The sequence below is a fragment of the Vulpes lagopus genome, chromosome 3, assembly GCF_018345385.1.
Source record: "Vulpes lagopus strain Blue_001 chromosome 3, ASM1834538v1, whole genome shotgun sequence".
Lineage (NCBI taxonomy): Eukaryota > Metazoa > Chordata > Mammalia > Carnivora > Canidae > Vulpes > Vulpes lagopus.
In genome coordinates this window covers 131660483-131778362 of record NC_054826.1, presented here as the reverse complement: position 1 = coordinate 131778362, position 117880 = coordinate 131660483, and the positions used below count along the sequence as shown (strand labels likewise).

At 39.3% G+C, this 117880-nt stretch overlaps 3 protein-coding genes, 1 long non-coding RNA gene and 1 pseudogene across 19 annotated transcripts; 1 reads left to right on the top strand and 4 right to left on the bottom strand.

The window, feature by feature from the left end:
• Positions 1-362: 362 nt before the first annotated feature.
• CLCC1 (chloride channel CLIC like 1) lies at positions 363-23301 on the bottom strand. Of its 3 annotated transcripts, XM_041747339.1 has the most exons (13): positions 23149-23301; positions 22523-22608; positions 14306-14446; positions 13815-13916; positions 11937-12044; positions 11219-11440; positions 10836-10976; positions 9102-9195; positions 7163-7260; positions 6753-6899; positions 3996-4334; positions 1933-2220; positions 363-668 (listed from the first exon to the last, which is right to left on the bottom strand). In XM_041747339.1, the coding sequence occupies exons 3-12, from the start codon at positions 14432-14434 to the stop codon at positions 1963-1965; spliced, it is 1638 nt and encodes a 545-aa protein (XP_041603273.1). In that variant the 5' UTR covers positions 14435-14446; positions 22523-22608; positions 23149-23301; the 3' UTR covers positions 363-668; positions 1933-1962. The 3 variants fall into 3 exon arrangements, with proteins under 3 accessions (XP_041603273.1, XP_041603272.1, XP_041603274.1); XM_041747338.1 differs by having other exon boundaries at positions 363-2220; XM_041747340.1 differs by having other exon boundaries at positions 363-2220; positions 11219-11290.
• Positions 23302-23360: 59 nt separating this feature from the next.
• On the top strand, positions 23361-41560 carry LOC121486454. The gene is made up of 3 exons (XR_005986634.1): positions 23361-23523; positions 23642-24008; positions 41440-41560. It is a non-coding gene; the product is annotated as an uncharacterized LOC121486454 (long non-coding RNA).
• LOC121486451 lies at positions 26607-28046 on the bottom strand (annotated as a pseudogene).
• Positions 30459-98375, bottom strand: WDR47 (WD repeat domain 47). 13 transcript variants are annotated; one of them, XM_041747328.1, is made up of 18 exons: positions 98097-98375; positions 86129-86215; positions 85560-85729; positions 82794-82834; positions 78387-78553; positions 75724-75807; positions 70782-70887; positions 68618-69420; positions 63487-63610; positions 58431-58609; positions 54964-55221; positions 48236-48311; positions 46343-46500; positions 43356-43525; positions 42732-42908; positions 41450-41581; positions 34637-34855; positions 30459-31815 (listed from the first exon to the last, which is right to left on the bottom strand). In XM_041747328.1, the coding sequence occupies exons 5-18, from the start codon at positions 78542-78544 to the stop codon at positions 31673-31675; spliced, it is 2787 nt and encodes a 928-aa protein (XP_041603262.1). In that variant the 5' UTR covers positions 78545-78553; positions 82794-82834; positions 85560-85729; positions 86129-86215; positions 98097-98375; the 3' UTR covers positions 30459-31672. The 13 variants fall into 13 exon arrangements, with proteins under 13 accessions (XP_041603262.1, XP_041603257.1, XP_041603265.1 ...); XM_041747323.1 differs by having other exon boundaries at positions 63487-63613; positions 98097-98373; XM_041747331.1 differs by having other exon boundaries at positions 70803-70887; positions 98097-98369.
• Positions 98376-98916: 541 nt separating this feature from the next.
• On the bottom strand, positions 98917-116023 carry TAF13 (TATA-box binding protein associated factor 13). 2 transcript variants are annotated; one of them, XM_041747341.1, is made up of 4 exons: positions 115925-116023; positions 114797-114875; positions 110393-110490; positions 98917-99102 (listed from the first exon to the last, which is right to left on the bottom strand). In XM_041747341.1, the coding sequence occupies exons 1-4, from the start codon at positions 115949-115951 to the stop codon at positions 98932-98934; spliced, it is 375 nt and encodes a 124-aa protein (XP_041603275.1). In that variant the 5' UTR covers positions 115952-116023; the 3' UTR covers positions 98917-98931. The 2 variants fall into 2 exon arrangements, with proteins under 2 accessions (XP_041603275.1, XP_041603277.1); XM_041747343.1 differs by lacking the exon at positions 98917-99102 and adding an exon at positions 102211-102574.
• Between the last annotated feature and the right edge of the window lie 1857 nt (positions 116024-117880).

Genomic DNA, 117880 nt, shown 5'->3' with positions numbered 1-117880 from the left:
GCAACTCATTCACCGTTGGTTGCTTCTGACTGCACAGCTGGGATGGGTTCTGGGGCTCTGTTCTTTCTAAAAATCCTTCAGGGACTTGGTGGGCAGTGAGAACCATTTCTCCAAATGGCCAGGTTCACAAAAATAGTTACTCAGTCTGGAATCACATTAAAGGCTCAGGAAGAAAGAGATTATTCTTGGTTCTAAGATCAGATTTTGTCAAAAGTACTCAGTGAACACCTGGATCATGTGATGCTTTAGGGATTATATATAGGACATAACGTCCTAGATAGCATCCTTTTAAAAACTCTCATTTCATGGGGGCTTTTTCTTAGAAGCATATTCAATGAGCAAAGACAGCACATGAACCATAATAATGTAAAAATAAGTGTTTATTTTGTGTATACAGTTCTTAGACCCTGTAAACATTCCACATTATCTATTCCATTTAAGAACTGCTTTTAAAAAGCTGTCTAACCCATTGTGATTTTCCAAAAGCCTGCTGCTAAAATCCTTGATTTTAATGATAATTATGGGCTGGACAATAAACAATTCTATTCAAGTTATGAACTGGCCTTGATCTGCTCAGTCTGCTTTAGTGTCTTCCCTAAATTGCTGTCAACAGCAGCAGTGTGTTGCCCTGCTAGCTCTCAAAGTGGACTGCATCCCCCAACGGTTATCTGTAATAAAAGAAGACAAAGAGGAGATTTTACTTAATTTTTTACAGATTCATTCTCGGATAAAAAGCAGTCAGGAGTTCAGACAGCATTAACTCCACTCTCACAGCTCCAGGCTGTCACCTGAGACAGTCACTGCTCTTCAGAATCCAGTCAGCTCAGAGGACAGCTACCACCCTGGGCACATATTTACCCATCAGGTTGGTGTGAGCAGGTCTGGCCCTCAGGGAGGACTTAATAAGCACTGCTGTTCACAAATCCACTCCCAACTGCAGGCAGCCTTGCAGTAGTTCATTTGTTACATACCTACTGTGATGTAAACTTTTATATAAAATCCTATTGCATTTTCTGGAAAACACTACCTTTCTGACGAGTTACTAAAGTGTTTGCAGTATTAAACTAGAAAATAATATGAACGTGAAGTTTTACATCCTCTTGCTGGGGTGATTTTTTAAAATCTTCATTGACAGTGGCATCTTTTTAAACTTCACCAGGGATGTACAGAGACTTTGCTATTTAGCAAAAATAAAGTACTCGACCAATGTGTAAAGTATGCATTTGGCGGGGAAGGAGTAAAGCTATTCTTAGTCTGACTACGGAAAACCAAGATTACCTACTTATTAACCAGCTGTGGTAACTAAATTCTGGTAATCTTCAGTTCTGTCTTAGCTGAGGGAAAAGAAAGAAAGGGGGCTTAAGGAAGCAGGCCCAGTCACCACTGGAAGACTTGAGCGATGGAGGCAGATTCAGAAGGCCGAGGCCACGATGATGGGGGCGGACTCCCAAGACTGCATCAAGATGCTGAAGCGTACCAAGACGGTGAAGCCAACTAGTGGCCTTCCCCACCACTTTTGGAAACAGCGAATCCAATGCACAACAAATCATTAACTGAAGTAGGTATTAAAGGACTTTCACTAGGAAACATGTTGGCTAGTTGGTTCCTATATATGCCTGTGAACCATAAAACTCAGTTTTCAATGTCCCCTGATCCAAACTATCCTCTTTAATTATTTGAAACTAGTGAGATGCTTGCCATATGTTCATTTATAAGGTCCTGTTGCAAAATTAACACCTCAAACTTCACAGGAGGTATCAGTATGAAAGTGAAATTAGACAAAAGATAAAGTCAAACTGAGGTATGTATTAGGTAATTCTGATGGTCAGTAAAAATATCGGTGTGTAAGTCGGCACCTGTGGAGTAAAAGTCAGGGCATCTGAAGAAGAGCGGTAGTTGTGAAGAGTATACTTTACAAAACCCAAAGATGACCTCCAAGCTGCGGTCGAAGTCCGTGCTCCTCTAGGCACGTGGGCCGCCATCCGGATCCTTTCCACAGCTGGCTGGGCTGCACGCGCTGCCTGCCTCTGGGCTGCCTCTGGCATCAGTCCTGAGCTGGGCCTCTTTCTCTGCCGGAGAACCTTCCACCTTCTCTGAGGCGTCTGCGCCAGAGCCCAGCCTCACACACTGGCTGCTTTCAGTACTGCTTTCTGAGGGTGTGCTTTCTACCTGGATTCCCTCCATTCCTTTCGGCTTTGTATCCAAAACAGGTAATTTATGCTGCAGAGAATTACATTTTAGTTGTTTAACATAATATGAAGATTCAATAATCAAATCAAATGCATTTAACAAGTTCCTATGCAAATCTGTATCAAACTCTCAAATCCCGGGGATCCCTGGGTGGCGCAGCGGTTTGGCGCCTGCCTTTGGCCCAGGGCGCGATCCTGGAGACCCGGGATCGAATCCCACATCGGGCTCCCGGTGCATGGAGCCTGCTTCTCCCTCTGCCATGTCTCTGCCTCTCTCTCTCTCTCTGTGACTATCATAAATAAATAAAATAAATGTTTAAAAAAAAAAAAAAACTCTCAAATCCCAGCTCAGGTGTGGTGCTGTAATTATGTAAATGTTATTAAGCCTCACAGAGCTGTGTGCGGAGGAGTGGGGCACCTAGGATATGCCAGGTAGTCTGGTCACCCAGCTTGAGGAAGGCCAAGAGGACTGGTGACCAGGACTGCTAACTCCTCTTGCCTGGTGAGAATAATTCATTCGACAAAATTTATTGAGTCTGTATTAAGTCCCAGGTACTGGGGATACAGCAGGAACAAAACCGACAAAAACCCTTGCCCTCACTCGAACTTCCAGTTAGCTTGGGGAGCCAAGCAACAAATTAACAAAATACCAAGCTGGGGTTGGACTGCTGCTTAAATTAGGGTAGAAAGGTGGTACCGCAGTAAAGGCCTGAAGAAACGCACCACACGAATACACAGGGCACAGCAAGTAAAAAGGTTCTAAGTTCACAGAACAGCGAGGAGGCCCTTGCGGCTAAAGGAGAGTGAGCGTAGGAGAAGAGCCATGTGCTAACGGAAGGCCACTGTGGGACATTCCAGGCCCCGGGCCACCGAGATCACGAGCTTTCCCTTCAAGTGCGCCGGGAAATCCCTGGAGGATCTGTGATGAGTGGTGCCTTACCGTTAACCAGTAAAGCTGAAAGGAACACCTGAAAATTTTCTAGATGTATGTGGGTATGTTTATTCTTATAAGAAACTCCATGGGAAGGATTCTGATTTTCTGTAGATTCTACTGTGCTCATAACTATTTCTCAAAGGTTTACAGGTGCAACTTAAACTTTGCAAATGACAATGTAAATTCCTCTCTCAAACAGAAATGTAAATGTCCCTTTAAATGGCCAATCCTGCAGGTAGAAAGTAAGGGTCTAAGGGCGCCTGGGTGACTCAGTTGGTTAAGCGTCTGCCTTGGGCTCCTGTCACGATCCTGGAGTGGTGGGGAATCAAGCCCACGGTGGGCTCCTGCTCAGCAGGGAGTCTGCTTCCCCCTCTCCCTCTGCTTCTCCCCCTGCTCATGCTCTCGCGTGCTCTCTCTCATTCACTCTCTCAAAATCTTAAAAAATAAAAATAAAAAAGCGTCTAGCCAATGATACCAAAGATTTGGGAAAGCGGGGTATTATGACCCCTCCTGACCCCTCTTCCATCCAGCTGAGCCTTTAGGGCTCTTCTGCAGGTTCCTCGGGGGTTCCAGGGCCTTCAGTGAGGACTTTTCTCTGAGCTCTTCAAAGGCAAAAATTTCAGTCACACTTGGTTTCCTATAAAATTTCTATGAATTACCACCTGTTCTGTTAAATAGTATGTAACATAAAAATTAAATCTCATTTTATTTCTTCTGAGAGGGCCGAAATTTGACCAGAAAAGAAAAAGTAAACAATTATGTATTGACATAATTAACCATGGAAAGTAAAAGAAGAAATGCCTAACCAGACGCTCTCAGGAAGCACTTAGCCTAGCATGAAGGGACAGCAAAATAAACAGTTGCTGACTTACACCGGGTACCATCTTGGGATGCTCCCTCGCCTCTGCATATGGTACATCACATGGCCGGAGCACTTCGGGGCTCTTGTTGCCAGTCTTAGGTCTCAAGTCATCATTCTCTCTCAAAACATCTCTTCTACCCTCATATGTTCTGTCATAAGGGCCTTGCTCAATGGGGCCGATCTGGCCTCTATAATAGAAATCTGCATCACCTGCTCCACCATGAGGTCTATAATCAACTTCGTTCAGCCGTCCTCTATCACCTGGCCCAAGTGCCCGGGGTGGTTCTCTCTCAGGACCACCTAAATGTCTCAGCATATTAACTGATCTTCCAGCACCATAGCAGAAACTCTAGAAGGAAAAGAAATACATAGTCCTGAGTATTTAAATGGCTGACTCACAATGAAATTATCCAAGGTGCTAACAAAATTACCTAACTTGACTTATGGCATTTGGACACATAAACCTGTTTCACTATTGATTCATTAGAGACCTCTTTTTAGATTAAGTGTTAAGTAGACATTTCAATCAGCTGAACATTTTGACTGAATTGTAACAAGGGCAGTTTGGCTAAAACCTAGAAACTTGAATTAGAAGGTACTAATTGTGAACTGCTCATCAGCTATTTTCACACCCACCTGAGGTAAATACTAAACATTAGAGTTGCACATCGATTCCATAAACATTCTCATGTGGGTAACTTTTCTACAAATAAATACAAACTTGGCTCTAGTGACAGCTAAGTTCAATGGCCTCTGAGTCCCGTTTCATGAGAAAAACTAGGCAGCAGTTCTCAAAGCGTGGTCTAGGGGTCCTTGGGGGTGATCCCAGAGACCGTTTCAGGAACTCTGTGAGGTCAAACTTTTCATATTTCAAAGATCTTAGTCTTTTTTTACTCTTCCCCTCTGAGCATTTGGGGAGGTCTCCTGGGGCTAGAATGACTTCCACACTCTGACGGCTCATGGATGGTGTCCTTGTGTACTTAATATGGTAAGTATCAATAAATAAAACCCCCATAACAAGAGCTCTTTCTGTCTTCAGCTTTTTTGTTTTTGTGGTCTGCAGTAATTAAGAATGCAAAAGGGAGGGGGATCCCTGGGTGGCTCAGCGGTTTAGTGCCTGCCTTCAGCCCAGGGCGGGATCCTGGAGACCTGGGATCGAGTCCCACGTCGGGCTCCCTGCATGGAGCCTGCTTCTCCCTCTGCCTGTGTTATCTGCCCTTCCCTCTGTCTCATAAATAAATAAAATCTTCAAAAAAAAAATGCAAAAGGGTCCTAAAAACAAGTTTGAAAATCACTGTGCTGAAGAAACCATTTGAAGACAATAGTAGTAAAAGTCCTTTTCTTAGGCACATGAAGCAATAAGAGGGTTAGATGGGTTTTTGTTTATAATTTCAGTTTCAAAGACTAAACCATCGTCCCCCACTGAGGATGGTTTGACCTAGAACTGTTCGGCTTCATAGTGCTCAGGAAAGTGGCAGTGCATTCAGAAGAAACTACTTCAAATTTAGGATTTGGATCTTTTCCTGGACTAACAACCTCGGATATGATCCCCTCTGGTGATGCTGGGCAGCAGCCCCCGGTTGGCCATGCGGACACGAGGGTGGAGCACCCCTACCTTCAAAACCACTCCGTACCCACACAACCATTCTGCCGCTCCCTTTCAGTACAACGTTCAATGAACTGTGAGATGTCTGGCCCTTGTTATAAACAGGCTTTGTGTTAGATGATTCTGCCCAAGTGCAGGCTAACAGAAGTGTTCTGTGCATGTTTAAGGCGGACTGGGCCAGGCTGCGATTCCTGAAGGCTACGTGCAGCAAGTCTATTTTTGACTTATGATATTTTCAACTTACAGTGGGTTTATCAGGATGTAATCCCATCCGAAGTCCAGGAAAATCTGCACTACTATACAATTAATGTCACCTAACAAAACCATACCCCTAAACCAGAGTCCTGTAATCACAAGCCAAAACACAAAACCAAAACAGGAATAATTTCAAAGTGAATAAGATGTAGTAAATTTTGTATCCTCAGGGAACACAATTCTTTTTAATTTAATAATTTTAACTGGAAGGTACTAATTGTCTGATAATTGCTCTTATGTTGGGTCTATTCATATCCATCAGAGAAAGTAAACACTGAAAATATTTAAAGTCATAAACCTTAAATAGGTTCATTTCTTTACAAATACAAACCTGGCCTTTCCCAGGCACATCTGGGTTCTTTACATTTCATTTTATGTGACAACTGCTCTCTTAAGGTAGAGGCCAAAATTCAACAATAAAAAAGCCGAAGAGACCACAGAAGAATGATGAATAATGTTTCTTCTTAATAAATGCCTGTTCCTGGATCCCCTCCACTGCTTCTCAGTAACCTACCTTCTTCCACATCCTGACCGGATTCCATGGGAACGCCAATGCTCTTCCCTTCTCGGTGAGGCAAAAACTCAGTCTGAGATAAGAAGGCCCCCCTTCTCAAAGAGGACTAAACAACTGCCTTCATGTATATTAATTCACCAAGTTAAAGAACAAATTTAAAAAGATGTTATTATTCTAAGTCACTGCCATGACATCTACAGTCAAATGAGAATCATGTCCTCGCTTAAAGGAATATATATATGTAAGTATAAATAAATCTGTATCACTTAAAAATCATCTTTTCATACCAATAAGCATAATTTAGCCTGATTTACAACAGCAGAAAAGTCTAAGTTCTATAATTGCCTTTTTTCTACAAGTCCTGTTGACAGTCAACAGTGCTCTATACTAACCAGGACAGCTAACGCCATGATGATGAGCACTGGAATGTGAAGGAATACTGGGAGCTCCTTCATGAACTCTCTAATAAATTCACCAGCTCCTTTCCCGATGTGTTTCAATGGCTCCGTGACAAAGTTGGTGAATGTAACTGCCAGTGCCTAAAACAAAAGATCACAGCAACTTAATTTTTCCCTCAAAGGATGGAGCACACAGAATGAGCCAAAATTCACCATGCACTGGGATCAAAATTATGTTCATAAATTAAAATGCTTTTAATGTGAAAATCACTGTGCAACAGAAGTATATCTTCTACAAGAGTTTATTATTAGCAAAATGATTATAAAAAACACTAACAACTTTTAATAGAAGAGATTTTTCACAGACTTTGTAGAAGCAACTTCTACAAAATATATTCTATTACCTTTGTTGGTGGGACCAACCAAATAGGGTTGACTAGTAAGAGCTCATAATATTTTTGGCATGGGTCATCCTTATAGGTCCATGAACTTCTAAACAATTCTATTTAAAGAAACAGACAAAACACTGAGTCATTAAAAAAAAGTCACATTTCATTCCCAAATAAGACAACATTTTGGTTTTGTCCCTGTCCCTGCCACCAACCAAATTTAAATGCTGTACAAATAGCTTCCCTGTAACTCTGATTTAAAATTTTTTCACCTTGTGTCCAAAATATTTTAAAAATTTCTTCAAATTAGACAAGTCTTATGTGGCTAAAACATTTTATTTTATGAAAATTTCTAAAAGGTAAATATTTAAAAACCATTCCTTATCACCTACAAATGAAGCCAAGTAAACCACAGAAATCTGAGTGAGATTGCTGAATTACATGAAAGTCAATATTCTGGCTGTGATTGCTACAGTCAGGTAAGACACTTCCACTGGGGAAAATGGGGAAGGGTGCACCCATCTGTTTTACTTCTTACAACTACCTGTGCATCTAGGATCATCTCAATAAAATTTCAATTTAAAAAGTCAGTTCTTATTTTGCAAAATAAAGAACATTATTCCCAATTTTTTTTTTTTTTTTTTTTTTTTTAGTATTTATTTATTCATGTGAGAGAGAGAGAGAGAGAGAGAGAGAGGCAGAGATACAGGCAGAAGGAGAAGCAGGCTCCATGCAGGGAGCCTGACGGAACTCGATCCCAGGTCTCCAAGATCATGTCCTGGACTGAAGGCGGCGCTAAACTGCTGAGCCACCCGTGCTGCCCCCTATTCCCAATTTTTCTAAATCAGGCTTATGTACATTACATACTAGCCTGAGCTAGAGGAGGCAGTCAATTTTCCCCTGTAGCCAGGAAGCAAGACTGGGTTGGGTCAGTTCCCATAATTTTTAAAGAAACATTACTTTGGATACCCTGTTTTGTACAATCTGTGGAGATTCTATCTGTGTCAGTTATGGACTTGGGTTTATAAAGTGCCTCTGAACACTAAACCATTCCTGTTGCTAAATATACAGAACCAAAGGCAGTCAACAGTAGTGAGAACGTTATACAGTCTGTGAGGGAAAAAAAAGTTAAAGAACTTTCCTCTTAAAAAAAAAAAAACGGGGATCCCTGGGTGGCGCAGCGGTTTGGCGCCTGCCTTTGGCCCAGGGCGCGATCCTGGAGACCCGGGATCGAATCCCACATCGGGCTCCCGGTGCATGGAGCCTGCTTCTCCCTCTGCCTGTGTCTCTGCCTCTCTCTCTCTCTCTCTGTGACTATCATAAATAAATAAAAAATTAAAAAAAAAAAAAAACGTACAGGGCAGCCCCGGGGGCGCAGCGGTTTAGCGCTGCCTGCAGCCCAGGGCGTGATCCTGGAGACCCTGGATCAAGTCCCACATCGGGCTCTCTGCATGGTGCCTGCTTCTCCTTCTGCCTGTGTGTCTGCCTCTCTCTCTCTCTCTCTCTCTCTGTGTGACTCTATGAATAAATAAAATCTTTAAAAAAGATGTACAGTAAAGCTACACCATAAGATTTCATAAGTCAATATAAGGATATTAAGCCTAAAATGGTTATTAATTCATATGAACTCTGACTCACTTCTTTAGTAACATTGTGGACACTCTTCCTAACACTAGACAGACAAGATGAGCATCACCTCCATCACAGTCTATGGAGAAGACCGGTAATACAAGAGCTGGCAAAGACACGGTTCCTGCTCCCTCCCTGTGATATTACATGAGCACAAGAGTCATGGACTGAACCCTGACCCTTCTTGCATGTTCTTCTGATACTGAAGACTTAGTCAGGAAAAGCGTCCTTCTGGTATTTTATCATTTCTCTGTATTTACGAATATACGGTCTCTCCTTCTTAGAAATTCTACTCAAAATGAGGCCTGATGAACCAACACCTTACCCCAGAGGCTTCCAATCCAGTCCATCTTCTCGGCACACACATTGTTTAATGGCTCCATCTTGGCAACCTCAGCCTGATGCTGTGCGAACGCGAGCTGACCAACACCAAAAGGGAGCTATGAGTGGCTGTGAACATGAAGGTTTATGTCTACATATCCAAAAACCTGACTTCAAAGTATGTCTTCTTCACCAGATAACAGATTGCTGATGGTTTTTTAATAGAAAAAAAAATACATTTTTTAAATAGCTCTTCTCTGCTCATGGCAAAGCACAGTATTAATGCAACGAGTAAGGATAAGGAACTATATCTTTGTAGGTAATTTTGATGAGAAAGGTAAATCTTTGACTAGAAAAGATTGTTTTAAAAAATTAGTTCAGATATAATTCATACCACATCCAAAAATATATATATTAAATGACTACTCATTTTCTTTTATTTTTTTTTTTTTAATTTTTATTTATTTATGATACTCACAGAGAGAGAGGCAGAGACACAGGCAGAGGGAGAAGCAGGCTCCATGCACCGGGAGCCTGATATGGGATTCGATCCCGGGTCTCCAGGATCGCGCCCTGGGCCAAAGGCAGGCGCCAAACCGCTGCGCCACCCAGGGATCCCCATTTTCTTTTATAATTCACGATAAAATGGTGTTTTACTCTGGTTTCAGCACAAATGGCCTACATAATGTGTTGGTTTTTTTTGGTTTGGGGGAAATCGCCAAAATAGCATATTCAACCAAACTTTTTTCTTTTAATTTGTAAGTAATTAGTTCTAGAAGCTATAGAACTTAGAGCAAAAGGTTAAGGATGTATTACAAAGATTTAATCAGATAAATTCATTGAAAATATTTTGCTACTTGACTCACCCTGCTAGAAAGATCTAAAATTGTCCTTCAATGCTATTTTGACAGGAACAGTAGGTGCTTCATTTGATTTTCTATATTCAGCATGATCCCAATTTTGAAAGAATTAAAATTTAGAAAAAATACTGGAAAGAAATATCTCAATATATTGACAGCAATTATCTCTAGGTGACAAAATTATAGGTAATTTTTTTAAAAAATCAAATTTCACCTTATGACCTACTATCTTTTCTTTTTTTTTTTTTTTTTTTTTTTTTTTTTTTTTTTTTTTTTTTTTTTTTTTTTTTTTTCCTACTATCTTTTCTAAATTGTCTTATTATTAGCATATCATTTTCATATTCAGAAAATAATCTTTTAAAAAATAATATTTTTATATCTTTTCTGGCAAAGAATAAAAGCATATACCCTCAACTACCTACATAAAAATTTTAAAAATGTATCTACCGGGGCGCCAGGGCAGCTCAGTCAGTAAAGCATCTACCTTCGGCTCAGGTCACAATCTCAGGGTCCCGAGACTGAGTCCCATGTCAGACTCCCTGCTCAGCGAGGAATCTGCTTCTCCCTCTGCCCCTCCCCCACTTGTTCTCTCTCATTCTCTCTCTCTCAAATAAAATCTTAAAAAAAAAAAAAAAATGTATCTACTTAGCTCTATTTCGATTTAGCTGGCCCAAATACCACCCATCAGAAATTGGGTTATGAAAATTAGCCCTGCACCAAACTGGTCAGGGACCAAAACACCAGGTACAGGTGAGCGGCTGCCAGTGTCCTCCCCTCTCCCTGGCCTCTCCAGTTACTGCCTTCAGCCCCAGTCAGAGCCAAGTTTTCTGTTATGAAGTAACATTAAAACATCTGAAAACCTTCTACCTACTTAATACCTTATATAAATACATCCAATTCCATCCCAAACTGAAGAGGAAACTGATGAATAAAACACGCCTCAACTGGGTGTACCAATGCACATACGTCCACAGCTCAGTAGCTACTAATCCCACGATGCAGAGCAGACACAGAAGCACCTGGAAAACAGGAAGAAGTGGAGAGCAGAGTTACTGCCAAGCCATCCTCCCCACCACAAAATGATAACTGTCAGCAAAAACAAAAGAACTGGTCTCAGATATGGAACATCACCTCTGCCATTCTGCTGCATGGTCAATTCAGCAGGAGTGTCTTCGTACAAGTTCTTAACGTACTTATGGTGGAGTTTTTAAAGCATTTCTAAAAATGAGCTGTAACTTACGCCCCCCTTGTCCCTTCTTACCATTAGCACATTATATGGATCCACTCCAAAAGAATCTTCAAATCGCCACTTCCAGGTTTCAAAATCATGAAACTTAAAATTAATTAAAATATCACTTAGTGCATCATCCAAGGCTCCTGGTTTCCAATCCTCTCCACTGAGAAACTTCTGTATTTCTAACAAGGTTTGTCTTTTTAGAATAATCTCAGCATCATAATGCATATCATCTTTGTTTTCTTCAGGCTGAATTAAATTTGCCCCCCCAAAAAAAATAGAAAAGAGAAATATTTCAAAAGAAAAGCCAATTTGGAAGTAAATATATATGTGGTTCACATTTCATATGTATAAAATAAGAGTAATACTATCCACCTATTTGTCTCACATAAAAACCAGAGATCATACATGTGAAAAACATTAATTATGAACAATATGCACATGATATACAATTCTATAAAGGAGCCCTTGCCACAGTAAAAAGCTTTGGTGGGGGTAGGGGAAGAACTACTTAAAACACATTGTTCTTTTTCTCAGCATAGAATGATCTTACATCAGTGTGAATGAGAACATGTGCAAGTAGTAGAAAACAAAGGCCAGCATGGAATTTCCCTGCCAAGTTATGAATGCATTAAATTTCCAACTGTTTAGTAAAGTTCAAATAGCAAATTTAAAGCACCTCTCCCCATTTGAAATAAATAATGAAAATATCCACTACACTGATTGGTATCACACCAATACTCACGAGTCCGAGCTTTCTGGCTTCAATCAAAATCTTATTTAAGTATCTCCTAAAAACAGGATTGCTTTGACTTTCATAGTCTTCCTTCTTTCTCTTTTCACACTCATCAATCTATAATCACAGAATAAATCCAACATTAGATAGCATCAAAGTTTCATGTAAGGGTCAAGTTTCTAGCCTAGTGGCCCCATCAAGATCAAGGTAAGGAGCCTGCAATTATCAGCTATATGAAAACGTAGAACTCCCTACTTTCTGTGGGTTCTCTTTTGCAAAGGGCAGGTAGGCAACAAATGAGGAATACAAGTCCAGCACTTAGCCCTGACTGGCAGTGTTTTTGCTGACTATCAGCAATTCTTTTAAGATTGACTGACTTGAGACAGAGAGAGGGAGAGTATATGAGCAGGAGGGGCAAAGGGAGAGGGAGGGAGAATCTCAAGCACACTCTGCTCTTAGTGTGGAGCCAGATGGGGGGCTCCATCTCACCACCCTGAGATCACTACCTGAGCTGAAACCAAGAGTTGAATGCTTAGCTGATTGAGCCACCCAGGGGCCCCTTTATGGAAATGTTGTCTGTGGGGTGTTTTGTTTTGCTTTTAAGATTTCTTTCTTTATTTTCAAGGTGGGCAGAGGGAGAGGAAGAGTCCCAAGCAGACTCCATACTGAGCATGGAGCCCACGGCAGAGCTCAATCTCATGACCCTGAGATCACGACCTGAGCCAAAACCAAATGTTGGACTCAAATCAACTGTGCCACCCAGGTGCCCTGAGAATGTTCTGTTTTTTTTTTAAAGAATGTATTTATTCATTCATGAGAGATGCAGAGAGAGAGAGAGAGAGGCAGAGACACAGGCGGAGGGAGAAGCAGGCTCCATGCAGGGAGCCCGATGCGGGACTCAATCCTGGGACTCCAGGATCACACCCTGGGGCATTTCCCAGTATACAGCCAAACAAGCTCATGGTACTACAAAACATAGTTAAACTGAGGCAAATTTTATCCAAGCGTCTCGTGGCAAGCACTTGGGTGAGACCATTTACACCCAGTAAGAACCACAGCAGCGCTTGCAGATCTGGAATTTAGATCTCAGTATCTCTGTTCACAAGCTCCCCAAGCCTCTCAAGCTGGAAACCTCCCTCCTTCACTCCACCCCTTTCCCTCCTCCCTCAGCTCCCTAAACTTGTCTATTCCACTTTGAAGAAACCTAACACTTTCCTCCTCGACACCCATCACTGTGACACCCATCACTGTGTCAGCTGGAGCATTCAGCATTGCTAGACCTCTGCCACCCGTCTCCTTCTGAGGCCCCCTCCACTGGGCCACCAGCTGAGTCTCCACAGCCAAGAGGCTGGTTCCCACCCACAACATCCATTCAAACCCCTTAATAATTTTGATTTATTTCCTTTCTCATAAACTCTATTTCAGCCATACATATAAAAGGATTGAATAAATGAAGGAATAGCTACCACACACTAAATTATAATAATCCCTTCTATTTACAAGAGTATTCTTATGTTCATCAGGTGGTCACAGGCCCATTTCTTCATGGGTACCTTTGTCATGAGTCCATCATAACCCAGCACTGTGACAGCTGATAGAGAATCAAAAATGAATTAAACATATTTCTTGTTCCAAGAAATGTTCAGTCTGGTAAAGAAATAATTACAACATAGCAAGATAAATGTTATAACAGGAAAATAAAAGTACTATTAAAAAAAAAAAAAAGGCCAGAGCAATGAAAGAGAAAACGAGGCTAGAGTAACTAAAGAAAAAATTATATACAAATTGTACAATACACAGAAACATATAAAATGTTAGCAAAGACGGGAAACAGCAATTTAACATACTATAAGTAATATAAAATTCAGGAATTAAAAATATTCTAACCTTATGAGTTAAAGAATCAAGTTTGCTATAACATTCCAACAATTCGTCAGCATGTGATAAGTCAGGACTGAATTCCTTTTTCTCTGATATACCATATTTTACCTAAAGCAAAACAGAGATTTTATTTTATTGTTCAGTTGTGAAAATAACCTAAAGAACACTAAAATGTGACTTCATCATCTTATGACTGTTATATTTTCCATCTGTGTTGAACAACCAAAAAAGAGTCTCACATTTATATACTAGCCAAGAACTAAAATCAAGTAAGTTTGTGGCTCAATGGGCTTTACGTTCATATTCAAGACAGAAATAAACAGGTGGAGTTGAAATCTTCTCAGACTAAGAATCAGGGAGATATTCTACATGGTTGTAGTCATTGATACATGACTCTTGATCCTGGAAACTGTGAGAAACAGTAACAGAAGGAGACTATTTCCATTACAGACCAATAAGGTCTTACCCACTTGCACATGCACTTTTTTTTTTAATACCTGAGATTTTCTCATTGTTCCTGAAGCAGCATCATAGTTAAGCATGTCTGTGGGGTCAATCCAGTCATCATCATGAGCATAACCAGTTATCAGCCACAGACATTCACAAAGCAGCAGAGAATACAGCATCCTGCATGAAGGCTAAAAAATTTGTAATAGACATAATGAAATATGATTATTTATAGAAAAATGGTTTTGTAATAAAAACTATCTACTTCACTCTAACACTAAGATAATGGTTTCTTTCTGAATAATAACTGAAATAAAAATACTCAGTAAAATGGTATTCACATATTCTTGCTGAGACAAAAAGAAAATAGGAACTTTTTGTATGATTCAGGATTCCAGTCCTAGATTTATACCCAAGGAATGAACACACATACCCACACAAAAGCTTGTACACAAATGTTTCCAGCCACATTATTCACAAGAGCAGAAAAAGGAGAAACAATTCAAATGTCTATGGATAACTAAAATGTGGTGTGCCCATACAATGGGAGATTATTAGGCCATAACAAGGAATGAAGTATTGACACATGCTACAACATGGATGAACCTCGAGAGCACTGTTGCTGTATGAAAGATGCCAGGCACCAAAGACCAGATGGTAAATTATCCCATTATATGAAATGTCCAGAACAGGCAAATCTAGAGATGGACGGTAGATTAGTAGGTGCTCAGGGCTAGGGACAGAACAAAGAGTTGGTAGTTAAATGGTACAGGGCTTCTTTTTGAGGTGATGAAAAAGGATCTAAAACTGACTATGGTGATGGCTGCACATGTCTGTAAATATACAAAAAGCACTGAATTGTGCTCTCTGAATGAGCGAATAGTAGATGAGACACTTCTCAGTAAAACTGCTTTAGAAAAGAAGAGGTATTGGGATCCCTGGGTGGCACAACGGTTTGGCGCCTGCCTTTGGCCCAGGGCGCGATCCTGGAGACCCGGGATTGAATCCCACATCGGGCTCCTGGTGCATGGAGCCTGCTTCTCCCTCTGCCTGTGTCTCTGCCTCTCTCTCTCTGTCTGTGACTATCATAAATATAAATAAATAAAGAAAGAAAGAAAGAAAAGAAGAGGTATTTAACCACTCTCTCCCTCAAAATTCTTTTTTTAACACATGGACAATAGAAAGGTATGAAGATTCAAACAAGGTGACTGAACTCCCAAACCATTCAGAGAAAATAATCTGCTTCATCTAAGTCTCTGCACAAACACTGTCAAATCATTTGAATACTCAATACCGCCTCTATTCGATACTCCCCAATACAGTATCCACTAAACACACGTGGCTATTTAAATTTAATGAAAATTAAATAAAATTAAAAATTCAGTTCCTCATTCATGCTAGCTGCATTTCAAGTGCTCCCACATGGGTCTAGTGGCTGCCACACTAGACAGGGCAGACACAGAACATTTCCATCATTGCAGAAAGTTCTTTTGGACAGCCTGTTCCAAATTTACGATGAATAAAAATCAAATAAGGGATTTCCCAGATGAGAAAGTCCTGAGTTTACAGTCTAGTTTGTAAAAATAAAAGCAACTCCAGGCTATATTAAACATTCCTCCTTTGTGTTCCCAGCATGGTCTTTATTCTTCTAGCACAACACACAATCAAATTAGCCACGCACTGGTCAGTCTCTTCTGTTGGCACAGTGGCTGGTGATCTTGGCTGTGCATTAGAATCACCTGGCAAGCTTCTAACCCCCCCCCCCCCAATCTCCTGGCCACATCCCAGATCAGTCAAATCAGAATCTCTAAGGGTGGGACCCAGGCGGTTGGCTTTTTAAAGCATCTCAGATGATTCCAACTGGCAGTGAGGTTAGAAAACCACTGTGCTATGATGTGAACTTTTCCAGGGGAAAGTACTATCTTACTCCAATCGGAATTCACCTTGCTGAGGGCTCTCCATCTTGCCCCCTCCACTTTTCCAAGCCCAACACCTGGCCCAGTGGGTGGCGCATGAGGGACATTCAATACATGTCAAGCAGCAAATGCAAATGGTCAAAGCTATACAGGGATTCAAAGGATGAAGCAACGACATCTGACTGGGAGAAACTGGCACAAGAATGGGCATCGGCAAGAGACAGGGAAGTGTGCCTAAGAGGGCAAGGTGAGGGTGGCTGAGGAGTCCATGAACCTTCGAAACTGTAAATTCGAGGATGGACATGGTGGGGCTGGGAGAAAGCTGTATGACAAGGTCGGCTGTGGGACAATGCCGATTGCCAACCTCAACTGCTAACAGTAGCTGTGAATGGCGAGGGAGTCACATTTGGGGAAATCACAGTACTAAGTGTACAGAATGTACTGGATTCAGAGAGTCCTACAAGGAGGCTGAAGTAGCAAAAGGATGCTGAATCACATTCTAAAGTTCAGTTCTATAAGCCTCAGCTGCTGAATGTACGTAAGGAAAGAAAACAGCAAGCATGGCCAAGATTTCAAGGCTGACCAACAACAAAAAGGTGGTATTATTAACGTCAAAAGAAATTCAGAATGAGAACATGGTTTTGGAGAAAAGTTCAGCATTCGTTTGTTCAACATTTATTAAATACCTACTGAATATTGGGCACTGTCTTATGTGACGGAGACACCAGGAAATTAGCCTGGCCAGGTTTTGTTAAGAAGCTAGAAGTTAAGAAGCTAGAAGTTAAGAAGGAGGGGAGGGGTACACAGAAACAGGGACAAGAGGGGACAATAAGTTGACAAAACAATTTGAGACAGTGAAACGTCCTGTGGAAAAAAAATGAAGGACAATGGCACAGATGGATTAAGCAATGTAGGGAAGAGATTAAAGATAGCCAAGAACTCTGTCAAGTCCCCATAGAGAGACAGAGTTTATTTTCCCTCCTCCTGACTTTGGACTGTGACCACCGTCGGCTACGGAAAGAGGAAAAACTGAAATAAAAGCATTTATTTAGGGTTTAGAATTGCAATTTGGGGAGCAACCCAAATTGTGGCCCACTGCAGGGGAAAAGTTAGGGGTTTTTATAAGAAAAAGTATAAGATAACCTTACATCAGTGGTTTACCAAGAATTATAAATGGGAGATATTACAATTTACAATTCATTGTTTTCTAGTTATGTTAGTTGCTAGTAAAATCCCTTTTGCAGAGGGTCCAACTTTTGTTAAAAATACAGATAACAGCAGTCAGGTACTCAGTCATATGCCTTCGCCCAGTTCAAGAGTAGAATGCAATTCCTGTTTCAAAAGCAGGATGAAGTTTCCATCACAATCTTCTATGAGCAAAGGTTTTTATAAAGCTTCACAATATTTAGCCAAAATATTGTGGAGAAGTGATGCTGCGTTGGTTCTGGGCCTGGTTTGGCCTATAGGTGGTTCAGCTGTTTCTACTTTATCACTTTGGAACGCCTACTACTGTACCTCTGCTGCTATGCTGTGAGGCTTAGCCACATGGACAGGCCATGTGTAGGGTCGCAAAGCTCCCAGCTGGCAAACATCATCAATGGCCAGCCATGTGAATGAGTCATCCTCATGGTCCCAGTCCAATCTCACGGTAACAGACTTGTAACCCAGCCAAAATCATGTGAAATAAAAGAACTGGGCAGCCCTGGTGGCCCAGAGGTTTAGCGCCGCCTTCGCCCAGGGTGTGATCCTGGAGATCTGGGATCGAGTCCCACATCGGGTTCCCTGCGTGGAGCCTGCTTCTCCCTCTGCCTGTGTCTCTGCCTCTCACTCTCTCTGTCTCTCGTGAGTAAATAAATAAAATCTTAAAAATAAATAAATAAAAGAACTATGCAGATGAGTCCAGTTAAGGCCCATAATCCCACAGAATCATGAGAAATAAAATGGCTGTTCAAAGCCTCTAAACTTTGAGGTGGTTTGTCACACAGCAGTACATAACCACAACATCTGGGACGCCCAGATGGCTCTGCGGTTGAGCGTCTGCCTTCGGCTCAGGTCCTAATCCTGGGATCAGGGATCGAGCCCTGCATCGGATTCCTTGCAGGGAGCCTGCTTCTCCCTCTGTCTATGTCTTGGCCTCTCTCTCTGTGTCTGGGTCTCTCACAAATGAATAAAATAAGATCTTTTTTTAATATTTTATTTATTTATTCATGAGAGACACACACACACAGAGAGAGAGAGAGAGAGGCAGAGGGAGAAGCAGGCTCCATGCAAGGAGCCCGACGTGGGACTCGATCCCGGGTGTCCAAATTCACATCCTGGACTGAAGGCGGCGCTAAAACACTGAGACACGGTGGCTGCCCTAAAATAAGATCTTTAAAAAAAAAAAAAAAAAAAAAAAAGATAACCATAATATTTAAGCAGAAAAAAATGATAAGAAGCTAACATTAGGAAGACTTGGGAAAAGAACATCCAGAGAGTAGATCTAGCAACCATAAAGACCAGAGGGTGGAGAAAATTTGAAGCATTCAAAGACTAGCATAGCAGGAAGGCGGAAACGCCACAGTACCCCATGCTCCCCAGAGCGCTACTACCCCCAGTAGCAGGCTACTGGCCAAAATGAAGTAACAGGGACCAGGTGTACTTTCCTGCCTGAACAACCAAAACCATTGAACAAAATCTATGAAACAAGTTTTCAAGACACTGTACACCAAGCAAGTATAACAGTCTTGGGAAAATGGGAACCAAACGCAGACAACCCTTCCACTGCCCCAGGTTACTGCCTTCCTAACAGTTTCTAGGCCATGCGCACTGGAAGGGGGAACTCAGACAGAGCCCAGAAAGCCCCTATGGAAACAGAGCTGAGAATCTTGGGGACCGAGACAAGAGAAAGTTGCAAAGACAGAGCTCCAGAGATCTGCACAGGGCCCCTGCAATATAATAAAGGACATCTGGTCTCTGACCCCGGTTCCTCCAAAGACCCTAGAAATTTCCTGAGTGACAGCAGTGTCTTTTGTGATGAGGTGCTACTGATGCGACTCTGCTGGGCCCCAAGGTAGCTTCAGGGTGGGGGATGGTCAGAAAGACCAGGCACATGATTAGAGGGTTGGAACTTTCAACCATCCAACCTCAGGGAAGGAAGGAAAATGGTGACGTTCAATCACATGGCCAATGATTTAACCAGTCATGCCCACATACTGAAACCACAATAAAAACTCTGCACACTGAGACTCAGAGGAGCTGGTTGGTGACACACAGATGTGCCAGGAAAGTGACATGCCTGGATTTCACAGAGAGGACACACAGGTGGTCCCCAAGGTGTGTGTCTGTCATGGAGACAGCCTTGAACAGGACTGTGACCTTAACTTGTGAGGGTGTGCACTACTCTGGGTATATTGTGTCAGAACTGAACTGCAGGACATCCAGTCTGTGTCAGAGAACTGGTATGGGAACAGACCCCCTTGGCACTTGATGGGATGAGCACTGGGTGTTATACTATATGTTGGCAAATCAAACTCCAATAAAAAAAATATACAAAAAAAAAAAAAAAAGGAACCAGACCCCCTTGAGTCTTCAGCAAGGCTCTGATCAATGCATACATAGCAGGAAACACCTCAGGCCTGAAAAAGAACCACAGAAAGGATTCAATACAAAAATAAACACGTGTGAAAAACAATAAATTAGGACACAAACTTGCAATAAATAAAACCAAAAATTAGTTCTTTGAAAGAACTTAAAAAATGTGATAAACCTATAGTAAGATTAAGAAGAAAAAGAGAAGACCACCAAAATCAGTATCAGGAGTGAAACAGGATAAACTTATTCATGACTAAAACAATTAGTAAACCAAGAATAAAAGAAAACTTTGCCAGGAAGTGTACTATAGGCAAACCCTGAACGTGATGGTAAGTACTGAAATCCTTCCCTCTGAGATCAAGAATGAAATGATTAAAAAAAGCTCTGGAGGGTTTCTGGGATTTTGACAGTAATCACAAAGGTATATGTTTTTTTAATAATTTGCAAAGATGAACATTTATATTTTACACAGTTTTCTGTATTTCATATTTTACAAAAGGCTTTTTTAAAATGGGAAAGACTAGGGGTGCCTGGGTGGCTCAGTCGGTTAAGCGTCTGGCTCCAGCTCAGGCCATGATCTCTAGGTCCTGGGATGGAGCCCACAGCAGGCTCCCTGCCAAGCCTGCTTCTCCCTCTCCCCCTGCTTGTCCTGTGTGTGTGTATGTCAAATAAATAAAATGGGAAAGATTGAGACATTGTATGGTCTGAACCATATTCCTCCAAAATTCTTATGTTGAAGTCCTAAAACCCCAGGTCCCCAGAATATGACTATACTTGGAGATAGTATCTCTAAAGAGGTAACTAAGTTAAAATGAGGTCATCAGCATGGGCCCTAATCCAATATGACTGGTGTCCTTATAAGAAGAAATCTGGACACAGGGGGAAGATGAGGTGCAGACACAGGAAGAAGGTAACCATCTACAAGCTGAAAGAAGGAAATCAATCTGGGTGCCACCGTGATCTTGGATTTCCAGCCTCCAGTATCGCAAGAAAATAAGTTATTTAAGGTACTAGTCTGTGGAATTTGTCATGACAGCCACAGCAAACTAATACAGATTTCTTCCAATGTAAAAAGACTAAGAAAGTCTCCAGCCCATAGACTCTTGACATATTACAGAAGTTTAACCTCAAAGGAAAAAGGCGTGAATAAATGAAACAATGTTGAGCAAAGGAACTGGTCAAGCATACTGATAAATGAAGCCAACTACTAACAGTAAAAACAAACAAAAACCCACAACTTTTTATGTTTAAAAATGAAAAACCAAAATACCAAGTAATAATAACGGTGGAAAAGGTATCCTAGGATCTCCATTGCACTCTAGAAACAGAAATACTGGATGCCTGTACACTTTATGGAGGGCGGGGGGAAGAGTTAAACTAAGGAATAAACCCTTCAGAAGACCCAAACACAAGAGAAGGGAGTTAAGCCTAATGAAGCAGTAGAGCACAAGCTGAAAAATGCAATTTGCAGAAACCAATAGGGCCTTACAGTGAAAGGGGCATTAGTCAACTGTATTAAATACTTCAGGGAAGCTGAGAAAACTAAAATCTGGGGGCAGGGAAGCCATGGATTGCTTAATTAGTTGGTTATCTGTGAAATGACTTCCACAGGTTGCCAAGGAGAAACATACTTTTATGTAGTGAAGGACTGAGGTGACAAAGGGAGTCTCTGAACTGAGCAGAAGCTTCGAGAAGATGGCAGCTTACAGAAAAGGCTTTTCAAGGCAACAAGGTTTCACCGTCCTTCATTAACAGAAACGAACAAAGAGAAAGAAAGGTACTAAAGCAAAAACATAAGCCGACAGAGCTCACATCCGTGTAATGATCAAGAAGACGGTGGAACGGTTCCCTGGGAAGCCAGGAGTGTGTTGCTGTGTCAGGAAGCTGGAATGCGGGAATGAACACCCGGCAAGACAGCTCTACCGGGAACTCTACACCAAGGGAGATTCATCCAAAACCTGTCAAGAAGCTGAGTTTTGACCGTGACCCGCAAAAGTCATGTAACTGGGCCATGCTACTTTCTCCAATGACCTTCTGCAGATGCAGAGCGTTACCCAGGACCAGGAACTGAAGAAACCCAGAAAGTCAAGGAGGTGAGGTGGAAGAGCAGCGCCAGCTGCAAGTCCTCCTGCGAGGCCCGCGGTCACTGACCGAAGGCCGGAGCTCCGGGAGAAATCCCACAGTCGATCTCACACTTCCTCCCAGCAAAACTGTGTCTAAACCTGCTGGGGATCTTGTGAAAGACCGCTTCCGACGGAGCCCGTCTGATGTGGGCCTGAGATTCTGCACTTTTTTTTTTTTTAATTTTTTTTTTTTTTATTTATTTATGATAGTCACAGAGAGAGAGAGAGAGAGGCAGAGACACAGGCGGAGGGAGAAGCAGGCTCCATGCACCGGGAGCCTGATGTGGGATTCGATCCCGGGTCTCCAGGATCGCGCCCTGGGCCAAAGGCAGGCGCCAAACCGCTGCGCCACCCAGGGATCCGAGATTCTGCACTTCTAACAGCTCCTGGTGACGGCAGATCTCAGTCCAAGAAGCAAAGTGTTCAGGATAACGACCATCGTGTGTTGGTTCACGTTAACGGCGGCACCTGATTCTACTGCTCGGCAGTTAATACTAAGCTCTCTCCTCCGGTTCTTCCTTTTCTAAAATCGCTTTTCTTATCTGCTTAAAGCTTTCACATTAATTGCAAAATTATAATATCTACAATAGCAGTGTTTGAGGACTATGTGCCAAACACTGTCACAGACATTCATTGGATTCTCGCAGAAACTCACGTTAGTGTGGCTATCTTCGTCTGACAGATCAGGAAAACAAACTGGGTTGAGGGCCGGCAAAGGACTGAGTTCTCCCAGCAAAGTCCCTGCGAAGAGGAAATGGGCATAGCAAAAAAATATCTGATGCACTACAACTGCCTGAGAAAGACGAACTGCCGAGTCAGATCTGTGTTCCCCGGGAGGCTGCGCGGGCAGGTCGGGCGCCCGCGGGCAGGTGGGCTCGCGCGCGGGGGCCGCTCCCCCGGGGCCAGCTTCCCTAGCCGCCGCCACCGAGGGAGAACGCGAGGCTCTTCACGCCCACTCGCCGTCCAGCTTTTTACATTCAAGTCCGCCTTGGAGTCTTGAAAAATTAACTGCGGCCAAGTCTGAACTACGCCGCTGACGCTGTCTGCTCAAGTTCTGGGAGCAGCTTTCAGGGGTAGCTAACGGCCACAACATCCGGCGTCCGCCCCTGTCGGGGTCTCGCTCCGCGCCGGCCGGTCCCGCACCCCAGGCCGCTCTCGGAACGGGGTGACGCGACAGCAGCGGCGCTGCGACCCCGGGTGAGGCGGCGGGTCGCCCCAGGCCCCGGCCCCCGCGGCCTCCCCGCCCGCCCGCGGCGCCGACACCCGGCCGCGCCGACTCACCGCCGCACCGCCCGCCTTTTCGCGTCGCGGGAAGAAAGACGCTCCCCCGGCCGGTCGGCTGGGAAAGATGGCGAGCTGCTGTGGAGCAGACGAGCGCTTCGGCGGGCGCGGGGCGTCGCGCGCGCGCTCATCGACTCGCTCGGCCGGCGGCTGTGCGTCCTGCCCGGCGCGCGGCGGACGGGGCGCCGAGGGGCGGGGCGGGGCGGGGCGCCGAGGGGCGGCGGGCGGCGGCCGGGTTGTCCTGTTGGGAGCTGCTGAGCCGCCCGCTGGCAAGCCTTACGAGGAGGCCGAATGTTCACGAGCGCGAAGCACGTTTTAGTGTTGATTTGTTTTGTGATCCGAATGTGTGACCTGTGCAGTCATTACTTAAGCAGGGTATAGTGAGGGACTCCGGTGGTCTTACATGGGGCGGGGGGGGGGGGGGGGGGACTACACATTGTGCTGTAGTCTGGAAATAATAAATTTTGTTTTGTTTTTGGCCTTGCAATTTCAGGAAACTCTCCAAGGAGGAACTGCTAAGTCATACACACCAGGAGGAAATGAGAAGCGTGCGCAAGAGTGGCGGCAAATGTAAAAGTCTGTCAGAATTCGGTGTATACTGTCGTGCGCTGGCGTGTACATGTGTCTCGTTAGGGTCTTTAAGTCAAAATACAGAGGACGTGAAGTTCACCGCCGTAACCGTGTGCATGGGTCGTCCAGGGCATGCGTGTGGCCCCAGCCGTCCCCGCAGCTCCTTCCCCCGGCGACACTGAGCCACCAGCCCGTTTAAACGCCTGTTCAGCACCCGCCTCCCCTCTTCCCTGGTTCTGTTTCGTGTCTCACGAATTCGACAAAACTAGGAACCTAAGGAGACTCATAAGGTACTTGTCTTTATGTGGCTGGCTGATTTTACTTAGCATGACGTTGGTACTGCGGCTCGCCCATACTGTGGCATAGAAATTCCCTTTCTATAGGCTAAATAATATTTCAGGGCAGCCCGGGGCAGGGGGGGAGGGGGGGGCTCAGTGGTTTAACCCCGCCTGCAGCCCAGGGCCTGATCCTGGGGCGTCGGGCTCCCTGCGTGGGGCCTGCTTCTTCCTCTATGTCTCTGCCTCTCTCTCTCTCTCTGTCTCTCAAATAAATAAATAAAATCTTTAAAATCAATCAATCTTCATTGTACTGCATACCGCGGTTTATCCATTGATGTGTTGGCAGACTTCTTGGCTGCTCACACCTTGTGGCTCTTGTGAGTGATGCTGCCGTGAACCTGAATGTGCGGATCTCTTCAATCCCTGCACCTGAATGTGCAGATCTCTTCAATCCCTGCGTGCAGGTTTTTGGGGTATATATCCAGAAGTGGGATTGACAGGTCATATGGTACTTCTATTTTTAATTTTTTGAAAACCACTATGCTGTGTCTACAGTGGCTGAAACTTTTGTTATAGAATTGGCAACGTTTATTGAAGCCATAGCATGTACAGGATTCTCAAATGGAAACAATATAAAACCTGCCATAAAAGTTAGTAAAAGATGCAAGGTAGACCACCTGTTAATACTGGTACAATGGCAATAACAGCTTTACAAGTATTTGTAGGATTTCTATAGCATCTTTTTTATCCTGTAGCATTTTTATGAACTATTATTCCATAAGAACCATCAAATCATCACATCATTTAAATTGAGACAGTACAATGTGGTTTATTAATATTTCAAACGCTGTAAGTGCCTCATAAAATGTTGTTACAAATACTTAAATGTTCTATTCTCAGTGATCATTCTCTTTGTTCTTATATAAATGTAGCTCCTGGGTTTTTAAAAACTAGAATCAGACATATTTCTTCATTATCTGTTTAATTTTCATTCATAAATGTGTTGTGAACATAAATATGGGTCTCATAAAGACAAAACATCGTCCCCAGGCCTGTTTTCCGGTCGGGTGACTTCCCACAACCCTATTTGGCCTCTCGAACAGTATTTATCTGTGGAAAAACAGGTATTTCTGGGAAGTTTCTAAAATATCTTTTTTAGCCTATGCTAACCAGGGGATATTTCAAGGATATCATAGAAGTAGCTGCTTCCTGTCAGGCTAGAAGTTCAGTGAGGACCTAAAACTCCTTGGTTCCCATCCATGAGGCTCTGCCATCCTTCCTGGAACTGCAGGGGAGGTCATCAGCATCAAAGCGAATCCTGCACCTTCAGTCACATGCACCCTAATGACAGTCCCCCTTCCACGTCAGTGATGGCGATCCTGGCTGAAGCTATAGGAGGGCCCACTGCTACATACATAGATCTGATTGACTGGGGACGCCCAAAAATACTTTGCAATTTTGCAAAGATCTAAGAGAGTTGCCAAATAAAATACAGAATGCCTAGTTAAATAAATTTTGATTTCAGATAAATACTGAATGTTTTTTTAGCATGACTATGTCCCATGCAATATTTGGGAGATACTTTGGGACAGAATAAAAAAAACCATTCATTGTTTGATGGGACATAGCTATACTTAAAAGTTATTTGTTATTTATCTGAAATACAAATTTGATTGAGGGTCATGCTAAACCTGGCCCCCCTGGACTGGCCGGGAAAAACAAAAATCCAAAGAGGAGTGTATTATTGCTGTTATTGAATCCACAGGCTGTTGAGGACAGGGAATTAGGTCTCACGGTGAATCGGCTATGGACTTCAGAGAATCCTTTGCGGCATTGTGGAAAATACAGGGTTCATGTGAAGTCCTCATGAAATATATTTAGCTGCATGAAAAAAATATTTATTTTGAGAGCGAGCAAATGAGTGTGGAGAGGGGCAGAGAGAGAGAATCTTTTAAGCAGACTCCCCACTGAGCATGGAGTCTGATGCGGAACTGAACCCCACAGTCCATGGGATCATGACCTGAGCTGAAACCAAGAGTCAGACACTTAACCAACTGAGCCACCCCCATGTCCCACCAGTTTATTAATGTCCTAGCTGCACCTATTGAGTACAAATTAGCTACCTAGTTAAATTTGAACAACCTCTCCAACCTAAGTTGGGTAATTCCAGGATAGACACCACTTTGGGGATTGCATTTTCCCATATATTCTCTTTTTGATCATGCAAACTAAAAAAATATCCAAATACTTAATACCACAGTATGAATGGGCTCCAAACATACTTTAATTCTTCAAATGGAATTATATATTAGGGGCAGCCCCGATGGCCCAGCGGTTTGGCGCTGCCTTCAGCCTGGGGTGTGATCCTGGATACCCGGGATCGAGTCCCACATCGGGCTCCCTGCGTGGAGCCTGCTTCTCCCTCTGCCTCTGTGTGTGTGTGTGTGTGTGTGTGTGTGTGTGTGTGTCTGTCATGAAGAAATACATAAAATCTTAAAAAAAAAGAATTATATATTAGGATAATTATAAAGGCCTACTACATTAAAAAAAAAGTTGGGGTGATTTTATCTATCTTACAGACCATCACATGCAGTCAGGATAGGGTAGGTGTCAGTTTTGTTCAACAAATCTGCTTGTAGAAAGTGGCAGGGTTTGAGTTGGGCTTCTGGGGTGAGCATACTGAAATTTCTCCTCCAGGCCCAGGTCATTACTGGAGTCAGCCTAGCTCCTGTTTCCAAATTTTCTTTATCGGAAAGTGAGGTTCCACCTGTGCTCCTCTCTATAGTGACTTTTCTACGTAGTTTCTGCAGATCTATCTGGCTTTTTACCAGGAGTAATTAAGACATTTGTAAGTTGAGTTGGTAACACTTTGGAATTGGGTTTTAGGATAACACACTGCAGGTCAGAGACAGTTAACGAGTGGATGCTATGCTTTTGGTGATGGTACAAATTTCTTCAAAACCGTGTGTTCTGGGACCCCTGGGTGGCTCAGCGGTTGAGCGTCTGCCTTTGGCTCAGGGTGTTATCCTGGAGTCCTGGGATCGAGTCCCACATCAGGCTCCCTGCATGGAGCCTGCTTCTCCCTGTCTGTGTCTCTGCCTCTCTCTGCCTCTCTCTGTCTCTCATGAATAAATAAAATCTTTAAAAAAAAAAAACAAACCGTGTATTCTTTTAGTTAGATCTTTAACTTGTCTGCATGGGTCCGTCTTTTTTTTTTTTTTAATTTTTATTTATTTATGATAGTCACACAGAGAGAGAGAGAGAGGCAGAGACACAGGCAGAGGGAGAAGCAGGCTCCATGCACCGGGAGCCTGATGTGGGATTCGATCCCGGGTCTCCAGGATCGCGCCCTGGGCCAAAGACAAGCGCCAAACCACTGCGCCACCCAGGGATCCCAAGGGTCCGTCTTTTTTTAATGATCCAGCCTGAAATGCTTTAGTACAATCAGGATTTCTGGGCAGCGAAGATGCTATAGGTGATGGAGGTACAGGCAGAGGCGGAGGGGGGGGCGGTAGGTGGAGGCAGTAATGGCTGAGGAGGAAGGTGAGTGGCTGGCTGTGGGAGGATGGGAGATGGTTTAGAACACAGGCAGGCACATTTGGAAGTTTCCCACTTATGTGACACATTTGGCCACAACTTGGACAGCATGAGTTTTCTGAGATGGTTTTCAATGCCTCCTGGAGTTTGCATAATTCACTTTCCAAAATGCAAAACTGTTTTAGACTGTGAAGTTCTTGGCGGCAATAATGGGATGGAAAGGTGATGTCTTTCAATATGCCTAAACTCTGGGCCGTGCAGTTCTGGCATCAGCTGTGTATAGATCATACTTTATTTGTCTTAAGTTTTTTTGTATCTTTGATATTGGGAAATTTGAAGTTCTGGTTTGATCTTAGCCAGCTTCTGGTAAGGAGTGTTATCTGTTGAAGGAATAGCTACTCTTTTTAGTGAGGGTGATGGAGGGGGAGGGGTAACTAGATTGAAGTGAGAGGCTTATTTTTTTTAATAATCTTTTCACTTTGGCTTTCAGCTTTTTTGTTTGAACTTGGGCATTATCGAAGTCTAAGAGCCTGGGGAGGGGATCCCTGGGTGGCACAGCGGTTTGGCGCCTGCCTTTGACCCAGGGCATGATCCTGGAGACCTGGGATCGAGTCCCACATTGGGCTCCCGGTGCATGGAGCCTGCTTCTCCCTCTCCCTGTGTCTCTGCCTCTCTCTCTCTCACTGTGTGCCTATCATAAAAAAAAAAAAAAAAAAAAAAAAAAGAGCCTGGGGATTAGATGGAGTTAGGGTAGCGGCCTCTTTCTTGCCATAGTGGCTACGCCCTTTTATATTGCCACCAATAATACACAAGAGTTTCAATTTCTCCACATCCTTGCCAATACATATTATCTTGTGTCTTTGATAACGGCCACCCTAGTGGGTGTGAGGTGGTATCTCACTGTGGTTTTTATTTTCATTTCCCGATTAGTAGTGTTAAGCATCTTTTCATGTGCTTATTGGTCATTTGTCTATCTTCTTTGAAGAATTTTTTTTAGACTTTATATATTTGAGAGAGACAGAGAGAGAATGAGGAGAGAGAGAGAGAGAATCTGAAGCAGACTGTACTGAACACAGAGCCCAATGCGGGGCTCGATCCCATAACGCAAGATCATGACCTGAGCCAAAACCGAGAGTTGGACGCTTAACTGACTGAGCCACCCAGGCGTCCTGGAGAAATGTTTCAAATACTTTGCCCATCTTTTAATTGGGTTGGTCTTTGGGTTGTTTTTGAGCTGTAATTCTTATATATTCTGGATATTAATCCTTTATCAGATATATGATTTGAAAATACTTTCTCCCATTTTGTGGGTTGCATTTTCTGTGTATTATATCCTTTGGCTTATTACAACTAAAAATATTTAAAAATACAGGCACGTGGGGGGCTCAGTGGTTGAGCATCTGCCTTTTGCTCAGGTCATGATCCCGGGGTTCTGGGATTGAGTCCCACATCAGGCTCCCCGCAGTGAGCTTGCTTCTCCCTCTGCCTATGTCTCTGCCTCTCTGTCTCTGATGAATAAATAAAATCTTAAAATTTGTTAAAAAATAAATTTTCAATCAGACCTCTGACACTTCTGTGGAAAGAAGCTAAGAATTTCTGCAACTCCTTATCCCTACTCTCCTTCTCCATACTCCCACTGAGAAGGGTTCAAAGAACATAGATACTTCAGTTCTCTTACCTTTTCATATGAACCTCCAAGAATCTATTAACCTCCATGGAGAAGACAGTATGGAGGCATGGGAAAAAATAACATATGTAACCAGATATGTATTAAATTATGTAATATAGTGATTATATTTCTAGTGATTATTATCTAATGTACTCCAAAATGAATTCCATACCCCATATACAGGAGGATCTTAAAGTTCTCTCCTTGAAAGTGTAATAATTTTATGAACATTTTTTTTACCATGAAGTTGCGCTGGTCTGTATCAAGAAATGCTTTTTCCTAGTTTTAAACTTAACACTAATGACCTGCTGTAATGTCTAGAATGTATGAAATTGAGCATGAAAGTAAACTGAAGAGACTGTGGCATACATTTAGCAGAATTTCCCTCTGCAAAGGTAGGAAAACTGTGTACCTACTGAATATATACAACTAATGGGATTTCTTTTTTTTTCTTTTTTTTTTTAATTTTTATTTATTTATGATAGTCACAGAGAGAGAGAGAGAGAGGCAGAGGCAGAGGGAGAAGCAGGCTCCATGCACCGGGAGCCCGATGTGGGATTCGATCCCGGGTCTCCAGGATCGCGCCCTGGGCCAAAGGCAGGCGCCAAACCGCTGCGCCACCCAGGGATCCCTCTTTTTTTTTTCTAAAGCACTCAGTTCAACATATTTTTTTTTTTAAAGAATTTTATTTTATTTTATTTATGATAGTCACAGAGAGAGAGAGAGAGAGGCAGAGACACAGGCAGAGGGAGGAGAAGCAGGCTCCATGCACCGGGAGCCCGACATGGGATTCGATCCCGGGTCTCCAGGATCGCGCCCTGGGCCAAAGGCAGGCGCCAAACCGCTGCGCCACCCAGGGATCCCAGTTCAACATATTTTTAATCTAACTTACAATTTATATATTTTGCTGGGCTTTTTATTAATCAACTTTCACAATATATCCAGAATGGAAAGTCCCCCAGGTCCTGAATAAAAGAGACAAGAGACACACAAAAGTTAAGCAGTTGCCCAAGTAAGTTAGTAGAACAACTTTATTTTAGTAATCTCCACACCCAACATGGGGCTCGAGCTTACAACCCTGAGCTCAAGAGTCACACACTCCACCAACTGAGCCAGCAAGGTGCCCCAGTTGAACTTTAGAAAGAAATTTAAGAAATTAATTGTGGGATTCCCCCCCTGGACCACACCACCTGCAAGTAAACTGGAACAAAAAACATTCTAAATTGAAAGTCACAGACACTGAGGAACAGGAATACTTTCAGGTGTCAAGAGGTCTTTATTGAAATAATAGCACAGTTACACTTCTAATACCCTTTCCACTTGTATACAATAGATTAAAAATGCTTGCTACACACAGTGCACAGACAGTTCAATAATTAGAACCAACTCAACTGCATTTAAAATAAATAGCCTATTTAATAATTTAAAGTAAAATTACTGTACAATATGAAAATAAAGATACATAAATGTTAGATCTACAATGCCATAGGAATAAAATCATTATTCTGCATTACACAAAACAGTGCAAGGAACAAATTCAAATAAGCTTTTGGAGTGCAAAGTTTAAATTTTTCCATTTTAAATTATCATGCAGACATAGCATTTCAAACCATGCTATAGTCTATGGCAACGTTTTTAATTTTTAAGAGGATAAATGCCAGCCAGTAAATTTACTGTACCATCAAATGTTGCATCACATAACGCTGCTGCTCTGCTTCTACAGTACAGTTTAGAAGGGAGGTATCTTGTTGCATTCAAAACATTGAAATTAACAAGTTTCTGAAGCAAACATATTTATTTACCTTTTAAGCCTGAAGCAAAATAATGTGACAAAATAGTAATTCTATCCCTGGGTTTAAGAAAAAAAGAAAACGCCAATACCACGTAATGAACTAAGAAGCAGTTTTCCATCCATCTTTAAATTCCATAATAATCCTTAGTGAAAATAACCATGTAATTTTTGAGAGACATAGAAAATTCTGACCTCTAGCTGACAAGTGGTATAATATCATGGGACTGTGAGAAAAGTAATTTCTGAACACCTATGTTTAATCCGTGTAGAACTTGGTTGCATTACATGTAATAATATGCTTAAAGTATAGTTCAATTTCAGTGTGTATATAAAACTGTTATTTAGGCAAAGACCAAGGAATGCATTTAATACTAAACCGTAAACACATCGTCCACCTTGACTTAGAGTGCACACTGACAACGTAAGAGCTCTTCTGCAGACTTTGGCAACAAGACTACATACAGCAGGTCACAGCAGCACGAGCTCACATGGAAGACTGAAACCACTGCAGAATAACACCACCCAACAGTTCCTATCAAAGGGATACACGTTAAGAAGGGGCCTCCTCGTGCTAAGCCACTTTTCCGATCAGCTATGTTCTTCAAAATTGTTAATTTTCACAACTCAGTAGTCTTAAGTCTCTGTGCTTTCACTGCATAGATTGACACAGGGTATACTCTATCCATTGTAAGTCCAGAGGGTTACAGTTCTGTCTGCAGAGGATGACAGGAAGGAAAGATCCTGGGTGTGCCACCTGCACTGAATCACTTTGTCCTTGTGCTCCCCCACCACCATGATAGGAAGTTGTTTCGTGAGATCTCCTAAATTAAAAAGAGAGACATTGATTTACAATACAAAATAAGCATATGCATAGATTTCAGACTTCCTGGTACCTGAAGGCATTACAGTATACCAAGTCCTAAACTACATTAATACATTTAAAGGTTTAAACAGGGAAAAATTATTAAATACCTAATTATGTCAGTAGTATTCAGTAAAATATACACAGCAACACTGACATAACTGCCACTGTCTCCTTGCAACTCTCTTAGCTTGACTTCTCAATGACTTTGGTGCCCCTGCACCCTGGTCTCCTTTGCTGGATTTCCCGTTTCCTTTACACCCACTTCCTATGAAATTGCATCTAGTACCATGGTATCATGGCCATTTGTATACTTATGACTCACACATTTCACCCCTAACCTTGACTTCTCACCTGAGCTCCAGACCACTGTCCAAATAGCTATTCGACATCTCACTTGACTGCCTGATAGTCATCCTAATTTGTTTAAACCAAACTCTTGACTTGCTTGCCCAAACCTGCTCCTCTTCTTCCTCCTATGTATCTTAATTAATGACACCATCTGGTTCCTCATGCCAAAAACCTAGGAGTCAGCACTCCCCTCACTCCCTAAATTTAAACTAAACATATAAAAATATATCCCAAGTTCAGTCACTTCTTATCACCCCACATCTACCACTCTAATCCAAGCTACCATCATTCCTCACCTGAACTGTTCCAATAGCCTCCTCACTGATATTTACACTCATAATCCATTCTCCCTACATAACTCGAAATTATCTTTTAAACAGATACCAATAGGTATCAGATTACTCCCTATTTTGAATATTCCAAAGGATTCCCATTATGCTTTTTATAAATGTCTACAAAACCCTGCCGCTAGTTTCTTCTGTCTTTCCCTTCCTTAGTTCTCTAAGTCCCAGCCACATTAGCTTCTTGCAGTGTCATGACCATGCTGAATTCACTCCTGCCTCAGCACCTTTCCACTCGCTATGGTCTCCTCCTGGGGTCCTAACCTACCTTGTGCCTTCTCATCACTCAAGTCTCTGCACAAATGGCACTTCCCTAGAGAGACCATCTCAAGCCTGCCTAAAATAGCCTTCCCCACCCACACAGTCACTCTCTCACACCTTGCTGATTTTTTAATAGCATTTACCAATACTTGAAGTTACACCATTTATTGGTTTACTTTTTATTTACCTCCACAATGTAAGCTCAATCAAGGAGGAAGTTACCTGTCTTATTCATCTCTCTGTCACTAGTTGATACAAAATAAATATTTGCTTACTAACTTATTAAAAATAAAACTAGATGAAGAAATAATTATACAGATTATACACTAAGTTTTTAAAAGTAGAAGCAAATAGTACATAATGCATATTTTAACATCTATCATCATTAAACTCAAAATGATTCAGTGTATTAAATGTTGATTCTTTCAAATATTTTAGAAATACTTAACAAAATAACCTATTCACTTGATTTAACTATTTGCTATAATTCACATCAATACGGTACTAGTAATTTGTTCAGTAAATACTATAAAACTAAAATTTGAAAATGTTATAAAGTTGATTACACCAGATTAACAACAACAAAAAGATCCAAATAGCCATAAAAATCCTAGAAGAGAGCACAGGCAGTAATTTCTCTGACATTAGCAGTAGCAACATTTTTCTAGATATGTCTTCTAAGGCAAAGCAAACGAAAACAAAAACAAACTATTGGGAACTACAACAAAATAAAAAGCTTCTGCACAGAAAGAGAAACAAACAAAAAAAAACACAACCTATGGAATGGGAGATGATATTTGCAAATGACATATGTGATAAAGGGTCAGAATCCAAAATACCTAAGTTATACAACTGAACACTAAAAAAACAACCCTATTAAAAGTGGGCAGATGACATGAACTGACATGCCTCCAAAGAAGACATTCAGACAGCCAACAAACACATGAAAAGATGCTCAACATCACCTGGCATCAGGGAAATACAAATCAAAACCTTAATGAGATATTACCTCATACCTGTCAGAATGGTAAATTAAAAACACAAGAAACAACAAGTGTTGGTGAGGATTTGGAGAAAAAAGAAAGGAACCATCGTGCACTGTTAGTGGGAACACAAACTGGTACAGCCACTGTGGAAAACAGTATGGAGGTTCCCCAAAAAATTAAAAATAAAACTACCATGTGATCCAGTAATTCCATTATCGGGTATTTACCCAAAGAATACAAAAACAATAATTCAAAAATATATATATGCACCCTTATTTTTATTGTAGCATTATTTACAATAGCCATGATATGGAAGCAACCCAAATACCAATCAACAGATGAATAGATACATAAGATGTGGTATAGACACACTTACACAACGGAATATTACTCAGCCAGGAAAAAGAATGAAATCTTGCCATTTGCAACAACATGGATGGAGGGTATAATGCTAAGTGAAATCAGTCAGGGAAATACAAATACCATATGATTTCACTTATTGTGGAATTTAAGAAATAAAACAAAGAAAAAAAGAGAAATGAAAAACCAGACTCTTAGTTGTAGAGAACAAACTGATGGTTACCAGAGGGAAGATAGGTGGGGGGATGGGTGAAATAGATGAAGGAGATTAAGAGTACAACTATCTTGAAGAGCACCAGTTAATGTACAGAATTTTTGAATCATTATACTGTATACCTCAAACTAATACAACACTGTACGTTAATTATACTGAAATTTCAAAAATAAAGTTTTAAAAAAGTTGTATGTAGGTTTAAAAAAGAGAGAGAGAGATCTGAAATAGGAGAGACTACAAACATGGAAAGAGGTCAATCTCCCTCACCTTGTAGGTCTGTCACCTTTATTTTCATATCATAGGATCCTGTCAGCAGGTAGTGAGCTCCAGGAGAGAATCGAACAGAGCGAACATCACTGGAATGAGGGTGATAACTTTGTACCATTCTTCCTCCTCTTATGTCATATAACATGCAGCTAGAATCTTCTTGTCCTGTGGCTAAGAGACGGCCACTGGGATCGACAGCTACAGAGGCCACTGCACTACCTGTATAGAAGAAAGAATACAAGTTTCATATGGAAAAATCAATATAGCTATGATTATGAACATAATCAACAGCTAATTTTGTTCATTATGTTCACTGAACCATACAGGAAAAAATTAATGTACCCTATCAAAACTGTTAAGGAAAAGTCCAACTTAGCATTCAACCAATAACAATTGCATCCTTTTTTAGAGACAAAGTATGAAGCAAAATCCTGTGAGAAATGAGAAAGTCCGTTTTTTGGTCACTTGAGGAACTCTCTGGAACACCGTTACTTATAGTACAATAGTGCAACAGATGAGCTACTTTTCCTAAGGCAGTGCTATCACTGCTGGGTAAGTATCCAGAATACTCCCATAACCAGCTTAAAGTCTAGTTAGGGGAACAAGAAATTAAAATAATAAAATACGTTTTAGGACACAGTGTAGGAAATGTATTTAGGCAACACACCAATAACAGCCAGTAGAAATCAGATGAAAATAAATGCCGAGTCCACATGCTGCAGCCCTAAATCTAGACCGTACATTTTCAAATGAGCGCAATAATGCCCCCCACCCAGGGAATGCAAAATGGTTCCCAGGAGATTAAAAAAAAAAACTTAAATATTAACAATAGTTTGTAGCCCTCCAAAGATGAACTACTCCACCCAACAAAATCTATTCCTAGTATTTAATTTCTCTGGTTAGGAAAAAATTTAATTTTGCTTTTCTCTTTGCGTGGGGGTAGGATGTTTGCAATAATGAAAATAAAATTGAAGAGCACTGCTCTGGGCATGGTAAAGAGTCTGCACTTTTTTTTAAAAAAAGATTTTATTTATTTATTCATGAGAGACAGAGAGGCAGAGACATAGACAGAGGAAGAAGCAGGTTCCATGTAGGGAGCTTGCAGGACTCGATCCCGAGACTCCAGGATCATGCTCCGGGCAGAAGGCAGGTGCTAATAAACTGCTGAGCCACCCAGGTGTTCCTCTTTAAACCATGCTATACATTAACTTTGGCGACAATGCTAACTAAACTTTATCAATGATAATATACTCAAATATAAAAACAGAATTAAACATGTGTGCGGACTCCAGAATCAAGTTTGCTAGAACGAATCATATCTGGTTTGAATCAAAGTATAGAAAAAGATCCATGTAGAAACTAAAAAAAAAAAACAATAGAACAGATCAAACTGGGAGCTAGTTCTTTGAAAAAAATGAGTAAAAGCGATTAACTTCTAGCCAGCTTTATCAAGGAAAAAAAAAGAAAAAAGGAGTCAAATAAATAAAATCACAAAATAACCAACACTACAGAAATGCAAACAATTTTAAGAGAATATTATGAAAGACTATATGCCAACAATTGGACAACCTAGAAGAAATGGACAAATTTCTAGAAATGTAAACTACCAGAAAAGGAACAGGAAAAAATAGAAAATTTGAACAGACCAATAACCAGCAAAGAAAGTGAATCAGTAATCAAAAAACTCCCAACAAACAAAAGTCCAGGACCAGATAACTCCACAGGAGAACTCTATTTATTTACTTAATGAAAGAATGTTAGGTTTTTTTTTTCTTCTTCAAATTGTTATTTAAATTCCAGTTAGTTAACATACAGTGTACATTAGTTTCAACTACAGAATCTAGTGATTCATCACTTACCCATAACACCCTATGCTCATGACAAGTGCCCTCCTTAGTACCAATCACTCCTTTAGCCCATCCCTGCACCCACCTCCCATCTCGTAACCCTAAGTCTGTTCTCTATAGTTAAGAGTCTGTTTCTGGGTTTGCCGCTCTCTCTTGTTTTTTTTTTTTTTTACACCTATATTCATCTATTTTGTTTCTTAAATTTCTTATATGAGTGGATTTATATGGTATTTATTCTTCTCTGACTACTTATTTCACTTAGCATAATATTCTCTAGTTCCATCCACATTGTTGCAAATGGCAAGATTTCATTTTTTTATGGCTGAATAATATGCCATTGTATATATGTACATCTTGTTTATCCATTCAGTCAATGGACATTTGGGTTCTTTCCATATTTTGACTATTGTTGATAGTTCTGCTATAAGCACTGGGGTGCATGTATCCCTTTGAATCCATATTTTTGTATCCTTTGGGTAAATACCTAGCAGTGCAACATTTAAAAAAGAGTTAGGACCTATTCTCAAACTATTCCAAAAAACAGAAAAAGGAAGGGAAAACTTCCAAAAATTCATTCTATGAGGCCAGCATTATCCTGATACTAAAACCAGACAGACACCACTAAAAAAGAGAACTACAGGCCAATATCCCTGATGAACAGAGATGCAAAAGTCCTCAACAAAATACTAGCAAACTGAATCCAATACACCAAAAAAATCATTCACCACAACCAAGTGGGTTTTATTCCTGGGTTGCAAGTGTGGTTCAATTTTCATAAATCCATTTGATGTGATACATTGTATCAATAAGAGAAAGGAGAAGAACCATAATATGATCATTTCAATGGACACAGAAAAAGCATCTGACAAAGTGCAACACCCATTCATGATAAAAACCCTCAACAAAGTAGGTTTAGAAAGAACATACTTCAACATAATAAGGGCCATTTACGAAAAATCTACAGCTAACATCATCCTTAATGGGAAAACTGAGAGGTTTTCCTCTAAGGTCAGGAACAAGGCAAGGATGTTCACTCTTACCACTTACCACTTTTATTCAACATAGTACTGGAAGTCCTATCCATAGCAGTCAGACAACAGAAAGAAATAAAAGACATCCAAATCATTAAGGAAGACATAAAACTTTCACTATTTGCAGATGATTATATATATATATCTACCTATATATAGGTATCTATCTATATACCTATATAGATACCTATATATCTATATACCTATATAGATACCTATCTATCTATATAAAAGATATAGATTTTTTTTTTAAAAAACTCCAAAAACCTGCTAGAACTAATAAACAGATTTATTTAAGTCACAGGATACAAAGTCAATGTACAGAAATCTGTTGCATTTCTATACACCAATGATGAAGCAGCAGAAAGAGAAATTAAACCTACCAAAGAGGTGAAAGATCTGTGCTCTGAAAACTAAAAACACTGATAAAAGAAACTGAAGAGGACACAAAGAAATGGAAAGACATTCCATGCTTAAGGATTGGAAGGACAAATATTGTTTGTTTGTTTGTTTTTAAAGATTTATTTATTCATTCAGAGAGAGCGAAGAGAGAGGCAGAGACACAGGCAGAGGGAGAAGCAGGCTCCATGCAGGAAGCCCGATGTGGGACTCGATCCTGGGTCTCCAGGATCACACCCCAGGCTGCAGGCGGCGCTAAACGGCTGTGCCACCGGGGATGCCGGAAGGACAAATATTGTTAAAAATGTTAAAGTGTCTGCACCACCCAAAGCAATCTACACTTTAATGTAATCACTATCAAAATACCAACAGCACTTTTCACAGAACTTAAAAAAATTTTCTAATATTTGTATGAAATCACAAAAGACCCCAAACTGCCAGAGCAACCTTGAAAAAGGAAAGCAAAGCTGGAGGTATCACAATTCTGGGCTTCAGGTTATGTAACAAAGCTGTAGTCAGCAAACAGTATGGTACTGGCACAAAAACAAGCACACAGATAACAGAACAGAATAGAACCCACAACTACAAGGTCAATTAATCTTTGACAAAACAGGAAAGAATATCCAATGGGAAAAAGACAGTATATCCTCAACAAATGGTGTTGGGAAAACTGGACAGCAACAGGCAAAAGAATGAAATTGGACCAGTTTCTTATGCCATACAGAAAAATAAATTGAAAATGGATTAAAGATGGGCAGCCCCGGTGGCGCAGCAGTTTAGCGCCGCCTGCAGCCCAGGGTGTGATGTGGAGACCCTGGATTGAGTCCGACTTCGGGTTCTTTGCATGGAGCCTGCTTCTCCCTTTGCCTGTGTCTCTGCCTCTCTCTCTCTCTGCATCGCTATGAATAAATAAATAAAATCTTTAAAAAAAAAAAGAAAATGGATTAAAGACCTAAATGTGAGACCATAAAAATCCTAGAAGAGAACACAGGCAGTAACTTCTTTGACATTGGCCAAAGCAACTTTTTTCTAGACAGGTCTCCTGAAGCAAGGGAAACCGAAGTAAAAATAAACTACTGAGACTTTATCAAAATAAAAAGCATCTGCACAGTGAAGCAAACAATCACAGAACTAAAAGGCAACCCACAGGATAGGAGAAGATATTTGCAAATGACATATCTGATAAAGGATTAGTATCCAAAATATATAAAGTACTTACACAACTCAAAATTAAAAAACCAGATAATCCGATTAAAAATGGACAGAGACATGAATAGACATTTCTCTAAATAAGTCACACAGAGGCTAAAAGATAAATGATAAGATGTTCATCATCACTTACCATCAGAGAAATGTAAATAATGAGATATCACCTCACACCTGTCAGAGTGGCTAAAATCAACAACACAAGAAACAAGTGTTGGCAAGGAGAAGCCTCTTCCACTGTTGGTGAGAATGCAAACTAGTGCAGCCACTCTAGAAAACAGTATGGAGGTTCCTCAAAAAGTTAAAGATAGAACTACCTTACAATGCGGCAATTGCACTACTAGGTGTTTACCCAAAGAATACAAAAACACTAATTCAAAAGGATATATGCATATAAAATATATTTATAGCAGCATTATTTACAATAGCCAAATTACGGAAGTAGCCCATTGGACTTCCAGTTATGGAAGATGTCCACTAATTGATGAATGGATATAAAAAATGTGGGCTGTGTGTACATAAATGTAATGAAATATTATTCAACCATAAGACAGAATGAAATCTTAGCTTTTGCAATGACATGGATGGAGCTAGAGAGTATAATGCTGAGTGAAATAAGTCAGAAAAAGACAAATACCACATGATTTTCACTCATATGTGGAATTTAAGAAACAAAATGAACACAGAGAATAAAAAGAGAGACAAATCAAGAAACACACTCTTAATTAGAGAGAGCAAACTGATGGTTACCAGAGGGGAGGCAGGTAGGGGAGACAGGTTAAATAGGTGACAAGGATTAAGGAATGCACTTGTTATGATGAGCACTGAGTGATGTATGTAAGTGCTGAATCACCCTACTGTACACCTGAAACTAACATAACACTGCATGTTAACTGACTGGAATTAAAATAAAAACTTAAACGAAAATAAAAACCCAGTGCACTGAGTGAGCCTCAAATGAAACACTCAGCAATATTCACTGAGTTAACGCCAGTCCCCAGTAAGCTGTATATTGTGTGGCGCTAATTCAATGGCACCTCTAGTCATAGTTAAAGTTTTATTAAAATAGTAAGTAAAATATTCCTTAAAAAAAAAAAAAAAGGCCATGAAAGTCAAGAGAATAAACAAAGCATCAAAATAAAACAAAACCATCACCAAAAAGCAGGAATAAAAGACAGGTGTTTCACTTGGAAGAGTGCCATAGAATTGCTATTAAAACTACAAAGGAAAAAACAAACAAAAAACTACAAAGGCAGAAAAAGGACCCTAAAATAAAGACAATAGTAGAATACTGCATCACTCTCAGATACCAACATCTGTGCTACAACACAAAAAGCAGTACCCTCAGTTTACACGGAACAATCCAGGTGTATACTGTTAGGTTTAAAATGTGAGGCATGTATTATAACTACCATTTCTGTGTGCATGTGTATGTATATTTCAAGACAACAGATGAGCAGCCCGCATGGCTCAGCGGTTTAGTGCTGCTTTCCGCCCAGGGCACGATCCTGGAGACCCAGGATCGAGTCCCGCATCAGGCTCCCTGCATAGAGCCTGTTTCTCCCTCTGTGTCTCTGCCTCTCTCTCTCTCTCTCTGTCTCTCATGAATAAATAAATAAAATCTTTAAAAAATAATAATAATAAATAAAGACAACAGATTATGATATATACAAACTTCTTGATTATACTAACAAATTTTGTATAGAAGAATAAATAAGAAACTCATCCCTTAGGGAAAGACACCAAAGAATAGGAGTGACTTCAAAGAAATTGACTTTGTTCAATTTCAGTTTCTCTGCTGCATATTTATTTAAAAAAATTTTTTTAAGGTAGGAGGGTTTTTTTTTTAAGATTTTATTTATTTATTCATGAGAGACACAGAGAGGAAGAGAGGCAGAGACAGAAGCAGAGGGAGAAGCAGGGGGAGAAGCAGCCCCCCGCGCCCAAGGAGCCCGATGCGGGACTCAATCCCGAATCCCAGGATCATGCCCTGAGCCAAAGGCAGACACTCAACCACTGAGCCACCCAGGTGTCCCTAAAGGTATAAATTCTAAAACAGCCCTGCCAACGTAATAATTGGGGCATGATACTTAATCTCCCTGGGCCTCAGTTTCCTAAGCTGAATTTTATTTTTACAAAGAAAGTAACAGATGAAAAGTATTTTGAAAGAATTTAAGATAATCAATAAAATACCACACATTTATTTTACTATTTGTTCCTGTTTTGTTTTGTTTTGTTTTTTAACATATGTGTTGCAGGGGAGAGGAAGTAAGTGCATTTTATAAAGTTTCTTTCTCACATAAATTCATTTAAATTCCAGAAAAACCTACCAGTTCCATGGAATGTTGTCCCAACAACACGAACACAGCTTGGTACTCGAAGATCCCAAAATCTAACAGTCTTATCTTGGGAACCAGATGCAATCATCCAGCCACTCCAGGTATAAAGTGCTAAAATATGCCCTATAAAAGATCATATACTCAGTTATTACTGTGGAACAGTGCTCTTCCTAAACACATTCAAAGCTAGGTACTCCTTACATGTGAAGATCTGGTTAATCAAGTATACTAGCTGGTAGAGATTTTCCACATATATCAAATACATCGGCAATTTTCAAAAAACTAAAATTCAGTAAAATGCACAATGTGAAAACCATACTATAACAATCTTTTTTGTGATTCAGTATTTCAGGATATCGTAATTAGTACTGAAAAAAAATATTATCATTTGAAATCATAGCAAATGATGGCAAAGCACTGGATCTGGGGTTAGAACAGTGGCTTTGCAAGAGACAGACTGAGGTTGTATCTCAGTTCTGCCATGTTTAGCTATAAGATACTGGCCAAGCCTTACCTTTTCAAATTTCATTTCATGTGTAAGATACAGATAAAACTTTATGCCTTAAAAGGTTGTAGTGAGGATTAAATTAAGGAATTATGTGTATAAGCAAAGGATTTAGCATACCAGGGAAATGTTATTTATCATTACTATGTTGTACCCAAGTTTGTCCCAATTTAAATTTTTAATTTTTTTTATTTTTTATTTTTTAAAATTTTTTATTTATTTATGATAGTCACAGAGAGAGAGAGAGAGAGAGAGAGAGGCAGAGACACAGGCAGAGGGAGAAGCAGGCTCCATGCACTGGGAGCCTGACATGGGATTTCGATCCCGGGTCTCCAGGATCGCACCCTGGGCCAAAGGCAGGCGCCAAACCGCTGTGCCACCCAGGGATCCCCCAATTTAAATTTTTAAAATAAAAATTTCCTGTCTTGAAGAAGTCCCTTTTTTTTTTTTTTTTACATTTTATTTATTTATTCATGAGAAACACAGAGATAGAGATAGAGAGAGACAGAGAGAGAGAGAGAGAGAGAGTGCACGCACGCAAGAGCAGCAGAGGGAGAAGCAGGCTCCATGCAGGGAGCCAGACGCAGGACTCGATCCCAGGTCTCCAGGATCAGGCCCTGGGCTGAAGGCAGCACTAAACCGCTGAGCCACCTGGGCTGCCTGAAGAAGTCCCTTTTGATAAAATATACCCCATTACTGAAAATGCAGTGGTGGGGGGGAAGCAAAGGCTGAATAAAAAGATGAGTAGCATCTGGGACTATTGCATACCTGTATGTCCACTCAGAGCATGCAGGCCCTGTCCTCTTTGACAATCAGTTGTATAAATGTTACAATCCCCTGCTCCAGCACTTATCAAAATGGCTCCACCACTTTCTGGGCCTTCCATAAATGCCAAGTCTCTAATTGTCCCATCATGCATACTAAATTCCAGATCCGGTCCTGAAACAACAATAAGAATTAAAAAAAAAGATGCTGCTCAACTTACTGTGATAATTTGAGATTGCCAAACTGTCTCAAAACTAAGCAAGAATAATGGAAGAGATGTGGTTTACATTTTCATTTAGGGATTAATACTATAATCAATCTCACTTTACTGAGCAAAGAACTTTAAGAAATCAAAATACTGATTCAGTTATCATCATCCCTAAAACAAAGCTATGGAGTTACCTTCTCTTTTATCCCAAAGAAAATGAAAGAGAAGACAGGTACTCTCTGGAACATATTCATTAATGCATTGCTGGTAGTTGAATGCAACTAAGCAATTATAATATAAAAAACTCTTAAGACTATATTCTTAGATTAAATTGAAAGTAATACAGAGACATATCAAAGATACAACATAGAACATTAAGAATACATTGGTTAGCCACTGCTTACATACTTGGGACCTACCTGTTGCATTACAAGTCTCTGCATTGAAGGGCAACACTTTGACATATTTGTCATTTGATCCTGTTGCTAATAGCTGTCCACAAGGACTCCAGGCCACACAGTAAATGGATCCTTTATGATGTTTATTCCTTTTAAAACGTACCACTGGCTGCTTAGGGATGTCACATGCACTAAAAAGAAAAATTACAGAAAGACATTTCAATTTCTTGCGTGCTTAAAATAATGTTCTGTATTATAGTTGTTCTTGAGGGAGGGAACAAAAAAGTATCAGACAACATGTCAATAATAATAATTCATGGAAAGAATTTTTTTTTAAATTTTTTTTTTAATTTTTATTTATTTATGATAGTCACACAGAGAGAGAGAGAGAGAGAGAAGCAGAGACACAGGTAGAGGGAGAAGCAGGCTCCATGCACGGGGAGCCCGACGTGGGATTCGATCCCGGGTCTCCAGGATCGCGCCCTGGGCCAAAGGCAGGCGCTAAACCGCTGCGCCACCCAGGGATCCCCCATGGAAAGAATTTAAAGCATATTTAAAACCCAAAAGTAGGGCACATAGGTGGCTCAGTTAGTTAAGCATCTGCCTTCAGCTCAGGTCATGATCCCAGGGTCCTAGGATTGAGCCTCACATCAGGCTCTGTGTTGAGACTGCTTCTTCTTCTCCTTTTCCCTCTCCCACTCCCCCTGCTTGTGTCTCTCTCTGTCAAATAAATAAATAAAAATCTTTAAAATCTTTAAATCTGGGATCCCCGGGCGGCTCAGCAGTTTGGTGCCTGCCTTTGGCCCAGGGCGTGATCCTGGGATCAAGTCCTGTATCGGACTCCCTGCGTGGAGCCTGCTTCTCCCTCTGCCTGTGTCTCTGCCTCTCTCTCTCTCTCTGTGTGTCCCTCATGAGTGAATAAATAAATCACAAATAAATAAATATAAATAAATTCTTTTAAAAAATAAACTTTAAAAATCCAGAAGTAAAATTATGAACTATTATTAGACTAACCTCTTATTTCAGATCACATAGCAAACAAGACTTTTTTTTTTTAAGATTTTATTTATCTGTTTGACAGAGAGAGAAAATGAGCACACAAGCAGGAGGAGCATCAGGGAGAGGGAGAGGAAAAAGCAGGGTCCCCATGAAGGAGGGAGCCCAATGCAGGGCTTGATCCCAGGACCCTGGATCATGACCTGAGCCAAAGGCAGATGCTTAACTGGCTAAGCCACCCAGGCACCTCAAAATTATTTTTTTAAGAAGTCTCCATTTCAAAAAAAAAAAAAAAAAGAAGTCTCCATTTCACATATTTTTCCTGGATTTTAACTCAGAAACCTAGAAGAATGAAAAAAGAGCTTCTAATCCTTCCAAATTCAAAAAGTTCAAAAAAACATTTATTAAATACGTAAGATGAGCAACTAATTAGGGCTGAGGGAAGGCAAGAGATGAATAAAAAATAAGAGGCAAGAATTCTTTCTAGAGTTTAAAATCTGGCAAGGGTTGATATTGTGACTATCCGCATACAATAAGGCAGGTAGGTATAAATGTTCTGGGTCCAGTACAATGTACTTAGGCCTTAACAGACAGGGATAATTTTTACAGTATTCTGATGATGGCAGAAGAATAGTTCTAGTGAAGATAAAATATTGTAGGGAAAGTGCCAGCTGAATGTGCAGTACAGGAAACAGACTGTGGGGTAGCAGGAAGAGGCCCAGGGCTTCCAGAATGGAAACTAAGCAGATGGACACCATAGTAGGTGAAGAGCTCCAGGCATGGCTGTAGAAGGTCCTGAATGCCATGTTCCTCAGGAGTTTGGCCTTCAGTGGAGTCAAATATTGGTTTAATAGAGTAATAGTATCTTATCTGCATCTTAAAACACAGACTAATATTAGGGTACTAAAAATTTTATTAGGTATCATGGTAACACCAGATCTATATAAGAAAATGTATACGTTTTTGGAGATTCATCCTAAATGGTGAAATAATATATCTAGGATTTATATCTAGGAAATACTTTAGCAAACAAAAAGATGAAGCAAATATGACAAAAATCTTGACAATTACTGCATTTCAGCATACTAATCTCTATTTTTGTACACGTTCAAAAAGTTTCATACTTAAAAACAGAAAAAGAAGACTGATTAATTGCCAATACCTAGAAGGTGCTTAATATTCATCTAGAAAATAGATCAAAAGATTCCCTTTTCAGTTGCCTATTTAATTCATGGCCTAATCAAAACATTTTATGACAAAAATTTATAAAATTAACCTGTGGGCGACCACAGACTAGCTGGAGTAACTGAACCAAACCAGGCCCGGAGTTGCGTCCCTCATTCACTCAAAAGGGTCGGGAGCCTAAAGGGTGAATAGTTGGTTGATGATTGAGAAAGGGCTTGAGCAATGGTTCTCAGGGCTCGCTTGTACGTGATCACCCACATAACACAACAGATACAACTTATTCTGGCCTGGTCATAAATGTAAATAAGGGTCTGTGCTGTCCTTGCTGGTCTGTTTACCATATCTATATTCCTTTGAAGTATACACATCTGGAGCAACAAGCTTATCTATTTACCAAGGTCTTCTGGCACCCGTGAGTCTGTCTTGCATGCTGAGAAAGGGAAACTTTGTGGAGGGTTTCACAAACATGCTAAAAATAGACACCTTCTTAGCTTTGTTTTACTCATACTATAAAATGTTGTAAAACCTTGAATAAAGCTGATGCTACTTGGACATCATCCACTGTGTCCCTCCTGTCCCCATCTCTTTACTTTTATTTTCCTCATCCCCTTATCCTCAGGACCCTAATCGTGTTGCCACAGCGCGCGCAACATTAACCAATGATTCTTAAGTATATTTCTTAAGCACTGAAAATAAAAGTTTAAAAGCTTCATAAAAAGAAAAGAAATAAAAATGAAACACTACTGAATGGCAATCCTGAAAAAGGAACCAATATAGCTAAATTAAAAACTAAAGCAAGAATGACAGTACAAACCATCTATCCTTACCTTGGATCAATTACTTCTGGATAGGCACATACTCTCAGAGTTTTTGAATTTGAACCTACAGCATATAAGCCACCACCTGGATGAAAAGCTACTGCTCTAACAGCTTGTGTGTCTTCTAGGGTATTAATACAAACAAATTGCTTTTTTGATTTGTCATCCTGTAGAAAGAATAAATATAAAAGTCATCCTATGAAAAAAATGAATTTGAAAAAATTCATCTTTAGCCCATTTTAAACTCATTTTAACTCTATTATTCACTTTACATTCACTATCTACAATCACATATGCTTTTAAATGGCAAATTCAAGTTAACCCAGTTTTTCTACTTTTTTGCTGCCCATTGCTAAACTAAGTTCAGAGAACTCATAAATGTTCACATTTTTCTTTGCTTACTGTGACAAAACATAAGAATATGCATTCTCATATTTATCTTTAACTATCAAGAAAAAAATAGCTCACATATATAATTCTTATAAAATTAACAGAATGTCATTTGTGTTTCTAAAAGTAGGAAGAAAAGACTATAACTCAACCCACTTAGGTGGGGGGGGGGGATAGTTTACCATTACCGTGAATACTTTAATATTTCAAACTGAAATTGTAAAATACCCTTTTAAAATTGTAAAAGTGATTTTAATCAGACCATTTAATTTAAATCTCATTTTTATTTTAAACTGTCAACCTGTCTGTCCTATTCTGAAAAAGGCAAGTCGAAGAAGTTCTATATAAACATTTTTGTGACTCTTGCTATTAGAATCTATTGGAAACTACTATGCTACCATGACAATGGACTGGACCTGGAACAGGGACCTCAAGACTTGGTGTGGTCAATAGATCTAACCAAATCCTGCCTTTGGGAAGTATGAGTGTCAAGTACACACACAAAGGCAAATGACTTCAGCTCTAGGACCCACAGTGACTACATCGATGAAGAGATTATGCCTCTCCCTACACAAACTTTTATGTATTCATACAATAAATACATCCTCATGGGGGAATTGGGGGGAAATCTGATACATCATACTATGTCTAATTTATGTAACTGAATTCTTATTCATTTGAAATTATTTGATTAGAAATGCTACATTTCCCATTAACCCACATACAAGAAATGTGACTGCCAAATGAACAGCATTGGTAGATAAAAGAAAAATAGAGAGGAATGACTAATTAAGTGCCCTATAGCATAATATAATAATTACTAAGGGTTGCTTTGGAACAGATGTGGCAGTCACCAATCAACTTTATTTGTTGTTCTTCGGTGTGTTTAAATTTTTTAAAAAACTTCTTGCTATTTTTAAAATCGATTCAACATAAAAATCTACACTCCTACAATTTCTTGAAAATCAAAAGAACTGGAAGCACTAGATAAGTATATTTCTTTGTGCAAAGGACAAATATTTTTATGTGCTTATCACAATAGTCAATTTCATTCGTTTATGTTACCTATTTGGCTCTATAACCATCTGAAATAATGGCTTTGTTTATGGGGTAAAACTTGAACTAAAGAAAATAAGATAGAATGAAGCTGAAGTTTAGGGAAGGATGTTTGGTTCTAAAGCAAAAAAAAAAAAAAAAAAAAAGAGCTGCACTGATGAGAAGCCCAAGGGAAAAACCAATAATATCTGAACAAATTAACCATAGGGTTCAGAGACTAGTGCTCAACTCATGAGCCAAGATTGCTACTAGGCCATTAAAATGAATACTTTCAAATGTTTTCTGAAACAACTTCTTCGCTTACCCAGTGAAAGCTCAACTACCTTGAGACAAATAATATCATTAAAAATAATGATTATTTCTAAAAAATGGTTCTTTCTATGAATTGAGAATTCTTAGCAAAATCTGCAAGTATAAATAAAAATAATGATGAAACCTCCTTCCTTAAAGTATTACCTCTTCCCCTCTTGATCTTGACAGATTCCCTGAAGAATCTCCAAGAGCTGGCTTACTGACCGAATGTTCTGATGAGCTGTGTGAACAGAAATTCAAATAAAGTTTACTCTGAATATAAAACAGAAACTAAGTTTATCCTTTCAATCTCTAACATTGATTTTTTTTTTTGGCAAATGACCCACACTGACCCCAGTCAAAGTAACTCTCTGATGCCATTTATTAAGAGGCTCTGGGATTCAGTGACGCCAAGCACAGTTGTAAGGAGGGAGAAGCCATTCTGGAAAGGAGATGAAGTTAAGGTCCACAAGTTTTTTTTTTTTTTTAATTTATTTATGATAGTCACACGGAGAGAGAAAGAGAGGCAGAGACATAGGCAGAGGGAGAAGCAGGCTCCATGCACTGGGAGCCCGACGTGGGATTCGATCCCGGGTCTCCAGGATCGCGCCCTGGGCCAAAGGCAGGCGCCAAACTGCTGTGCCACCCAGGGATCCCAGTCCACAAGTTTTATAGTAAGATGTCAAGTAGCTTTCACCTGCTGAGTTCTAGAAGCCTGGATGCTATGGTTAAATGTTACCCCAGGCAGGAACTTGGATTGCTCTTTAGGAAAATTATCTGGCCCAAGAGAAAAGACTAATAGAAACTGACAGTTGAGAGTCTTCAATAAAACAGTGTTTCCCCTTAATCACTTTTTGTCATGTAGACAAATCCATATATATACATAGGCTTCCTTCCAATTCTTTTTTTTCCCTTTATACCTCACTCTTAACAGATAGTAAGGATTTCCAGATATTTGAAGAAAGCTTCCCAGATAAAAGCCAGAGACTAAAACAAACAGAAAAAGCAGGGCAACTGGGTGGCTCAGTTGGTTAAGTGTCTGACTTTGGATCAGGTCATGATCTTAGAGACTTGGGATCAAGCCTGGGATCAAGCCTGAGTCAGACTCTGCACTCAATGGGGAGTCTGCTTCTCCCTCTGCTGCCCTTCCCTCTGCATGTGCTCTCTCTCAAATAAATAAGTAAAATCTTAAAAAGAAAATAAAACAGAAAAAGGAATTTGATTTGTATTTCCCTGATAATGAGTGATGTTGAGCAATTTTTCACGTATTTGTTGGCCATCTGTATGTCTTTGCAAAAATGTATATGCATGTCTTCTGTCCATTTTTTAACTGGATATTTGTTTTTGGGATGTTGAGTTTTGTAAGTCCTTTACATATTTTGGATGCTAACCCTTTATCAGATATGTCTTTTGCAAAGGTCTTCTCCCATTCCAAAGGTTCCTTTTTAGTTTTGTTGATTGTTTCCTTGACTGTGCAGAAGCTTTTTATTTTGATGAAGTCCCAATGGTTTATTTTTGCTCTTGTTTCTCTTACCTCAGGAGACACATATAGTAGGAGGTTGCTACAGGAGATATCAAAGAGGTTGCTGCCTGTGTTCTCCTCTAGGATTTTAATGGTTTCCTGTCTCACATTTAGGTCTTTAATGCATTTTTTATTTATTTTTGCATATAGTATAAGAAACTGGTCCAGTTTCATTCTTTTGCATGTTGCCATCCAACCTTCCCGACACTATGTTAAAGAGACTGTCCTTTTCCCATTGGTTAATCTTTCCTGCTTTGTCAAAAATTAACTGACTATATAGCTGTGGGTTCATTTTTAGGTTTTCTATTCTATTCTATTGATCTATGTGTCTATTTGCTGGTACCATGCTGTTTTGATCACTATGGCTTTGTAATACAACAAATTAAAACTACAATGAGATATCACCTCACACCTGTCAGAATGGCTAAAATCAACAACTCAAGAAACAACAGGTGTTGACTAGGCTGTAGAGAAAGGAGAACCCCCTTGCACTATTGGTGGGAATGCAAACTGTGCAGCCACTCTGGAAAACAGTATAGAGGTTCCTCAAAAAGTTAAAGATAGAACTACCCTACAATACAGCAATTGCACTGATAGGCATTTACCCAAAGAATACAAAAACACTAATTCAAAGGGATACATGTATATAAAATGATACGTTTACAGCAGTATTATTTACAATAGCCAAATTATGGAAGCAGCCCAGGTGTCCATTGATTGATGAATGGATAAAGAAAATGTGGTATATACACACACAATGGAATGTTATTCAACCATAAAAAAGAATGAGATCTTGTCATTTGCAATGGCATGGATGGAGCTAGAGAGTATGATGCTAAGTGAAATAGGTCAGAGAAAGACAAATATCACATGATTTCACTCATACGTGGAATTTAAGAAACAAAACAAGCAAAGGGAAGAAAAAGTGTGAGGCAAAGCAAGGAAAAGACTCTTAACTATAAAGAACAAACTGATGGTTACCAGAGGGGAGGTGGGTGAGGGATGCATGAAATAGGTGATGGGAATCAAGGGGGGCACTTGCTATGATGAGCCCCAGGTGTTGCATGTAAGTGCTGAATCACTAAATTATACAACTGAAACTAAAATTATTCTGTATGTTAACTAACTGTAATTTTTTAAAAGATTTATTTATTTATGATAGACATAGAGAGAGAGAGAGAGAGAGAGAGAGGCAGAGACACAGGAGGAGGGAGAAGCAGGCTCCATGCCGGGAGCCTGATGTGGGACTTGATCCCGGGACTCCAGGATCGGGCCCTGGGCCAAAGGCAGGTGCTAAACCGCTGAGCCACCCAGGGATCCCAACTAACTGTAATTTAAATAAAAAGTTAGGGGATCCCTGGGTGGCACAGCGATTTGGCGCCTGCCTTTAGCCCAGGGCGCGATCCTGGAGACCCGGGATCGAATCCCACATCGGGCTCCCGGTGCATGGAGCCTGCTTCTCCCTCTGCCTATGTCTCTGCCTCTCTCTCTCTCTCTCTCTCTCTCTCTGTGACCATCATAAATAATAAATAAAAAAAAAATTTAAAAAAAAAAAAGTTAGGGATGCCTGGGTGGCTCAGCAGTCAAGCATCTGCCTTTGGCTCAGGGCATGATCCTGAAGACCCGGGATCAAGTCCCATGTCAGGCTTCCTGCATGGAGCCTGCTTCTCCCTCTGCCTATGTCTCTGCCTGCCTCTCTGTCTTTCACGAATAAATAAATAAATAAAATCTTTAAAAATTAATAAATATTTAAAAAGGGGGGATTTGGAAAGAGAGAGATATTTCAGAAAACAAAACCTACAAAAAAAATTTAAATTCTGAGAGATGTAAGAGGAAAAAAGAAATCCAAGAAACAAAAATGAGATCTACAAAAAAAATTCTTTTAAGGAAAACTTTTTTTTTTTTTTTTTTTTTTTTTAGTAAGAGATCAGTTTATGGTTAACGGTATGGGACAGACCGGGAAGGTACCAGGGCCCATAGTAATGAGCTTTCCAGGAATAGACTGACATACTTACAAGTAAACAGAGGGGCAGGGAAACAAAGCCAAATGGCTGAGAGACCCAGGCCCAGCCTCGGTGGCTGTCCCTGGGCCCTAGTTCCAGTTCTGCCCTGGGAACCTGGGGGATGAGCAGGACCTACAGGTGCCTCAGTTCTTGTAAGGCTCCCATATCCTCACTCCCTCCTGTCCCCTACCAGCAGGCTGGGACTTCTCACATGTGGTGTATTTCCAGGGCTAGGGAATGGCTGGTCTGGGGGTGGGAAGGCAGAGGCCTGGGTAGTACGGGGTTAGCAGCAGCACTGGGTGGAACTTAGAAAATAACAATATGGTAGGAAACAACCAATATAAAATGGAGATGAGGAAATTGCTAACTAAAAAATATTTTTTTAAGTTCAAAGAACTTAAGTTTCTAGCCTAAAAGGTCCCATTGTTACCTAGCAGGATAGAAGGAAAAGAAACTTATTTTGATGTATATCATGAAATTTTTAGAACATCATGGAAAAGAAAGTCCTAAAAAATTCCAGATGGAAAAAGCAGCAGTCTTCATAGAGAGGATCTGGTCACAATGGCATCAGATTTCTTAATAAGAACACTGAAACATGTAGCAATTCCTTTGAAACTCTAACTAATGATTTCCATCCTCAGCTATACTAACAAATCAAATGGGAAATATTTAGACATGGAAAGTCTCAGAAATTTTACCTCTAATGTGCCCATTTTCAGGAAGCTACAGGAGATCCTGAAAACAAGAGATCCAATACAGAGAGGAGACAAAGGAAATTCCCAGAAGGAGAATGAAGGCAAGTCTCAGAACTCACGTCTGAATAAAATGGCCTAGAGGTAATGAATATAAAGTGAAGCAAGAGTGATCCTGCAGAATGTCTCCCAAGGGGGATAAAATGGAAAATAGACAACTATCAACAGAGTGTTTAATGAGAGGTACTAAGAAAATTAAGCATGTTCGCACACCAAAACTGAGGCAATTAATGTCTCCATGAAAAACAAAAGTTGTATAAAAAGGAAACATAATCATATTATATTACACAATTCAGATATAAGTAACATTTACATGGCCATTGTAATGTTAACACTGAATACTGATTTAAACAAAATGATACATATTGGAAAGAAAGAATAGACAATGTGAATGTATTGTGGGTGAAGAGTATGGTAGCTAAGTCTAAAATTGGTAGGGAATGGACATAATAAAAATAGTAACAGAAGCGTGTTATTCAGAAATGTGGAGATATATAGCACAAGAAATAGCTAAGTGGGTTAAAAATGACAGAAATAGAAATCATAGACAAAGATGGGTAAGATAGTTTTGAAGTGCTGTTTCATTTATGTGACTTTATTTTTTTTTATTTATTTTTTTTGTTTTTCATTTAGTACTTTATTAAAAAAAATCAATTTTAAAATTTGAGTTCTAGTTTTGGGAGTGCAAAAATACAGTTATAGAAACTATAATAAGGAAAGTAGTATTAGATACATGGGACCCCGGGATGACGCAGCGTTGGCGCCTGCCTTCCGGGCCACTGGAGCCTGGATCAATCACATCGGCTCCCGTGCATGGAGCCTGCTTCTCCCTCTGCCTGTGTCTCTGCCTCTCTCTCTCTCTCTGTTACTATCACAGTTAAAAAAAAAAAAAAAAAAGATAAACTTAAGCTCTTAAATATAAAACTATAATTTTTGATACAAAATTTATAAAGCTAATTTCTGTAAGCATCCAAAGGCCAGAAGCAAGTTATGCACTCTCAAAGGTTTAATGTTAAGTTAGATGAAGAAACTCTTATGTGGAATTTTAGAAACAAAGCAAACAAACAAAGGGGGGGAAAAGACAAAGAAACAGACTCTTACCTATAGAGAACAAACTGATGGTTATGGGTTGAGGGGAGGGTGAAATAGGTGATGGAGATTAAGGAGTACACTTGTGAGAATGAACACTGGGTGATTAAAAACTTAAGAAAAAGAATAGATGAAGAAAGTGCTCTTTAACTATGCCTATTGCATATATTAACACTTGTTTACTAATCATAGCAAAATAAAAAATCTTCCCTGAGGAGTGCCTGGGTGGCTCAGTTGGTTAAGTGTCTGCCTTTAGCTCAGGGCGTGATCCCAGGATCCTGGAATCAAGCCCAATGTGGATGGGGCTCTCTGCTCAGTAGGGAGACTGCTTCTCCCTCCCCTTCAGCCTGCTGCTCCCCCTGCTTGTACTCTTTCTCTAATAAATAAATAAAATCTTTAAAAAAAAAAAACTTCCCTGATTAGTGAAAATATAAATATGCAAGAGGTCTTCAGTTGCTATAACTGCCAGAGTTGCCAAGACTTTCTTGCTGCAATCATCCCAAAATGTTACAAAACATCTTGCGCTCTCAAAGTCTGTGAATTAAAAATATTATTTGCTGGGCAGCCCCGGTGGCACAGCGGTTTAGCGCCGGTTTAGCGCCGCCTGCAGCCCAGGGCATGATCCTGGAAACCCTGGATCGAGTCCTATGTCAGGCTCTCTGCATGGTGCCTGCTTCTCCCTCTGCTTGTGTCTCTGCCTCTCTCTCGGTGTGTCTCTATGAAAAAATAAAGTCTTTAAAAAAATATATTATTTGCTGAAAGGTATCAATGGTCAAAAAAAAAATCAGGGAGAAGATAAAACCGTAAAATCTCTTATGACAACTTATAAAAAAATAGAATTGTCTTGGTGGTAGTAAGAAAGCAAAAATAAGAATAGGAGAACTCGGGGACACCTGGCTGGCTCAGCAGTTGAGCCTCTGCCTTTGGCTCAGGTCGTGATCCCAGGGTTCCAGGATTAAGTCCTTAATTGTGCTTCCTACATGGAGCCTGCTTCTCCTCTGCCTGTGTCTCTGCCTCTCTCTCTCTGTATCTCTCATGAATAAATAAATAAATCTTAAAAAAAAAAAAATAAGGAGAACCCTCTCTCTAAAATAAATAAATCTAGGCAGCCTGGGGGGCTCAGCGGTTTAGCGCCGCCTTCAGCCCAAGGCCTGATTCTGGAGACCTGGGATTGAGTCCCACGTTGGGCTCCCTGCATGGAGCCTGCTTCTCCCTCTGCTTGTGTCTCTGCCTCTCTCTCGGTGTGTCTCTCATGAATAAATAAATAAAATCTTTTAAAAAAAATTAATAAAATGAATCTTTAAAAGAAAAGATAAAAAAATAAAAATAGGAGAACAAAGGCTACTAAGAAATTTAGAAGTAGTAGAAAAGAATATAAAGACAGAAAAGACAGATTAGAAAAAGATTTGGTATGTAATGGGCTCCAATAACTTTTTTGCAAGGTTCCAAAGAGAAGTTCAACTTTCTAGGTTTCCATTCATTAATAGGATGTTAATATTTCCAGGTTTTACAAATTAAAGTACTTACATTTGATTTCCAGAAGGTGATTCCTCAAGAAAAGGTATGTGATTTGTTGATCCAGGATTAGAAGGGGTGCTTGTGTGAATATTTGAAGCATCATGTGTTATTCTCTGACTAGAGTCTTGGGGTGGTGTAACAAAATTCGTTAGAGAATTATTATTAGATCCATTGTTTTTGCTCCCATTACATTGTTGGTTGAGTGCTGATACCTCATTACCAAGGCTATCCATTCCAATATTTAATTCACCAAGCTTTTGAATGGACCTGTAAAATAAAACAATGCAATTACATTAAAATGAAAACTTAATCACATTCTTAACACATAGAAAATGGGTGCCTGGGTGGCTCAGTTGGTTAAGCATCTGCCTCTGGCTCAGGTCATGATCTCAGGGTCCTGGGATTGACCTCACCTCTCTTTGGGCTCCCTGTCAGTGGGGAGCCTGCTTCTTCTGCTTCTTCCTCTGCCCCTCCCCTCCCCTCAGTTCATGCTCTCTCTCTCTCTCTCTCTCTCTCATGCGCTACCTCAAATAAATAAATAAAATCTTTAAAAATATATATAGAAGATTTCAAATTTGAAAAGGTAAATTAATGCACATATAGTATGTAAATGGTAAGTTCAGTACTAAAAATTACCATCACTGGCTTAAGATATAACCATGATACTGAAAAAAAATTTCAAATTTTCCTACAGTATGTCACTGTAGGATATAGGCATAAAAGCACCTTTTACCATAAAAACATTTTTAAAAACATATTTCTTCTCCAGTATAACTTTGTTTTAATTTTCAATTTAAAACTTAATTTCCCAAAATAGTCAACAAAAATATCACCACTACCAAAACTTCTCACCAAGACAAAACATGCCATTTTCGTTTCATTTCTCTAGTAATATCATATCAACTAAGAAATGTATGATTAGAGCAGGCCATGATGGGACAAAGTCAAGTGGCATCCTATTACTCACACATTCATTCATTCTACGAAGACTATGATCTAGGCACTAAGGAGATAAAACAGGAAGCAAAACAAGTTAGCCTCAAGGTCTTTCCCTCATCACAAGTCTTCCTGTATCAGGACAGACTGACTTCTTTTGTTGGACTCAGAGCTCCACACAGCACAAAAGGGAAGCTGACAAGCTCTGTTAAAACTTAGACCCAGAACTGGCCCAGTATCACTTTCTACAGCCTAGATTCAACATGAGAGAGTACACAGTGGTATTATTACCAAGAAGTGTTGTGGTTTATTGTAGTTTCTAGTTTTCCTACATTAAACATTAGAAGGTGTGTGTGTGTATGTGTGCGTGAGCACGTGCATGTATACTCAGGGCTTAGGAAAGACTTTAAAAGAGCAGTTCAATATTACTAAAAAGAAATGGAAGCCATTATTAAATATTTATGTTAAAATTTTAAACTAAGCTGCATTTCCCAAAATTGTGTTCTATGAATCCTGTGAAATGCTCCCAATAAAGAATGAGTCTGAGGTCAAGTCAATTTGGAAAATGCTAAGTATAAAGAGTCTAAAAGCTGACATCATTTTGATTCTCTAAAAGTGGGGAGGATGGAGCAGAATATGCTTCTACTAAGTGCCAAATCAGTGGTGATGATTACTAGAATTGACAGAAACAATATATCAAGATGTATAAATAATACAGTACTGTTAACAAAAATTCTATCATACTTTATTTGATTTTTTTCAATAAGATTATGTAATATGACTTTTCTTCTTTCTATGACTCTTGGAAAAAGATACAAAATTTAAATCTCAAAACATTCTAGCTTAGTTGCTAGAATGATTTGAAAAAATAAAACAGAGGGAGAAAGGATATTTTATTTTGTAGATTCTTTTTCTATCCAATTTGTCCATTGGCATTAGGTACTTTAAAGTCCTGATACTGGCTCAGATATATGAAACCAAGGGCCTAGGAAAAAAGGACTGAATAAAATCATTATATTAAAGGGTTAGAAAACAATAGATGAGAATTAAGATAACAGGGAGAATTTATATGAAACTAATTTACAAAAGCTAAATAACACGAAGTAACTTGATTTCTATTTATAACTGTCTTTAAAGGAAAGATAAACCATCTTTTTTTTTTTTTTTTTTTTAAAGGATAAACCATCTTGAACAGCTTAACTCTTTTTTCTGTGGAGGTACGTCCCTTACCACTATTAGGATCACAGAACCTTGCCACTTTATCTTCTGATTTAATGCTAGCTATCTGAAAAATAAAATGGTGAGGAAAACCAACTGCAATCATGACCTAATGGATATGAAGAAGATATCCAAAAATCAGAAATGACAGTTCATCAAAATAAGATAATTTTGATAAGCTACTGACTTATCAGAGGTGGTAAGCAAATGATCCCCAAATGCAAGGTTTGGAAGCCTACTCAGATTCTTTAGATTACCACTATAAACATTCCTTGTGTGAAGGCTTGAAGATTGAATCAATTTTAGGCTTGATGACTTGCACAACCCTCAGAGTATCAAGTAGATTACTTCCAATGTTATTGAACCAAGTAAAGAACTGACAGTCACTACTGCATTACCTAATCATAATCACAATAATAACCTACATTTATGGTACATTTCCTATATGCTAGGAATTCTTCTAAGTAATTTTTTATATATAACTCATTTAATCTTCCAACAACCTTTGCTCATTTAAATATACATATTCTAGTTTATTGATTTTTTTAAAATATTTTATTTATTTATTCATTGAAACACAGAGAGAGAATAAGGGGCAGAGACACAGGCAGAGGGAGAAGCAGGCTCCATGCAGAGAGCCCGACATGGGACTCGATCCAGGGTCCCCAGGATCACGCCCTGGGCTGCAGGCGGCGCTAAACCGCTGTGCCACCGGGGCTGCCCTCTAGTTTATTGATTTTTAAAAAGACACACTACTATCTATCTATATATTCACACACCTCCTATAATTATGAACAATGTAAATGCATATTGTCCTGGCAGAAATTATTAGAATGAATAATTTTAATATTGACTTCTGAAAGTTCAAGAACCCCATATAACAATAAAAACGATAGTGAACACTTAATATAGTGCTTACTATATGCCCGGTACTATTCTAAGCACTTTGCATACATTAACTCATTTCATCTTCACTGCTATTCTATGAAGTAGATGAGAAAACAAGCAAAAAGAAACTAAGTAACTAGGACTTCTAGGATCTCAGCTACCTTGGGGCAGCTGAATCCACCTGGCTGTCCTTCCAGTTATGAGCCGAACCACTGTATTTCTGCTCTCCTTGCTTAGAAGTGAAAAAAGGTTTAAAGAGAAGAACAAAATTAGATAACCCTGAGGATGCTGTGAAAGGAAGATATTTCTCTGTTACTTGAAACACTTAAAACACTTTAAAATTTCAAATTATATATAGAAAGTAGCAGTCATTGTATGCTTTCAATAGCTCTGAAATGATTCCTTATGTTTTAAAATGTGTTTGAAAGACATACCTATTAAGGAATTGTTCCGTAAGATTCTGCTGCTGATCAGGACCATCTTCCTGATTCACACCTCCCTCAAGCAGCATTTGTTGGTATATCTGTCGCTGTTGCTCTTTCTGTTCTAAATGCTGTTGATAGCGTAATCTTTGCCTATAATATTCTTGAAACTGTTCTGTTGAATCTCGAAGCTGAAAAATATTAGAAAAAGTAATATGTTTGAGCAGACTATGATTAAATATATGTCTCTACCCAACAGTAACTTCTATAAACACTGGATGAAATATGCAAGTAGCTATATTTAACAATTACAAAACACTTAATATGTTGTTCTTTGAATAATAACATAGTATCCATGAGTTTTCAAAGTCAAATAGATCAGTTAATTTGCTTTATTCTATAGCAAGACCAAAATGAATGGTCATCCTGGATTTCTGACTAACCCAAAATATACAAATTATAGTGGTCATAAGGTCACGGAATTAGATGTATAGCTCTTGAAAAAATACTGAAAGGCTACATTAATATTTAATAAACACAATATTAACTCTGTCCAACAATTTAAGCTTGTTTACTAGGTTACTCTAGAGAGAAACTTTAAAAATTTTCTTCAGGGACACCTGGGTGGCTCAACTGTTGAGTGTCAGTCTGCCTTCAGCTCAGGGCGTGATCCTGGAGTCCTGGGATCAAATCCCACATCGGGCTCCCTGCATGGAACCTGCTTCTCCCTCTGCCTATGTCTCTGCCTCTCTCTGTGTCTCTCATGGATAAATAAATAAAATCTTTTTTAAAAATTTTCCTCAAATACAACTTTAATTCAGGTTTCAAATGGCCTTTCACAAGAAAGTGGGATACATGGGTAGTAAACTTAATCTCAACACTCCTATTTTGTTCTTCTAAAAGAACTATATAGCACCCAAACTTACAGGACATACATATTTAGTAAATTCCAATATTGGCACAGAAAGACTTTTCTGACAACCTGGAAGTCATATAACATGGATCATGTGAACTGGGGTGCCCCTGGAACAGGTCATTCATGTCTAAAATTGGCCCACACTGATAATAAGCTTAATGAAGCGTCTAATATAGCTAACTAAAGCTAACGCTGTCTCTCCTTTTCCAGGAAATAACAGCAATCCTCCTCTATTTCATGACTTACAGCAATAACTCGGAGACAAAATTATGTGTCCTTTTAAATTTTTTATTGTTGGTAAAATAGAAAATTTCACTTTAATCATTTTTATGAGTACAACTCAGTGGCATTAATTATACTCACAACATTGTGCAATTATCACCACTCTTTCCAAAATTTTTTGCCAACCTACAGAGTGCCTGTGTAACCGTTAAGCAGTAACTTACTACTTCTCCCTCCCCTGAGCTCCTGGTAACCTCTGTTCTACCTTCTCCAAAACTTCACCAATCTTAGATATTTGATATAAGCGGAATTATATACTTGTCCTTTTCTGTCTGGCTTATTTCACTCAGCATGATGTTTTCAAAGTTCATCTGTGTTCTAGCATAGGTCAGAATTTCATTCCTTTTTGTGGCTGAACAACATTCCATTTAATGAATATGCATGCCACTTCTACTTACCCATTAATCTGTGGGTGCACACTGGGGTTATATCTACCTTTTGACCACTGTGAATAATGCTGCTATGAACATGGATGTATAGATGTCTGTGTGAGTCCTTGTTTTCAATGCTTTAGAGTGGAATTGCTGGGATATATGGTAATTGTATATTTAGCTATTTTTAGCTATTTAAGGTACCACCAATCCATAGTGCACTATTTTACATTCAAATCAACAATGTATGAGGGTTTAGACTTCACTTCCCCACCAACACTTATTATTTTCCACAGTTTTAACTATCCTAGCAGTTGTGAAGCTATATTTCATTGTGGTTTTGATTTGCCTTTCACTAATGACTACTGGTACTAAGCATCTTTTCATGTGCCTATTGGCCATTTGAATATATTCTTTGCAGAAATGTCTATTCAACTCTTTTTTTCTAAGTCAGACTGTTTTTTTGTTCAGTTGTAGTTCTTTATATATTCTAGATATTAAACCCTTATCAGATATATAATTGTCAAATACTTTTCCCATTCTGCTCACCATCTTTTCACTTTCTTGATAAAGTCCTTTGATGCACAAGTTTTTAATTTTGAGAAATTCAATTTACCAATTTTTATGTTTGTTACTCAAGCTTTTGCTATCATATCTAAGAACACATTATAAAATCCAAGATCATGAAGATTTGCCCTTATGTTTTCTTCTAAGAGTTTTATACTGAGTTCCTATAATATAGTAGTTGATCTGTTTTTAGTTAATTTTTGTACATTATGTGAGGTAGAGATCCAACTTCATTCCTTTCCATGTGGAAATTCAGTTGATCCATCATCATCTATTGAAAAAACTATTCTTTCTCCATTGAATAGACCTGGCACCTTATGCCAAAAGTCAATTAGCCACAGATATATGGGACTACCTCTGGTCTTTCAAATGTAGTCCACTGGGCTATACTTGTAGTCTTATGAGAGTACTGAACAGGTCTAATTACTATAGCTTTTATAGCTACTGTAGCTTTGTAGCTTTGAAATCATGAACTATGTATGAGTACTTCAACTTCGTTTTTTTTTTTTTTTTTCAAAATTGTTTTGGCTATTCAGGACATATTACATTTCCATGTGAATTTGAGTACTGGCTTTTCCATTGCTGCAAAAAAGGCTGTGAAATTTTTATAGGAATTACATGGAATCTGTAGATCATACTAGTTAGTACTGACATCTTAACAATATTAAATCTCCCTATCTGTGACCACAGGGTATCTTCCCATTTCTTTTGATCTTAAAACTTCCTTCAGCAATGTTTTACAGATTTCAATGTACAAATTTTTCACCTTGTTGGTTTAATTTATTCCCAAGTATTTTATCTTCTTATAAGCTATTATAAGTGGAATTGTTTTACTTTTTAAAAGATTTTATTTATTTATTTATTTATTTATTTATTTATTTATTTATTGGGGGGGGGGAGAGGGGGAGAGAGAGAGAGAGAGAGGCTGTCCGCTGAGAAGGGATCCTGACTTGGGGCTTGATCCCAGGACCCTGGGATCATGACCCAAGCTGAAAGCAGACACTTAACCGACTGAGCCACCTAGGCACCCCTGGAATTGTTTTATTAATTTCCTGTTCAAATTGTTCATTGCTGGCAGTGGAGAAACACAACCAACTTTTATGTATTATTCTTGCACCCTGCAACTTTTCTGAACTTGTTTGTAAGCTCTAGTAGCTTTCTTATGTATTCTTTGGGATTTTCTATAAATAGGAGCATGTCATCTATAAATAAAGATAGCTTTACTCTTCCTTTTCAATCTGGACTTCAATCTTTTATAATTATTTGAGATTTTTTCTGGGTCCTAACATATGCTCTATCCTGAAGAATGCTGCATATGCACTTGAGAAGAATGTGTATTTTCCTATTGTTGGAGTGTTCTTTTTTTCTTGTTAGTATCACTTTATTTATATATTTGTATTCACATATTGTTAGTATTTCACATATTCCCAACACAAAGTTACCAGCACTTGAAATACTAACACCCATCTAAGGTGTCTAAGAAAACAACTTCTAAAAACACTGATACAGAGGCACCTCGATGGCTCAGTCAGTTAAATGTCTACTCCAGCTCAGGCCATGATCTTGGGTCCTGGGATCCAGCCCTGCATCAGGCTCCCTGCTCAGTGGGGAGTCTGCTTGTCCTTCCGCCCCGCCCCCCATTCATGCACACTCTTTCTCTCAAATAAAATCTTTAAAAAAAATAAAAAAATAAAAAGACTAATACAGGTACTACTGGGTTAAAAAAAAAAAAAAAAAGGTGCATCTTCCAAAACAACAATATTGTTGGAATGTTCTATAGATGTTTGTTAGGTCTAGTTAGTTTAGAGTAGGTTCAAGTACTCTGTATCCTTTTGATCTTCTGTTTAGATGTTCTACCCATTACTGTAAATGGTACTGAGGTCTCCAACTATTATTTCTCCCTTCAAGTTTGCCAACGTTTGCTTCATAGATTTGGGGGTTCTGTTGTTTGGTGCATATTCATATGTATTTTTATTTATTTTTATTTTTTTTAAGATTTTATTTATTTATTCATGAGAGACACCGAGAAATAGGCAGAGACACAGGCAGAGGGAGAGGCAGGCTCCCTGCAGGGAGCCTAATGTGGGACTCGATCCTGGGTCTCCAGGATCATGCCCTGAGCTGAAGGCAGACGCTTAACCACTGAGCCACCCAGGTGTCCCCATATGTATTTTTAATAGTAATTTTTGTACCTCATTCTTAATATTTAGTTGAAAACATAAAAAAATGTTTACATTTATTAAATGGGACGCCTGGGTGGCTTAGTGGTTAAGCATCTGCCTGAGCTCAGGGTGTGATTCCGGTGTCCGGGATCAAGTCCCACATCGGGCTCCCCACAAGGAGCCTGCTTCTCCCTGTGCCTATGCCTCTGCTTCTCTCTGTGTCTCTCATAAATAAATAAATAAAATTTAAAAAATAAAAATAAAAAATAAACTTATTAAGCCTCTTCATCTCTTCTAAGTGGCATACCATATAAGATAAAATTTATACTCTCCTTCATAATACAATTTCTTTTCCAAAACACCAGAGAAAAATAATTTGGAACTCTAAAGATTTGGATAAAAGCATTTTATATTATACATGTCATAATTTCTTGTTCATTAAATCTAAGTAGTAAAATATAGAGGATATATCTTAAAAATACACACTATCCACATTTAATGTGAGTTCAATTACTTGAGTCCTGAAACGTACGATTAATGTAAACTGTGGTATTTCTGATTGTTAATAAGTTCACCTGTGCTATAAAATACACGACAACTAAAAATACCATATCCTTAAGGGAAGAGAGAAAATGACAATTAATAAGAAAGTCTAGATATGCTCTTACTCCCAAATGTCGGAAAATTCCTTTTACGTTCTACCCAAGCAAATGCTATTACTTCTTTCAAAGAGAATAATTCTAAAAGACACTAGGTATATTAAACATTACCTCATTTTTTTCTTGCTTAGCTGGTCCTGGATTCTGTGTTCCATTTGCAGACTCTTTTTCTGAAACTGAACTCTGGCCCAGGATTTCACTGCTTATAGGCCGCTGTGCCTCAACAGGTGTATCACTTCTTCCAGAAAGATACAAAAAACAAATAGGAAGAGGTTGGGGTGAAGGAAAATATATTTTAGAGAAATTTTACTTAACACAATGAATATTTAGTCTAAATGTTTATCAAATATGCACAAAATAGATTTTTAAATTTTCCTTTCTCCTTTCCTTTTTCTTTCTCCTTACTATGTAAGGATTTTTTAAACAAATAGAATACGCTTATCACAGAAGTGCACTGGATTATTAAGTAAGGAGGGTAGGGGCTCCAGTTTAAAACAAGATGTGTGGTCTTGGGAAAATCCCTTACATCCTCTGTTGCTCAGCTTCATCTATAAATTGAATTGAATAAAAAGCTCGATGACCTAAAGCCTGAATTCTCTTTATGTATCTTAATCTGTGATTTTGTTATCTGAACATTAATTTTTTCCCTCCAATAGGTTTCAACAAAATTCTAAGAATTGTTAAAATTTTATTAAAAGACTGTCTTTAGGGGATCCCTGGGTGGCTCAGTGGTTTAGCGCCTGCCTTAGGCCTAGGGTATGATCTTGGGGTCCCAGGATCCAGTCCTACATCGAGCTCCTGGCATGGAACCTGCTTCTCCCTCTACCTGTGTCTCTGTCTTTTCTGTGTCTCTCATGAATAAACAGAATCTTAATAAAAAAAAAAAAAAAAAGACTGTCGTTGGTTTATTTGCACTTAACATAAAAGCCAAACATACACCTTTCCAATATATTTTTTTAAGATTTTATTTATTCATGAAACACAGAGAGAGAGAGAGGCAGAAACACAGGCAGAGGGAGAAGCAGGCTCCATGCAAGGAGCCCGACGTGGGACTCGATCCCGGGTCCCCAGTATCACACCCTGGGCTGCAGGCGGCGCTAAACCCCTGCGCCACCGGGGCTGCCCCCCTTTCCAATATTTTTAATGTATACGAATTAGTAAGCTTAATATATTCTATCAGGTTGTTCCTAATATTTCTTCTTTCCATAGTAACTCGTTCAAAATTTTAAAAACTAACATCATCCAAAATACCACAGACAAATATGGATTACTTATTGGCACAAGGCACCGTGGGAATATGTACAAAAGTAAAACGATCTTTGCCTTGAAGGAACTGGATTATGAGATGGCTTCTTAATGGCCTCTCCAGGCAGAAGTATGTAAGACATAACAAACTACAGGTCTAGGGTTCAGGAAGCAGAGCTAAATAGTCATCTTCACAAAGGCACCACTGATTAGGAGCTTTCTAATTGGTAAGTTAGGAGCTTTCTCAACATACATAATCAGACATATACTCAGAGGAGGAAGTAAAAGATTTAGGAAAAACTTTCAGCTACCATTCAGTGCTGTAACCTAATAATAACAAGAGGTCCCATTTAATGTCCACAAGACAGATTTTTTAAGTTATTAACTGTATATAGAATAAAATGACCTTCATAAGGTAACATTCAATTTTGCAAATTATATACCATTTCCACATGCATTATCTTATTTAACTTGCACAGTAACTTGTGAAATAGATTGTTACTCCCATTTCACAGATGAGGAACAAAGGGATTTTCCTAAATAATATAGCCAGTAAATAAAACTAGAATTTGAATCCAGATCTTCAGGCTCCAAATCCAATGCAGACCCATTTCTGAGAATTTTTTTTTTTTTTTGGCATTCAATTTTGAGATCATTACACTGAATAGCCAAAGTTTATATATTTCAACTCGTTTTTCTTCCTTTTTTGAGTTTATGTTTGAGTGAAAAGCTATCTTTGCAAAACACTACACACTTTCCTATAAACCTTTCTTTTATGTTTTAATTTTTCTTGTTCACCATAGTAACCCAATCACTATACCTGGATGCAGCATGGTGCTAGCACAGAGTAGACACTCAAATATTTTTAAACAAATATGGACTTCAAACATGAATTACCACAAATAAGAGGTTTCTTCATGTGGCATCTTCAACATAATTGATCTAATTAAACTTCCCAATATTTTAACATTACACCTAAAATATTTTTAAAGACAAAGTTACCTTTTTCCAAAGTAAATTTTTATACTTTATCCACAGCACAACAGCTCTCCCATAGCATGCTATTAGCAGCCCTTTTGACATAATGTCATGACCAGGAGTGTGACACTCAGAAGGGGAGAAATTTATATTTACTAAGCACCATTTACATACTTGCCACTCTGCTAAGAGCTTTGTCTCACTTCACAAGACAACACCCTATTTTACAGAGGTGGTCATTTAGGCTCAAAGAAATTAAGGAACTGTCTCAAGGTCACACAACTGATAAATGGCAAAGCTATTATTCAAGCCCAAGTCTGACTCCAAAGATCACATTCTATTCATTATTTCACACTGCTTTGTCTCATAATTTTTCCAATTTCACAAGCATGACAATTGTTTTCTGGGATACTGCTACTGCTCAGCTAATTACACATGTATTACTCACTTTTTGATAGGTCACTTTTTACCTCTCTGCTTATCCTGTAATCTAGTAACTTATCTTCCACTTTTTTCCATCTTTATCCAGTCATTCCTCAATTTCTACTACTTTCTTTTCATTGCCAACAGCAAATGTAGAGTCATATCTGGCTGGATTTTTATGTTCTCCTTCTTTATAAAGACAATCTCACTGGTGTACAAGTCCAAACATGTCACTCATTATACTGACCAAGAAGTTCTGATCATCTTATGTATTCAGAATATCAGCAGTTCCCCAGAACTAAAGCTTAACATCCTAAACACTGAAAATTTTCTTTAGAGATTGGAAAGTCCAAGAAAAGTTTAAGATAGTTTCTACTGGGGATCCCTGGGTGGCGCAGCAGTTTGGCGCCTGCCTTTGGCCCGGGACGCGATCCTGGAGACCCGAGATCGAATCCCACATCGGGCTCCCAGTGCATGGAGCCTGCTTCTCCCTCTGCCTGTGTCTCTGCCTCTCTCTCTCTCTCTCTGTGACTATCATAAATAAATAAATGAATAAATAAATAAATAAATAAATAAATAAATAAATAAAAAGATAGTTTCTACTGATGCTCAAGACTCTCTATTCCTTTGGGATTTAGATAACAGGATGCTCCTATATTGTTATATTCATCCATCTTCATGACTAGATATTATCTCTATCTTTCAAGTAGAGCAATAAGATGCCTTAAGAAGTCACCCTAGGCTTTAGACGAGATCAGGAGCATTCAGGGTGGTATGGCCGTAGACACCCTAGGCTTTAGGAAGTCTCCTCACTTAACATCCTAAAATCCTCCTTTCTCTTTAAGGAATATTAAAGAAGATATCACAATCCCCTCCTCTATAATCCTATAGCAACTTAATAGAAAATGATTCCAAAAAAAAAAAAAAAAGAAAATGATTCCATATGTATTTATCTTGGATTTCTTATGTCTTAACTAAAGATTTCTTCTGACTTTAATTGGAAAAAGAAATTCCAAGTCCAGTGCTCCCTTCTCCTCAATAAAGAATACCTCTAACTATCTTATATGAATAAGGTTTAGTTTTTGTGTTCTTTCAATAAATTTTTGCAGTCAATAGTAATACTTCAGAGTATCAATCTGAGTATAGGAAACCAACTATATGTCCCAGTGCTTTTCCTGGAAAAGTGAGGCAGGAAAGTTTCTAACTCTTGAAATAAAGAACTGCTAATCAGGAAATTATTCTTTCATGCCAGGTTTATTTTTTATTTTTATTTTTTTATTTATTTATGATAGGCACACAGTGAGAGAGAGAGAGAGGCAGAGACATAGGCAGAGGGAGAAGCAGGCTCCATGCACCGGGAGCCCGACGTGGGATTCGATCCCGGGTCTCCAGGATCGCACCCTGGGCCAAAGGCAGGCGCTAAATCGCTGCGCCACCCAGGGATCCCTCATGCCAGGTTTAAAAGAAAAACTGAGTGATGGCTTTAACACTTATTTCTTTCATGTTTATTAAAAGTTACTAGAAAAAATAAGTGGGAAATATCAGAAAGGGAGACAGAACATGAAAGACTCCTAACTCTGGGAAACAAACTAGGGCTGGTGGAAGGGGAGTTGGGTGGGGTGGGGGTGACTAGGTGGTGGGCACTTGACGGGATGAGCACTGGGTGTTATTCTGTATGTTGACAAATTGAACACCAATAAAAAATAAATTTATTAAAAAAAAAAAAAAAAAGAGTTACTAGAAAAAACATGGGGCAGCCTGGATGGCTCAGCAGTTTGGCGCCGCCTTCAGCCCGGGATGTGATCCTGGAGACCCAGGATTGAGACCCACTTCGGGCTCCCTGTGGAGCCTGCTTCTCCCTCTGCCTGTGTTTCTGCCTCTCTGTATCTCTCATGAATAAATAAATGGAATCTTTAAAAAAAAAAAAAAAAAAAGAGTTACTAGAAAAAACAGAGTGAAAATAACCAGATATTTTTATGTACATTCAATACTATTTACTATTCAGTACTTTTCACGTGTTCAGTATTGTTTATAGAAAAAAAAAGGGGACATAATCTGCTGTCCTATGATAAGGAATATATATATATTATAGTCCCAATTTTAAAAAATGTATTCATAGAAAAAAGACTTGTCGTCTATATGTGAGATTATGTGGGATTTTAATTCTCATATTCACACTTCTATATTTTCCAAAATTTCTTCAATGTTCATGTATTGCCTTAATAACCAGCAAAAGAATAATAGGATATAAAGATTCTCCCTGATAATTTTAATTATCAAAATTTTAGAAATGCTTTGTAAAATTTAAGGACTGACTTTCAACTAAAGAGACTTAAACAGGGGCACCTGGGTGGCTTAGTGGGTTAAGCACTGGATTCTTGATTTCAGCTCAGATTATGATTTCAGGATTGTGTGACTGAACCCCACATCAAACTCTGTGCTGGGTGTGCTTGGGATTTTCTCTCCCTCTGCCCCTCCCTATTCCTCCTTCTCTAAAAATAAATAAATAAATAAGAACAATAAATGGACTTGAACATTAAATATACACAATCTCACACTTGCGAATATTTTCTAATTTTTATGAGTAAATACTTACCGTTCAGGGGATTCTTCATAAATACTGTGACATTCTGTATTCTCAAGCATGAGACTTCTACTAAGATTTTGCACACCTGGATAATGGAAGTTAGCAAAGGAGTGTGACATTGGAGAAGTTTTGTTTCCAAGGTCTGAGATTCTCTTATCATGACTGGTTAGTCCACAAGTGAGGCCATCTAAAGCAGGATTCAGAGAGCGGGTCATATAGGCATCAGCTGATTGAGGCCTTCTCATTGGAGATGATGGATAGGGAGAAAGTTTGCTGATAAGGGGAGTCAAGAGATCAGCATATGCAGCTTTTGTAGGTTTCAGAAGTTTGTCAACATGAATATTAAGCATTTTCTGTTCAAAAGCACAAGAGAAGACAGAAGATGGGAGATTCTGAAGCCATGACAATAAACTCAGATCCAAGTCATCACAACCATTACCACACAAAAGGTCAATGCCAAGAAGTACTTCACTTTCTGTAATTTCTTCTCCAGTTGCTTTACTTTGACAAAATTCTACACAGCATTCATAAAGCAGGCCCTTCATTACAAGCTGAAATAAACGATTGTTACTTGCTTTAAAACCAGCCTCACTTAGCTTCCTATCAGCAGGGATGAATTCTGCAACCATAACACAAGCCTCTTCAAAACAGTGAACTCGTGCAGTGCTCGGATTCCAGTCCTTAAATTCGGCATGATTGGTCAGACGAGGCAAAGTCAAAAGCAAACAGAGCTTGCTATAATCATCTTTAGAAGGACAATACTCTTCTAAGGCATGCAAACACTGCACAGCTTCTTGCATGGTAAATTCCAGCTGTAAGAAAAATTTAAGTGATCACTATAAACAGAGATTCTGTGAGATATGAAAACAAGAGTATTTTATTCATTTACAAAGATACTTTACAAACTATTCAACTGCAAAAGGATAAACTCTAGTGTCACAGAATATTTGTATAATATGCAAGATAACTTTCAAATCAGGAATCAAAATGCTTTTCACTACTAAAATAAAAATATTAAATAATTTAATTAGTAAATTAAGTTCTAACTACAAAAATAGTGTTCTAAGGGCACCTGAGTGGCTCAATGGTTGAGCTCTGATTTGACTCAGCTCATAATCCTGTGGTCTTGGGATCAAGTCGCTCATCGGGTTCCCTGCATGGACCCTGCTTCTCCCTCTGCCTATGTCTCTGCCTCTCCCTCTCTCTGTGTCTCTCATGAATAAATAAATAAAATCTTAAAAAAAAAAATTAGGTCTTTTGACTTACACTCTAGAGTTCTTCCCACATTTAAACATCATTATCTAGCAAACATTTCTCTAGTATACATGAAACTCCTCACTGTAATATCTTTTGAGTTTATTTCAATGAACACTTACTAACACTTAATAAGTTTCCTTGGTTTAGATGTAACAGTACTATTATTAAAACTTAAAAAAAAATTTTCTAATCAAAAAAACCCTTCATGCGGTGCCTGGGTGGCTCAGTCAATTACGCGTCTGACTTTGGTTCAGGTCATGATCTCAGAACTGTGGGATTGAGCCCTGTGGCAGGCTCCCCACTCAGAGGGGAGTCTGCCTCTCCTCCTTGCTCTCCCTATGACCCTCCCTGGCTCATGCTTGCTCTTTCTCAAAGAAAGAAAGAAAGAAATGTTTTAAAAGATTCTTTATATCATTAAATTTAATTTGTCATAAAGGCATAAAGATTTTATCAAAAACCACTTCTGTTGTGCTGAGCACTGGATACTGTAAATAAGTGATGAATCATTGGATTCTATATCTGAAATTATGTTATACAGTATAACAACTAATTGGAATTTAAATAAAAACTTGGGAGGAAAAAACACCTCTGGATCAATGAAAACTGAAAAACAGAAAGAGAAAGGAAACATAATCCAATTCTGGGATAAGAAAGCAGCACAATGTAGCATCTTTGACTCAAACATCTATTACAATCTAAATCACCTTAAACAGGAATGTACACTCTCCAGTCAGCCATTCATTTATCATATTTGCCTAAATCTTGGAACAAGTTTAGAAGCATTACAGATTGAAAGTACTACAGCTGCAAAAGAGTAAATCTTATCCAATTCCCACCTCAAAATTTTGAAAACTCATGATACTGATCTTTTTAGTGTATAAAATACTTATGACTGAAACAAGACTATGGCGCAAACCTTCAGGAATAAAAATCTTACATGCTGGGGCTCATCTTCTGCTGACATTGCATTGTTAACACATAGAGCTTCTAAAAACTTCTGCTTCAGGATAATATAACGAAACCTGTAAAAAATAAAATATGAAATGTTAAAATTAAAAAGCTGAGTTATGGGAAGCCCGGGTGGCTCAGCAGTTTGGTGCTGCCTTCAACCCAGGGCCTGATCTGGAGACCCAGGATTGAGTCCCCAGGAGGCTCCCTGCATGGAGCCTGCTTCTCCCTCTGCCTGTGTCTCTGCCTCTCTCTGGGTCTCTCATGAATAAATAAATAAAATCTTAAAAAAAAAATTTTTTTTAAGCTGAGTTATAGCAATGTCAAATATTGGAAATGAAACCCAAGTTCCCAGAGCAAAACTGGACACATTTGTCCTAAAGGACTAATTATTCCCTTAAGAAAAGATTTTTTAAAAATTTTCCAATGTCTCATAAATCAAATGCACTTATAAGTTACTATGACTACATTTGCTTTCAAAAAATTCTTAAAATTCTTAAAAACTGAGGCACCTGGGTGGCTCAGTTAAGCATCTGCCTTCAGTTCAGTTCATGATCCCAGCCAGGGTCTTGGGATCAAATCCCACATCAGGCTCCCCGCTCAGCGGGGAGTCTGCTTCTCTCTCTCCCTTCACACCCTCCCACCCCCATTCATGCTTTCTCCCTAATAAATAAAATCTTTAAAAATATTCTTGAGGGGCAGCCCCGGTGGCGCAGGGGTTTAGTGCCACCTGCAGCCCAGGGCGTGATCCTGGAGACCCTGGATCGAGTCCCACATCAGGCTCTCTGTATGATGCCTGCTTCTCCCTCTGCCTGTGTCTCTGCCTCTCTCTCTCTCTGTCTCTATGAATAAATAAAATCTTTAAAATATATATATATTCTTGAAAACTTACCACATTGAAGCCACAATTAAAATAATCTCTGTAGTGGGGCACCTGGGTGGCTCAGAGCATGATCTCGGGGTCCTGGGATCAAGTCCCACATCAGGCTCCCCACAGGGAGCCTGCTTCTCCCTCTGCCTATGTCTCTGCCTCTCTCTGTGTCTCTCATGAATAAATAAATATAATCTTTAAAAACGAACTAGGGGTGGTGGAAGGGGAGGTGGGCGGGGAGTGGGGGTGACTAGGTGGCGGGCACTGAGGTGGGGACTTGACGAGATGAGCACTGGGTGTTATTCTGTATGTTGACAAATTGAACACCAATAAAAAATAAATTTATTAAAAAAAAAAAAAATAGGGCAGCCCGGGTGGCTCAGCAGTTTAGCGCCACCTTCAGCCCAGGGCATGATCCTCGAAATCTGGGATTGAGTCCCACATCACGCTACCTTGCATGGAGCCTGCTTCTCCCTCTGTCTTGTATCTCTGCTTCTCTCTCTCTCTCTCTCTCTCTGTCTCTCATGAATAAATAAAATCTTTTAAAAAAATAAATAAATAAAAACAAAATAATTTCAGTAGTAAATACAACTTAATACTTAAAGGAAAGGAGATTTCTACTTCCAATATTAATTCTGAACAAGAATCAAGTTTTATGGAAGATATCAAATATCATTTAATATGATATCAAAGTCCTTTACATTCAAAATGTTTTGTTTATTATGTTTTATTACTTTGCATTTTATTCAAAATATGTCTTTATCCTTTTCAAAGATAAGAATGGTCTAATAAAAAGCCAACTGAAAGATCATAAGAAATGAACATTTCTGAAAAGTCATAAAATAATCCATAAACTTTAAAACTTTTTTTGCAAGTAGGTTCCATGCCCAGCACAGAGCCCAACATAAGGCTTGAACTCACAACCCTGAGATCAAGACCTGAGCTGAGATCAAGAGCTGGATGCTTGACCAACTGAACCACCCAGGAACCTTTAAACTTTAAAACTTTTTAACAGAAATTTTTCAGGGAGAAGAGTCTACTTGACTTGTCCAAGAATTGACAAATGTTGGATGCCTTAAGCACCTTAAAGAGAAATTATTTCTAAGGACTGAAAAGAAAATAATAATGAACCTTCAGTCATTCCTTCAACCACTGTTATGGTAGCAAGTATGTGTCCAATAAAACAAAACCCTTGCCTTCAAAAAGAGGGTCATCTAATAAATTGTATGCAATATGTATACTGTTTCTGCAAGGTCTCAAAGGAGTGTGAAACCAATTCTATTAGAAGAGGTGGGAAGTATAAGGAAAATCTTGTAAGAGCTGACTCTTGGAAGATGACCAGGAATGTGCTATGTAAAGGCAGGAGACAATGAAAGGAATACTATTCCAGATGAATGAACAATATACAAAAGCAAACAGGTATCATATAGAACTAGTGGTACGAATGGAGGATCAAAAAACAATATAAGGCTGTACTTCCATTAATGGTGGAATAACTTGTATCTGGCTAACCTTTCTGCAGATAACAATGATAAACTCTAGATAAAGTTTTTAAAAAATAAGTATTTGAAAGCAATGAAAAACAACAAAAAGCTGGCACAATTAGAGGGAAGTCTATCCTTGAAAAAAAAAAAAAGAAACTTTGAGGTGAGATTCAAGGGTATAAGGCCCTCCAGCTGGGGACACTCTCCAGTCAACACAGTGTGAGCTAAAACTCAAGTACAAAGTTGCAGATTCACTTTCTTGAAAAGTCAGCAAACAAGTTGGTGCTGCAAGAGTAACTGAAAAGCAAGGAGACAGCCAAAAAAGAAGGAAGCCATAATGAAAAATGCACAAAAATCCACTATAAAAACTCAGCCCAAATCTTTGGCTGTCCCTCAAACTGAGAAGATGTAAGGGAGACTCCAAGGAGCCCAAAGAAAGCAACAGATGGAAGGCTAATTAACTGAACAAAGATCTCAGCTGGCATACACTAAGTGAGAGTGTAATCAAGTTAACTATCTGTATGAATAAAAATCAACACTTTTCAAAGGAAGATAACAGAATCCAGAGTCACAGCAATGAATCCACGATGTGCAGAATACATTTTAAAAATGACTAGATATATTTTTTAAAAGTGACTCATAGATAAGATAAAGGCAAATCAATAGAAATTGAGCCTAAAATGACTTAGAAGTTGGAATTAGCAGACAAAGATTATTAGCAAACACTACCTACCATAAATATGTTCAAGGCCTTAAAGGTAAATATAGTAACAACAAGTAAACAGATGGAAATAGCAGAAAAATTATAAAGTAAATTCTGAAACTGAAAGGTACAATTATCTGAAATGAAAAATTCACTGTTTATGAGCAGACTGCTAATAGCAGAAAAAGGTGCTGGTGAACACTGAAGGCAAATCAGTAGAAATAATCCAGACTGAAGAATACACAGAAAAAAAACTTTTTAAAAACTTAACAGAGCCTCAGTCCTGTGGGACAATATCATCATCTAATACTGTATAGAGTCCCAGAAAGAAAAAGAGCAGAAAAAATATTTAAAGAAGTAATGGCCAAATTTGATGAAAAATATAAACTTAAAGATTCAAAAAGTTCAGCAAACCCTAAGCAGGAAAAATAACAGAAACTACATGTAAGTACATCATAATCAAACTGCTCAAAGCCAATGATAAAATCTTGTTGCCAGAGTCAGGAGTGGGAAGGGTGGGCAAAACAGGTAAAGTGGAGCCAAAGGTACAAACTTCCAATTATAAAGTAAGTCATAGGGATGTAACGTACAGCCTGGTAACTATAATTAATAATATTGTATTGTATATTTTTAAAAAGATTTTATTTATTTATTCACGAGTGACACAGAGAGGCAGAATCATAGGCAGAGAGAGAAGCAGGCTCCTCGCAGAGAGTTTGATGCAGGACTCGATCCCAGACCCTAGGATCACACCCTAAGCCAAAGGCAGATGCTCAATCGCTAGGCCACCCAGGTGTCCCTGTATTGCACATATTAAAGTTGCTAAGAGAGATCTTAGAAATCTTGCTCACAAGAAAGAAAAATTTTTGTAACTATGTATAGGGATGAATGTTAACTAGACTTACTGTAATGATTTCACAATATATACAAATATGCAATTACTATATTGTACAACCGAAGCCGATATAATGTTATTTGTATGTTAAATATATCTCAATTTAAAAAAAAGGAATAGGGGATCCCTGGGTGGCCCTGCTTCGGCCCAGGGCATGATCCTAGAGTCCAGGGATCGAGTCCCGCCCGCATCAGGTTCCCTGCATGGAGCCTGCTTCTCTCTCTGCCTCTGTCTGCCTCTCTCTCTGTCTGTCATGAATAAATAAATAAATAAAATCTTTAAAAAAAGAAAAAAAGAAAAATCTTGAAGGCAGTCAAGAAAAAATAAAGAAAAAGGAAAAGGAAACATACAAGATAATCAGGTATGTCATACATCAGCTGTCATATAAACACAGCTAAGTATTCATCAGAAATAATGGAGGCCAGGAGACAATGGAATGACATTTTTTTTTTTGGAATGACATCTTTAAAATCTTTATACTAGGGACGCCTGGGTGGCTCAGCAGTTGAGCATCTGCCTTTGGCTCAGGGAGTGATCCCGGAGTTCCCGGATTGAGTCTCACATCGGGCTCCCTACATGGAGCCTGCTTCTCCTTCTGCCTGTGTCTCTGCCTCTCTGTATCTCTCATGAATAAATAAAAATATTTAAAAACAAAAACAAAAAAAAACCTTCATAATATTATGAGGTAACAACTGTTTCAGATATGGCCCTTGTGACTTTTTGTATAGACACTACCAAAACAGGTAGGTTTATGTATCAGATTTTCAACCAACTGAAGTACATGCAACTTGTCCTCTAGAAGTACTCCAACTCAATTGGATTGAGTATACCATTTTCTAGGAAAGCTAAGCAGGAAAGTTTAAAAACACAGCCTTATTTTTACATTTTTGTTTATTGTTTTGTTCTGCTAAGCTTCTACCAATGATAAGACATTAAAAACTCCAGAAGAAATCTTACCTTTTTTTGTCAAATTTTTCCATACATTCTAGAGGCTGAATGAACTGAAGAACTTCATCCCACTGACCATCAAGGATTAGCTGCCTATATAAAGAAAAAAACCCATGCATGTTATCAAATTTGGGTTATACTAATTAAAAGCAGAATAAATATGATAGCGTTAAACTTCAGTCTGAAAAAAACAAAATGAAACAAAAACTTCAGTATGAAATCTGTAATGAGGTTAACATTGTATTTGGTTCCTCAAACATTATAATTAAATAAATTTTTCATAACATTTGTAACTACATGTCCTCTTTGTGCTCTGCAACCACTTCTCATCCTAATACACCTGTGTTTTCACCTATATAAAAATACTGGACTAAGTCTAAAAGTTTATTTTCCTATTTATCTTACAGTTTTAAAGCTCTTTCATATTTTTTAGGGGCCAGTGTGTGGGTATGTTCCAGACTCACCAAATCAGTGGTTCTTAATTGGGTCAATTTGCCCGCAAGATATCTGGTAATGTTTGGAGACATTTTGGGTTGTCACAATTAGGGGTGCTACTGGCATCAACTGGGTATAGGTCAGAGATGCTGCTAAACATGCTACAAATGACAGGACAACCCACACACCTCCACAAGACAAAGAATTATCCAGCCCAAAATGTTACTAAATGCTGAGGCTGAGAAATCCTGCTCTAAATTTTGATTTCTACATCTTTGAGGCATTTTACACTCAAACTTATACTCTGAGAATAAAAACAGCAAGGAAAAAAATTAAAAAATAAAAACAGCAAGGAATAAGATCAGATTTCATCCTACTTTAGTGGTCTATAGGAATTTCCAAAAGCTATAAAACATTCTTATTGCTGCCCTTTTATAATAACAATTTCCCTACTTCAGGATTTTTAGAACAGTAAAATTTTAAAAGGGATGGGCAGGAAGATCTATATCAGATTGTCAACTTTTGAGTCTGCAAATAAGGAATATTAATAAAAAGCAATCATGCTATATATAATAATTTTATAAAGAGTTGTTTTAATATTCAAAAAGTAGGAAGACATAATTTCAAAAGCTAGTCCTTTAAGATAAATATGTTTAGTTTAAAAATGTACTGTTCTGGGGTACCTGGGTGGCTCAGTGGTTGAGCATCTGCCTTTGGCTCAGAGTCCTGGGATCAAGTCCCACACTGGGCTCCCCAGAGAGAGCCTGCTTCTCCCTTTCCCTCTGCACATGTCTCTGCCTCTCTCTCTCTCTCTCTCTCTCTGTCTCTCATGAATAAACAAAATCTTTTAAAAAATAAAAAAAAAAGTAACTTGCTATTCAAAAATTCTTTTTTTTTTTTAAGATTTTATTCATTCATTCATGTGAGACACAGAGAGAGAGACAGAAAGCCACAGGCAGAGGGAGTAGCAGGCTCCCCACAGACAGCCCGATGTGGGACTTGACCCCAGGACCCAGGGATCATGACCTGTGCCAAAGGCCGACACTCAACCACTGAGCTACCCAGGTGCCCCCCTATTCCAAAATTCTTTGCATTTCACCTCATATCAGTAAAACTTCATCTAGAAACTCAATAGGTTCTTGGAAGGGGGATTATTTTAGAGCCACTGCTAAATTCCAGGAGTAGCAATGCTTGAAAGACAGGGCCAAAAGAATGATAGGTTCCTAACAATTATTAACTAAGCTCCGCAGAGCTAAATGACATTCACAACATCAAATACAGGGAAGTTCAAGGAATTTAAATAAATTCTCTTTAATATATTGAAGGGTTTTTTTTAAAGTTCCTTTTTCATGACTTAGGAATGCTTCATTTTTTGAGGCTTTTCATGTCACAAAATGCCATATGTCCAAGAATCTGTACTCTTTGCCAAAGATATTCAATATCACATAAGCAGAGAATACATTTTCTGTCTGGAAATTTGTGTTTTTCTTTTTCCATCCAATTCAAGTTAGAATATATTTAGCCTCCCATTTTGGCAAATATGTTAATTCCCTTTTGCTCTACAATTCCAAGAATCTTGTTCTAAGGAAATAATCCAAGATACAGAAAAAGTCACATGTACAAAAGATACTCAGTAGAGCATTTATTTAAGATAAATTGGAAATAACTTGTCTAAAAATAGAGGAATCTTTAGAAAATTAAATTTAAAATTTTTACAATATAAATTTGTAATAACACAGAATCCTTATGATGTTAATGGATAAAGAAGGACACTAAATTATAAATGAAACAGAATTGCTGGGTTTTTTTAAAATATGCACAGAAAATTATCAGTATGTAGTGTGTCTAAGTGGTGGGTGATTTTTCTTATTTTTATATATTTTGTATAATGAATATGTTTATATTCACTTCTATGGCAAAAAAACGGTATTGCAGAAATATTTTATTTATCTTTCTGGAGTCTCTGGTTTCTTGAAATCAAGTATTTTTTGTGATGATGCCACAACCATAACGGAATTGTAACTCCAGTTTTTTTAATGGACCCCTGGATCTTACTACTGAAAACATTCTATATAAAACATTATTTTGTTAATGTTCCATTACAAAAACATTATTTTTAAAAATTATATAGCTTTTTCATGACTATAAGTACCTACCCATAGTACACATATTACCTTATTAATATGTAACACTTCTTTGGAAGAGCTGCAAACCTCATAATACTAATGAAATCATACCTTAGAAAAAGCATATCATCTGAAAATAGGCCATTTATGACTCCACTTTCCTTCTCAAGGGCCAACATACTAATGTGAAGCTTCTTTGAATTCAAGAAGTCTAAAATTAGCTTAATGATTTCAACCTCTTTTACATTCACTGTTTCTTCCGCCGTCATGTTGATAGCCTAAATATTAAACCAAACAAAAACAAAAATTAGTCTTACTGTTTTATTTCTAAGTGTTATTAACTGTCTGGAACTACACATAAGAGATTTCTTGGAAATAGTACAGGTATTTTGAAGTGAAATTAATTTAGTATTTATCAAAACCAGTCATTCTTTAAGATGTAATAAAGGTTATAACTGTAATTTTTTAAGTCCTTATCTTTGAGAGATACACAATGAATAATACAGATTAAATGATATAAAGTCTGTGATTTGCTTCATAATAATACAAGAGGAGACTGGGAGAGGTAAACAGGAAACAAGAATAATCATGGCTCTTGAAGTAGGTAATGGGTAAATGGAAGTTCACATATTTGCTATGGTCTGAACATTTGTGTCCTCTCAAAATTAATCTATTGAAATCCTAATCTCCAAACTGATGGTATCAGGATGTGAAGACTTTGGGAGGTGATTAGATCTGATTAGATCTGACTTGGTGGGGTTAGTGTCTTTCAAGAGGCCCCAGAAAGCTAACCCAACCCTTCCACCTTGTAGGGATTCAATGAGAAGACAGCAGTCTGCAACCAGAAAGAGAATTCTCATCAGAACCTGACCATGATAACACTCTGATCTTAGATTTCCAGCTTCCAAAGCTGTGAGCAATAAATTTCTGCTATTTATAAGCCAGTCTATGGTATTACGTTACAGCAACCCAAATGGACTGAGACAATATTATTCTGCCTATTCTTACATATTTTAAAATTTTGCCATAATAAAGAATATTTTAAAAAGTCACTAATAACCAAACCACGTTTAGCTTTGTTCTAAATACCTTTCCTTAAGTATACACTCATTCAGTATGCACTTAACTTTTTTTCTTTGACAGGCACAGTTCTATACTTAGGAAAAACTGGCTTTGTCCTTAAGAAGCTTATAGTCTACCAGCAACATGTAAAATGTTATTTATACCTTGTACTTTGGAGCCAAACAAAGCAAGGCTAGTTAAAAAGTGCAACGTTAAAAAAAGTTAAAATTAAAAAAAAAAAAAAAAAAGTGCAACGTTAAGTCATACTGGTACTATCAACCTAAATGTGAAACAAAGATATTTCAACTCTCTACAAGCTCTTTTTTTATCTTTAAGTGTGCAGTGATACAACTGATCACATAGGTTATAAACTCATAAAGATTTAGAACTAGGAGTAATTCTGAAGGTATTTCACAGATGAGGCCACACAAGTTAAATGGCCTACGTTGTTGCAATTTTCAAATGATAAGGCTCAGAGCAATACAAAAGACTAGACTACCGTGCTAAGGAGATTAGCTGCAGATGCGTTATCAGATCAAACAGACTGCAAGTACATCTTTCTCACAGTATCAACTTTAACCAAGGTCACAGAAACAAATACATATATGTATGCAAACGTTAATTTTTTTCCAATTTATTATTTTGTCAATTAATTTCTTCATAATGATAAGTGCAAATGTCTAGCATACTAGAATACTCCTATCAAATGAAGACATTTTCTTTCTTAGGGAGAGAAAGTGGTAGGGTAAATAAGGGACAGAAAACATGGGGAGATAATTATATGATTCAAATATTTAATGACATTAGACTAAGCTAATCTCCTACATCCACCCCAACAATATGGACATGCTTGCCTCAAGAAACAAACAAATCACCAATCTCTCTCAGCAGAGCAGCTGCCCCAGTTCCCCATGCTTTGAGTTTCTCTTTGCTCTCTGCTGAGGTAACTGTCCTCCTGTTCATAGACTTTGTTCAGAAGAGGATACACTATGAAAGATATTTCTACTCAGTAAATTTTTTTTGAAGATTTTATTTATTTATTTATTTATTTGACAGAGCAAGAGGGCACAAGCAGGGGGGGAGCAGCAGAGGGAGAAACAGGCTGCTGAGCATGGAACCAGACGTGGGGCTCCGTCCCAGGACCCTGGAATCATGGCCTGAGTGGAAGGCAGACACTCAACTGACTGAGCCGCCCAGGTGCCCCTCTACTCAGTAAATTCTAATTACATTTCAGACCTGCTTCCCTGATATTACACCTAAAGCACAATGATTAGTGATTTTAGCATTTTCCAAACCTTCATATAATTCTTACTAGCATAAGAATGGCTTTTACTAATTTAGTTATCAGAAAAATAATTGCCCCCTCCATCTCTTAAGTTCTTAAAGGGCACTTCACTTATATCACTATGTACTAACCATACAACCTAGTGCAGAAGTGAGATGCAATTTCTAGTGTTGTTCAATATACCCAATGATACTGAATACTTTGCCTCCATTTATTCAATATTCAGTCTTAATATGGAGTAACTCTTGAGTTACTATAAATCTATGGCAACAGGCCCACTTTAAATCATAACTACAAGTTTAATGCTGACATCATTTCTGATTAATAAAGCCTAAGAAAAGAAATACATTCCTTTTTTTTTTTTTTTTTTTTATTTATTTATTTATGATAGTCACAGAGAGAGAGAGGCAGAGACACAGGCAGAGGGAGAAGCGGGCTCCACGCACCGGGAGCCCGATGTGGGATTCGATCCCGGGTCTCCAGGATCGCGCCCTGGGCCAAAGGCAGGCGCCAAACCGCTGCGCCACCCAGGGATCCCAAGAAATACATTCTTACAAATACATATTCTACACTGACTTTACATTTAAGGTTTGAATAGCTACAGGAAATGTATTCTAATTAATCTAAATTGGTCAGGGTTTTTTTTTTTTTTTTAAATTGGTCAGGGTTTTTAAAAAGACAAGCGTTAAATCTATACTCTGAAATTCCTAGGAGAAAAGTATAGTATTTTAACCACCCAACCTAGAATTTTACTTCTTATAAGATTCACTGTTGTTGGATATAATATAAAACATAGATAAAGGGGCACCTGGGTGGCTGTCAGTTAAACATCTGCCTTCAGCTTAGGGTCCTGGGATCGAGACCCACATCAGGTTCCCCGCTCAGCAGGGAGTCTGCTTCTCCCTCTCCTTTTCCCCTGCTTGTGTTCTCTCAAATAAATAAATTCTTTAAAAAGCAAAACACAACAAACATAGATATATGTTTAAAGACTGTATCTTATTCTTTTTTAACCACCTTGTATTACTGAAACATTTATAGAGGTACCCAAAATCCTACCTATATAATTTAGAAATTAAGAACATTATGATAAATAAAAATTTAACAAAAAAAAAAAAAAAAAAAAAGGATCCCTGGGTGGCGCAGCGGTTTGGCGCCTGCCTTTGGCCCAGGGCGCGATCCTGGAGACCCGGGATCGAATCCCACATCGGGCTCCCGGTGCATGGAGCCTGCTTCTCCCTCTGCCTATGTCTCTGCCTCTCTCTCTCTCTGTGACTATCATAAATAAATAAAAATTAAAAAAAAAGAACATTATGAATAGAAGTTTTAAAGGTAACATAACATATAAAAACATAATTCATAAACATTTTAAATTTCCTTGAACAATTAATCCCTACAAAGCTAGCATTTTTCTCTAATTCAGAAGTAGAATTCAATAATAAATGCTTCATCCCCCATCCTCATGGGAGATATAAAAGAATTAACTAGTTTAGAAACGACTAAAATTATCTTTTAAAACGAGATGCACAGTATGTTAAATGTTCAATAAACGTTAGTTGAATTAACTTAAGATGCAAGAATTAATGAAGAGATGTCTAAAAATGTACAGAGTAGATGATTTTCTTTCCTACTATTCTAAAAGCCACTCAAAAGGATAGAGGCGAGCCTAGATGGCTCAGCAGATTGTCAGCTCTCGGTTTTGGCTCAGGTCCTCATCTCATGGATCATGGGAATCCAGCCCCGAGTTGGGCTCCATGGTCAGCGGGAGCCTGCTTGGATATTCTCTCCCTCTGCCCCTTCTCCTGCTCCCACTCCCACTCTCTGAAATAAATAAGTAAATCTTTAAGAAAGGAGTGGGGGCTCCTGGGTGGCTTAGTTGGTTAAACATCTGCCTTTGGCTCAGGTCATGATCCCAGGGTCCTGAGATCTAGGCCTGTTTCTTCCCTGCTGAGTGAGAAACTGCTTTTCCCTTTCCCTCTACCCCTGTCCCTGCTTGTGTGTGTACTCTCTCTCTTAAATAAATAAATGAAATCTTAAAAAAAGAAATAAATGAAATCTTAAAAAAAGAAATAAAAGGATAGACCTCTGGCTCTTTAATCTATTTAGCCAAAGTCAGCTCTGACAATAGCTTAGGTAAACACACCAGCCCATGGCAAATGCGAACAATTACTCACCAGGCAGAATTTCTGTAGGGCCAAGAATAAAGTGTTTTCCACTGAAAATAGAAAACAAAATGAAAAAAAAAATTTAGAAGGTGTCAGTATTTCCATAATAAATGACAAATTTACCTATAAAATTTCACAAAAACATTTCTATGGATTTTCCTTTAAGAAGTAAGTTTTTACTCATATCTAACCCTGGACTCGGTAAAATAAGGAAATAAGTTTTCCTCCATAATAAGTACTTCTGGATACCAGTTGGAAAATAGTATTTCAGTACTTAAATATAATATCAACAGAAACTAAATTCTAGATGAGGTCTCTATCCTCATACTGAGCTTAATCTCAAACAACATTAGAAGAATATATTAAGGGGCAAGAAATAAAATTATTTTCAGAAATCTAAGATTATGGGGCACCTGGGTGGCTCAGTTGGTTAGGCATCTGCCTTTGGCTTGGGTAATGGTTCCAGGACCCTGGGATAAAGCCCCACATCTGGCTCTCTGCTCAGCGGGTAGCCTGCTTCTCCCTCTCCCTGCTGCTCTGCCTACTTGTGCTCTCTCTCTGCCAAATAAATAAATAATTTTTTTAAAAAAAATCTAAGATTAAAGGTAAAATGTTAACAAGAAAAAAAAGGCAGAATGTCAACAGAAATATATTGACTTCTATGTATATTTCTATACATAGATATGGAAAGAGTTTCATGAAAAAATATCAGTGGTAGCTTTCTAATCAAATATAACTATGTTTTAAATGTTCCTTTACAGTAAGGAACATTCAAAGTGTTCCTTTACTTATAATACAGATAAGGAAGGAAGAAAAATGCACAAAGCTAAGAATGATTCATAAGTATAAAATTAAGGGAATCAAGGTACAGCCATTATAAATTTTATAGTCAAGAAAAGAATGCTTAAGAACGACTCTATTAATCTCCAACTCCATCCCATACAATAAAAACCATTCTCTTTAATCTTCTAAGTACTACAGAGTGCCTAACAACGAATAACACTGTCTTACCATTCCTATTTACAGGCAAAAATGCAGATAAAGACCTGAAGTATTATATTATGAAGCCCTGTTATGTAATACCAAACTGCAACATAAGACTACTGCACCTTTTCCTTTAAAAAAAAAAAAAAATGGAGGGATCCCTGGGTGGCGCTGTGGTTTGGCACCTGCCTTTGGCCCAGGGAGCAATCCTGGAGACCCAGGATCGAATCCCACGTTGGGCTCCCGGTGCATGGAGCCTGCTTCTCCCTCTGCCTATGTCTCTGCCCCTCTCTCTCTCTCTCTCTCTCTCTCTCTGTAACTATCATAAATGAATAAAAATTTTTTAAAAAAATGGAAAAATAGGGGCACCTTGGTGGCTCAGTCAGTTGAATGCCTGCCTTTGTTTCAGGTCATGATCTCGGGGTCCTAGGATTGAGCCCCAGTGGGGCTCCATGCTCAGCAGGGAGTCTGCTTCTCCCTCTCCCTCTGTTCCTCCCAGCCATCCATGCTCTCTCTCAAATAAATAAATAAATAAATAAATAAATTCTTTTTAATGGAGAAATAAATTTGCTATCTTTTTAAAATAGCATTCTAAAAATTTATGTTACTACCAGGTCAGTTAAGTGTAAATGTCTGGCCTTTGGAATTATAAATATGATGTTGCAAGTCACTTAATCTCCATGGGTCTCAATTTCTTCATATATAAAACAAGAGGGTTAATTTAGGTAATTTCTACTATTTCAAGTTTTATGACTTGCTTTAAGTCATATTTCAATAACAAGAATTATACATAATTTCTTAGTGGGCAAAAAAAAACAAAAACAAAAACAAAATTTCTTAGTGGGAAATATAAAGTCTGGGATAATTAAAGTCTCTAATCTATAAGGCCAGGTAAGTAAGAGGAAAGAAAATAGATTTGTTTTAAATCATATATGCAAACAAAAGTCCTTCTACCTGCAAAACTCTGTAATGTCTGCTTATCAGCTAAAGTTTATAACATGAATGTAGCCTGTAGCCCTTCTTACTGTTGACAGCTGTTCTCTATTCATCAATTCTTCTAATTTACCTTCTGGAACTGTGAATAATTTTAGCCTAAAGACCAAATTATCTCTAAAGCAGGTACAGCTTAATATAGCTATAAAAAGAAAAGAATTCAATTACCATAAACTATATGTTGTATATATGCATAAAATATCTCTGGGGGATAAAAGACAAAAAAATTGATAAAGATGATTGTATCAAAGGAAAACTGGATAATTAAAGAAGAGGAACAGGAGGAAGACATTCCACTACATGCCCTTTTGTACCTTTTGAGTTTTGTACCATGTACAAATATCACCTATTCAAAAAAATTTTAAATAATAATATGAAACATAAGTAATGAATTTCCCATTACAAATTACTTCAGAATTCTAATTGCAAGTAACTGGAAGGAATTAGTAATATAATGAATATAATGAACAAATTTGAGAATGATTTGTAATTTTTTTTATAACACAAGACCTCTTCTCAGATCTGATTCAAATATTTCAATCTTTATGAGATTAAAGTAGTTGTGTTCTTTCCATATTCAAACCCACAAGAATTTTAAAAATATAGTTAATTGCTGAAGAATTGAAAATTTCTAAGATAAACAAAACTATTTTTGACTTATACTATACAATTAAGTCCCATAACCCAGAAAATGTAAAGAAAGAGAATTGTCAAATTTAGCAAAATGTAAACTATAAACCTTCCATTTTTAATAGAAGTTGCCATAAGTAAGTTAAAGAAGACAAAAGACAAGGGCACCTTGGTGGCTTAGTGAGTTAAGTGTCTGACTCTTGGTTTCAGCTCAGGTCATGGTCTCCGGCCATGAGATTGATGCTGGGCATTGGACTCCGCTCTCAGCAGGAAGTCTGCTTGAGATTTTCCCTCTCTCTCTCTTTGTCTCTCTCTCTCTCTCAAGTAAATAAATAAATCTTAAAAAAAAAAAGGACAAAAGACAAACTAGGAATAAACATAACACACATAAAAGGTTAAGTGATTACCACTGAGAACATATAAATAGCATCTTCAAATCAATAGCCTCCAAAATTCTGGTTGAACAATGAGCAAAGACTACATACAACTCACAGAACGACAAAAAGACCAATAAATTTATGATAAGATGTTCAATGTCACTAGCGTTATTAAAATAAGATACAATTTATGGCCTACTAGTTTTGCAAAAAAAGACCTGATATCCAGACCTGGCAAGAGTGTGGGTAAATGCCCTTTCACATATTAAGAATGTAAGTTGGGACAAACTTTTTGAAAGAGAATCTGAAAGCATAGAATTTTTATCTACAAAAATTTTTAATGTTTATACTCTGACTCACCAATTCCACTTCTAGAAACCTATCCTGAAAAAGTACTTGCAAATATACACAAAGATACATATACAATGATGTTCCTTGAAGATCTGCCTGTAATAGAGAAAAATTAGAAATGAACTGAGCTCTTATCAATAGAATTGTTAAATTATGGTAAATTCATTAATACAGAATACAAATGCATTCTCACAAAGCAAAGGCACATCACAGAACAATAATCAATAAATATTTGTTGAATGAATATAAATAGGTCCACTTATTTTTTTTTAAAGGGAGGACATAGTATCTCTGTGTCTTAATAAATAACAAAGAAAGGTCTAGTGGGATACATATCAAACTGTTCAGAATGGTTACCTCTGAAGACAGGAATGGTATTGGATACAAGGCATTATAAGCTAGGAATGGAAAAGGATTGAAGGGGGATTGTTTTACTCTTTATCATTTGTAACATCAGAATGGTTTACAAACAATACATATTTGTGCATTACTTGTATATTTTCACACACGTTTCTTGTATGAATACAATTTTTAATTTTAAAAAGAAAAAAAGACTATGAAAAAATTAAAGGATTAGATCTCAAAGGTTCTCTTCTACATCAATGTAACAACTAGAATAGGATTCCAAAGATAGGATTAACTGCTATGTTTACAATGCAAAAACTATTGGGTATTATTCTAAGATCTTTACTTACATTGTTTAATTGATCCCCATAACAATCTTATGGGATAGGCAGTTTCATCCCCATTTTACAGATGAAGACAGTTGGCTTTGTAAATTTAAGAAATTAACCCAGTATCTGGGGCACCTGAGTCAGAAGAGCATGCAACCCTTGATCTCAGGGTTGCGAGTTTAAGCCCTACATCTACATCTACACTGGGTGTAGAGATTACTTAAATAAACTAAAAAAAATTTAACCCAGTATTTACATTAAGACTAAACATGTATTTCATAAGCAGCTAAATCCTTCTTTCAACAGTGTGTAAAGACATTTATTCTGATATCAGCATCCATGTGGACACCAACCAGGAAATCTTTAACAAGTACCAGAGGACATCTATTTAGCAGGGTAGCAAAACAAAGGGAAGGCGATTTTACATAATTTATATATGTAATTTATCTTTATTATATTAATCATATATATGGCTAATCTTTAGATCAATTTTTCATTAGTTCCTTGAACATTTGAGCAACTTGAACTCTTCATTTTTTCCTTAAACATCTGGGCTGCCTTATCTTGGTAGCCAGACAAGAAATTGTCTTCCCTTCCCCCAATTCATATCCTAAGCTTTGTAGCAATGAAAATTAGAATTTCTGGCTGACAGAGAGATAGAAATACAGATACAGAGAGAACAAGCAAAGAGAGAGAAAGAGAAAAGGAGAAAGTATAGAAAAGAAAAGAAATACAGTAGTCAAAGGTCATAATCCTAGAGCAAGATTAGAAACATAGTCTGAGATTCTAAAGCTTTCTGCTTTATCACACTAATTCCCAAGCAAGTGAAAAGATATATCTTACAAAAACAAGGAAAGAAAATGGAAAGAGTCACCTAAATATGCCAAAATGAAAAAGCTTCATAGTACTGAAATAATTTTTAAAAATTATTCCAGGGATCCCTGGGTGGCGCAGCGGTTTGGCGCCTGCCTTTGGCCCAGGGCGCGATCCTGGAGACCCGGGATCGAATCCCACATCAGGCTCCCGGTGCATGGAGCCTGCTTCTCCCTCTGCCTATGTCTCTGCCTCTCTCTCTTTCTCTCTGTATGACTATCATAAAAAAAAAAAAAAAAAAAAAAAAAAATTATTCCAAAAAAAAATTATTCCAACAGAGGACCCTAGTTTTATGATCTTTCACATTATTTTTCTATTAAACAATGTTAATAGGGTAGGTAAACAGACTTCTAATAGGTTAGGTAAACAGAAGTCTGCATTAAGTCTAACCAGATTTCTAAACATATACTTTTAGCTAGAAAGACAAAAAGTATTAGCCCAACTGTGTAAGAAACTAAAATAAAATTAGATATTACTTTTTTTTTTTTCATGATAGTCATAGAGAGAGGAGAGAGAGGCAGAGACACAGGCAGAGGGAGAAGCGGGCTCCAATGCCAGGAGCCCGATGTGGGACTCGATCCCAGGACTCCGGGATCACGCCCTGGGCCAAAGGCAGGCGCTAAACCGCTGAGCCACCCAGGGATCCCCTAGATATTACTTTTAACTTAAAAAAAATCTCTCCAGGTCTAATAAAAGACACTTCTTAACTCTTATTTAATAAGCCCCACTTAAGTTTAAAATTATGTTATCTAAATGAATACTGTCATCAAAAAAGCAATACTGAAACTGACAGGAGGGAAGGGAACCCAAAGGAAGGAAAAGAAAAAAAAAGAAGAAAAAATGAGATCTAAGAACTCCAGAGTTTAATTTTCAAGTTTAAAATGGACTTCAGGGGGATCCCTGGGTGGCTCAGTGGTTTCGCGCCTAGCTTTGGCCCAGGGCGTGATCCCGGAGTCCCGGGATCGAGTCCCGCATCGGCTCCCGGCATGTAGCCTGCTTCTCCCTCTGCCTGTGTCTCTGCCTCTCTCTATCATATATAAATAAATAAATCTTAAAAAATAAAATAAAATAAAATGGACTTCAGTTGGAATGCCTGGGTGGCTCAGCAGTTGAGCATCCGCCTTCAGCTCAGGGCATGATCCCAGGTCTGGGGATCGAGTCTCACCCCACACTGGGCTTCCCAAGGAGAAGCCTATGTTCTGCCACTCTCCTTGTGTCTCTCATGAATAAATAAATAAAATCTTTAAAAAATAAAATGGGGGCAACTCCGGTGGCTCAGCGGTTTAGCGCCGCCTTTGGCCCAGGGCTTGATCCTGGAGACCTGGGATTGAGTCCCACATCAGGCTCCCTACATGGAACCTGCTTCTCCCTCTGTGTCTCTGCCAATCTCTCTCTGTATCTCTCATGAATAAATAAATAAAATATTTTTAAAAAAATAAATATAAAATAAAATGGACTTCAGTTTTTAAAGTATCTATGAAAACCACACCAAATACGGGGAAATCTAGATAAACCTAGATCAATTTAACAGTGTTGTAACAAATGCTTTACTACTAAACATAATTTTTAGAGAACTAAAAGCAAAAGTATTAAGGCATAAGAATTTTATTTATTTTGAGAGAGAGCAAGTGAGCACGTGCCTGTGCACGAGAGTGGGCAGCAGGGGTGATGGGGCAGAAGGAGAGGGGAAGAGGGAAAGAGAATCTTAAGCAGGTTCCACACCCAGCAGGGCTCAATCTCACAACCCTGAGATGATGACCAGAGCCAAAATCAAGAGTTGGATCAAGAGTTGGATGCTTAACCGACTGAGCCACCCAGGCACCCCTAAGGCAATAAGAATTTTAGACTGAAAAACAAAATGTGTAGAGATTTTTTTATTCTTAAATAATACACTTATAGCTTACTTGCTTAGAACATGGTTCAGGTGATCTCTTTAAGACCTACCAGACCTTTGCTGTGTTCTCTGGTCTCAAAACAAACAGCTTCTAGGCAGAAAACTCACAGATTGTGTCACTGATCTCAAGACCAAATGGACAGACCAAAATGAGTCCATTCTTTAAAACAATTCAAAATGGGATTCCCACTTACTAATGAGCAACAGTGCCACCACCTGATATACAATTTTTATGTGACATTAGATAGAGCTAAGAACTCCAGGTCTCCTGACTTGCAGCCAAAAGCTTAGGGGTTAACCATAACAAAGAATTAAAGGATTTTTGGGATCCCTGGGTGGCGCAGTGGTTTAGCGCCTGCCTTTGGCCCAGGGTGTGATCCTGGAGACCTGGGATTGAATCCCATGTCGGGCTCCTGGTGCATGGAGCCTGCTTCTCCCTCTGCTTATGTCTCTGCCTCTGTGTGTGTGTGTGTGTGTGTGTGTGTGTGTGTGACTATCATAAATAAATAAAAATTAAAAAAATAAAACTATAAAAAAAAGAATTAAAGGATTTTTAAATATTTTTATTCCTTAAATCATCATAGCAGCTCATGGTGAAAATTCAAATTTCAAAAAAAAATTATTTTTTACTAAGCAGAGTTTCAACCTATAAAGATGTAAATCAAAAATATAGAAAGTTTATAATCTTAATATTTATAATATTTATAACAAAAATTAATTCTAAACTCTAAGCACAAATTAGCGCTTTATCAACTAAGGTCAAAGTAAAATATTCATATAATTTCATACAATATACCTTATTTTTTTCTGTTTTACCTTTATGGTAAAAGGGATGGTCTCTTTTTTTTCTTAAAGATTTTATTTATTTATTCATGAAAGACAGAGAGAGAGAGAGGCAGAGACAGAGGAAGAAGCAGGCTCCATGCAGGGAGCCCGATGCAGAACTCGATCCCAGGACCATGGGATCATGCCCTGAGCCAAAGGAAGAAGCTCAATTGCTGAGCCACCCAGACATCCCTAAGAAGAATGTTCTATCTAAGAACACAATTTCATGTTTTAATATATAATGAAACCTCCAATATAGTTTTCTAGCACACTAAAACCAAGATAAAAAGTCTTTGTAAAACAGATTAAAAATGTCCTTCATGTCCTTGTTTTATTCCCACACATACTTTATTATTTTCAAAGAGAAAAAGCAGAACTTAAGGTATTTGTGTATACTTCAAAAATCGAACTACAGAGGGACGCCTGGGTGGCTCAGCAGTTGAGCTTTGGCTCGGGGTGTGATCCCAGAATTCTGGGATGGAGTCCCACATCAGGCTCCCTGAGAGGAGCCTGCTTCTCCTTCTCCCTGTGTCTCTGCCTCTCATGAATAAATAAATAAAATCCTTAAAAAAAATTGAACTACATAAAAAACGGCTTTAAGTCAATAGGTCAACATTTGGAAACATATAGGGAAATGTACTGTATCAAGAGTCACAAAAAGTTGAAAATAAAAAAAAAGTTGAAAATATACTGAAAAAGCCAAAATTTTACAACATTAACTACTGAAAAAAGTACAATATATACTATATAATTACCTATTAAAGTTTTCCATCCTTAGTTTCTCTACTTCCTTAGCTTGTATATATTTATCACAGAATTGAGTTGGAAGGTACATTAGTCCATTCTCCTACTATTTAGTACAGAATATCCAAATACTTACCTTTAACAGTTGGTCTGCCAATCTGTACATAAATGCCTCCAATGACAGAAAATCTTTATACCCCTCTCACCTGTGGAAGGGAGTCTCTGAGATGGTCACCAATGAGCCTACTAGTGTTTACAACCTTTTGTACTCACTGGCCCTTAAATATGGGCTGGACTTAAGGGACTCACTTCTACACAAAAGCATAGCAAAAATGTTGAGATGTCACTTCCAAGATTTGATGATAGTGAGAGTACCCATGTGCCCTGTTCTCTCAGACTGCTCACTCTGGGGGAAGACAGCCTTCATGCCATGAGACAACCTTCTGGAAACATCCAAGTGGCAAAGCAAAGAATGGAAACCCTCAGTCCAACAGCCCACAGGAACAGAGGCCCAAGTTACTGAGCTTGGAAGTTTATCCCTGATTTGTATCTTCAGGTGAGACCACAGCCCCTCGCAGCAGCCTGACTGCAACCTTAAGAGAGACTAAATCAGAGGCGCTAGGCAGCCTGGGTGGCTCAGCGGTTTAGCGCCGCCTTCAGCCCAGGGCGTGATCCTGGAGTCTGGGGATCGAGTCCCACATCGGGCTCCCTGCGTGGAGCCTGCTTCTCCCTCTGCCTGTGTCTCTGCCTCTCTCTTTCTCTCTCTCTCTCTCCTCTCTGCGTATTCTCATGAATAAATAAATATTTTTTAAATTAATCAATCAATCAATCAGAGGCACTAAGTAGGGCTATGCCCAGATTCCTGACCCTCAGAAACAGTAAGATAAATATTTGTTGTTTTAAGCCACTATGTTTTGGAAAACGTAATTTATCATTTATCACTCAGTAATAGACAATACAGGACTCCTATAATTTTTTCACAAGTAGAAAAATTTTGCTTTTCTTTTTTTTTTAAGGTGGGGAAGGGCAGAGGGGAAGAGAATCTTAAGAAGGCCCCACAACCAGTGCAGAGTCTGATGCAGGGCTCCATTTCACAACCCAGAGATCATGACCTGAGCTGAAATCAAGAGTAGGATGCTTATAAAAAGAAGAAAAAAAAAAAAAGAGTAGGATGCTTAAACTGAGCCACGCCAACACCCCAAAATTTTGCTTTCCTCATACTGAACTGAAATCTACTTTCTTGTAACTTTCATCTAACTTTCATCTTGTAACTTTCATCTAGTTATGTCTTCAGGATCAGAATGATACAAGTTTGTTATGTTTAAAACTTTCACACGTTTGAATCTGACAATAATCATGTTTATATTCCTATTTGCTTCAACCTTTCTTCACACAGCTTACTGATCCCCTACTCTTCTAGTCTTTTTCCTCTGAACATGTGTTAATCTCCCTCTTAAAACATCCAAAACAGAACACAATACTCCAGGTATGGTCATGTCCAGCTACTATATATACTGAAATTAACACTTCCCATGATGGGGCACTATACTATATGGGGCACTATATACACACTCAAAAACCTAAAGTTGCTTTACATCAACATCTGTTCGTCAGATACTTGTTTTTGTACTTCCCAGAATTTCATTTCTAAAAATTATCTTGAAGTTAGAAGGAAAATCAACTCAATTCAATTTCCAGGCTTTCAAAATTAGATTTTAAAAAGGTTAGACCAGGGCAGCCCGGGTGGCTCAGCGGTTTAAGCACCCCTTCGGCCCAGGGCCTGATCGTGGAGACCGGGGATTGAGTCCCATGGCAGGCTCCCTGCATGGAGCCTGCTTCTCCCTCCAGCTCGGTCTCTGCCTCTCTCCTCCCTGTGTCTCCATGAATAAATAAATAAAATCTTAAAAAAAAAAAAAAAGGTTAAAAAATGGATATTAGGACTCCAATTTTAGTTCAGGGATACTGAAGTTTTTCAAGTTTTCTCAAATAAGATTCTATTTCCTTTTTCAATACATCAACAAAAGTCACAGAACATGAAATTTAGCCTTAGAAATGTGTTTATTTCATAGAATTCATTCATTATCTGTATCAAATGTATCTAATAGTATAAATGTTTATATATTTTTTCTGTATAGAACTGTTCTTCTATTTATAGAATATATTCTATTTATAGAATATAGGGTGTTGGTTTCTAAAATAAGATAAAGGTCCAGACAGACTGGCAATCATCTGAATAGTGCTTAATAAATATAAATTTCTCCCCTTAAGAGTTCATATCCATGGTAAAACCAGTATGTCAAAAGGGCTGCTAATAACATGCTATGGAAAAGCTACTGCTCTGTAAAGTATAAAAGCTTAAAAGTTGGAAAAAGTTTAAAAATATTGTTTTAAAATATATTTTAGGAAATAGTTTAAAAATATTGTTTTAAAATATATTTTAGGGCAGCCCGGGTGGCTCGGTGGTTTAGCGCTACCTTCAGCCCAGGGCCTGATCCTGGAGACCTGGGATCAAGTCTCACGTTGGGCTCCCAGCATGGAGCCTGCTTCTCCATCTGCCTGTGTCTCTACCCACCCCCTCTTTCTCATGAATAAATAAAAATCTTTAAAATATATATATATTTTTTTTAAGGTGTAACTTTTTTAAGATTTTATTTATTTATTCATGAGACACACACAGAGAGAGGCAGAGACATAGGCAGAGGGAGGAGGAGGTTCCCTGTGGGGAGCCTGATGCAGGACTCAATCCTAGGACCCCGGAATCACAACCTGAGCCGAAGGCAGACACTCAACCACTGAGCCACCCAGGTGCCCCTTTCGGTGTAATTTTAAAATACTGGGAAGCTTGATCAGATCAAGTATGTTGAAGATGCCACATGAAGACACTCCTACTGTGGTAATGCTTGTTTTAAGTCCGTATTTGTTTAAAATATATTTGAGGGATCCCTGGGTGGCGCAGCGGTTTGGCACCTGCCTTTGGCCCAGGGCGCGATCCTGGAGACCCGGGATCGAGTCCCGAGTCGGGCTCCCGGTGCATGGAGCCTGCTTCTCCCTCTGCCTGTGTCTCTGCCTCTCTCTCTCTCTCTCTGTGACTATCATAAATAAATAAAAATAAAAATAATTTTAAAAAAAAGATTCTCTCTCCCCCTCTCCCCCCTTAAAAATAAAAATGAAAAAATATATATCTGAGTGATACTCAGTGCTAGCACCATGTTGCATCCTGGGGATACAATGACTGAGTTACTATGGTGAACAAAAATATGAAACAAGAAAGAAAGGTTTATAAGGGAGTATGTAGCATTTTTTAAGGATAATTTTTCATACAAACATAAACTCAAAACAAAAAGGAAGAAAAATCAGTTGAAATATATAAGCTTTGGCTATTCAGTGTAATGGATACTGAATACTACATGGGGGGAAAAAGTATCCTTAGGCATGAGCCAGCACTGGATTTGGAGTTTGAAGACCTGGGTTCAAGTCTTCTTTATAAAGGTAATATGCATAAAATATAAAAAGCACCATGAAAGAATTACAAATAAAATGCCATGGAAGTTCACAATAGTAATGGGGTTTTCTGCTAAGAATAGGTTTGAGGGATTGTTAATATCTTAATATAAAGATGGTAAAGGAAAAGGTACTAAGATTTATTATGCATTTACTATGCCAGGCTCTTTTTTTTTTTTTTCTATGCCAGGCTCTTAAATACTGTTCGTATATAGTATTTACAAATTCTTACAACTCCATAATTTCATTTCACAGATGATTACACTAATTCTCAGAAATGTTAGGTACTTGTCTAAGGTCATACACCAAAAAGTGCAGAAGAAAGGGACGACAGGGTCTATAGGACTAAAACCCTTTGACTCTTCCACTATAAGATTCTGACATTTACATGGGGAGAAAACAAGAGGTGATACTCGGGATAATGAACCTAATGTCAAAGTTTCAGAAATTGGAATTCAACTTATTTCCTGTGCTATGTAGTGATTTGCCATTCATTAGCTGAGTAAATCTAAGGCAATGCTTCTTAAATTTTTTTCTGTAAGGACAGACAGCAATTGAACCATCCTCAGGAGTCCTTAAGGATGTAATTTTTTTTGAAGCTTTTGAAATTTACCTTAGAAATTAGTGATTACATTCTCCATGTCATCAGTTTGTGCTTTTTTTTTTTTTTTTTTTTTTTATGATAGTCACAGAGAGAGAGAGAGAGAGAGGCAGAGACACAGGCAGAGGGAGAAGCAGGCTCCATGCATCGGGAGCCTGACGTGGGATTCGATCCCGGGTCTCCAGGATCGCGCCCAGGGCCAAAGGCAGGCGCCAAACCGCTGCGCCACCCAGGGATCCCTCATTTTGTGCTTTAATGTAAAAACAGCATTTTTTTATCCAACTTTTCAAGTGAAATTGATGAACATTCCTTAAGTGAGTGCCATATTAGGTGACCACAGATTTATCGCTAGGCACACTGCAGCTTATCTGTAACAAATACTATTTGAAAAGCATAGATAAAAGGGAATAAATGATTTATTGATTATTCAAGAAGCAATGATCCGTAATGAGGATTTCTTTTTAAGATTTTATTTATTTATTCATGGAGACAGAAAGAAAGAGAGAGAGAGAGAGAGAGAGAGAGGTAGAGGTAGAGGGAGAAGCAGGCTCTATCCAGGGAGCCTGATGAGGGATTCGATCCCGGGACTCCAGGATCACACCCTGGGTGAAAGGCAGGCGCTAAACCGCTGAGCCACCCAGTGTTCCCTGAGGATTGCTTAATACCAAATGAATCTCAAGTCAGAGTGTCCACCGCCTTATTTTCTAAATTTGAGAACATCTTATTGAAAGCAGGAAAGCAATCACTGCACACATATGGAAGGAAACACCCTTTTTCCATGTCACCATGGTCATAAAAGAACTTGCATCAAAGAGTAAGGATGCACTTTAACAGCTCCTGTGAGCCCTGTAAAGTCATTGTAAGAAAAAAGTCCTGGACCTCAAAATGCTAAATGGATCATGCAGAGGATTTTAATTATCCTTGCCAATGTTCCACTTTATTAAAAGGTAATCAACAGATGCCTTAAATTTTCTCCAAAGGGCTTTCAAACAGATTGTTTTGTTCAACCTAAGGAAGGGCCCATTCCAGACTAAAATAATAGGTATTATCCCCATTTTACCGATCTAGATATTGGACTCAACAGTAGGATAAGTAGTCTTCAATAGCAAAGTATATTGTAATCAATAGCAAAATGAAACTTAAATCCAGGCAATCTGATTTCCAGCTTACTGATCTACAAAGGAAAACTGCATCTTTTCATACGTATTTTGAAGTGTTTCTTAAACTGTAGTATATATCAACCATATCACATGCTGTCCATTCAGTAACTGATAAACTCAATTATACAAAGAGAAAAAGAGGCTGAACACAATTACGTAACTAGGAACTTAGGATAATACCCTTTTTCTTTTACGACATTTTCCTAATACTGGCCCTTAAGAGAGAGAGAGAGAAAAAAGAATTAGGAAGTAGGAGGGAGAGATAAACACGTTAAAATCTTTTTACAAAAAAAAAAAAAAAACTATGTATTTATAATTATAAAAACTATAATATTTATAATCTAAGTTTGAATGTTGGGTTTTTTACTAGACAATATACTATTAGTGGTTTAATTGCTATTCTTTTCCCTTATTATATAATAATTTTTCTTTGCTGTGTGGAAGCAATCTACCCTCTAAAACCTAAGGTAAAATTGTTCATTACATCTTCATCCTAAATGAAATCTCGAGAATATGCCATATAAAGGAAAATGGGCTCTTAGGCATTTCTCCTTTCTAGTAAAATTTCAATGCAACTCATGCCAATACTGGAGACAAAAAAAAAATCTACTTGAATTTACTGTGAAAAAAGATTTGTAGCATATTTAAAGCCTACATGTTAATTTCTGTGCCATTAACTTCTTGATGTATCCTATGAAGTCTACAACAAAGGGAGGGAAATAAGTGTTAGATCACAACCTATGAATCTGGGTGGAACAAAGACTTCTCCTTTCATTATGCAGAGAACCAAGTTGCCAAAAACGCTCGGCTCAGCTACCATGCGCGGTTACTGACTGCACGTCTGGGCATAGAGAAGAAAAACATCAGCCCCAGGTCAAGAGCTGCCCCCGCCTACTCCTGCCCTAGCCCCTTTAGCCCAAGGCCTCGCCGCAGGGCTTGACCCCGACCTTTCTCCCCAGTGCGCGGGACCCGCTGAGCCCTAGGAGTTCCGCAGCTCCCGCGTCTCCTACGCAGGCGCCCCCCGCCCCAGCGGAGCCCCGTCCCCAGCCCAGGCAGCCCCCGCCCCGACCCCCGCCCGGACCCCCGGCGGCTGCTCCCACGGCCACTGACGTAAGATCAGGCCGAAGCCCGGCGCGCCGAGCTGCCCCACAGCTTCGTCCCCTCCTCGCGGCCCAGGCGTGCCCAGACGCCCCTCGGTGGTCCCACGGCCCGGCAGCGGGGCGAGCACGGAAGGCTCGGAGCGCCAGCCCCTCCCGCTCGGCAGCGGCCACAGGGCACCCAGCCTGCGTCCGCCCGCCGCTCCCCGCCGCCGCCGCCCGCCGCCGCCCGCTCCCGGGTCGCCGCCCCCCGCCCCGGGTCGCCGCCCCCCCCGCTCCCCCGCCGACGGCGCCAGCGCGAGGGGCGTCGCTCTGCCCCCGAGCCGGGCCGGCCGAGACGGGAAGGTGGGGTCCAGGGGCGGCGGCCTCCGAACAGGGGCCGGCAGCTTCCAGGACCGCCTCCGGCGGCGGGGCCTCACCCACGACCCCGGCCCCCAGGCAGGCGGCACCCGAGCCTACCCGAAACCCTTCTCCCCGCCGCGCACGCCGCCCTGCGGGCCGAGGGCGGCCGGAGTCGGAGCCCAGGTGGTGACAGGTGGCGACCGGTGACCATGGCAACCCGAGCTGCGGCGCGGCCGACCCCGCCTCCGCCTCCGGGAGTCACTCACCTGAGGGCTCCCGGACGGGGCCCCGGCACGGCCGACTCTGGGCTGCAGCTGGAGCGCGAGGGCGGAGGTCTGGGCCCCGGCTGGCGTCGGCGCTCCCCGCTCCGCCCGCGCGTCACTCCATCGGTCGGCCCGGCCTGCTCCGCGCCCGCCCCTCCCGAAGGGCCGCTCGGCTCAGCCCGGCGGACTGCGGTTGTCAAGCGGCCGAGCCGAGCTCAGTCCCGAGCTGCAGCCAATCACCGCGCTCCGCCGAGGCGCCTCAGGACCCCGCCGAGGGGCGGCCAGCCAGGTGCCTGAGCCGAAGGGCGAGCCTGCCGGGCGGGCGCCAGCTTGAGAGGCGGGGAGCGGCCCAGGCGGCCGGGCCTGCCACCGAGGACCCGCGGCCCCCCGAGGGTCGGCCTGCCGATTGGCCGGGAGACGGCGGCCGGGGCGCGGCCGGGGCCTCCGCGTCCCGAAATAGCGCAGGGGGCGCTGTCGCCGCCTCGGAACCGAGGAGTCGTCTGCGCTTTAGTGTCGACTTAATATTCCTCCCGACAATTTATTAATAAAGGCTAATGGAATAACTTGGGCCTCCTTCCCCTCTGTCTCCGCTTTGGCAGGCCCCACTTCCTCCCTGAAAACTCCAGCAGCTTTATTTGCCCTATTCTTGATTTTTCCTTTTGGGATGCTGACATGCCTTCGAGCACTTTCCGGTTACTTAACACTTAACCGGACTCGCAGGTTTGTTTTTTTATTACCCTTCTTGGTGTGGGCTCCTTGACAACTCACTTTCCTCCCCCACTGGTGCAGTAGTAATTCTACAAATATACGTGATGCTTCACCGAGCTGAATTGAGCTTTCAGTGGGTATAACCATGTAGAAGAGCTAATAAAGTGATACAAACCTGTAAGAGCCTTGTCCTCATAAAGGCCCAACGCCAAGAGTGAGCTCTCCCGAAGCTCACTCGGGAAAAGAGAGTGGTGATAATAAACATCAAAAACATTTCTGAACAGGAAGGATTTAATCCAACCTAAGATAAAAGAAGCGATTGTGTGAGGGAACGGTTCTAAGAAAAATATTTACAGGAGGCCTGGGTGGCTCAGCGGTTGAGCACCTGCCTTTGGCTCAAGGCGTGATCCCGGATTCCTGGGTTGGGACCCACATCAGGCTCCCTATATGCAGCCTGCTTCTCCCTCTGCCTGGGTCTCTGCCTCCCTGTGTATGTCTCTCATAAATACATAAAATATTTTTAAAAAATTTCACAAATTCAGGGAAAACAGTTTATGCACAATTTGGATTGCCTAGTCCTGATTAACTCATAGAAGAAAGCCTTCATTCAGGACTTTCTCACTAAGTAGTGACAGGCAAATAAACACAAGTTAATGTCATCCAGGGTCTTGATATTAAAAAAACAAGACAAAATTTTACAGAATGTTTAAATTGAAAAAGTGGTCAGATATATTCCAGAAATGCCAGTATAGTTTTTGCCAGTATAATTCATCTGAGAATCTGCTTCTTGATTCTTTAAGACTGTATTTATTTATTTGAGAAAGAGACAGAGAGAGAGAGAGAGAAGTGGCAGGGGTTAAGGGGCAGAGGGAGAAGCAGACTCCCTGTGGAGCAGGAAGCCAGATGTGGGCCTGGATCTCAGGACCCTGAGATCAAGGCCTGAGCCAAAGGCAGACGAGTTAACCCACTTAGCCACCCAGGTACCCCACTTCTTGATCTTAATTCTCAAACAGTACCAGTTGAAAGAACCAAGCATTATTTATTTAAATTTTCAACTAGCTCTACAAAGGGTTATTAATCAGGGACAATCTGACAAACATTTGACACCTATTAAGGGCAGGGCACTACACAAAAGGAAGAACCTGATCTGTTACTAGACTTGTTTGGGCATTCATATTAAGCATAACATGAAATGCTTTGCCTATGTTCTCACTTAAGCCTCACAATCTCCCTTAAGATGCCTGTTAACTATTCCCATTTTAGAAATTAAGGAAAATAATTTGCCGAAGGTCAAACAGCTGATCTGTAGGGGAGCCAAGATTTTAACCATTATGATTCTTAAACCCTTCTTTTTGGACTCTACTTCAGTGTATCAACTGGAATTTTTAGTTTAAAAAAGTGACCTTATTCTGACAAGGTAGAGAGGATAAGAGGTCTAATTCATGTTTATCCCCCCCCCCCCATATCCTGTGATATAGGGTTATGTGGATCTAAATTTTCAACAAGTAGTCATCAGAACTGTTAGAAGCAAATGTGTAACCATTATATTTCCAGAAAAAGGGAATGGGGGATAGAAAGGAACCAGACACTGAAATACAAGACATCTGGTATGTCTTATCACTTGTTCAGTGATAAATGCATTGACTATATATTCGCTTCCTAATGTAACATCAAGTTTTACACTACAACCTTAATAGCTGTTTGACTACAGTATCACCTTTCCTTCTACACTCAGCCACACTGGTTAAGATTAGATCTTCTTGTCTTTCACTCTAGTTGCTGCAAAGCAGCAAATTGTTCAGAAAGGACAAGGCTTTCTTAGTTGAAGGACTGTCCTTAGATTCCGAGGTACTGCCTCAATCATTCACCAAATACATATCCAGTGCCTACTCTGGATCAGGAACTAGGTTAGGCATCATTTGAAAATGCAGGTTCTAACTTGTGGAAATGATTCATGGTACCTTGTGACTTAAATGCCTATTGGCTAAGGTGGACCCCTTTTAATAAAGATTCTCAAATTTCATTTCTAAAAAGGGAAATAGACATTTCTGGTTTTTTCCAAACAGTGGAAAGGAATCTGAGCACAAGCTTAAATTAAGAAATCTTGCCTCAAGCTGTTCAGGGGAAGTTCAGCAGGTATAGGAGCACTTATTTTAAAAGTTCCATTCTCCTTCTTAGAACACATACACGTAAATACACACACCAAAGAGCTGTGTGCTTTAGAGCCAGGGCACTGCCAGCTCTGGGAGAACAAACAAAATACCATCACTGCTGCTTCTCTTTCAAATAGGCTCAAGGATTATGTAGGTGGAATACCTGGGTCTACCAGCACTTCTTTTTTTTTTTTTTTTTTAAGATTTTACTTTTTGGGACGCCCAGGAGCAAGGGGAGGAGCAAAGGAAGAGGGAGAAGCAGACTCCCTGCTGAGCAAGGAGCCTACTAGGAGCTCCATCCCAGGACCCTGGGATCACGACCTGATCCAAAGGCATACACTTAACTGACTGCCACCCAGGCACCCAAGATGTGCTTTTTTATATTAAATATCCTGGATGTTATATTGAAAACAAAAATAAAAATTTGAAAATATTTTGTTTTGCCACAAAAAAGTTATCCTACCTTAATGAAGTCATTGACATACGTCAAAATCCATAAAAGGGGAAACTATAGGTTAATAAATATTAATAAAACATCAATCACATGAAGCAGCATAATTTGGAATGGCTGTTTTAGGATAAGGTTAATACCTTACTAGTGAGAATCTTGAAACTATTTAGTAGAACTTGCTAGAAAGGGAGATGCCTGGGTGGCTCAGTGGTTGAGCGTCTGCCTTCAGCTCAGGGCATGATCCTGGAGTTCCGGGATCGAGTCCCACATGGGTCTCCCTGCATGGAGCCATTTTCTCCCTCTGGCTGTGTCTCTGTTTTTCTCTCTTGTGTTTCTCATGAACAAATAAAATCTTAAGAAAAAAAAAAAAAAGAACTTGCTAGAAAGATAAAACACGAGATTCATGAAAATGAGTCTAGGTAGGTATCATGCCCCCAAAATACTTACAAAAATCCTATTTCAGAGAAATTAAGTACAGTATTAGCATCTCTTTTAGAATTTGGTAACTAAATAGGCTCTTTCCTACTAAATTTACAGTTATTTATCTAAAATTGCCACACAGGGGTGCCTGCTTGGCTCAGTTGGTTGAGCATCTGACTCTTGATTTCTGTTCAGGTCCTGATCTCAGGGTTGTGGGATCGAGCACCCAGTCAGGCCTGTGCTCAGCACACAGCAGGGAAATTGCCTAAAGATTCTCTCCCTCTCCCTCTCCCCACCCACCCCACATGTGCCCACTTTCTTTCTCTTATATAAATAAATCTTTAAAAAAAATAAATAGCCACACAAAAGCACATGACAAAATGTTTTATGTTTTACCATTTGTTCTTCCTATCCTAAAAGAATACACCCAAGTTCAAAGTAGTTTACCAGGCTTTCTGTGTAAGTACAATAAAGTGAGCATGTGAACCGAAGTCTCAATGCTACAAATTACACATGAATTAGGATTTTTGTACAAAAGTTCAGATTGAAACTCTTACTGGTAACATATAAGAAATTTGCTCATGGGGTGCCTGGGTGGCTTAGCCAGTTAAGCATCTGCCTTCAGATTAGGTCATGATCCCAAGGTCCTGGGATTGACCCCTGCTTTGGGCTCCTCGCTGAGCACGGAGCCTGCTTCTCCCTCTCCCTCTGCCTGCTGCTCCCCTTGCTTGTGTGGTTGTGTGCTCTCTCTATAAAATAAATAAATGAAATAAATAAATAAATAAATAAATAAATAAATAAATAAATTCTATAAAAAAGAAAGAAATTTGCTCCTTACTTTACCTCTATAACTTTAGAGTTCTACTCATCCAGATACCATACAGCCAACTCGTATCTGTGCTATGCCTCAAATAAAATAGGTGCTTAATAAGTACTTGCTGATATATCAATATGTTTTCTGTGATCCTATCCTATTATATAACAGTCTAGGTCATATAATAATTTACTAAGATCTAGGAAAAACAGCAGTCTATAGCACATTTAACACCTGGTCATCCACCTCTCAGTCTCTGTGTTAAGGAGGTAAACATAGGGATCCTAAGAAAATCAGGTATAGAGAATCGGGAATGTTCTGGAATACAGGCAGAGTGCTTAAAAAGTTATTTTTAAAGGGCACCTGGGTGGCTCAGTCAGCTAAGTGTCTCCCTTTGGCTCAGGTCATGATCTTGGTATTCTGGGGTCAAGCCCTGTGTCAGGCTCCCTGCTCAGTGGGGAGTCTGCTTCTGCCTCTGCCCCTAGGCCCTGCCTCATGCTCTCTCTTCCTCCCTCCCTCTCTCTCTCTCTCAAATAAAGACATAATCTTTATTATTTTTTTAATTTTTTTTTAATTTTTATTTATTTATGATAGTCACAGAGAGAGAGAGAGAGAGAGAGGCAGAGGGAGAAGCAGGCTCCATGCACCGGGAGCCTGATGTGGGATTCGATCCCGGGTCTCCAGGATCGCGCCCTGGGCCAAAGGCAGGCGCCAAACCACTGCGCCACCCAGGGATCCCCAAGACATAATCTTTAAAAAAAAAAAAAAAAGTTCATGATTTCCAAGCACAGTGAGAAGTATCAGCTCTTGGTAGCAACTTTGAAGTTTCTCTAAAGATACTGGAAGTAAAATTGCCCTCTTTGAATTAACTCTGAGCTCAACATTTGAATAAGTTAGAGTAGAAGTATACAAGCCACCTGAAAGCCACAAACAGACCAGGCTTGGATGGGTATTGTCACTGAAAATAAAAACTCAAGTCAAGTTTAGTAACAAAGGAATCTTGAAGGTTGCTCCTCAGGAAACATGGCGCTCAGCTTCAAGCTCTGGGGGAAGCCATTCTTCCTGTTTCTGTATTAACTTTATCTTTCTCTTACCTGGTGCTCCAAGCAATGCATTCATCTAACTCCCCTCATTCTGATTCACCTTCATATTTATGTTTTGATTTCCCCACATTGTCTGCCTAGGATGAGGAAGAATTTGCTGGTCAAACCCATGCAAGTTTTACCTATATCTATAAATTGGCATCCATGTTCATACATTGGTTTTACAAGCTTGATTTCGAAGTCCACCCTGAAACATGGATGTGCTCTCCTTTTGCGAGTGAAATCAGTTTCCAAGTCTGCAGTGATGCAAATCAAACCCTGGACTACATATTCACCCAAGTAATGCAACCTCCTGAGGCATCTTGGGAAGTGGCCAAGCGACTCTCCAGACACCACTTCTTTCGACTGATGAGAAGCCAAGTGAGCTATTGCCCCACTTAAAAATTTCTACACTGAGAATATTACAGCTTTTAAGAAAATCAGTTTAAATACAGTAAAACCAATTTCAAGAGAATCATAAATTAGAATGTTCTGCTTGAGCATCAAATAAACATGCTAGCCAAAAAAGGAAAGTATGATTTTTTAAAGAGAGAGCCTCACTTAAACAAGTGGGGGAGGAAGAGGTATTAGAGATTAACAGAAATTTAGACCTACCCAATGCAATGGGTAATCAAACAGCAATGGGTGACACCTTGTTTAGATTCTATTGCAAACAGATGGTAGGAGGTAGAACAAGAGCCCCTCCCGAACACTTTGACATCCTAACCCTCAGAACCTGTGAATATGTTATTTTACATGGTAAGAGACTTTGCTGGTATGATTAAGTTATTAAGGCTTTTAAAATGGGGAGGTTATTCTGGGTTATCCAGATGGGTCCAATATAATTGCATGGATCCTTAGAAGCAGAGAACTTTTCCCAGCAGTGGTCAGAGAGATAGGACTATGGAAGGAAGATGGAACATTGCTAACTTGGAAGACAGAAGGGGACTAAGAGCCAAAGAATTCAGGCTCTGGGTGCCAGAAAAGGCAAGTAAACAGGTTCTCTCCTAGAACATCCAGAAAGGAATGCAGTTGCTTGATTTAAGCCCCAGTGAGGCCTATGTCAAACTTCTGACCTAAAGAACTGGTAAGATAATGACTTAGTGTAGTTTTAAGTCACTAAATTTACAGTAATCTGTTATAGAAACCATAGAAAACAAACTCCAAAAGATATTTTGAGACAAATTAGATTTAAACAGAGATGGGATATTATTAAATCGAGTATTGGGGAATTAATGTTAATTTTTGTTAAGGTATGATAATAGTATTTTGGCTATCTTTTAAAACTTTTTGTTAGAGATGACATACAGAAGAATTTATAGTTGAAATGATACAATGAAAGCTGTGACTGGCCTTATAATACCTCCCTTCTTCCCGAAAAGGTGGGGGAATAGATATTAAAATTGGCAAAGGTTAATTGTTGAAGACAAGGGCTCACAATACTATTCTATTGTTGTGTATACTTGAAATTTTTCATAGTAAGTTTTTTTTTTAAGTGACTTGACTCCAGAAAAAGCACCTGAACACTACAAATCAGCACTGACCCAAACAGTTTTCTGTGATGATGAAAATGTTCTGCATCTGCACTGTTCAATGCTGCAGCCACTAGGCATGGGCCTCATGAGCACTTGAAATACAGCTAGTACAACTGAGGAATTGAAGGTTTCATTTTATTTAATTTGAATGAAGTAAATTTAGTATATTTAGTCCCATGTGGCTAGTGGCTACCATATTACAGTGTAGCTCTAGACATTAGAAGGGAGCCATATTACCTTACTATTAGAATTCAAGTAAGTAGGGGAGGCTAGGTGGCTCAGTCAGTTAAGTTTCTGCCTTCGGGTCAGGTCATCATCCCAGGGTCCTGGGATGGAGTTCTGCATCCAACACCCTGCTCAGTGGGGAGTCTGCTTCTCCCTCTCTCTCTGCCTCTCGCCCAGCTCGTGCGCTTGCGTGCTCTCTCTCTCAAATGAATAATCTTTAAAAAAAAAAAAAAGTTTATAATTCAAATAAGTTCATGAATCGAGTCAATGCACATGTTATTTTTGTTTGCCCAGCCTATCTTTCCCTTTCTCACTAATAATACTCAGCTCTTACCTACTACCCTCAATCCTGGGGATTTTCTGTATTGGTAAGTGAAGTAACTCCCTGGATCAGTTTTATGGATGGAAACCCTAGAACTGCTATCACGTTCGCTTGACACAGAGGTTGAGAGAGTAAAACCAAAATTTGGATAAAGATGGACACAGTCTTGATCCTCAAGTTTTGGGTTTTGGTTTTTTTTTTTTTTTTTTTTTTTTTTAGTTTTTACTTATTTATTCATGAGAGACACACATAGAGAGAGGCAGAGACATGGATAGAGGGAGAAGCAGGCTCCATGCAAGAAGCCCGATGTGGGACTTAATCCCGGGATCCCAGGATCATGCCCTGAGCCAAAGGCAGATGCTCAACCGCTGAGCCACCCAGGCATCCCAATCCTCAAGTTCTTAAATCCAGTCAACTCTGGGGAATCAACTTCATCCCCACTTTCCCTTGTTTCAGTTGGATAAACCAATAAATTCCTCTCTTCTGCTTATGCTATTTTTTTAACATTTTTTTTTAATTTTTATTTATTTATGATAGTCAAAGAGAGAGAGAGAGAGAGAGGCAGAGACACAGGCAGAGGGAGAAGCAGGCCCATGCACCGGGAGCCCGATGTGGGATTCGATCCCAGGTCTCCAGGATCGCGCCCTGGGCCAAAGGCAGGCGCCAAACCGCTGCGCCACCCAGGGATCCCTGCTTATGCTATTTTTAATTTTTTTTTTAATTTTTTATTTATTTATGATAGTCACAGAGAGAGAGAGAGGCAGAGACACAGGCGGAGGGAGAAGCAGGCTCCATGCACCGGGAGCCCGATGTGGGATTCGATCCCGGGTCTCCAGGATCGCGCCCTGGGCCAAAGGCAGGCGCCAAACCGCTGCGCCACCCAGGGATCCCTGCTTATGCTATTTTTAAGTCAAGTTCTATCACTTGCAATCTACAAGGTCCCATAAAAAACTTATGTGCCAGTATGACTGGCGAAATAGTAAGGTTAATTGCACTGCTATAGACTAAATTATAACCCCCTAAAATCTGTTATGTTTAAGCCCCTAACCCTCCCCTTCCACCTGACTATATTGGAGATAGGGCTTTTAAGGAGGCTATTAAGGTTAATGAAGATTGAATGGTAGAAGTATACAAGCCACCTGAAAGCCACAACAGACCAGGCTTGGATGGGTATTGTCACTGAAAATAAAACTCAAGTCAAGTTTAGTAACAAAGGAATCTTGAAGGTTGCCTCCTCAGGGAACACATGTGGCGCCTCAGCTTCAAGATCTGGGGGAAGCCATTCTTCCTGTTTCTGTATTAACTTTATCTTTCTCTTACCTGGTGCTCCAAGCAATGCATTCATCTAACTCCCCTCATTCTGATTCACCTTCATATTTATGTTTTGATTTCCCCACATTGTCTGCTAGGATGAGGAAGAATTTGCTGGTCAAACCCATGCAAGTTTTACCTATATCTATAAATTGGCATCCATGTTCATACATTGGTTTTACAAGCTTGATTTCGAAGTCCACCCTGAAACATGGATGTGCTCTCCTTTTGCGAGTGAAATCAGTTTCCAAGTCTGCAGTGATGCAAATCAAACCCTGGACTACATATTCACCCAAGTAATGCAACCTCCTGAGGCATCTTGGGAAGTGGCCAAGCGACTCTCCAGACACCACTTCTTCGACTGATGAGAAGCCAAGTGAGCTATTGCCCCACTTAAAAATTTCTACACTGAGAATATTACAGCTTTTAAGAAAATCAGTTTAAATACAGTTAAAAACCAATTTCAAGAGAATCATAAATTAGAATGTTATCTTGGCATCAAATAAACATGCTAGCCAAAAAAGGAAAGTATGATTTTTTAAAGAGAGAGCCTCACTTAAACAAGTGGGGGAGGAAGAGGTATTAGAGATTAACAGAAATTTAGACCTACCCAATGCAATGGGTAATCAAACAGCAATGGGTGACACCTTGTTTAGATTCTATTGCAAACAGATGGTAGGAGTGTAGAACAAGAGCCCCTCCCGAACACTTTGACATCCTAACCCTCAGAACCTGTGAATATGTTATTTTACATGGTAAGAGACTTTGCTGGTATGATTAAGTTATTAAGGCTTTTAAAATGGGGAGGTTATTCTGGGTTATCCAGATGGGTCCAATATAATTGCATGGATCTTAGAAGCAGAGAACTTTTCCCAGCAGTGGTCAGAGAGATAGGACTATGGAAGGAAGATGGAACATTGCTAACTTGGAAGACAGAAGGGGACTAAGAGCCAAAGAATTCAGGCTCTGGGTGCCAGAAAAGGCAAGTAAACAGGTTCTCTCCTAGAACATCCAAAAGGAATGCAGTTGCTTGATTTAAGCCCCAGTGAGGCTATGTCAAACTTCTGACCTAAAGAACTGGTAAGATAATGACTTAGTGTAGTTTTAAGTCACTAAATTTACAGTAATCTGTTATAGAAACCATAGAAAACAAACTCCAAAAGATATTTTGAGACAAATTAGATTTAAACAGAGATGGATATTATTAAATCGAGTATTGGGGAATTAATGTTAATTTTTGTTAAGGTATGATAATAGTATTTTGGCTATCTTTTAAAACTTTTTGTTAGAGATGACATACAGAAGAATTTATTGTCTTTCTATTCATGTCTTCTATTCATTCCTTATCCACTTTCTACTGTATTACAGCAACATTTCTTTTAATGGTTTATAAACATCTTACAATACTAAGGATATAAAAGCTATCAAATTTATTGATTTCTTTTTTTTTTAAGATTTTATTTATTTATTCATGAGAGACACAAAGAGAGAGAGAGAGAACAGGCAGAGGGAGAAGCAGGCTCCACACAGGGAACCCAATGCGGGACTCGATCCCGAGTCTCCAGGATCATGCTCTGGGCTGAAGGCAGGCGCTAAACTGCTGAGCCACCCAGGCTGCCCAATTTATTGGTTTCTTTTTTGTTTTTTGTTATTGTTTTATGTTATTTATATAAAATAATTCTGTAAAAAAAAATAAAAAATAAAATAAAAAAATAAAATAATTCTGTAATTTCTTTTTAACTGCACATTTCATTAAAGCTTTCTGTCTCAGTAGCTGATAAATAGTGATAGGTCTTCTCAAATTCAAATAAATCTCATCTCCTATCACATATTTATCCTGTGCAAAAACAAAGGTTCATCATAGCATTACTTCTAATGACTAAAAAAGGGGAAACTAAGTATTTAATAAGGCATTAAATAAAAAAATTTGGGCATATCCAGTCAATATTAAGAAGCCATTAAAAATATTACAGTGTTATGCAATGACCTGGGGGTCAGAGTTCTACTTATCTAATTGAAAAAACAAGCTCTAAGACTAAATATACTATATGATTTCAATTTAATAAAGTTTAAAAATACGTGCAAAAAAATTCAAGAAGGGCAGCCTGGGTGGTTCAGCAATTGAGTGCCTGCCTTCAGCCCAGGGCATGATCCTGGAGACCCGGGATCGAGTCCCACATCGGGCTCCCTGCATGGAGCTTGCTTCTCCCTCTGCCTGTGTCTCTGCCCCTCTCTCTCTCCCATGAATAAATAAAATCTTTAAAAAAAAAAAACAAAAACAAGAAAATATCCAGCAAAATCTCAGCATAAGTGGTTTCTAGGTGGAAGGATTGCAGATTTCTATTTTCTTTCCTGAACCTTTTAATATCTCCTAAACTTAATATTATTTTTATAAATGGAAAATAATTTTTAAAAATGCATATTCTGGAATATTCACAGGAATTTTACTTCTATTCTGTACTAAGGAAATAATCCTTTTTTTTTTTAAGATTTCATTCATTTATTAGAGAGAGAGAGAGGGGCAGAGACACAGGCAGAGGGAGAAGCAGGCTCCCTACGGGGAGCCCGATGCAGAAATAATCTATAATATAATACAAGGTAGAAAGTCAAGGAACAAAAAAAAAAAAAAAAGAAAATAAAAATAAAAATAAAAATAAATAAATAAATAAAGTCAAGGAACACAACCAAACTCAGTATCCCCATCCCTGTAAGTATATACAAGGAGATGGGAGGACATTTCATGAATATGATCATTCAAAACTACCTATTCAATTAAAAATAATCTGCAAATGATTTATATAAGAGAGATATGGTTAAATATATTAGAAAATAACTTAAATGAATTTTATGTAACTATTAAAATAATTGTGATTAGAATATAAGAAATACATACTATAAAACTCTGAGTAAAATAAATATTTACCATGATTACCACTATGTAAGCATTGTATACATTTAAATACTGGAAGGGGGAAACTTATATTAGATGACAGGATTATGGTTAATATTTTAATATTTTATTCAAGGATCTTAGAATTATGTCCTTAGGAATAAAATTCAGGAGAGGGTAGAATATTGTATGTATACATATACTACATACATCTATGTTTACATATCTATGTATCTTTAATGATAAATAATAACCAGTAAGTTCCACAGAAAGGCACTCAAATGGATAAGCTTATTTCAAGAGGATGGCAAAGTTCTAGTCTTATCTAAAAGCTAGAATTTCAAATCTATTACTCAATTAACTAAGACCAATTACAAAGGAATCTTACCATTTCAGTGATGAACTCTATGACAAGGTCTTCAAGAATATCCACTGACTCAGTATAAGGATTCTGGTCATCCCCAAACCCATACATCATACATCGCACTGTAAAAGAGGTCATTTTTGTTTACCTGAACAATTTTAACAATCTTACTGATACTTTTTTCAAATTAGAAATGGACCAAATTAGAGAAGATACTTGTATAAACGTATACTTACACTGTATTTGTCGTCTTCAAGTATGGACTTTGATGTAAAAGATTTTAACCACATTTCATAACCAACTGTTCCTACCTGTTCTTCCCTAGTAGGAACTTCTGTTCCCTCCCAGTTACCGAGCCCTGACATCAATATTCTTTCCCTAACTTCTATCATCTATTCACTAACCCTGGGATACCTTTAAGTAGAAAACTCCATGGCAGTGACAGGATAAGTAGCAATGGCTCAGCCCTTACTGAGAGTGTTCTGTGTGTTTATGGTGCTGGTGGGTGGGAGGGGCATGGAGCATCAGAAAAGAGAAGGCAAAATCCTTTCTAATACTAACACAGGGAAAAAGGACATGAGAGAAAATACTCCAAATACTACTTATATGAAGTACACGGTAATCAAAAGGAGAAAGCAAACTATGTGGAATCTTGACAGTTTACTTCCTAGATCAATGCTCCACTAACAAACTCTTTTCAGGCTTCATCTGAAAGAACCATTAAAAAATGCAAAACAGGGATCCCTGGGTGGCGCAGCGGTTTGGCGCCTGCCTTTGGCCCAGGGCGCGATCCTGGAGACCCGGGATCGAATCCCACATCGGGCTCCCGGTGCATGGAGCCTGCTTCTCCCTCTGCCTGTGTCTCTGCCTCTCTCTCTCTCTCTGTGACTATCATAAATAAATAAAAATTAAAAAAAAAAAAATGCAAAACAGGGCAGCCCTCGTGGCGCAGAGGTTTGGCGCCACCTGCGGCCTGGGGTGTGATCCTGGGGATCCCGGATCGGATCGGTCCCGCATCGGGCTCCCTGCATGGAGCCTGCTTCTCCCTCTGCCTGTGTCTCTGCCTCTCTCTCTCTCTCTCTATCTACGAATAAATAAATAAAATCTTTACAAAATAAAAAATAAAAACATAATGCAAAAGAGGAGGAAAAAAAACTAATACAGGGTTAAAAAAAAATGCTAACAGCTATTTACCGGGCATATAGTTTTAAGCCTTTCACATATATAACCCATTTAATCCTCACAACAATCCTTTGAAGTAGATACTATTATTATCCCTATTCTATATAGGTGAGAATATTGAGGCACTGACTGACCTAAGTGACTTGCCCAAGGTTACATAGATAGCAAGAGATGGAACCTACTTTTTTTTTTTTAAAGATTTTATTTATTTATTCATGAGAGATAAGCAGAGAGGCAGACACAGGCAGAGGGAGAAGCAGCCTCCCCACAAGGAACCCAATGCGAGACTCGATCTCGGGACCCTGGGATCATGCCCTAAGCCAAAGGCAGATGCTCAACCGCTGAGCCACCCAGGAGCCCCTGGAACCTATTTTTGAAAGCAGCTGATCTGGCTCGAGTCTATATTCCTACCCTCTACAGTACTACACTTCTTGGTAGTTTAAGGCAGATGGGATCCATATAGATTCTCATCCTATAGTCTAAACTCCCAGTTAGTCTATGGACATGCTCTGAGAAATCCTTGAGCCCTTCTGAAATTATATGCAAAAATTTTATATGTTATTTGTGTATGTACATTTTTCTGCAAAGAATAATCAACTCTTACTAGATTCTGAAAGGAGTATATAAATGTTAAAGAAAAAAAACCTCTCTCATATGTTGAAAAGGTTTTGTATCTTGATCTGGGGGCGATTATAAGTATATGTAAATACCTAAAATTCATCAAGCTGTTAGCTTAAGACTAGTACTCTTTTTTAAGTACAGGGGGGAAGAAAAAGGATCTCCTAGAACACTTCAAAGGAAGAAATGAGTACAAGCTGGTCCAACTGAAAGGAGAATGAAGTACACCAGGCCTAGGTCCAGATATAGGGGGTACAAAAATGAACACAAGAGCCAGTATTTTTTTTTCTCTTTTGGATTCTGATGACTTTTTTTCCCTTTTTTTGGGGGGGGGGGGTGGATAATTTCAGACTTACTTCAGAGGAGTTGCAAAAATAGTAAAGGGCTTCCAAATACCCTATATCCATCTTCCCCTTAACATCTTACTGAACCACAGACATTTAACAAAACTAAGAAATTAACATTTATAGAAGTACAGAACTTACTCAGATTGCACCAGTTTTTCTTTTTTTCCCTAAAGATTGATTGATTGATTGATTGATTGATTTATGGGGGGGGGGCAGAGACACAGGAAGAGGGAGAAGCAGGCTCCATGCCAGGAGCCTGACGCAGAACTCGATTCCGGGACTCCAGGATCCTACTCTGAGCCAAAGGCAGGCGCTAAACCGCTGAGCCACCCAGGGATCCCCAGTACCGGTTTTTCAACTAATGTCCTCTTTCTATTTCAGGATCCCACACTATTTAGTTATCATGCCTCCTTACTTTCCATTGATCAGTGACAGTTTCTCAAATTAAGGTCATTTTTCATGACTTTGAACCTTCGGAAGAATTCTGGTTAGTGATCGTGTAGAATGTTCTCCAATTTGAGTTTCTCTGGTGTTTTCTCATGATTAGACTGTGGTTACTCATTACTAGAAAGGGTACCATACAGGTGAGGTGCCCTCTTAATGCATCATATTGGAGGTACATGATGTTATACATTACTGGTGATGTTGACTTTGATCATCAGCTAATACTTTAGACATTACTTGTCTGCCAGGATTCTCCATTGCAAGCTTACTATTTTTCCTTAAATATTTGAGGAAGATACTTTGTCATTAACATTTTGATGAGCATAATTCACCAGTATATATGTTAACTGCATTTGGTTAAAGGGTTTGTAAAGACACAAACAAATACCAGTGAATGATTTGAAACTTTGTGTTATAAAGTAGCAATTTAAAAAAAAAACAACAAAAAAACAAAGTTTCGGATAACAGATCTCAGCCAATAAATTATACAAGATTAAAGTAAGACAAGGAGAAGGCTGTGAATATTCCAAACTCTTATCATCACAAAAATAAAACAAGCCAAGCAGAACAAACATTTCTGCTAAGAAGTGACAATGCAAACATCAGTCTGGGATGCTCTGCCGTGGAAATCCCCTTCTTATGCTGATACAAGAAATAAAAACAGAATAAAGAGTATCAAAGATGGATTAAGGAGTGGTCAGCTTTAGGTGAGACATTGAGATATGGAGGATTTGAGTCATTAAAAAATATATAAATATATACCGACTGCAGTTTCAAGAGCATTTGGGAATCATTCAGTCCGACCCAGCATAAATAAACCATATATTCATGTGCTGCCTCCTTGGTCACTACTCAGCCATAACTACATGTAAAAGACACAGGATGGAGAGCACATTCTCACAGTGCCTTTCAGGGACTAGCTTTGACTGTCACTAGGAACAGCAGCTCTCCCTCTTGCTGCTGCCAAAAAGAGTCAAGCCTATCTATTGAGGGAATACACTAGAGAACCAATACATTACAACCTCTATGCCACTGTAATGTCTTACACTACTCATCACCTTTCTGTCTTGTCCAATGCTTTAGTCCGAAGGCCCAACTTAATTCCTACCATCAGCACCTGTTCCAGGATCCATCATAACCTTAGACTTGAAGTCAAGGAGTTCTGCTGCAATAGTAAGGGACACAAAAAGTAACAGAGGTATGTTTTTCGGCCCTGAACTGAAGCTCTGATCACAGGGATCCCTGGGTGGCGCAGCGGTTTAGCGCCTGCCTTTGGCCCAGGGCGCGATCCTGGAGACCCGGGATCGAATCCCACGTCGGGCTCCCGGTGCATGGAGCCTGCTTCTCCCTCTTCCTGTGTCTCTGCCTCTCTCTCTCTCTCTGTGTCTCTCATAAATAAATAAAATCTTAAAAAAAAAAAAACACTGATCACATTTCTTCAATGAAAAAGAAAAAGTGCATATACACGCCCACCCACCTACACACACACAAATTGGGGTTAGGATCACTACTATTTGATTCAGAAGTTAAATACGTTTTATAGGCAAGTCTGAGAATATTGTTCCCACACAGAACATTAATCTACTTTGAATAAACATGTCTAAAAGTTTTTATTGTCGGGATCCCTGGGTGGTTCAGCGGTTTAGCGCCTGCCTTTGGCCCAGGGCATGATCCTGAAGTCCCAGGATCAAGTCCCACATCCGGCTGCCTGCATGGAGCCTGCTTCTACCTCTGCCTCTCTCTGTGTCTCTCATGAATAAATAAGTAAAATCTTAAAAAAAAAAAAAAAAAAAAGTTTTTATTGTCTGTAATTGAATCATTGTCAAATATTACTTACATTCTTTAGAAAAAAGTCTCTTCCTTTTACCCTGTCCGCCTTCTGCACCTCCTCCAATCTCTTCATTTTCCTCCTCAAACTATAAATTAAAACGTATATGTGAAATGTCAAGTGCTGCATTTGATTATTAAATAATTAACGTTTAATTTTTTTTTCATTTCTAACACTGATATTGTGCCAGAAAGCCTAGAGCAAGCAGCAAAAAATCATGAAATCTCAGCGTTTTAAGAACCTTAATGACTATCCAGTCCAACTTTCCACTTACGCAGGAATGGCTTCTACGATGTCCCTAACAAATAATCCTACTGCCTCTCCTGGAAGAGTTATAATGACCATACTTTTTTTTTTTTTTAAACCAACTAGTTAGTCTATTACTACAGTTTTTACTATTAAGAATTGGTACTGGGGGGATCCCTGGGTGGCGCAGTGGTTTAGCACCTGCCTTTGGCCCAGGGCGTGATCCTGGAGACCCGGGATCAAATCCCACGTCGGGCTCCCGGTGCATGGAGCCTGCTTCTCCCTCTGCCTGTGTCTCTGCCTCTCTCTCTCTCTCTGTGACTATCATAAATAAATAATAAAAAAAAAAAAATTAAAAAAAAAAAGAATTGGTACTGAATCAAAGTAAGCAAACTAGTATTTACTAAGCATCGCTTACACAGGACTAGGAACTTCCCTCCAATAAGCCTGAACCCCATTTTTTTACATGTAAACCAAGGCTCAAAGTTAAGAAACTCGCTCAGAGATAAAAGAGATTTTGAAATCCAGGTTCCCTGATTTTCGGTCCATTATTTTCCCACAACTCTACAGTAAGCACATAGTTTTGTTATCAGCTGCAGTATCGGTTCATAAAGCGCGCTAACAAACAATGAGCTTTGTCCTCGGATGGCTTTCCAGGCGATTCGGAGTGTCCAGCAAACACACACCAAAAGCAAAAGCAAGCAGCCACCGTCCTACTCTTCACGTCCTGCCCCACGTACTAAGAGATGAACCCGAAGGGAAAGGCTAGCTGGGCGTGAAGTCTCCGAACTCTCTCGAGTGGACTGGCTAAGGTGAATCTGAACTCAGGCTCCGCTCCTGTCCCCCAGGGAATGAAGAAACGGGTGGGTGGGAACTGCGGCGGTCACTCACAGCAGGGTCTTCCTCCTCGTCGGCCATGCCGCCGGCCAGCCTAGGAGCGCTGCAGCCTCGCTTGCAGCCGCTTCACTATTTCCTCTGCCTCACTTCCGGTGACGCGCCGGGAGGGGCGGGGCCGAGCCGGGAGGGGCGGGGCCGAGCCGGGAGGGGCGGGGCCTAGTCGGCCAACCCGCGAGGAGATCGCGCGGAGACTTCACGGCAGGTGCAAGCGGACGGGGGGATGAGCCGCAGGCTCTGTGATCAAGATCACGGATTGATTACGTATTAGGAAAGAAAAGGAAATCGTAGACTGGGCAGTGTGTATGTTGTGGCCCTGAATTGACTTCTACGTATGGAATCACCGCTCCCTGATTCGGGGCTGTGAAGCTACGCATGACTGGGGTGCCAGTGGTCCTTGGGATCAGGCCCTGAACCGAAGGCAGGCGCCAAACCGCTGCGCCACCCAGGGATCCCTAGTTACACTATTATTAATTGCCAAGCACTACACTGATTATTGGGTATGTTTTCCTTCGCCGCTAGTTTTTAAGAGGAAAACATCACCCCCTTAAACTGAGGATTAAATATTTGTGGGGAATTTTGTGATCAGAACAATGAGGAAAACCACTGGCGTTAGAAGGCTAAAGCTAGGTATATCAAATGTTCTGCAATGCAAAGCATGATGCCACACAAGGAGAAGTTGTCCCACAATATTTCTGAATGCCCTGCTAAACATTCATGCGAATGAAAAACCTATAATTATCTGAGCCTAGAACCTAACTTTGTTTAGATACTAAACATGTCTTATGTTTTTTTTTAAAGATTTTATTTATTTATTCATGAGAGACATAGAGAGAGAGAAGCAGAGACACAGGCAGAGGGAGAAGCAGGCTCCATGCAGGGAGCCCAAGGTGGGATTCGATCCAGGAACTCCAGGATCGTGCCCTGGGCCAAAGGCAGGCGCTAAACTGCTGAGCCACCCAGGGATCCCCTGTCTTAAGCTTTTAACTCACATTTAAGAATGAAACTGTGGGATAACAAATATATATATATATATTTATATATATGTATATATATATATATACTGGTCTCTGCTTCCAGTTCCTGGCACAAAGCTTCTAAAACCCTTGCAATTCCTAAGTGATAAGAGCATAGGAGCATTTTTTATTCTCATGAAGCAATTTAGGGTGGGCAATTTAGGGTGGGCTCCTGGTTGGGGGCTGGTCACCGGAAAGACCAAGCTATGATTGAAAGGTTGGAGTTTTCAGCCCCAGCTCCCATTTTCCAGAGAGAGGACAGAAGCTAGAAATGTAGTTAATGATTGATCATGCTTACAGGAAGCATAAAAATCCCCAAAAATATGGAGTTTGGAGACATTCCAGGTTGGGGAACACATCTACCTATGGAAAGAATTACACACCCCTAACTCCACAGGGACAGAGGCTCTTCACTCAGGACCCTCTCAGACCTCACTCTTATCATCTGGCTGTTCATCTAAATAAATATTTCTCTGAGTTCTGTGAGCTATTCTAGCAAATAAATCCAAGAGGGAGGAAGTCATGGGGACCTTTTGATTTGTAGCCAAGTTGGACAGGCATGTGGGTAACCTGGGACCTACTTGTGATTGGCATCTAAAATGGGAGGCAGTTTTGTGGGACTGAGCCCTTAGCCAGTGGGATCTAACACTATGTCCAGGTAGATAGTGTCAGAATTGAATTAGACTGTAGGACACCCAGCTGGTGTCATAGAACTATTTGCTATGGGAAAAGAAACACACCTTTGGTGACCAGAAGTGTCAGAAGTGAAATGTTCTGTGTGAAAGTAAGGAATAAAGACACATAGGGAGGGATGAACTGACAGTTTTTCCCAAAATAGCAAGTGCCCTAGAATTGGAGGGATATTGTACTTTGTTTTGAGCTTATCAAACAAGCTATGAACCATTTCAGGAAATAATGTCACCAAAAGCCACATCAC

Bases quoted from the DNA above. Each gene is read 5' to 3' on its own strand.
- CLCC1 (XM_041747338.1), bottom strand. From the start codon at position 14,434: ATGCTGTATTCTCTGCTGCTTTGTGAATGTCTGTGGCTGATAACTGGT. The intron at 11,441-11,936 runs GTGAGTATTGGT...AATTTAATTCAG, and splicing joins AAGCCAGAAAGCTCGGACTC to CCTGAAGAAAACAAAGATGA. The intron at 7,261-9,101 runs GTAAGGTGTTGG...TTCTTTAAATAG, and splicing joins CTGGATTGGAAGCCTCTGGG to AATTGTTTAGAAGTTCATGG.
- WDR47 (XM_041747326.1), bottom strand. From the start codon at position 78,544: ATGACGGCGGAAGAAACAGTGAATGTAAAAGAGGTTGAAATCATTAAG. The intron at 58,610-63,486 runs GTAATGTTTAAT...AATATTTTTCAG, and splicing joins CTAAGCAAGAAAAAAATGAG to CTTCGAGATTCAACAGAACA. The intron at 42,909-43,355 runs GTAGGTCCCAAG...TTCTTATTGTTG, and splicing joins AGAGACTTGTAATGCAACAG to TTTCAGGACCGGATCTGGAA.
- TAF13 (XM_041747341.1), bottom strand. From the start codon at position 115,951: ATGGCCGACGAGGAGGAAGACCCTGCT. The intron at 114,876-115,924 runs GTGAGTGACCGC...TTTAATTTATAG, and splicing joins ACGAGGAGGAAGACCCTGCT to TTTGAGGAGGAAAATGAAGA. The intron at 99,103-110,392 runs GTAAGATTCCTT...CTTTTATCTTAG, and splicing joins TAGAGTTCATCACTGAAATG to GTTGGATTAAATCCTTCCTG.